This window comes from Diadema setosum, chromosome 11, assembly GCF_964275005.1.
Source record: "Diadema setosum chromosome 11, eeDiaSeto1, whole genome shotgun sequence".
Taxonomy (NCBI): domain Eukaryota; kingdom Metazoa; phylum Echinodermata; class Echinoidea; order Diadematoida; family Diadematidae; genus Diadema; species Diadema setosum.
In genome coordinates, this window is record NC_092695.1 from 16,302,457 (window position 1) to 16,446,635 (window position 144,179).

Consider the following 144,179-nt stretch of genomic DNA (forward strand, 5'->3'; position numbering starts at 1 on the left):
CTAACTTTATCACTAACCAGTATTTAGCCAGGGGGTAATTGCCCTGATACGCAATAGGCCTACACGCAAGTCCCTAGATTTCAAGGGGTGGATCTAGATATTTGCTAGCTGACAAGCAAGAAAGAAGAAAGAAAGAAAGAAAAAGTTCCTCATATTTTTTTTTTGCCAATTCTTTGCTAACACAGCCAAAAAAAAAGAAAAAAAAAGGAAGAGCTCAAGTGGGGGGGGGGGGGGGTTAAACTCCCTATATACAAAAAAAAAAAGAAACACAAAACAATGTGGAGCCCCAGAGGTCTTATCACAGATTTGATATAGGGAGCCTATATTTATGGCTGTGGACAGTCAAAATACGAGGTAGAGAGTAATGCTGTTAGTTCGTAGTATAATCTGAATTCTGGGATTATTCTATTTGGTTTTATTTGTTTGTGTTTTTCCTTCAGGTATAGATAGCACGACACAACACTACACAATAAAAATAAAGAGTGTGTAGTGGCGCAATCTTGATTGACCAATGATGATGCTCATGCCATGTTAATCAAACAAATAGCAGTTGGCAGTCCACTTATTAGGATCCAAGTAGGATACATAGATAGTAGAATGTTCAAAACATACAGAAGAGAAAGCTGTAGGATTGGTAACTGGTGAAGTTCAGTGGCGGATCCGGGCGCCCCCCCCTTTATTTTTTTTTTTTTAATAAAACAAAATAAATGGAAAGAAATATGGAGGGGACGTGTGCACCCTCTTTAAAGACGTTAGATGTTTATTTGTTTTTACGAGTGGTCAAGTTGTCATTGAGGGATGCCTCCCCCCCCCCCCCCCCCCCTTGATAGGAACTGTCTCGGGTCGGACCTCTCAGGAAACCCTTTAGGTTTTCTACTGTTCCCCTTTTGTTCGGGGTTTGTTTGTTTTTTTCGAAGAGCCAAAGGTCAGTGGAGAAGGGCTGCAGCCAGCAAGTCCCCTACCCCCATCCGGTTCCGCGGCCCCTGAAGTGGATAGCTAGTGCTATACAGATTAGCATGCAATGTCTTTATCAATTTGTCAATAGCTTGGGTGTTTATTTCTCATTATACCTGAAATAGGATATCTTTCGATGATTCGAATTAAAAGGGCCTACCTAACGAAGCATGCACACTGCTACTCGACAACTCAAGTTGAGGGGGTTTGGGGGTGGGGGAGATCAAGGCAAACATATTTGCCTTCCCCCCTCCCAATGATTCCGAGGATGCGCTAAAAAATGGCACAAGCCCTACTAAAACATAAATGACAATTAATTGTAAGCAAATTTTGTATTCTGCCATCAAATTAATAGTTTCCAGATATTCCATCGAATGAGTGCATGCACCATCACAGATCTTGTTCTGCTAAAGATGCAAAAGGTCCTTCATGAAGTTAAAGAGGGATATACCCCCATCTGCACCCCCATCCACCTCCATTTACTATATAGGTTTTGTAAGCAATGAAGGCGCACATAGTCAAAGAACATCCAAGAGGTTTTGGTGACAGATGTCATAATTTAGTCTTTCAATTCACACTTATACCGTGATGAGAATATCAGATTATCTTTTTCTTAGTTTTTGATTGAAAATGATTACGGCAAACGTATCGCAAAAAGTGTGCACCAGATCGTTAAATTCCAATTCTAAAATTGCCAAAGCTCCCTCGTGTGCACGAGGTGGATCCCCCTTCTCACCCCGCCCCGCCCACCTCCATTGACTTACATAGTACACTTTTTAACTTGAAGAAGAAGAAGAAAAAGAAGAAGAAGAAGAAGAAGAAAAAGAAAAAGAATGTCCTAATATTCCACTAAAAGTGTGCACCAAATCGTTGAATTTCAATTCTGAAAATGCAAAAGTTTCCTCGTCAGGGAGGAAATTTGTGTCCTTCTCCCCACTCCTCACTTCTCTCAGTAAATGTAAATGCATTATGACGCATGACGCACTGGTTTATTTGGAAAGTGGTCAGTCCCCACTGACCCATTCCACCCACATTATGTGCCCCTTTGTTTTAGATTTCTGCCTAAACACTTGACCAGCACATTCCACTGTGCTGACGACCACAAGTAGTGAGTTCATTCATAAAGTCTCATGACCATTATGGTATAAGAACTTTCCCCTTCCCAAATTTGGATTGCCATATTTAGCATATGTATTAGTAAATGATTAATGTCCCTTTCATCTTATGCAAAGTACCAAACATAATATATTCACAAGTTTAAGTATAAATGTCCCTGTAAAACCGTATTCTTAGTTCTTGTTCAGCCGAACAACTGGATCTGCAGGCCTCTTGCCACCCGGCAGAGGGTTCATCCGCGATACACTCTAGCCCCGATTGGGAGCATACCAGGGAGTGCCAAGTGTTTATTATATTGAAACATGTACTTTCACCAAGTTTCTGTATTACGCATAATAAAATATACATTCTGGCTGAACTGGACTTCAATTGCGTCTCTTCATCATCATTATCATTGTCATCGTCAGTTCTACTTGACTGTTATACGTTAGTAACACTCAGCGAAGTGTTACATCCTGGTGACATTAACGATACAGTAACACTCGACCACAAGTCCACGCTTACCACAACAACGATCTAAAATAAAGAGTGTTACAGTATGATACCTTCTCTGCACCCTCCCCGCTTGGACGCTTTCATCCCTCGCACATTATTATTATCTTCCAAATTTTGAATCCCCCCCCCCCCCCATCCTGAAAACAGATAGATACCCGCTAATCCTATGAGGGAACCAGGGGAGGGAACTTATCCAAAACAATTGTACCCTGTGATGTTTGTTATGCCTATAATACCATGTCCGTTAATCCTATAATGAATATGGTTCACTTATGAAACCGTTTATGGCATTATTCCGCAGGTTCGTTAGTCAGAAAAATTAAATAAAGTTCGTCATTCCGAATGTTTGTTCATGAGGAAACGAAGGCTTGTTATTCTGTAGGTTCGATAGTCCGAGAATGATATTCGTTAAATGAAAAAAAAAAATGCATACTAACAAACTAACAAAATAACGAACCTTTTTTTTTTTTTTTTTACGGATTAACTAACTTTTGGAAAAACGAACCTCTAATTTTTATTTTAAGATTAAAGAACCTTTAGAATAACGGAATGTTGTGTCTTCATGATAATAACTTGGGGAATGCATGGACATTAAAAGAACGTGTCATTCAAGTGATGTGAGGAATTTTGGACGACCAAATAAAATTTAATGAATTTTTTTCAAGGTTTGATTGAATCAATTTGCTGTCATCGAGGAATGGGAAGGCCACAGCGTTTTGTGCTGTAAAGAGAGTATACGATACAAAGAATGATTCCATTAAATTTCGTATTTAAACGAAAAATAAATAATTGCGTCACCTTGCTCTATCTAAGATAGAATATTTCCTGACATTTGCAGGATATAAGTCAAGTGCCCTTTCTTTATGCTAGAAAAGTGAAATATTTTGAATAATCTTTGCAATTTCTTTATATCGTTCCATTGCCTGTATTTGAATAATCTATTAACACCTTATTTCAAATATTTGTATTATATTTAGACACATGAAAAACAACAAAATTAGTTGAATTTATAGGATAAAGAAAAATTAATTGAACTACACCATCACTCAGACTCTTAAGAGAATCTCTGTGTGATATCGTATCATTTCAAACTTTAACTGGATCTTATTAAAATCATACTGCAATAAACATGTATGAGTATAATTGGCCAAAGTATTGGAATTCACTTCATAACAACAGCTCAATCTTTGAACTCCTTTAAGAATAAATTAAAATTGTTTTTATTGAAATCTTACAATATCCAACCGAGTTAGGTTCATTTTACCATCTCAGTGAAGTCATCATTTCTTTGAACATTATACAATTATGAACTTATTTTTGTTTTTTAAACACAAGTCCTCCTTACATGTTCCTGTTAGTGTTCCGTTATACCGATGTGTCTATTTTCTCCTTCTCCTGCATTCTTATCGGTATGGGTATAAAAAATAATTATTGTTGCATTACATTCAGTCCAGGTTGTATTTTATCACTAATTTCACTTCATGGAATCCAGCTTGCGTCCACGATGGCACGTGCTGTAATTCTTTTTTTTTTTTCCTTTCTTTTTCCTTTTTTTCTTTCTTTTCTCCCTTCCAAATTATCAAGTGATTTCATGTCAGTTGACGTCGGTTCGTTTTATTTATTTTTTATTGCTGTCTTGTGTATTTTCTGAGGGTCCCATAGCATACAAGCTTTGCTTCTTAGTAGGACCCTCCATTTCCATCCCCATTTTTAGTTGTATTATACTCTTCATAAACAAAATTATATTAACAAAGATATAATTGCGTGTTTCTTTTTTTTTTTCATCTGCTAATTTCTTTGTTTATTTGATGGAAGTAAAAATAAATTTGAATCTTGAATCTTCACTCTTATGTCTATCAAACTACTGCGTGTTATAGTAACAGAAGCAAAGCTCGAGATTGCCATGGGGCTATAGGAAAAAATAGTGTCCCTGTATCTCAATACAGGGACACTAGGAAAAAATAAAGTCGAGAGCCACTTACGGCAAGAATTATGCAGTCCACACAATGATTCCTTCTGCTTCACTGATCTCTCATGCATCTCCAGAAAGAAAGTCGAAATCAGTGGTTGGAACTGCTTTCCGGTCGGAGGATGATGATCCGTATCATAAGCGACATAATTATAGGCCCTATATATAGAATTAAATAGTCTATATACTATTTAGATGTTTATCTCGGTGACATAAACACAAGACACCCTAACTGTATGCGCAAATCGCACACACACACACAAAAAAATCTGTCGCCTATGAAATAAGCTGATGTCTTCAACTCGAAGAAGAAGGAGGAGGAAGAGGTAAAGAAGAAGCTGGGACTACCTGACATAAAGATGGGGAAAATACCCCTGTATAGTCCCTGAAAACATGCCTTATATCTGGGACGTCCCAATACATTTTATCTTTGGAGAGCCCTGTCCTTCTGGCGGTCACAGTTTGTAATTCCGATGGTTTGCTAATCCGAAAATGAGACAAGGTTTATTATCAAGAGGTTCGTTAATCCGAAAATGAACAAAAATGTTTGTGTTTCCGAAGGTTCATTAGTCTGAAATCGAAATAAGATTCGTTATTCCGAAGGTGCAATGGGTTAAACTAACATTGGAAAAGGGCTCATTTCTCCGAAGGCTCTTTAATCGGATAATGAATTAAAAAAAGAAAAGAAAAAAAGTTCTTAATTCCAATGGATGGCAAATCGAAAGATAGGGGGAAAGGGGGTTGTTTTCCGAAGGATTTTATTCGGAAAACGAAATAAGGTTCATATAATTTCTACGGTTTGTTATACTCGTACACCCGTTTTTGTTTGTTTTTGTTTTTTCGCATTAACGAACCTTATTTCATTTTCGGATAAACGAACGATCGGACAAGCCTTATTTCATGATTGGATTATTTCTTCGGAATACGAAGTCTATTTCATTTTCGGATTACCGAACGGTCAGAATAACGAACCAGAATAAGGCCACAAGAATGTTCAGATTAAAGGACCCAATTTCAATTTCGGATTAACGAACTTCTCTATAGGGAATTTGTGTGTTTGTGTGTGTACGCTATACGCCTGAATTGATGACCCTGTTTTCTCCCCCTCCCTCTCTAGAACTTTTGTCACAGTTCTTTATTCCAAAGGATCGTTAATCCAAAAATAGGGAAAAATAGTTGTTGTTTTTTTTTTTTTCCCGAAGGATCTTTATTCGGAAAACGTAAGGTTCATATTTCCGACGGTTCGTTAGAACCTAAGCACCTTCTTTTCGTTTTCGGATTAACCTTCAGAATAACGAACCTTATTTTATTTTCGGATAAACGAACAATCAAAACATGAGCCTTATTTCACGATTGGATAATTATAATTCCTTCGTAAAAACGAACTCTATTATTTTCATTTTTGGATTACCGAACCTTCCGAAAATGGCGAAGAAAAAAAATCAGATTAAAGGACCCGATTTCATTTTCGGATTAACGAACGTCTATGTATATAGGGAATTTGTGTGTGTTTGTGTGTATATACGCTATATCATTATGACTAAATCTTATGTCCCTGTTTTCTCCCCTCCCCCCTCCAACTTTGGACACACACAATGTACACTCACATTTACATTTCAGGGCAGTTCATGTATTTTCTTCAATGCCAAATTATTAGAATGAAAATATTTTGATATTTTGTATAAATAGGCATACAATGAAGGTGGCGTACCACCAAAAAGCATATAGCTCAGTTGCATTGGGCACGAATATCAAAATCTAACACATTTACGTAGACATCAACGACATAAGACAACCATGGCACCCTAACAAACAAGCAGACAAACAAACTATAACTAACGAAAAAGAAAAAGAAGGGTCGAAAAGAAGAAGAAGAAGAAGAAGAAGAAGAAGAAGAAGAAGAATTAAGAACAAAAAGAAGAATTAAGAACAAGAAGAAGAAGAAACACCGTGCAGGAAACTAATAGGGAAAATAAGCATATCATACTATATTAGCACGAGGAGCCATTGATTTTCATTAACAACCGAGTATGATACTTTATGAAATTATATTAATGTGCGCAGTTCGTATGTGACGATTATTTGACAATTTATTGGGGCCATAGGGCCGGTTAATACGGAATGGTTTGCAAAAACACATTAGGTCTGGGAATATCAGATTATGTGACCTTGTGCCTATATTCTGATTGAAATTACAATTTGCTTTAAACTGGATGTGGAGGTGCATTTTCCAGAATAGTGATTTATGCTTGTTTATACATTATGATGTTACATATTAATGCAGCACATTAGTTATAATTTTAATAACCCAATCTCAATGGGAAGTATCGGATCAGCATTCATGAAACAGAAGAGAAGAGTTTAGTTTAGTTTATTAACAACATACATGTGAATATGATAACATGAAATTCCATAGGGTAAGATACAATAACATGAAAAATTTTTATGAGAATACAGTGATTTTGCACAAGGTTCTTACAGCTATAAGCATGAGCACTGGCATTAGCATTTCACAGGTACTACGTACATACATGCATATTATCAGGGTCCGCGTAATATAAAGGGGGAGGGGTGGGGTGGAACGCTGGCCCCCCATTTTATTTAGCTCGTAAAAAGGGGGAGGAATCGATCGATCGATCGAGAGAAAAAATTACGAATCCATGCCTTTCGTGGTTTCACCCAGCGCCAGTGTGTTATACTGCCCTCTTACGGGCAGTGTTTGAGATGTATGTTATATTGTTGTTGTACAACCTTCGTCCCTTTCGGCCGGCAGTTTGTGTTGCGTGAGCATAATAAAGATTGCTTAAACCTTAACTATTGTGACTGGTTATCCATCCCCGAACGATGTTCTTTTAATGGCGTGGTGGCAGCTACATGGGATCAAGTACCCTGCTCTTCCCTCATTACCGATGGATTTTATGCATGATATGGCAGCCAGTCGGTCGGCAAAACGTGTCGTGATAGGTAGTTATGGTTTGCTCGCATCTGCTGTAGTCCCATACATAGCCCTTGAATGGCTGTTCCCCGTCCCCTCTTGAGGCAACGACCTCGCACCCAGGCCCGAGAGAGAGGCCGCCCCTACCAGTACCAGTATTCTAACCAGAAGTACAATGTACCATGTACCTTACAGTGTTTGCGATTCTGAGTCAATTCAAATCAAAAGAAATGAAAGCAATGAATGGATGACTGAGGATGATTATGTCGGTCTTGATTATGATGATTTCTGTGACGATTATGATGATGAAAGTTATGACAGTTGTGATGAGCCCTTCGGGGACCCTAACCAACCTCGTCCCCATGAGGATCTAGTATTGCATGCTACTCGGTGTGATGGCGTCAATCCAAGTTCATGTAGCATTACTCCTCGTCCTGTCCCTATGTGTATGAGTAGTCTTGGTGTTAGTGAGTCCAGTCGTTCTAATGTTAGACATACAGTTCACAGTTGCCCAATCTGTCTCGTGGCCAATCGCCCGAACCAGCATCACATCAGTGATTGCTCATTCCTACCAGAGCATGAAAGAGATATCATTACATGTGCTCGCCAAGCGGCGTCCGTCCTTGGCTACTCTGATTCCCTGTGTCCATATGACAATTATCTGGATGATTATGATGAGCTAGATTCAGAATGTGATTTCTCAGAAGTTGATGAATGTTTTGATGATCTTCATGACAGTTTTTTGTCTACAGATATCGTCTGCTTGTCTGCTAGGGTATGTGTTGCTGATTCAGACTGTACTAGTCTTGGAGATGCAAAGGATATGTCAGATTTAGACAGGTCAATAGGGTTTCAAGACAATTCTTACTGCTATAATCGTGGCTCATCGGAGTCGGATGAGTTCCACTTCCGGGTTGATCAGTCGCCACAGTCTCCAGTAGCTAGTCCCTCGGTGTTGCCTGAAAAGGCCTGTATGTCTCCCTACATTGATCTTGACCATGGCCAACAGAGTGTCCGCGTTACTCTTGTCAGCGGTTCTCCACAGAACTTGATTGGCTATTCAGTGTTTAAGAGTCTTGGAGGTGTTTTAATGGACTCTTCTGAGGCTTATTCAGTTGACCGTTCTTCACCGTATGCAATCATTGGAGGGACGTGCCTTACACTCACAAGAGATGGGAAGGCATTTCTCTTTGAAGGATTAGTTGTTGACTCTCCGGATGTTTTAGTTGAGGCAGGCATTCCGTTCATAGTGTTACACGACATTACCATCCGTCCCGCGAAGCGCCGCATCACAATTGGTGATGGACCTTCGTACACCTATGGTCCTGATCCTACACCAGAGGCAGATATTCGGCTGTCCCGTACGCCTTCAATGTCTCTCAGCCTTCCCCGGTACAACCCACCTTCATCCATCCCTGATGATGTGACCGAACCTTCACCAGCCAGCAACTGTCACCACCAAGGCATAGGCCTACGCCCCTGTTCCCAGGACGCTGAACCTGCACGTCAGTGTCTAGCCCAGTCTGAGCTAGCCATCATTCGCACCCCTGAGATGAATGGCACCATCCCTGATGTCACTGATGATGATTCCTGTGATGCCCTAGCCACACCTCGTCATCTCTGTGGCTGGCCAGCATGTCAGCCATCTTCAGATGTCAACCAGTGTTCCTTGGACACCTCACCCCCTGATGAGCTTCCTGTGGATGTTCTAAACATCAGTGTTGGTAGCACTACCACTCCTCATCGACACAGTGGGCCCCCCGACCATCCTCGCATTATCAAGATCAATGACCCTCCTGGGCGCCCCCCAGATGCATCCAGTGAACCCCGTGCCTTCACCAATGCCTCCACTCCTGGAGGTACATCTCGCTTTCCACGGGGCGAGAAGATTACTGCCCGTCGTCTTCATCTTACCACACCTGTGATGTCTCCAACCCCAGACATTGCTCCTCACCCTCAACCAGGTCACTACACGTGCTTGCATGTAGGACCCCCTCCTGGTCGTCCTCCAGACATTGACTGTATATTCAGAAGCTCCCTGATAATTGATAACCCCCATTTTTGACCTCAGCTACCAGATGTTCCTGGACTCTGACTTGTGAATTGAATTGTGTGCCACATGCCTGCTTTATTTTTATAAGTTTGTTAAGCCACTATATTTGTGTAAACAGGTAATAGGATAAATGGATTGTTGTTGATTAAATAATGCAGGATTTTTAAGGTTATCGGTTATTTTTTATCATTATGTATAATGTACATGTGAAATTAGTGTTTAGAAGTGAGACAAAAAAAGTGTGTTGTATAAGTTTGTGATCTGTTATGTTTTATTTGCAAGGTAATATTGTAAACTTTAGTTGATAATTATGTTAGTTGTATTGGAATTTTTGTTTATAATGGGTGAAGTTTGTGTGAATTGTGTATAGTTCTGTAACTTTTGATATTTTGGTACTCTGAGATTTAAAACTGGCACTCTGAGATTTAAAATTCAGGTTCATTTTTTGTTTGTTTGTTTTGTGATTGTATGAAATCTATGCACAGCATGCATTTTTCCTTTTTGAGCATCTTATATTACAAAGTTGCTAATATTTTTGTTCTGGTCTAAAGTGTTTTGTATTGATTCTGATTCATGTCATGTACGAAGACAGTGCATGTACAGCTGTATATTGTTATTGGATGCAAGTACATGTTGTAGTACATACATCATGTAAGCAGAAAGTTGACTTGCACATAGCAACTTGTGCAAATCTGAATAACGTACTGTATACCGTTTTATGTGTGCAGCATACACATGCTGGTTTTGACAGCAACTCAAGTATAAGTCAGCATTTTTATGTTTGTGTTTTTGCCTTTCAGTTTGCCCAGTGTGTATGATTCTTTGAGTCATTTCCTATGTCTTATGACAAATACATGTTGCACACATTTAGGAGAGGTGAGATTTTTACATACGTATGTATGATGTTCGTTTGATTTTTGTTGTTGTTGTTGCACATGCAAGGGAAGAATATCAGTAACAGGTTTATTGATAAAGAAAAGATAAATGTATGTATGATGATAATTTGTCATTATATGAAGTTTATATGATATGCATGGTAACACATTGTACATGGCATATACAATGTAGTTTTGATGGACCTTATGTAGCTCATTCTCCCCCTTTTGATATGTAAGAATCATGTGTCAGGTCATATTGTATGGAGTGACGTCAATGTTGGAGTCCGTTTTTGATACACTTGAAGGACAAAATATGTTTCGGAAGTTTGAGTATGTTTTTAAAAGTGTAATACACCGTACAGGTGAATTTGATCTCTGCGTTTTTCTGATACCAATGTATATTGTAATTAGTTTTTATATACATGTACAGTACATCTTTTACTGGATTTATCGTTGTCAGTTGTTTCGTTTGGTATATGCCAAAGGGTTGTAGTAATAACTCACATCATAAGTTAATGATGACATTAAGGTTTTGATATTGCTTCATCAGATGGGTGGCTATTTTCAGCGGCTTTCATTCACATGCGTGTCTTATTCATAACGATTTGAATACATGTATCAGGCATTATTATGAACACACCACATTGTTGTTTTCAATGCCATGTTGCTTTCATTTGATTTATCTAGGGATTTTCGTCTTTACGCTTTTACAGGCTATGTTGATGTTTATTTGGTTCTAATGTAACAACATTGTGTGTGGTGTGTATGTGCTTTAAGACTGTAGAGGAAAGACAGCTATAGTGTAGTGTTTATGTACACTCGTTCCAAACCCCAGCATATGTTAGAAGATAATTGATTACAGCTGTATGTGCTGTGTTTAACAGTGTTGTAACAAAAGAGTGAATGAGAGTGGGGAGACCATGGTACTTACATGGTACGTAGGCCTACAGTAGTAGTGTTTCATATTGTGAGAAAAGGTAGAAAGTGAGGTAGCTACATGTGTTTGTATGATATTTGATAGTTGACATTGTGAAATATTTTCTGTTTCATTTACACCGTAAAGTAGTTTGTTTTATTAAGTGTTGTTTTATGATTGGTAGAAGATGTTTGTACAGGGTATGTATGAGGTTGTGCATGTATAGCATAGGTTATTGGTATTTTTGTATGGGCATGATTCTGATTGTTGATCCAGTGAGTAAGTACTGTATGATAGCAGTGCTTATCATAGTGTAATGTTGGTGTTTCATATTAGTTGGGTGTCAGTCAGTCCATACAAGTTTCTAGAGACCGTGTCTATATGGGGATAATGTTCGTATTAATGTTATCCAATCATTGAGTGTTCGTAATGTGGTCTAGCTATCCACATCATTAGTCAGAAGTTTGATTGGTTTAATTCCACACACATTCTTGGCATATTGAATGTATATGATTATTCCATAGCCAAGGGTTTCCCATTGTGTTATGTAGAAGAAGACAGAAAGAAGAAAGTGATCACGCCAGTGTGTTATACTGCCCTCTTACGGGCAGTGTTTGAGATGTATGTTATATTGTTGTTGTACAACCTTCGTCCCTTTCGGCCGGCAGTTTGTGTTGCGTGAGCATAATAAAGATTGCTTAAACCTTAACTATTGTGACTGGTTATCCATCCCCGAACGATGTTCTTTTAATGGCGCAGAGATGATTCCCATCAAGAGGTGTGTGTGTGTGTGTGTGTGGGGGGGGGGGGGGGCAGCGGGGATTAGGCCCTTGACTGAACAAACTACGACCCCCCCCCCCACACACACACATTAGAAATAATTATGGTATGTATGCATTTATAACCGAAAACAGCAATTAATGTAATGAGGTTTCTATCAATTTGATATGCTACTTTCAATTGGGATAAGAAAAAACAAACAAACAAACAAACAACCAAACAGAAATCACATGAATGAATGTTCAGGGCCGTAGTTTCTTGTGAGCATATCACAATAATCCACACCTAGACGTACGGGGCTGTCCCAAATGATTTTTTTATTTTTTTTAATTTTTTTATTATATTTTTTTTCCTGCAGTGTCTGAACACACAAACTCCTGATTGTTCGGCTTGAGGAGAGCTGAACTGGGCTGGCAAGGGTTTTTATTTTCCTGTCTTTTTTTTTTTCCTTCTTCTTCTTCTTCTTCTTCTTCTTCTTTCTTTCTTTCTTTCTTTCTTTTGTGTGTGCTTTTACTCTTTGTTGTTGTTTTTGTCTCTCTCGAGATCACACCCCGTTTAGTACTCGGTACCCGTGCTCGTTTCACGATCGCAATTTGACGCGCGTACCCACAATGCTCATACTCATTCAAAATGGCGACTTACATGGTAGCTGGCTGAATGACCTTTTAAACAAAACACTGGCAGTAATTCTGTTTCGCAGTGTGATTAGGTCCGAAACTTGCTACTTTAAGACGTCGGAAGACTTGCGCACCCTATTTGGGTGCCAACAAAACATTTTTGGGTGCCGAATTTCGCGTCCCAGGCGTGATTTTGGCTAAACGGCGAATCATGGCAAGTTCATCTGGCATAGGCGTGGGAAAACACGAGACCACCATTGACACGGTGCAAGTGGGCAGGAAAGAAAAGGGATTCCGATCGCAGGGTTTCCTTACCGGGCGAGACTCAGCGAAGGCAGTTTTTCATGATCTGTATGCAGCGACAGCCGATGAACATGCAGGGTATGTTGAGTGTTAGTCGTCGGATTAAAGCATTTTATCTGTTTATAAATTGAAATATATTGAAGTTAATGAAAGATTCGGTGTAAGATTTTATCTGTGGAAAATGTGTCTGTGACTTAGCTCTGCCATTCATTTATTACCTCTGCCGGTCTGCAAGGGCGGAGGTTTTCATTACCATTGGTTTGTTTGTTTTTTGTCTTTGTGTAAAATAACTCAAAAAGTTGTGAATGGATTGGGATGAAACTTGCAGGAAAGGTTGAGAATGATACAAGGAACAGATTATTAAATTTTGGTAGTGATCTGGAAATTTTTGTGGATTTTATGAAGGATTTTCGATATTTTGGCAGGCGGGGTCAATGAACTTGGGAGTTCAAGCTGCGCATTTTTGAGGTTTTCATACGCCACTAAAGTGCGCGCTCAAGTTTCTGCTAGGGCGAGGCGTGCCGTGCAGCTGAGGCCAGAGGGTTTATGACGTAACAAAGGCTTCTATTTTGGGAAATCAGGTGATTTTTCAGTGGATGGAAATTGCTGATCTCTATGGAAGAGCAAGATCATCGGTGGAAAGTAGCTGCTTGGCAGAGATCTGTGCTCTCAGAGTGCCAAATTCTAGTTAAAGAATATTGCAGTCATGCACGCGTAGACCTGGCAAAACGGGATTAGATCTACCTGTTAGATCTATTACTTTCAAACCCTTTTGAATTGCCATTAAGTCGCCACTTTGTAATTGTATGAAGATGATTATAACATATTATAACAGGGTAAAGCTGATCATTCATTCTCTGATCTTGTGTGAAAATTGCAATTCTGACCTTTCTCTTTCATGCAGTTTGTGATGGAAGCAACTCATAAATCTATGGGGAAAACCATATCTTCATCTGGCGACCTGATGAGAGTAGTTTTACTACAGTTGTTGAGTCAGACCTGCACGCACAGCTGTGTGTGCATGCCTTCAGATTCTCAATCCAGCTCCCAATAGTCCCATGCAATTGTATGCAAACACAACACATACAATTCACCATTCACCAGTAGATGATGTCTACTCTCATCAGGTTGCCACCTTACAGTCATGTTGCCACTGTCAAGCTGCCACCCTATTTTCTCTCATTTTTTCAAAACACACCCATCGTGAATTGGTTTGACCCAGTGCTGTGCATGTCAAAGTTCAAAATGATATGATCTAATTAGAATAACTTACCTAAAAAAAAAAAAAAATATCGCCTTCCCCTTTGAAAAAGTGGACGGTGCCCAATCCGTCATGTAAGCACACTCTACACATTTAAGAATAGTGTATGTCTGTCTATGAAATACCAAATTCGATGACATTTCTGCGTAAAGCTCTGCCTGCCCACACAGAGATTTTCACTGCACATGGCAGAAGGACATGTTTTTAACTTTTCACTTGATGTAAACAAGAGTCATACACATGAAATAAGGAAGCATGAGAAGGACAAACAGTGACAGGTGCATAAACAAGTGGGGACTTCATGGTAATGGCGACTTAATGGTAGGTGATGTTAGGAAAAGGAGTGTCTACAGTAGATTCTAGTCTCTTTTGTGCAGCCAGAATAATTTTTGTCTTTTCTTGTAAACTTTATATGGTTCTAGCTCTACAAGACTACAGTGTAGATGTCTATTTGTCTAGCTTAGAGCTCTGTTCGTGAAATGTTGATATATTCTCAAACAATCATTAGACTCACTACTCAACATTTAAGTAAACCTATTTATGCAATTGTGCTAGTAAGCTTAAATGGTTAAATCTTGTGGGAAAATTTAAAGTTGAGCTATAGATGTACAGTGTAGATCTATGAGAAAATCAATTGATGTTATCCATTGCCTTTGAGAAATCATCAATAACCTTTGTCTGTTGTAATAAATGTTGACAATGTTCAGTTGTAAAGATGAAAAGGAAGAGGCATGTGGTACTGCATATTAGTATTAAACAACGTCAACTTTCTCTTCTGGATAATTGCTGAACAAAATGATACACTTCAAACCAATATCCAATGTTTTCTAGCAATGGCTACTTGAATGCTGTAATTATGGAATACATGTACTTCTACATATTGATCACCTCATAGAGATTACAAACTCCTGATTTTGTATGCCTCTGCCCCAAAGGTTGCTGGAGCATTAATTCTTGGTATGGTATTGCCAATGTGCAAAAAACTTCTGCTCACGCTAAAAAGCCCTGTCACAGATGCATTGTCAGATTCCTCGGTGCCATTGTTGCTTCCGGTTGTCTTGCATGTGTCTTAGTTCCCATGCAATACAATGCAATTTTTGTCTGTGTTTCTTTTGGTGCTGCTTTTTCCTTCGCTTAGAATTCACTGATTTGCTGTCACTTGAGTCATTGTTAAGTAATGTTCACTAAGCGGTACTGCAGGGCTTCAATGTACTGGTCACATGATGGAAAGCAAAGAAATCTTCAACAAAAAATACCTTTGAATAAAGACAGAGCGTGACATATGCAGCCAAAACTGGGGCAAGGTTGTCCCCTGTCGGGCTGAGTTATCCCATAATGCATCTAAAACCCTGCTCTGCACACGTCACCTAGGAATTGGCGATACCAAGAATTCATACACATGTATAACACAGGCATTCAAGTCATATAAAGTCTGTGAGGAGGGTTTTCCTAAACATGTGGACTCTCAGGGAGTCGTGTACAACACAAATTTAGTGCCACACTACAATGGAAGTTTGAAGGAAATCTTGACAATTTGATCAATACTGTTAAGATGACACATGTACTTTGGTAGAAGTCATAGAAAATAATTTTAGTCACAACATTTCTTAGCAATAGGCAGGTACATGTACTCATACACATATTCATGGATATATATTCTTGTGAAAATTGAAACTTAAATTTGGCAAAGTTCTTTTTATATTTTGTTTTCATTGTGCTAACTTGTGATATCATCAATTTCTGTAAAGCCCCTATAGAGAGGGTGACACATGGATTTAACCAAAACTTTGCAAATTCACAATGTTGAAATAAAATTGTCTGATTTCCTGAGCCTTTTACTGTAGTTGTCTTTATTCACTGCATCACATACATGTATATATATGTTTGACAATATTCTCTGACCACGTTTACAGTGCAAGGCCGGGCCGAGCTGTGGCCGAGCCGCGGCCAAGCCCGGCCTCAATTGCAATACTCGGCCCCGCAATTTGTCCGTTTACAGTGCCGGGCTCGGCCCGGGCTTTTAATTCAACCTTTCAATATTTTGTCGTAGTGGCGCTCTGCTTTTAAACAAACACTATTATTGGGAGGTCGCCGGTTGCAATGTGGTATAGTCTGGTTTCCAGACCCTTTGCCAATTGGATTCCGTGTCGTCGCCACCCCGCGACGAGGTCGCCGCCTTTGCGGAAACGCCTCTGCGGGACAAAATCACCTTAAACTATACTAGTTTTCAACGTCGAGGGCATTAAAATCCTGAATAGCGAAAAAGTATGGGTAGAGGGTCTGGAAGCCAAACTAAATTTGTTACCGCATTTGGCCCAGTTTGCTTTTACAGTGAGAAAAGGCCGGGCTCTGCCACGGCTCGGCCGCGGCCGGAACTACCTCCAGAGCTTGGCCAAATGCGTGGCCGATTTTGGTACCGCATTTGGCCTTTTGCGCGTTTACAGTGAAATGAAGGCCGGGCTCGGCCGCGGCGGAGCCCGGCCTTTTCACTCACTGTAAACAGGGTCCAAGATAGCCATTGTCCAGAACCCAATTCACATTTGTATACAGAGTGTGGACATACACTATGTACTTCTGAACTTTAGCAAACTTTATTGATATATTTGACTTGAATGTTGCTTTGCAGGAAGAAGTTGCCCGCCAACCAGAAGAAGAAAAAGAAAACCGATGGCAAAGGGAATGATCAAAAGGTGAGAAAATGGCTTGATATGTTTATTGTTTGTTTCCACCCCATACTATTAGTTTATCACAGACTTATGAATTGGAGCATTAACTTGCTAGGGTGTGGAAATCTTGTAAGTCTCACACCTGTTTCTACATTGAACCAAAACAAATTCAAATAAAATGCATGAAAGACTTGTTTTGCAAGTTAAGTCTAAGTGAACAATAGTGTGTAGATGCAGTGCCAAATTTGGAAAGGGTATGCATCTCCTCTAAGTCTGCTCAGAGGTCCTTAAAGGGGATGGCTAGTAACTGATCAGTGGGAGTCAATGGGAATGCTGGGGGATGATTCTTCCAATCCTTGTGGGATTCATTTAAGAGAACATTATATATCTATTGTTGTGTGAAAATGATTTGCTTCAGAATGGTCTCATATTCAAGTAAAGTGCAGTTTAATCGCCCCGTCACTGTACAGGCATGCTAACCTGGAAAACATAAACTGCACATTACTTGAATATGAGACCATTCTGAAGCAAATCATTTTCACACAACAATAGGTACATAATGTACTCTTAAATGAATCCCACAAGGATTGAAACAATCATCCCCCAACATTCCCACTGATTCCCACTGATCAGTTACTAGCCATCCCCTTTAAAGGAAAATCATAGTTCCAAGCACCATGTGTATTTCAGATAAATATGTTGAAACAATGATATAATCCCTCATAATTTTAAAAGAGTTTGTCCAGCCTCCAAATGAAATATATGGAGATAATATCTCCTAACAAATTACATTGTATCTTTCAAAGGTATTGCAGTTGTCTCCACTGTTACAAAAATGAACAGTCTTTTTGATTGATTCAGAACTAGTCTGCATGTTGTCAAAGAAGTGATCAGTTTGCCTTTATGAGGCATGGCTGCACAATTACTTCTATGACTGAATAGCAAACAAGTATTAAAATTCATTGATTGAAATACACTTTTTTGTATTTTTTCCTGTGTTTAAGTGTCTTAGTTTTATTTATAGGAAAAAAAAACTTACCTACAGTGTTGTGAATAGAGTTGTAAAATATTGTCCCTAAACTACTAATTGGGGGAGGGCAAATAGGTGATAGTAAAGTTTTGTTTTACTGCATTTTTGGGGTCATTGTGAATGATCCTACATACTGTACTTAATAATGTTGGGATTATGTTTTCAACTTGAGAAAATTAGGACAATGTTGCAATTTTGCCTGGATTAACCAGTGATATATATGACTAGAATAATAAACTTTGATTAAGCCTCTTTCAATAACTCAAAGCCGAAGATACTGGTTTACTCTTTGTGACCCAACGCTGCAAAAGACATACATTGTACACACATTGTATGACTGGAAGTCGAGTGAAGCAGTTCCACAAAACTGTGCATATTATCTTGATGTACATAATGTCTATGTGCCTGTGACATGATACTCAGTGATGAATCCACCAAATCTGTACTCTGATAAAATTCTGGCATGTGATTTCTCATTATAAGGAACTGTTAGTGAACAGACATTATATGTGACCCGCTACAACAAAAGGCTCCTAAAGTCGCTGATGGCTGAGCCAAGAAAATCAAATTTAAAGTCACATCATCAAATTTGGTCAATAAAATTGGATTTCTGTTTTTGGCATAATTTTGTAGTCTAATGTATTGTCTATCATCTGCCGAAATTTCGAAGCTAAATGATCAAAGGAAAGGCAAGAAATCAGCATTTTTTTGGCCATGATTTTCCGACTTTCAACGTAACAGAAATGTGTCCGAAGATTCAGATTTAGCGCCGCAGGTAGACTCCGCCCCTGGCAACGAGGGAGTGATCTTATTGGTCAGTGCGTGGCGTCCTGATTACTGATTGGTCGTGCGTAGACCGCTGGCGCTAAGCTTGAATGAACATCACGGAGGTCGCTAGGAGCATGCCTTCTATTGTCAAGCGGTGAAAACTGTCTCGCCTCCCCTTGATCATGTTAGCATCGAAAGGAAAACTTTGAAGGCGTTTTCCTCGAAACTCTGATTTCCTCAACCACTTGACATGCGCTACACCATCTATATCTCCGCAACCGAGTACTTTTATGAGTTCTGCTATATATGAAATTAAAGTAGAAGAGTAAGGAAATAATGTCATGCCATTTTCAGAAAATTGCCCTCCCCCGACTTTCGGATCCTTTTGTTGTAGTGGGTCACATATTATGTTAAAGTTCAGTGTGTGTGTGTGTGTGTGTGTGTGCAGGCAGGTTTTGCTTACTGCATAAGCTGTTATTTTCGGGAGGGTTTAGTACCTAATTTTCGTGAATTTTGCGAATCACGGTTTGATCGCGAATTTAACATGCGAAAATGTTGCCATGTGCTAGGATAGTATGTATTAATGAAAGCGCCGATGTCATTTCGCGAAAACAACATCTCGCGAAAATGACTGTGACCTCCCCATTCGCGAATATAACAGCTTATACAGTATTGTGTACATTCTGTATTCAGAATGTATGTTCAGGATCTGCTTGCTGGCGTGGGGGTGGGGGTGGGGGGTGGGGGGTGGGGGAAGTAACTGCAATTTCAACCCCATGGCATTTAATGGATGCAATTGTAGGTTTTAGTTGAGTTTAGTACTACTTGTAGACTGGAGATACATGTAGTTCTTATATTGAAGATAATTATAATAATGATGATGGTAATAATAAAGATAAAACAAAAATAGTGCTAGTTACAATTATATTGATTATAATGATTATGAGCATTAGTAATGAGCCGTATCTATGTTACCTAGGATAGCACCCTCATGCAGTATTAATGACTTCATTTACCAATGCAGGTTGATTGATTTTGTGGTAGCATGCATTCTCCATAGCCTATTGCAGGAGACTACTATGTGCCCAGTCTTAGGTTGGTTGAAGCACATTTTCTCAGTAATCATGATGACATCCTGTGGAAGCATTAAAAAAAAACCACCAGAACTTTGTAATCAATGCATTCAGTTCCAAGACCCCCAAATTTGAATGGAAGTTGATGCTAATGCCCATCTCCCTTGATGATTCATGTAAACTGATGAGGAAGTGCTTATCAGGCAGAAGAGGTCATCGCAGAAATATCATATTCAGCATAAATCACATTATGTGACCTTGTTTGTCATAATGTATCGCTGAGAATGCCTACTGCAGGAAATGCTAGGATAATCGTGTTGTCATGTTGTGTTAAGCCACCACTACAGTGTACCTACCTACCTTCTGTACTTAGAGGCAGGGTCTTTACTGGCTCTCGCCAAGATCAGATCATCTTTGAAAAGTGGAAATATCACCATTAGAATAGGAAAATGTTCATATTGCAAATTTGATTTTGACTTGCTATGGATATTGTCACCACTTATTTCATTTGTATGAAATCACATCTTACTGCAGGGTCCAGGATCCCTGATTTTATCATGAAAGTGTTGCTTTCATGTACTGCCATCCCTGTGCACAGAATTTCCAGACACTGACAGTTAGACAATGAATACAAATAGCCTTTCAGGGTCTTATTGTGGGTAGATCTTCAGTATAACATTCCTGTATAGTAGTGGTAATAGAGACAGAAGAAAAAGAAAAAGAAAGAAAACCATGATCTGTGGTAAACAGTTTGTGGCATTGGCCTTCAATATCGATACCTCTAATGGACAGTCTACTGTACCAGTATGTTTCATTGCTTGGATGCATGTAGTCCAGCAATGGCACACCACACACTGTATAGATTTAAAGGTACATGGTCCCGGTAGTTTAGTCAAATGCGTACGCGGGCGCACGGCGCAAGTTTCCTATAGAGACCTACGCTATCGACTCCTCTTTAGCGTTTACGCTGTGGCCCACTTCCCTGAGTCCGAAAAAGTCTGATCCACTGTAGCCAGTGGTCCGATCACAGTTCGGCTCATGATGCGGCTGAGGGGATGACAGCTTTAGCAAACTTCTTTTGTGATGTCATAATAACAAGCACATATGCACGTACCCTGGCATTACTACAGACTGCGTGATGCGCCAAGAAGACAACAAAGGCAACATTACTTAGCAACACCTACGCACTTTACTCTTGATGACAGCTCAACTTCGGAAATCTTCGTATCAATGCTAACGGTGATCGGCAGTATCATCAACAGTGCCCTCTACACTACTGGGACTATGCACCTTCAAGGACATCTAATAAGATGCCTTAAAATCAGCAACATAAGATATTAGAAAACAACAACAACAAAAACAACAATGCAAAATACCACCTTGAAGACACAAATACTTATTGTACATTTGTTGCAAAATCAGAACATTGAATGAGGTTATTTTTACCCGTAAGATTTTTTTTCTTTTTAAACAGTTGCATTCCATCAGCAGAAGGGAATCATTTAAGCCTTTAAAAAAACAAAAAAAAACAACAAAAAAACTAGTACTAGTAGTAGTGAAATGCTTAGGTACTGACTGTGAATGTTGATTTGAAAGAGAAAAGTTGTTGAAACAAAGCAGTAGGTCGTTGGACAAAGCAGTACTGTAGGTCCATGGACAAAGTAACACTAGCATGATGAAGCATCATGCTTCTGTTTAGAAGACCTTTGTCCAGAATCAAAGGTAAATTAATGATTTGACTGATGTCAATCGTAACTACATATATATATATAGTGGCCATGTAGTGAGTGTCAAATTCTGTCTGTGGACTCCCGAAGTGGTCACTTAATTTACATGTAGATCATAGGCTGGTCTACCACAACCATGAGAGCTTCCTGTGGTGATGGTACATGCCACCACAGGTCCTTGTGTGTAGGCGACACCCTATCCTACAGAAAATATACATTTTATAGACATGTTTTGGTTGCTTACATATGTGTACATTATGATTGCTTTTGATTCATCTAGTTTGCAATTCTGAAGTTCCTGTCACAAGCCAATTTGAATAGCATTAATCTTGAAAGCAGTTTCTTGCTTGTGCATTATAATGTGTTGCGGAGTTTCACATTCATGTTGAGCCATTATCAGTATCCTCGCATTTGTGATGGCCTGTAAAACATTTGGCTTGTCGAATTCTTGTTCCAACCCGTTCATGCTACTCTCACAAGTACAAACAAGATATTAAGCTTTGGGTGAATAATCTCCTCAGATTTGCAAAGATTAAAATAATCTGTTTTATTTTTGGTATTTTATTTTAAGAATGTGTGTAGTGTGGATGAGCAGCAATGCTCTACCTGTGTATCACAGCATACATTGTATATTGCCAATTACGATATTTTATGAGAAAGGAAATTTAATACAGTTACAACAGAAGCGTCTCCTACAGTGAAAGGATTAGAGAGCACTATGCAGGGTAATATAAGTTATCAGCCTATTTGTATGTATATGATATGTATGTACAGGTGTTATGTGTGCATTGTATGTCTGTATGTGTGTGTGTGGGTCTGAATTAAAGGACAAGTTCACCTTCGAAATACATGATTGAGATTATGCAGCAATATAGAACACATCAGTGAAAGTTTGAGGAAAATCGGACAATCCATTAAAACCTTATGAATTTTTAAAATTTCTGTGTAGTCACTGCCAGATGAAAAGACTACTACAATTGATGATGTCACATGCATAGAACAATATAAGGAAGATAAAGAGAATTACACTGTACACCAAAATTTATCTCATGAAAAAAGTATACATTCCCTTAGCTTGTAACTGACATATTATATGTTAAGGGTAATATTATTCCCCCCGCCTTCTGAAAGAGGGAAGTCAAGCATTCTTTTTATATGCAAGAAAAGTGACAATATGTTGAATTTTCTTTATATATTCTGTATATCGTTATTACAAATGTGACATCACAAGCTGTATTAGTCTTCACATCCATTGATCCTGAAACTAAAATTTTAACCACTTAACCACTGTGTTCTATTGTACAAATATTGCTGCAGTCTCTCAGTCTGCATGTTAGTAGATGGACTTGTCCTTTGTAGTGATCTGATCATGTGTCTGTGACTACACTTTGTATGTGTGCTTGTGTGTGTACCACATGCAGTTTCTCAAGAAATAACACACACCAGGGGTCAAGTGCGCATGAAGGTCCTTACCATGTGCACTCATATTGTGTGTGTGTGTGTATGTGTGTGTGTGTGTGTATTTGTGAGTACTCAGAGACCTTTCGTTTTAGGCTGGAATCATTAGAAATGCACATGTCACGAAAGGAAGCCATGTAGCTTGTGATGACATCCATGTGTTCTCATTTCTATATCCCAAAATGTTTAAATGGGAAAAGTTGATAGTGGTTTTGTTGTTCTTCCTGTCCCGTTTTCTTCATTTTGTGTTTCTTAGTAAGGAAGCTTGAGTGAAGGCAGTTGCCTTGTAGATGGGACCCTTGAAAGTTTGTAGTAAATGATTCATGAATCTGTGTTTGTGATAAGACCATGATAAAGATGTATTATAGGCTTTCACAGTTTTCATTATTTGTCATCCATTCCACACGCCAGAATGGAGAAAGAACTCCCAAAAATGTGTCAAACCAAATTTCAAATTTGTTAGATATATACATGTATTCAGATTTGACATGCCAAATATATCAGAGGGGATACAAACTGTTCCCCCTTGTCTAGTCAGGCAGTGATTTACAGTCAGCAGTAAAACTGGAAACATTCACTGACAGCCTGAAACTTTTGTGAATCGCCATTGACATTCAATGCATTGTGTAGCCAAGCACTTCTGCATGCATTTTACTGATTGCAAATCTTGGCTCCTCACGAAATTTGTAAGATTTTTGTGAATGCATGTGAAAATTTGTGGTTCTACAGTACCTATTGTAAGCAAACCCTTGCCTGTATGTTTGGCAGGTACAGTATACTGGTATTTGCCCCATGCAGTGAGTTTTAGTTCTCTTGAGCAAGTGGGTGTGCTGTTGTAAAGCATTTTAGATGAATTGTAAGTTATATGGGCAGCATCAGAGAAAACATGAAAATTTTGTAATCGTGGTATCCTATCAGAATAATTAATTGATTTACATTGTAATATCTTTAAATGGTGCTCATTTAGTGTCTGAAATTGGTAAGAAAAACTCGTCACATCTGCTGGAATCTTGTTTTTAAATGGCATGTTATTATTTTACATAGTGCTGTATATGCTGTTATTTTCGAGTTACTGTATTTTCGCAAATGAGGAGGTCATAGACATTTTCGCAAGATGTTGTTTTTCGCGAATTGATGCTGACGCCAACATATAGTATGCACTATTACCCAAGTGCATGGAGACATATTCGCATGTTGTTAAATTCGCGAAAATTAAAACCTGGCAAAAATAACAACTTATACAGTATACCGGTACTTCCTTCACATCTCCCCTTCCCCCTTGTGGGTTACTACCTGAAATCTGTTTCCTGTCATTTTACTAGAGACATTGACTGAGCGTAGGGTCACTGGCACTGATTACGATGCAAAAAATAGAAACTTTACTGGTTGGTCATAGACTTGCAGGTTAGGATCAGCTACTGTAGCCTGAAACCTGTGGCTCAGCTCAGCTCAGAATGCCGTAATACGTGTATATCTGATATTGATATTGCCCGGTCTGTATTCTGTACCCCCTCATGATACCTTTTGCACTTTTCAATAAGTACATGTACCTGTAGCACAACAAATCTCAACTTGCCATCCCAGGTTCCATACTTGATGACCTCACACCTGCCAGATGGAGCTGTAATCTTTAGTGTACAGTTACTGTAGTGTTAGATCCGAATAATAAGATTAACCTTTACCATGCCTTCGCTGATTGGCACTGTTGGCAATGTATGCTGCGAGAGTACTGTTATGGTTGGATGAGGAAAAACGTCTAGAAGCCATAAACTGCCAATGAGTAGAGATTACTGTATTCCCCTAGTATGTCCTGTTATAAAGAACACAGTAATAACAAAATTCCAGTTACAACGAAGTAAAAATTCAGGTTGCAACATTATTCCCTCTATTTTTTTTTTTTTTGTTTATTTGTTCCATTATAACAAAATTTTGATATAACGAAAGAAGAGTGCCAGTCTCGAGGATTTCATTTTAACGGGAGTCTACTGTAATCCTATTGTGTTGCAATAGCCTTCCTGTTGGACTGAGACATTGTTACAACTGAGTGGCAGGTCAACTTTACTCAATTTTAGGTCAAGTTTGGAGGGATTAAGGGATGAAACCTAATCATTTATGTGGATTGAGGGAACACGACACATCAGCAAAGTTAAAGAAAGTCAGATGATCCATTCAAAAGTTATGAATTTTTTGAAGTTTTGGTGCCTCTAGTGCTGATTGAGAAGATAACAACATCTTGTGATATAACATACGGACAACAGTATTTTATAAAGAAATTGGTTTCACTTTTCCAGTATGATGAATGAGCATTTAGCTTTCCCCATGGGGGGAATGATATTACCCTTAAAATACATCAGTAACAAATCAAATTCTGTCTGTTTATGAATCACAAGGTCATTATCAATATGTTTGAAAAATCTAAGTCACGTCTGGCAAAGCAACGAAGCAACATGCAAACTGGAATCCAGCTCAGTGTTGAGATGATGCATTGATTAGGAAATGGAGAATGGAATTGTTTGCAATTAATGTCAGTAATTTCACGGGGAAAATATGCATGGATACAACTGTATGAACATATCAGTGCACCAGCACGTAGTAGTTATGCCTAATTAAAGTACTATAACTCTGTGAAACAAGGGAAGAGTGTGAAGGTAGTGCTCAGCGTTCAGTTAATTTGATCACAGTTCATTCACAGTCTGTCCCCGCGTTCACATTGGTCCCCGCGACGCGGGGACAGCCACAAGAGATCTTATCTATTTTATGACTGACCGTTCACACTGGTATCTCGTCTGTCCCCGAGCTGCGGGGGCATTTTGGGGCTTGGAGCGAGCTCTGCCACTTGAAACCAGGCATAGCGCATGCGCACATTTGATGACCACAGCTGGACGCTATCAATTTCGCCTCAAGGTCACTCTCCCCTCCAAACCTTGTCCCCGTACCCGACTTGCTTCGTGGGGACGAGGGGACAAGTCCCCGCGAGCGTTCACATTATGGTTTTCGAGGAGAAAGTCCCACAGCTCGGGACTTTCCCCGCGACGCGGGGACCAATGTGAACGCGGGGACAGTGAGTGGTCTCAATTTTTAGGTGAAGTGTGGTAAAGCGCTTTGTTGTAAGCAAACAATTCTTACATGTAAATTTTTGGCAATGTGGAGCCGATGGCCTTTTTCGCAGCATGAAATTATCATGAGTTGCCATTGGCATTCAATTCATATACATTTTGTACTGTACATCATGTACATGAGAACTTTTGCATGTATACTGTATTTTGAATTCACGAATCTTGGCTCGTGAAATTTGCTATTAAGTAAAATACACTTGTGAAAATTTCTGGTAGTCAGTATTGTCGAAGGAGTGGTTACATGTATGTAATACACATTATGTCTTTGTAGGCATTAGCCAATGGAAGGGTAGTGAGGCAGTGCTTTGCCATGTCAGTGTCTGTGTATGTGATGCATTATTGTGACTGATGTCATATCAAACTTTTTGTACATTTTCCACTTCTTATCTGATTTGAATAGCTTTATGTTTCTTACATAAGTCAACACTAAAACATTTAGAGGATTGCCATCCAACTGTTAGATTATCACATTAAAAAGACTATGAAAAAATTGTGATTTTTAAAAATTTTTTGAATGACCAATTATTACTGTTACATTTTCATTTTATCAATATCCACTAACACACATTTTATTGACCATGGACCATGCTACAGTATGTGATTGTGAGATACAGGGTGATTCTCGATGTGTTGGCTGTCCCAGTGCTCTGCATCAGTGACCGGTTGAGGGGGGGGGGGGGGAGGGGGAAAGAGGGATGGGTGAAAAAAAAAAAACATGGTTTGATGTGAGGGAGGAAGGGGTGAAAAAAGTTGCAACATCATCTTGGCCATCATTGGCTATTTCCTCCAGCATTCGGCTCGTTGAGACCATGTGGAGCCAGTTTGTGTATGAAGCAGTTTCAGACTTACAGAAGAACTTGTGTGTACATGTACATGTATGTAGATGGGTTTAGCAGCGCATAAATATTATCAGAAAGTCTGAAAGCAAACTTCACATGTCTCTCAAACGCATTTCTCAAATCATGTAATAGGCTACTTAAATGGTATTGAAAGTGTTGTCCAATTTAATTTTACCCTACTGAGTGCTGAGTGTAGGGTCCGAGCAGTTTAACATGGTTTACGAGGCTGAGCCACCTGTATTATAGCTGAATTGGCCTTGTCTTTGCATTTGCCATGGAGTGTGTGATGGTCGTATCTGTTATGTACTCTCCAAGAAAGCTTGTTGGTAGTATTGCGTTTGATTTACAAGCCATGAAGTTTGTGACACAGCTGTGGTATCCCATGGAAAATTGTCAGACAGTTACAACATGTAGGCCTACATGTAGCTGTCAGTGAGGAGACTGAACATTCCTTCGCTTTAAGCTCCGATAGAGACATGTTGCAAACATGTGATAACAAACCAGAAATGTTTGTAGTGTGAAACCTGTTGGCTTGTGTGTTCGTACAATATACATGTATGTACTGTAGGTGTGTGTGTGTCTGTGTTTATGTGCTTGCATACGGCGGGAGGAGAGCACCACCCACACTGTCACATGTCCCTCGCCTGGCACCACGGACTGAGTGATAGGTTTATCAGCTTCTTGGGTAAAGGAGTCCCCTCACTGATTTGATAATAGTGTCCCGAGTGGGGCTTTCTTGACCCCCCCCCCCCCCCTCCCGTAATCTACCATATTGTATGTGAGTCTTTTGTGTGCCTATATGTGATTTCTGTGATTTCTGTGATTTTCAACTTGGCACAGTGATTGAGCAATGCTCAATTGTCAAGACTGTATAGCTGCAGGGTAAAGTGGGATAAAAGGCAATTGTGCAAACTGTTGCATGATGAATGCTTCATTTGATCACATCATTTGAATGTTCTAGTAGGTGACATGAATTACAGTGGTACATAGTATGTGTAGAAAACCACATAACGCAGAGCACAGTGACTGGGGAAGTCCACATTTCCAGATCACTCAACATAATGATTCATCCGTGTGAAATTTTATCAATCCCTCTTTCTAATTAGTAAGGATAGAATGCTCACATACATTGTAGTGCAAAGGTGGGTACCACAACTGTAATGGTCGCATGGCGCTGTTGAACAGCTTCTGTTGAATTTGAAGTTCCAAGTAAAAAAAAGCATCTTTACCCTTTCTGTACACTCTTAAAAATCCCGGGTCAGAATTGACCCTTTCCGGGTCAATTCTGACCCGGAAACTGGGTCTGTTGGGGTCATACACCGTCCGGGTCAGCCTGACCCGGAGAAAAGAGTCGGCACTACATTAACCCCTTTCCGGGTCACCTTTCTATTCAGTGACCCGGAAATCTGTTGACCCGGAATTGACCCGGAATTGACCCGGAATTGACCCGGAAATCTGTTGACCCGGAATTGTGTTGACCCGGAATTGACCCGGAAACTGGGTCTGTTGGGGTCATACACCATCCGGGTCAGTGTGACCCGGAGAAAAGAGTTGGTAATATATTAACCCCTTTCTGGGCTACGTTTCTATACAGCGACCCGGAAATCTGTGTCACTGGTTTGTACCCTTTCCGGGTCAGTTTGATCCAGAATTCAAATCCGTTGGGGTCAAAATCGCCCCCGCGACATAATGCTGCATGACTCTCGATACATCTTCACATGACACTGCAAAGTATTTGAAATTATTTCATCATAAAATTGTATTTAATACAATTCACTACTTTAATTTAAGTTATACACATATCTGGCGGTCTATTTTGTATAAAAAAACAATATTCATAAACAGCGAGGATTTACTAACTTTCCCATTACACGTGATGAATAGGCAACTGACATGCCCTTGGTTGATATACTATTATTTGCAGTATTTTGTCAATGTTTGTGAAGTTATTTAGTAAAGTACATTTCTAACTAGAAATGTCGCTTTGGCGACTGGTATGCCTCCGCCATAATGCATGATTTTCCCAATAGGTCTAGATAGTACATGTGGACACTGTGTGATTACATTTTCACAAAATTGGCAAAATATTGGAATGACAAGTTTGTCACAAATGTGTTGAATGTTCACCTTCCTTGACGTAGGCTTAATTGGATGAATAGGAGAGCATGTATCTAGGGATTTAAGGACTTTAACTTGACTTTGACCCACTCATACATTAAGGCATTGAATAATTTTCAAGGTACAGGTGTGGAGAAAAAGTGCAATTTCTGAATTGAATAGTAAATTGTTACCATTTTCATCTGGCCCTTGACCCTAAAATTCATAAGATAATTACTTTCAGGTAGAACATGCATAATATGTACTAAGTTTCAAGGTAACTTGCGCCACTTCCGAGATATGGAGGAAAAAGTTAGTTCAGCACTTTCACTTGATCTTTGACCTTTTGACCTTTGAGGCAAAAAGAGAAAAAAAAAACTTTCCAGAGAATTTCTATTAGGTTACACACGCATACACCAAGTGTAAAAAAATAACCCTGCTGGCATTGCATAAATATGAGGGTAATAGTAAAATATTGAAGTCTTGCACTTGACCTTTGACCCCTGACCTTTGACCCCATGAACCCTACATTCTCTAGATAATCACTTCCAGTCAGTACATGTATATACTATGTTCCATGAAGATACCTTGAACAATTTTCCAAGGTATGGAGAAAAAAAAAGAAGTTTTGATATTTTTACTTGACCTTTTGACCTTTGACCTTTGACCTCATGACCCAAACTTTCACCAGAGAATCTTGATTGGGTAATACATGTATAAACTAAGTTTCAAGAAAATATCTTCAGGCATTCAATAGATATGGTGGAAATGGTGCAATTTTATGTATTTGACCCTGACCTTTTGACCTTTGACCTTTGACCTCATGACCAAAACTTTCACCAGAGATTCTTAATTGGGTAATACATGTATACACTAAGTTTCAAGAAAATATCTTCAGGCATTCAATAGATATGGTGGAAATAGTGAAATTTTATGTATTTGACCTTGACCTTTTGACCTTTGACCTTGAGCATGTGCACTCAAAAGTTGATAGGCACAACTTCACCCCCTAATACACATACATGCCAAGTTTCATTAGGATACCTCAACAGGTTTCGATAGTTACCTTGTCCACAAAATTCATTACGGACGGACGGAAGGACGGACGGACGGACGGACGGACGGACAACCCGAAAACATAATGCCTCCGGCACCACTTCGTGGCGGAGGCATAAAAAGCTCAAAGTTTATACCAACACTGCTGTGATCATATTTCGAGTAACTATATGAATTTTTTCCGGTAGTTGTCGCGATGACTTGTATACATGTACATCGAAAAAAATGAAAAACACACATTAATATTCACAACAAAGAAAATACTTATCGTAAAGCCTAAAATAGGGATATTTATATGATTATGAAGTCAAATCATTGATGAATCTTCCTTTGAGTTCTGTGCAGTGGAGTGTGAGGATCCGCTCAGTGAACGTGCTGGTGCTAAGTCTGATGTCACACCTGGTGTAAAATGGACTGGTATGTCTTTAAGACCGCAATACCTGTACAGAGAGAGAGAGAAGGGGGGGGGGGGGGGGAAGAAGACAAACTGGCATTACATGTAACATGTAATTCCCAATCCAATGCCCTGCCTTATACTGCCCCACCCTACCCTGCCCAAAGCCGTTCCTAACAAAGTTTACTGCAATTCGTGATCTCTGAGCAAATTGCCCAAAATCATGCAAAATCTTTACAATAACATTCATGCTTAGCAGAGATCAAAAAGAATGCAGTAATAAGAAAATGAATTTTGTCATTAATTGTGTGTTTTTTTTTTTTTTTTTTTTTGTTGTTGTTGCATATTCCTATTAAATATTGCATTGCTTGGTCCCACATAAATATAGTCCCATAGTTGGTCCGACATAATGCATGTCATGTTTCCATAAAATTATGTTCAAACTCACATTGCCAAAGGTTTAACAGGTGCTACTTTGACTTCGCTGGGTCACACCTGACTCAAAGATATAATGCTAATAATTCAATAATCAAATATTCCTGCATGTCATTCACAAATTTCCTCACCAGAGAACGTGAGAGACATTTTCTTCAAATGCTAAAATTATAGGAATACTGCAAACATACACTATACAAGTACAGCGCTTTCTCATCCAGTAGTACGAGAAACTTTCTTCCCCTCTTTTCTTTGTTCTTTAAAAACACATTTTCAGTTGACGGTTCAGAGAAATTGAAACATGTTTGAACACTGTTTCAATAGGCCTACACCGCATCACGACCATGAATGGAGAACCTCACAATAGGCTTGACAGAAATTATGATGCAAATATCAGATATAGAACTACAGTGAAATAACGTAATAACAATTATAATAGTGTAGGGCCTAGTCTTTGTTTTAGTGACCATTTTTTTTTTTTTTTTTTGTCTTGGTAAGGGAATGATTCTAAGTGCCCTACAATAAAAGAACAAATACAAACTATGAGTAAATGGACAACAGTACGCAGCCTGCCAATATAATCTCGTACAAAGTAGAAGATCTATACCTTTGATGACCATTCCCTTTAGTGAGTGGACAACAGTAAGATGGCTAAGTGCTATTGATCAAGGATGGCCCGAGGAATCGTCAGCAGCTCCCAAGAGGCTTCAGGCTGTTCTTGCTCAGCAAACTGCAGGAGTTCAGCTGGTGGGTCAGCAGGGCGGGGCATCTTCACCGGTCACTTCTCGTTACTCTATTTCTTTTGTTTTTTTAATACAAACAAACAGAAAATGATTATAGCCAATTTTTCATCTCACGCTGCAAATCCGCCGTGCATCTCATGTTCTCTCCCTGTCCATATGATGAGTTTGATCATGAGAATTAGTCGTGATTCTCTCCTCAAACAAGATACGACCATCCACATGTCTGTCTAAAAGTGCGCTATTGTAACTGATTTGAGCGTAGCCAGTCACAATAGCATCAAAACAGACAGGCAGTTATATATGGATTGTAGATCTGAGATAAAATAATTTAATGGCATAAAAGCACTGACAAAAGCGGCATATGTGAGGAATCATTTCATTTCAGTACAATGTATATTACTATTGTAACTGTTGTCATCGACATTGTCATCATAATGATCATTTCCAATATTATACAAGAAGTGAATGGACACGAGTGCGATGGTACAAAATTTCGCACGCAGAAAGATAAAGTGAATCGTGAGCTTTTCATATCTTTCAAGTGGAAATTACACTCGGAATAAATCATTGATGCAGGGTGATCGTGCTTTATCCGATCCGTTATATGGAACCAAAATTGTGGAACCAGTTACCTATTCAGTAAGAGCAACTGTCATCTACAGAGACATTCAAATCTTACAATGTACTGTTCCTATCACACTGAGGACCGAAATTGCTCTCATTAATGTTCGGAAAAATATTCTTTATTTGGTATATGCTGTATTCTTTTATTATTATGTTTGTTTGTTGTACTGGGTATGTCATTGTCTTCTTTGTTGTCTTGTTTGAACATAGATCTATCAAGACAAATGTAAAGATTTAGTTCTATATCTTTTAATTCTTGAAGCGCCATGAGCACTGAAACTAAGCTGGACCTGTGCGCTATAATCATCATCATTATCATTATCAATATTGCTATTATTATTCTTATTATCATTACTACTACTACTTCTACTACTTTTACTACTACTATAGTACTATATTAGACCACAGACTTGTAAAAGGTGAACTATAGGCCTACTGGCAGCCAGTCATGGATAGATAGGCCTACCGTACGCTTGACAGACAGCAACCACGTTAGATAGGCTCTACTGTTGAGTGGACTAAGCTGGGGGAATTAATTTGCACCTTACTGACAAAACAAATTTGATCGAGCAAACTATAGCCAATAAGTCTCTGCACGAGAGTTTCTACTGACATTAGGGGTGCCTGCATCCTCATCCTTAGCTATCCCTCCTACCAATACCTCTAAATTTACGGCTTTAGCTTAAAAAAAGAGACTTATATCTAAAACTGCAGGGCCTACTTTGTTCTTATAGTCTGAAACCAACCAGATAGATCTAATTTTAAAGTTAGAGCTCTAACTTATATAGCTAGAGACTAGGTCTTTATAGCTACCCGACCGGTAGGACCTAGCTATTAAATAGATTCTATGTTAGAATTATATTGTCTATAACTTAGGCCTATAGGCTACTTGGTACTAACTAAGATCCTACTGTATTCCTAGGCCAAGCCCAAGCCAAGGCGATATTAAATTAACAGAAATAGATCTAGCCTTATCCTCTAACCGTTAACACTTTAGGCCCTCTTGGCCTACTATTTACGGTAAGAAAATACAACTTTTGAATAGGCCTAGGCCTACGAAGGACGCTAGGTCCTACCTAGAATCTACCATGCTTTCGATACTTATCCAGGCTGAAGATCTCCTGCCGTACACACGCATAGTTTAGTCGGCGCTCGTGAAATGAGACGTAACTAGTATATACAGTAGAATAGTGGCTGCTGCATTACAGTGCGTACACTGCTGTTTACACAGTGGATTGGGCAACAACACAACAGCCAGGCGCAGGGTAGGTTCTATACGATAGTGTCTTTCTTGACAGATTAGAATCGAAGTCGAGCCATCAGGCATATTTGGGGGCATATCTCTGTTATTTTCATCTACTTATGAGCGTGAGAATTTTGTGAAATATGTGAGAGTGGCAGCCCAATCCCAAAAAGATAATAACCATAAGACCCATGACTTTTCGTTTCGTCCCGATTTGATCCAGTGCACTGCCGCTGGTGATCCACCCCGGGTGTACAGACTGCATTGTACACATAGTCTACACTGTTTGCCCCAATCGCATTGATCTTCGCATGATGAATAACATGTTAAGTTTACCGCAGAAAACCAAAGCTCAATCTAGTTCCATGATTAGTCAAATCAGAACATGAATATAGAGTATCAAATTGTCTGATCATAGCTACGTACCTTTGAAATTTGAGGCAAATCTCTCCAAACCCCAGGTTTCAAGCAGCCTCCTGACACACGGCATTATCGTGCAGCGTTGCCATGATGAATGTTGATGGGATTTAGGCCAATGAACGAAAGGACCAATCAGGCTCGCGCTTTACTAAGATTCCTCCAATCAAATTGCATCTCCTGAACGTCTGCAAAGCGTTGACCACGAACGGGGTCACAAGCATTTATTCAAGTGCTGGAGCTCCAGAGCTTGTGTCCAGTCGACTCCTTTCCGGGTCACATTGACCCGGAAAGGGTGAGATATTTTTGACTGGGAAAAATGGTTAGAATTCTGACCCGGGGTTTTTAAGAGTGTATACTGTATCCAAGGCTCGATACTAACTTTTGTTGTGTGTGTGTGTCACACCAAAATCATCAAATTCACTCTTTGTAGGTGAAATTTGGTCCCCCCCCCCCCCAAAAAAAAGAGGAAAAACATAAAAAAATAAATCTTTTTATAAGACATTAAAGTAATACAATATACTACAACAATATTGTATGTCATATTGGATTTGGGCAATTCCACGCCAAAGTGGACATGACATCTAAAATTTCAAATTCATATTTCCCACGCAATTTTGGTATCAAATGAAAGCTTAAAGTTTGAATTTTATGGATTTGAGTAAAAATGTTTAGTTTTAAAACATATTCGGGGTCAATTTTTCAATTGTTTAACTAACCTTATTAATTTTCAAAAATGCATAAATTATAATACAAATGTAGCATGGCCTGTATTCAATATTTGAGAAATAAATGTTATGAATTGTTATATTTAGAACTTAGTAAATATGAAAGAAACAGTTCATTTAATATTTTTACGGTTTCCATGATTTGTTATGCTTCAGTGACTTCCTAAAGGTGACCTTGTATTTTGTCCTTCCGTTACCACAAAAAGAGGTCTTTTTAATATTTTATCAAAAATAGTAATATAAAAACCATAAAATTTTCAGTGCAAAGCAAGTTTAGGTAGGCCTATAACTTGGCACCCATCCATCCACGAAACCCCTCCTCTTTGAATAATTATAAATAAATTAAAAATGTCCTTCCGTTACGGAAGCTGGTAACGGAAGGACAAAGTTGTGGTAATGGAAGGACTTAGAGTCTGTTTTTAGCTATTTAATGTCCCTAAGATGAGGACACAATGTGTCAGAACCTACTCTAAGTACCCTTGACTAAATTCAAATAACAAATGAAGCCACACCTCTTTCCTGAATGCAGGTCGACCCAACATTGGCTCAATTTTGTAATTTTGTGCACAAACCCTATGGGAAATAGTGCTCTTTCATAATACTCATAAACATCTGATAATTTTTTTCTTTCGATCACTTTGATTACTTGACTTTTGCCTACATGTACAGGTAACTATGGTTAAAAAGTGGTCTGTGACAATTTTCTTTGCAAAACAACAACAAAAGGAAAAAACAAAGAAATACAAAAGAAATTCAAGAAACAATAACAAATAAAAGAATTGAGATTGAATTGCATTTTTTTATCACTACATTTGTTAAATACCTCAAAATGAAGATCCACACCAAAAAATGTCCATAAATTGCTTGACATTAGTATTCTATGGGCTAAAATGTAATTTATTGAATAAATTTGCATACTGTACGGGCTGAAATTTTCGCGTACAGATATTTTCGCGAATTGCTACTTGGAGGACATTTTCACGTGTTGTTAATTTCGCAGTTGCGAGGGTCTAACTGAACTTATTTGCGCGTTGTTATTTTCGCGTGTTGTTATTTTCGCGGTTCAAAGGCGATTCGCGAAATTCGCGAAAATAAAACCACCGCGAAAATTTCAGCTCGTACAGTAATCAATTCATATGATTAGGAATTAGCAGTATTTTGAACAATCTAACTATGGTCTCGTGTAGATTACTCTCCAGGGTGATGTGTGCAGATTTTAATCATGATTATGCAAACCGTGTAAGAGATCGGGGGGGGGGGGGGGGAGGGGGCCTGGGGATAAGCCCCCAAGACACCCCCCCCCCCCCCCCCACCCACTGTGAAATGGGTCCATAAGATTTGGCTATTTGGGGGATTAAAAAAATATCACATTGGACTACAAGGAATAACATTGAAGTTGGAAATAACATCCTTCACTCTATGCACACAAAGCTCTTTGTCCTTCCGTTACCATACATTAATGAAAACAATGTGTTGTAATTAAAAAACCAGTTGACATGTTTCAAAGTTGAATACATTAAGGTAAATCTAAAACTATTTGGATCAAACTGTATACCTGGCACATATGAAAAAATTATTAACCTTAGAGAGGTTTAATAAAAACTAACCATAACCCATCTTCCCCATGCACTTTACACAGACAATCTGCATGTCCTTCCGTTTCCGTCCTTCCGCTACCAAACACACATGGACATTATGTGGTCTAATTAAAAAATAAGTAAACATATTTGAAAGTCAAATATATTCCATTATAGCTAAAACTATGGCAATTAAACTGTATACCAATAAATTAATATAGCTCCATAAACTTCACAGAGTTTTGATAAAAACTAGTTTGCCTGAAAACCCATGTCCATTTTGATGTCCTTCCGTTACCGACCTCATTAATATGCATATTTCATTACTCTTTTGCAGGTATGACAAAAATTTTGGTGGAAATTATAGTCTTTGGCTCTGGTAATACATCTCTAAAGTTTAAAATGCTGTATCCATCAAACTTTTCTTAAAGTACTTTTTTAAACTGTGAAAATTCTGTCTGAATGTCCTTCCGTTACCGTGGAATTGCCCATTTATCAAATAGTAACAATGAAGAATAGCCTGGTTTATTGGTGTATACATACAAATTCTGGATATTTTTCACTTTAGGAGCTTGAAACATGCACCTCCATCCACATTTTATACATTTTACACTTTTCAGTGCATACAGTTTGGATGCAGCAAGGTATTGCTATGTTGGGCAAGCTTTGGGCAAGCTGGGGTTGTGAGTAACAACCATTATGATAAAAGCATACATAGATTTAGATATAGTCTAAATTACAGTACATATTTTTCAGGAAGAAGACCATTGGCATTGTTATCATGTAGTCAGAATAATTATGATGCTATCGAACCAACCTAGTGCAGTAGTGTAGCATGTACACATACTTGGTCTCTTTGAACTTTGCATAGCACACCATTGATGAACAATGCAATGGTCACTGAATTCTCAGAAGGCAAATGTTCATGCACTTTGCAACAGATGTTTTAATTATGTGTGATCTAGTGTTTTGGTTGATCAAAACATGAGAGATCCTTGTACTCACCTCCCTAATTGGAATGCCAGTTTTGCATACAGCTTGTACAACTATAGCGATTGTGCAAAGTGTTCACTTGCCATTCTGCCAATGCACGCAAGGTGAATTTGTGTGAGAAAATTTTCAGCGTCATGTGGCGTCTGTTGATTTGGATTGTCACTTGTAGACCTGTTCAGTTTGAGCACTGTTTTATATGTTAATGTATATTTCAGTCATAAATGGGGGGGGGGGGGGGGGAGGGCCTTCAGCATGTCTAACAAGAGATAATTTATGCACTGATAGAGCAATGCACAGGTCTGACTCATTGCATAATCCATTGAATCTTCTTTTGGAAGCCCCCTACTTTTGGAAGCCCCCCACTTTTGGCCAACATAAGTTACAGTGTTTTAAAATCGAATAGATCAGTAGTTTTTCTTATGTGACATAGACAATGATAAAGAGGAAATCCATCCCAAAAATAAACTCTCAGAGAAAGAGAGAAAAATTCCCTACAGAATGTTAAAAAAATGACAAAATTCGGATAAGAAATAAGGAAGACATATGACATTTGTAAATTTCACATTTCTTCAGAAAACAGTTCTTGACCAGTCCTTATGAATATTCAAATAAGCAAGTTGATGATGTCATGCCCTCGTAATTTTTCATGTATATTATATATGAAATTCAGAAAACAAAAATTAAATTTAGCTAATACAGGTTAAAGCATATGCTCTTACCAAAATATATCAGAGTTAACATTTGTTCTTTTTTATACAGCTGAAATATGAGATTTTATGTTATTTCCGTGTATGAAATGAATAAGAAATTGTTCGAGCATGACATCATCAACTTGCTGATTTGGTATTCGTAACGACTGATCAAGAAGTGTTTTCCAAAATACTTTGAAATTTCAAAATGTGATAACTTCCTTATTTCTTATCTGATTTTGATCATTTTTGCACTGTTCTGCAGGGATTTTTTTCTTTCTTATGAAATTGATCAAATGTGGGATTGAATTTCTTCTTTAAAGGTTGGTATTAGTAATAATTATGGATGAAGTGAGAACCGCAGTAGCATCCATTGATGTTGGCTGTCCAAGTTGACGTGAATGTAAGGCTCAGTATGCCCACTACAAAAACTGCAACAGTGTTTGACATGGTCCAGTGAGAAAATCGTAAATGAATTATTTCAAGTTCAGTCTCCTAGTATGTAATGACTGTCTTCCCTCATTATGACCTGTGTTTATCTCCTCCCACTCTCTCTCCATCCCTCCCTCTCTCCCCCTCTCTCACCCTCTTTTACCGACTCTCCTTCAAGATGCTATGCATCCGCGTGGCAGGCAAGTGCTGTAATGGGGTTAGGAGCGAGTAATGCATATTTTATGACTAATTGAAATGAAGGTAGCTCATGAGTGCACAACTTGCCGTGGAAGCCGGTGGCACATCTATCTGCCGGTGATTTAGCTGCCTTAGTCATCCCAAGGCATGGGATGATGCGATGCTGCTGACAACATACAAAATGCAGCCAGGCTAAGTCAGCACTGAGGTTGCCCTCCTTATCCCCCCTCCATCCCTCTCCACCCCTTCCCATCCCCCCCCCCCACTCCAAGGTGTTAGGATTGAGGCTCTCAGAGAGAAGATGGAAAACAGTTGGACTTGAGGCATAAATGGAATGAATATGTACATTTCTGTTGTCACTTTAAACACTGTAGTGTGGCCTGTCGATGTTAATAGACTGTGATGCAGCCATATTAGATTTGTCACTGCTATGAAGGAGCAGGGAGAATGCTTTGTAGAAAGCTACAATCATGCACTGGACGTGCATATATATGCATTAGTGGACAGTCATCTCATCTGTGGCAGACCCAGCCCTGCCTTGTCCTTTCATCTTCTGAAACTAAAAGAAAAAACTGTTTCTTGTGCGTTCATGTCCTGAGAATGGAGCTCTTGAAAATTGATGGTGGTGGCAAGTGCTCCACATCCGATGAACATCATGTCAAGTTGACAATACAAAATGTCTGTACTAGCGGCATGCTTATGCCCCACCCTCTTCTGGCTTCTATTCAGACTGAAGTACATATTTGAGTAAGAGAAATAGAGTTTATTTTCCTGAACATGTAGCTTCAACCTACAGTATTTCCCCGACTTAGGCCGCGTTCATGCGAATTTCGTAGCCAGAATCACAAACATGAATCATGATTCAAAACGGTGTTTCAAATCACGGTCTCAGCGGAAAAGCGTTCACGCGGGCTTTCGCAACGCTGATTCTGGCTCAGCTCATCCTTTGCCATTGCGCAGCGCACTGCGCAGTTTGACCTTGTCTACGTCTCTGCAACTCGAGCCAGACCTCCTTATTCCAACTGTACAGGCCTTTACGTTTTTATTTCGGTGAGTACTTTCCGATAAGCTGTGGCATTCAGGCTCCGCCCACAGCTCGAGGAACAAATCGAGGAATAATCCTAATTCTTCGTCTCTCCAATTGTTTCCCATGGCAGACACAGCGCTGCAGCCATTACTTTTATCAACTCAATCGGAGAGTAATTACATGTATTGTTATATTAAACAGTTAACGTTAGATACTAGCATAGAATCGGTGTATGGCGTTGATGTAAACAAACAAGTGCAAGTATGGTACCAAAACACACGATTCATAAGACGTACACAAGCGCGCGAACAGAACTAGAAGCTGTGGGATACCCCATGAGACACGCATACGCACAGCGCACAATGACGTCATAGAATCATGATTGAAATCATGGTTGCTTTCATGCGCTTTCTGCGATCTTGATTCTGGCAGAATCATGATTCAAAACGCCCTTTTTTCTGTGTTTCAGATCGGCGTTTTGAAACGCGTTTAAATAGAAAAATCGCATGAACACAACCCAACTTAACACGTTTAGCGACTAAACGTGTTTAGAAATGCAATTCTAGTTTCGCATGAACGCAGCCTTTATAAAATGCTCTGCCCCCCTCCCCCCCTTTGTGAGGACACCAGTTGCTCTAGAAGTCTGCTCACAGCAGTGTGCATCGTCTTCATTTCCTGGACTATGGTGCAATTCCCATTCTCAAGATCATTCTAGATAGTAGAATGTGGAAGCTACAAGTGACTGTAACTGACATGCTATCCCTCTGGTTTTTCCACCCTTTTGTTAAAATTGTGATTTATGCGATGGGATGTACAGACCTACTGTACTTGGCATTCCCTCGAGTGTCTGGGGTGTTGCCCAGAGGCTCTGTTAATTTATTTCCTCTTATCATCAGCATAAGGAAGGGGGTCTGCATGTACTTCAAGCATTTCCCCATATGTCACAAGAATATTATGTGTGCATGGTACTGTCATCTGCAGGATGCTTCAGCATTATTTTCTCTAAATGTGGTGAAGTGGAAATGATAACCGTAACAATACTTCTCCCTTTCCTTCCTTCTTCCTCTCAGTATCTCTAAGCTCCCGTCTAGTGTTATTGAAAGTGATGTCAGAAAAGGAGTTCATGCTCAGTTTTTTTTTTCTCTGCAGACCAGCAATATTTGTCTTATACCCCTTTCCCGCTGCCCGTCTCGGTGAACCATCGAGAGGTTCCCCAGTGAATTCACCGGGGAACCTCTCGGTGAAAGTTTCAGTCCCGTCGTTTCACACTGCTCTCAGTGAAACTTTCCCCTAGACGGGTTTTCTGCTCGCAACGTGGGTGATCTTATGTACTTGAGTTTGTTGTGCATCTGCGATTTGGTTTTTTCGATCCCATGTTCAGCAAGTTTTCGGAGGAGGGACTCGTACGCGGTGCCAGCGTCAGCCGACGTCCCGCTCAGTTCTTCGTTCACTGCTGCCTCGCTACGTAATTGAAGTAACAATCTCTCTTCGTCTTTGGTCCTCGCTCCAGCCATTTGCAAAATTCCCTCAAATTTCAACAGTACAAAACGTCAAAGGATTTCTCCTGCACACTGTAAACCCAGCACTTGACGCTAAAGCACAAAATACGAAAAAATCAAGCAAGAGGCGGACTGTATCACCATCAGACTTTACTGGAAGAGTTAAGAGCTACATAGACACTAGAGGAAGACGAAGAAGGAGGAAGCATCAAAGCGATCAAGTACATTGTAAACATATATCAGCTTTGTATACACGGCGTGCTAATTAAACAATACAATGCACAGCACGATGGAAAACAATGCTGTCGCACTGTGAACGCCACATTGCACACGAAACGACATACACGTGTACTATGTAGTGTCGTGTGTATGTTTACAAACACGAATTACTAGTAACCTTTACGTGTGGATTTGGGAGGTCGAGTGCGCGCTAGCTAGCTGAAAACGTGTGCATGACCAGAAACAAGACATGACCTTTGACATAATCTGCATATTTTCCCCGGTGTTTCACCGAGACAACCTTTCACACTGGGCGCTCTCGGTGAACCACCGGGTGATTTCCCGTTGAACTATCGGTGTTTACCCAGGACGCTTCTCGGGTAAAAATTGCCCAAAATTTCATCGGTGTTTCACCTAGGCTTCCCCTAGGTTTCAACCGAGTGACCTTTCACACTGCGGGGTTCCCCGGGTGCCCCCAGGTGCCCCCGGGGAAGATTTTCTTCAGCGGGAAAGGGGTATTATTTGCAGCACTTGTTACTCTCATTTCGTGTTAAGCCCACCAACTTTCCACTTAAAAAAAAGGGGAAAAAAGTAGTTTGTAGGATGTTTAAATGAAAGATCTAATAATCCCAAAGTTACGTTGTAAGATATGAATGTATACACTTTGTAAGTGATGATCTTTATCTAAGTGTATCCAAAGGCATATTCTTGGGACCATATAATTGAGATTTTAAATCAGTAATGATAACAGATATGTATGACTAGGAATGCAATGTTGCTGATTGTTAACAACAATAACACAGGAAATCATTTTGAGATACTGTGATCCCTTACATGTTTATACTCCTCATGATAGCAAATAAGCTGTGATTTTTAGTGTGTAGCTGTACAGTGGTTCTGATGGATAGGACTGAATTCAATTTAGTGAGATTTTGTTTTGCAGCTGTTACAGTCAATCTCAAAACAGGCATACTTCAAGTGTAACTGGGGAAGCAATCAAGTAGCTAGTACACACTTACAGATCCATGGTTACAAGTGCCATCTATCTAGCTACAGAACGATGGTTAAAGTAGTAGTAGTAGTAGTAGTAGTAGTAGTAGTAGTAGTAGTAGTAGTAGTAGTAGTACTAGTACTACTACTACTACTACTAGTAGTTGCCATTAATATGATGATACATAATGTATTTTTGAAGTGTTGTCACTTAATTGGTGAGCCATGTGTGAGAAGGGGCCTGTGGTTGAGTCTGCAGCAACCAAATCCCAAATGCTCCTACATGTACAGCTGCCATGAAACTGTAATGGATACCAGGAAATAATACCAAAGGATCTTATTGAATTAATATTATCTTTGCTTTATTGAAAGAGCTCTCAGCTCTCATTAGTTGCATGAATGTTGTCAATCGAAACATGGTTCAACTTTAGATAACATACAGGTCTGTAGACAATAAAGATATCACAGACATTGTTGGAAAAGTCTGCCCTTGTATAGAAATCATAATTTTCCCTAGAGTGGATTTTAAGGTTTTGATTGGAGGCAAACGACACTTGAATGTGCCCAGGGGCACAGGTTCATTCTCAAAAGTATATCAATTTGAACCCAACAGAATTTTCATGATTCCTCCTCACAAACTCCCAATCTTGATGAATGCTTTTTTGATTGAATTTGATTTTGGTCTTTTTTTTTCTTTTTTTTGCCAGCATTTCAATGGCTTACACTTTGTAACTTCTAAACTATATTTGAGGTGTTGCTTACTACAAATGTACATAGTTGGACCTTATATTCACATCTGCTATATTGTGTGCATGATTGTACACTATGTATATCACCCTGTATATATGCTATTCGTTTTGCAAGCGGTTGAATTTGCAATTTAGAACCACATAGAAAAGAGACAAGTTTGAAATAGAGATTTTCCACCCTGGAGATGGTACACAATGCACTTGTGTCAAATGTACCAATACTAAATTGCACAAAAATTGGTTGACTTGCAACTGCAAAAAAATCAATACACCGTGAAACATGAACCTGTTGCATAAATACAAAAGTCTGTGCAAAGTATACAGTGTATGTATTCTTCCACGTAAATGGTATTGGGGGTTGCATGTTTGTTTGACAGACTATGGATTTTGCAGTTAGTGGCCTATGAGGTGATTCATTAGTTTGGGAACGCAGTTATATATTGTAATCCATACACATTTAAAGTGATATTCACAAGCATTGAGCATACATGATTTCAGACGTGTTTTGAGTTGAAACAGTGTGCAGACATTTGAATGACTCTATTCTTTTGCACCACCACACACAAGATGGAGATTCTCTTGTAAGATGCTTACAGGCTTATATTTATGTGCACATCTACTTAATCTTGGCCCTTTACGTAAAACTTGAGATCAATTATAAGTCAGAATACTAAATGTAAGTCTCCGATTACCTGACTTGCATTTGATTTTCTGACTTATATTTAATTGCATTTTTGTCTCTCTCTCTCTCTCTCTTTTCTTTTTTTCTTTTTTTTTAATCTAGCAGGGCCCTGGCTTCCTACTATGACGATCAATAGTCATGTTGTACACTGTGTCATCCTGTATCAGAAAGCATATTCATAAAATATATCATACATCTGAATATTAAACTACATGTGCTCTGTTATAAAGAGATAAGAAACTAAAGTCAACCTGCAGTGTACTAAGAGGGCAAATTCTGTGTTGCAAAATATATGCCACTGACTACTTTATGAAATTACTGTCTCTGCATTGTTGTTGTTGTTGTGTGGAAATCCAAGGGCAATATGTGACATTTGCAATGCAAACACTGAAAGTATTTTCCATGTGACTATCATGGTTGCGATAACATCAAAGCTGGGGAGGGTGTAATGAACCGCTTTTGATGCCCCATTAAATGTGAGTTTCATCAAAATTGCACCTAATGAAGTCATCACATCGAAGCCGACCAATTGGTGTCTCGATCTAGGCAATTTCCACGTTGCTGTCGTACAAGGTCTCTTGTTGCTATTGGTGAACATACATGTAGAATCAACGAAAACATAATCATGATCTAGTGAAACTGTTCTATTCAATTATTTTGGGTTAGCTCATGATCAAATGCTTTATAGGTCCACCAGTCCTTGTGGAAGTAATTGCAATGCATTACAAGGCAAATACTTGTGTGCAAGGCACATTGTCTACACATGTATACTGTTCTGATCAAAAGATGCTGCATATCATATGTGGCATAATAAGTTAGTAAGTCAGAACCCAGCTGTATGGGGGAGGGGAGATCATATGGATCAGAGCTCAAAAGATAAGTCAATTTTTAAGCCATCAAAAATGGAAAGAAAAGAAAATAATCTGATGTCATATTCCTAAAGTTACCACATTACCAAAGTACATCACTGCAGTACACCTAGTACATCACACATAGAGCTTCTAAGTCTTCCTGATATTGCAGGAGGCTCCCTTAAGGATTAGATGTATCTTCATTTCCTGATCTAGACAAATTTGACAGCCTCCCTGATCAAGGAATTGCTTTTGCCTGAGGTGCATGTGACACACAGTATCTGCCTTATTACCATGGTACTCTTTTGGAATTTTTCCCTGTTTTTGGTGTGGAATTTTTACTGTTCTGATTCAACTTTCTCAAGTCTTTCAGGCTGTACCATTATTTTTTTTCTCGATTTTTTAAAATCTTTTTAGAATTTGACAATTGCAACTGACAGTATCTCAAAGTTTGGGAAACGATGTGCATTCATAACATTTCCACTAAGGGTAATTCTGTTGTGAATTTCATTGTTTGCCTATGGTGTGGCTGGATGTATACATTGCAGGAGTGCCTATGTTTAATGTCAAAATGAGTGTTTGTTTGGTCTGTTAGTTTGTCCTACCTTTAATATGCTTCAGATTTCACTGGAATAAATTTATCAGATGGCTCTGCATGGTTTCTGAGGCATCACAGTGTATTTCAACTTCATCGATCGCATAACTTACAGTGTAGAAAACAATATCTGTGATAGAATTTGTAATCTCCAATCATCATTGGCATCATGGCTAAATGTGTGTATGTCGTATTCAATAATGCTGAATTGAATAGAATTAGATTAAAGTTGTAATGTATTGAAAGTCATCGCATGAAGTCATAAAGGCCTCATGGTCTAAACAGTTTCTGTAGCCCATGAATCAGTGCTGATGATTTAACATCTACCCATGGTATGTAGATATTTTATGTTTAATATTGTTGTTGTTGTTGTTGCTAGTACCTACAATGTATGTTGCCAAATGAGATTCAAAATGACATCCAGAATTTACTTTGAACGTTCATGATTTTTGTGTCCCTGCCCATCCCATCTCCAGCAATCCAAAGAGGTATCGCTGGAGAACATCAGCTTTCAGCCACCAAACATCGAGCTTCCGGACAATGCCTCGGCCTTCAGCATCTATGCAGCGGTGCGGCAGTGCATCTTGGAGAGGGAGACCCGCGAGAGGGCTATCATCCTCACGCGGGCCAGCGACGGGAGGACGGAGGACGGGAATGGGGACGGCGATGCAGAGAAGGAGGACAAGGTCATTCCACTGTCAAAGGTACAAATAATGAGTGGGTGTGGTCATCACTGGGTGTACTGTAAAAGCTGTAATTTTTGTGAAAGAGGTGACAGACATTTTCCCCAAAATGTTTTACATGTATTTGTGATTCACGAAATTTGTAAAAATAACAGCTTTTACAGTCTATTAGGATGCTTAATTATCTGTGTACACCATGTTGGTTCAATACCATAAAATATGTGCCTGCCCACATGTGAAATGTTTTGACCTAATAGCTTCAATTGCTATACAAAACTTTTTTATATTACTACCCACAGTCATAGGCACTGTTCAATTGTTTGGCTGACCAAGAACAATGGACTCAAAGTGTGATGGAAAAATAGATCTTGTTTCCATTTGTATTTATGTAAGAGTGTCCAGTTCTCCTTGGCATTATGTGATCGAGATCATTATTCGACAATGATACCATTACAATATCAGTGGAAAAAAAAAAGAAACCAGTTTGTTATTAGTTGATCTCAGCTTTGTTTTGTTTGTAAAGTTTTGCGTCAGTACCTCTCTACTTTATGAGAATGTAACGTTCAAACCAAAACAACCTTCAACAAATTGTCAAGTACTGCATGACATATGCAATATGCTAAGGTAAGTGAAGTAGTTCAGAGAATGTCTGTAAGCATTGAAAAAAGAAAAATGAAAAAAAAAAACAAAACTGCAGATATATGATTCAGGAAAGGGAAAAAGACTGGAAACAAAATCATTCAGTGAGAGAAAATGATCACAAATGCAATTTGACAGGTGTATAATGTGTGGGTTTCAAAACTAAAGAAGTCTAGTCAATATAAGAGAACTGACAGAAACCACAGTGGAGCTTTAATCATCTGCCATGTTGTTGCCATGCAACAGATGGTCGGGCTGGGCCTGCGCAGTGTGTTTGAGCTGATCCGACAGACGAGGGCGTCCCATCCCGCATTCTGTGTCAAGGCTCTCGGGGCTCTCCTTGACATCTTGCAGGGGCAGACTCCAGAAGGACTGAGCCGGGAGCCAGATGACATCCTTGGTAGGCCAGCCCCGCCCCTCTTTCTCTCACCCACCTATGTCCACCAACCTTTTTGCTTTCTTTTTCTCTTTCTTTCTTCCTGTCCATCCCCACTTTATAACCACCAGCAGTCATATCACAGGACATTGACCTGTCCAGAGTTCTGATTGGTTGGTGGATGAGTTTTAATTACTACATCAGTTATCTATAAAATGAATCCTAATTTTGTTGTTGATGTTATATATATGTATGTACATAATGCTGTATTTTGATTTGATGTTTTTTCTGTGTCAGTGTACTTAAAAATGTCAATATTATGCGCTGTGTGAATGTTTATTATTATTATTATTATTATTATTGTTATTATTATTAATCAGTTATCATGCATCACAGTTATCCATGTAGAAGGTCAATATTGCTCCTTTGTGACACATTAACTAAAACTTAGTGATCTGCTGACAAGATGAATGTAACTTGAATACTATACAGAGAAATGGTAAACACCCATCCCTCTTTGAGTGTACAGTAATGGCCAACCTTTGAACACGGTCTGCTATTGTATAACAGGACCTCAGCATTTGTACATCTTTCCACATGTATACACATATAAATATTTTATCTGTTTTTTGTTGTTAGTGCGTGTGTGTGTGTGTGTGTGTGTGTGTGTATGTGTGTGTGTGAGCATACGTGGGATGCAGTGTGAAGCAGTTTGTGTCTTTTTCAACTTGGTCGTACCATGGCTAATACTTGGCAGTGTGAAACAGTTTGTGTCTTTTTCAACTGGGTCATACTATGGCTAATACTTGGCAATCATTCCTAGGTCAGCATACTCGGCCATGTAATCCCATAAATGGAAACAGTAGTTGTGTGAACCCTTGCGAAATTCAGTGAAATTTCCTGCAGTCTTTACTGGTTTGAGATTGACATGGCAAGAAACCGCGAGGTGCTAAAGGGTAAAGTGTGTAATGAGCATGTGACTTCATCACATGCCTTGCCGCTCAAAATTATTGTGCAGGACCAAAAAAGAGAAAAGATAATGATTATATTGAAAGAGATTGTATATTGCATTTCAGGTGGCGTGAACAAACTGAAAAGAAAACAAAAGCAAAAACATAAGCCTCTGTCTATTGAAGCATGATATGTAGAATAGCATCAAAGTCCCATGACAATGATGTTAGAAGAAGTGATCCTGTAGGGCAGTTCTGGTACTTCTCATTACCAAGTCATGCATAGCTTGTCACATCGTAAATTTAGTTGTGGAAGGAAAGGAAATGAATGAAAAGGGAGCAACAGAAACCTTTCCCAAAACTCCTTGATGATGGTGCCTTACTTGTACATACAGTCATCACATCCCCCCCCCCCATTTTTGCTTTGTTGTTTTGCTTTTTCTCACAACAACTCAGTTGACTTGTTGATTTTTTTTACTGTGGTTCAGGGAACTAATTTGCCAGGAACATGTGGGCTTGTGTGTGTTTACGTACTTGTGTTTGTATCTATATTTGTTGTGTGTGTGTGTGTGGGTGGGTCCATGTCCATATTTCTGCTTTGTATATAATCCATATACATGGATCCCTATACATGTATGTGTTTTGTTTGTATGTGCATGCTTTTGTGCATGTGTTATCTCATGCATTTTTTTCTTCTTATTATTGATATGGTAAAGGAAAACCAAGGAATGCAAATTAGAATACAAAGAAAAAAAAAAAAGTGAAAAAATAAAAGAGGAAAAAGAGATGGATATGACTGATTATCAAAGAGAAAAGATACAGTGTAGGAAAACAGTGGACAGGAAATTATGAATAGGAAATAATATGCCATTCTGAGCTGTCATGTAGTTTCTTTTGTCTTCCTGAATTCTTGTGCAAACACACACACACACACACACACACACACACACACACACACACACACACACACACACACACACACACACACAAGTGTGGTCTTTCATTTGTAAGATGCATCACACAGTGGACTAGGGAAGCGTGCCCGGACATTGTCATCCTTGCAAACCTTGAACATTTCAACCAACACTCAGTAACAGTCACATTGTCCAGTTGGTCAGAGATCACATCTGCCATCTGTTGAGTGTTCCCCGGGGTGTAGAAGGGAAATGTGCATTTAAAGAGCAATTTGGCTCCTCGTACAAGATGGCCCTTTTCAGATCAAGAAATGGCGTTACGTCAAACAGAAAGAATTGGCAAGGTTTCATAGAAAAAAAATAAAATCAGTATTTGAAATGAGATTTGTGCAATTTTAAAGTTTCACATGTTTTTGTGAAACAGTGATGCTACAATTTTTGCAGCAGTCATTCATGTACGTATATCAAAGTGGAAAGAGGTAGTGATTTCATGACCACACAAGTTCCCCATTGACTCACATACTATCTTCACTAAAATCCTTTTGTTGTTGTTGTTGACATGGAATCTGAAAGAAAAAAACTTGTGTCATTTGTGTCAGATTTGTCTTGTGTTGCAATAACCTGGCAGTGATGACCTCATGGGGAAAAATGTTGTAGTTGATATCTCAATAACCATGTGACTTTTTATCACATTTTTGTGCACAAATTAAGGAGATGTGTGAGTTCATAACATCATCTCAGTAAATTCCCCAATATCACAATTTGGTAATGGTACAGTATGTGAAAATTTAAGATTCCATTTTGTTTGTAATTTTATACCAGATTTTGATGAAACTTACCACTATCAAAGCAAATTTTATGTGGTATGAAATGACATATTTATCGTTGTTCCACTTGTACAGGGCATATCAAAAAAAAAAAAAGGAATCAAACTTTGGAGGGCTACTGTTTAGTAATTATCGGCTATGGAGAGCACAATGTTGGTTGTGAGGAAAGAAAAACTCTTCCTCTTTCCATTGGTTCCTAATTATGTTGACAAATGTCATGCATGGCTGAGCACATGAACTTTGATACGCACCATAGTAGTACACAAAAATGTAGACTAGGAGCTATAACAGAACAGATTTGACATGACTACAGCACTATTTAATACAACATTTTAAATATGAATGATTGATCTGAAAGAAAGAAAGAGAATGGACTTTTCCATTGTGAATTTGGGAGGCACCATGCATTCATCTCTTTGCATGTACTCATTACAGTAACTAGATTAATTAATTGAAATAAATAGATAAAGTAATTAAAATAATTACTCGTATACAATGTAGCATGCTTTCCATGAAAAGCTTGAATATTTCTATTTCTATGGAGGAGGGGTAGAAAAGAGATGGCAAATCAATCTCTTGAGTATATGGCTGCAATATTTTTCTTCTGGCTGACAGGAGCCCTCTTTGAGCTGCTCATGGACCTGGCCACCACATCCGCAGAAGAGGACGAGCACTCCCTGGCAACACTGAGCAGTGCGTGCCTGCTCAGCCTGATGGTTGCCATGGGCAACACAGGCAAACTCCTGACTGGTATCTCGGCCCTGCTCATGATTGCAGGTCAACGACCTCTGAAGTCCCTGGAGGTATGCTTTCTTCTTTGCATTCTGTACACAGGAAAACAGCAATAACCGAAATAGATCATACAAATATTTATACAAGAATGGAGTCAAAAGGGGCCTGAGCTTGTTATCCTAGCAGAATCTTCATCAGAGGCAAAATATAGTAAGAAATGAAGAAGGGACGTAACAAAAAGGCTGCAAGCCTAGATTTGTAGAGCATTATGGAGTTTCCTTAGAAAGGAGAAAGAGACAAACAAAATAATAAGCTTTCACAAATGAATCATTTAATACTCACATGTGATATGCATAGTTCTAATCTCACATGTGCATGAGAAATTACATGTTTCCCTTGCAAGAAGCTAAAAAAAAAAATGCCTCAGGCATTCAATAAAACCAGATAAAAAATTGAAAAAAATCAAAACACAAAACCCTACCATGAAAAAGATTATAGAATATTTTCTGGCTGAGATTTAGTTTCATCTGCTCAGTAAAACAGGAAGTAATTAATGAGCTGTTGCTGACTAGGGTTATCACCATTACCTACATGCTGTAAAAACAGAAATTTTTGTGTGCACAAATCTTTCGTGAATTTCGTGAGGAGCCAGCATTTGCAAAAGTGAAATGCACACAAAAATCTTTGCCTACACAAAGCATTGCATGCCAGCAGCAATTAGCGAAAGGTTCATGCTGCAAAAAAATGACTTCTGCTCCAATCTGGGAAAGTTCCATGCTGCAAATGTTTCTGGTTTTACAATGATGCTAAATCATCTGCATCAAAGTGCAATGAAGACTGTAGGAAAGGGCCAGTTATGGTATCGGTGATACCCACCCCTGTCATTACATCATCATGCTGATCTACTTTTCCTTTCTTCTTGACATTGGTTTTGATTGTTTCAGGTGCCAGCCATCATCGTTGCCCTCCAGCGCAGCGTCCATGCTCTGCTCGTCGGCAAGACGGTGTTCCCCAATTGGCTGACTCTTGGCGTGCCCAGCCAATCACTGATCGACACCTGGACCATTCATGGGCTGAGTGTCGGTGAGTAGAAACTACATGTAAGCCCATTCACACGGCCGCCAATATTAGTAATTATTTGCATCCCAATTTGAATCGTGACACACACAAAGAAACAACAACATTCTTTTGTCAATGTGATCATAGTAATCATGACTATTAGTGAGATTCAAATTGTGATCCGCACACCACTAAAGATGTGCCGTTTCCGAAATAGTCATGTTCCTTTTTCAGAAGAGTCACAATTTTTTGCATTGTGAGGTGTGTATGAATGGTGTTCTGTAATTGAAATGGCACCATTTTTGTTATATCCCTTGATGCAAGGCACAATCTGGACAGTCAGGTCAAAGTCAAGCCAAACTCAGAAACTCTGTGCAGTTGGTCTTGCTCGATCCCATTCTTTTTTCTTTTTTTATAAACTGCTGCACTTTGCATCACAATTTATTATTTTTTTTTTTGCCTGTGTACAGTGTGAACCAGACCACAAAAAAGCGTGATATGAATCGCAATTTGAATCGTGCTTTTTCAGTGTTTGTGTGAATGGGCCTACTGTTGTCATCTTTGATTTGGAAGTTCATTTTTATGAGCGGAGCCAGACCACGGTGGAATGCATTCTGACTTAACTTTTGACTGTAACCTACAATTGTATAATCCTTGATGTATGTACAATGGGAAGCATACATGATGGAATACAGAGACTTCTTATTTTGCTGGAATGATATAGTATATAGAACACTGTATTTGGATTACAGATGTCACGGGGAATCGCTGACATTATGCAAGAGTCATCACTGAGTGGGAGTGGCCCCATGATTATCTGATATGATCTACTTTTAAGAAGTGAGGCTTGGATGTCCACATGCTGTGAATAAAAGAAAACCAAAACACACCAACATGTCCTTTATAAAGATAATGGCCATTTATCCGGAGTTGATGTTAGTCCCTTGTGATTGTTATGAAACAAAGACATTTTGCGAGATTTTGCCACTGTCACATTTTATTTTTCACTTTCAAAGTTTGAGAATGAAATAGGGGAAATTTGTCATGGTTAAGTGTCTCCATTAAGGTCATACATGTATCTACCTTTTAAGGATGCGTCTTTTTGAAAAAAGGAAAATACAGAAGGAAGCATTTTACCAGGACTATCTTCTCTTTCGCTTCACTTGCTGCTACAGAAGCATCAAACCCCACTGGTTTCAGTGCAATAGCCAGTGATGGCCGCTACCTGTACATCCATGGTGACAAAGGTCTTATGAAGATAGGATCAGGCTACTCTGGCACCATCAAGGTTTGTTGAGGGAAAAACCCTTTTTGTCTGTCTCTCTCTCTTATTCTTTGTTTGTACAAGAGATTAGATTGTTGATTTTGTTTTAAAGATACTGTTTACCATTGGGACCAGTGATTTAAAAATGTTCGTTTTATCACATTTGATACAAATGTGTAGGTCAGTTGTATCACAAAAAATCCTACCATATAAAATATTTTGCAATAAAGCCTAAAATATAAGGAGATATCACTATTTTATTCAATAAACCATAACTGCAATGATTTATTTCTAGAAACAATTTTATTGTAACTATTGTTCACATTCTGTATATTAAAAAATACTTAACATTGATTATATTGATTAACATTTTCACATTGGTTGTTTCTATCCCTAACTCACATTTTAGAACTATTTTGAAGCACTAAAGCTGGGTTTTTGTTTCATCTGCAAATGATGACTAATGCCATTAATGATATAGGCGAACGTCAGATCATGTGTAGCTCAAAATGAGATATTATGGATGAAGGGGCACCCAACATTGTCATAACTTTGATAGTTTAAACTATTACCAGCTGTTTCTGTTACTTGTAGATATGTTTGACAGAATTTTTGTCCCTTTTCTGTGATGTGTTTCATCACTGTTGCAGTGATTGGGTATAAATATACTGTGTTCCTGTAGGTGGGGAAGTGCATATTAACCTCATGACCTTGTGTCTGTGAAACACAATGCACTGTGTTATTTAGTTGCTCTATTTAGAACTGGTATGCAATCATGTATTCATGGAATGGAATTTTGTGTGGCAATGTATGGATAGAAGTCTTTTTTTTGTGTGTGTGTTAAATCAGTATGTGGAAAAAATCAGTTCATGAAATATATTGTAGTGTGATAGAAGCATTGAAGAAATGCAATGACTTTAACCTGCTCAAGTTTAGAGAGGGGGTTATTTTTGTTATTTTTGACAAAAGCAAACAGTTAAGGGATGTAGCTAACAAATATTCTCAGCTCATGCAATGTACTGCTCCATTCCTGGCTGTTGGTTGCCACGGTTGCAGGGTCACATCTATGCCTCCAACCCCACTGTGTACTCTGGGGAGAAGGGCTGGTTAGGGTTCAGCAGGAACCAGCTCCTCTTCAAGTGCCAGGAAGGCACCCAGGCGGCCAGGAACCTCTTGGTCAAGATCAGTTCCACAGACCTTAAGGAGGAGGGACAGCTTGCCTTGCCACCACTTGGTAAATAGTCTTTCTTTCTTCTTTGTCTTCTTTCCCTGTCAGTCTTTTCATTTACCGTTCTTTCTCTGTACAGCTCTATGTCTAACTCTCTTTTTTTCCCCCCATTTATTTGTCTGTCTTTGTGTCTGTTTGTCATCTCTGTCTTGTAAGTAACTCTCTCTTTGTCTCTTATGCCACTCCGCTATCTTTTTCTCATTCTGTTTGTGTTTGTTTGTGGGCATGTGTGTTTGTGTTTATGTTCAGTTGTACCATTTTTCAGCTGTCTCATGCCTTTGTTGCATATGTTTCAGCGTGTGTTTCCTTTTGCATATCATCAAAGGCCATTTTACTGAGGTTAAATGAAGTAATTGAAGATTTCACTGCAAAGGTGAGATTACCTATTTGTTATAAATGTCAGTAAACCAAACACTTTTACATTGTAGCCTGAGTATCATATGTCTTGTTAATGAGTGCCAGTTATACAATGGATAAATAGAAGCATGAAACATAAAGCTGGAATCAATAGGGAGGCATATGTCGGTTTCTTTTTATTTTGTATTTGGCAAGTTACCTTTTCAGTGCAAGGTTAAGGAAAGTTATAATAAACTTTGATTGATGAATGCATAAACTGTATTCAATATATCCGCCATGTACCCATATCATATATTGACTAAATAATTAGTAAATAAGTATTAATTCTATTTTCAAAGTTTTGGTTTACATCTTTTGTATTATTTTGTTTGATTGTTTTATGTTTGCAGCCGGCTCTGATTCTGGACTATTCTTCAGTGATGGAGTCAGTCTAGGAGTCTTGTCTTCAGTGACTGATGTGAGTCTACTGATCTTACTCTCAGTGGCTTGTGATCCCAGTGGCAGGTGTTGAAACAGTGTATTGTTCTGACGAGGAAAAAAAATGACTGTGTTTCTGAAGATACACAGTGAACCTTTCCACCGGGGAAACTGTTGACATTTTTGTGGGACAAAATGTTTTGGGATTATGGATGCGGTAATGGAAGAAGAACATGTTTTCCCCCTCTCAAACTTTGATGATTTTGCATGTTCAGCAGGTTTCAACCACTTCAGACCCTAGTGCATTGGTTTTCAACCGTATCAGGGCAATTACCCCCTGAGGGCAATTACTCCCCAGCTAAATACTGGTCAGATATAAGGTTAGAGTAAAGATTAGGGTTAGGGATAGATTTATGCTTAGAGTTTGGGTAAGGGTTAGGATTAGGTTCTGGATTAGGATTAGGGTTAGGGTTAGAGTCAGGGTAATTGCCCTAGACTCATTTTCAACAGTCCTGTCAGTAGGATGAGATGGAAATGATGATGTACATGTACATTTTGCTAAAAAATCTCATTTAAATCTGTACACAGGAGTCAACTTAATAGTTGAAGGGTGTCATCTCAGGTTTGATCATAAACCACTTAAGTTCAAGTTTGTCAATGCCAACAGTATAATATGTGCACTGTTAACATGGTGCCAAAAGGGTTAAAAAGGCACAAACGAGAAGGTTTTCTTCTCATACACTCTGTGTCTGTGATCCAGCCACATGGGCTCATGGGAGATATGCTCTTCTGTTGCACATTGCAGGATACCTTTGTTGTACAGACCCTTGGCTCCCTGAGTGCTTTCTCAGTGGGCGTCGGTGGGGAGCTACAGGCCAAGCTAGCCCGGAAGTGCCTGCTAGCCTACGGTGACCCAATGCCTGGAGGGGACAAGGACTCCAAGGACCCAGAGGAGATAGGTAAGTTGGGCAAATGTGTTCTCTTCCTCATCAAATATAATGCTACGTGGATATAACAAAAAGTAAAGAATTCAAAAAAATTATCCTGCCAATATGGATGCATTAGAAGCCCTCAAGCCACTCTAACATATTCTTTGTAACCCCTTAACTATATGGAATGTGTATCGAGTGATGTCATTGTTACCTAACTGCTTTTTTCCTGCTTGATTGGTGACTCAGTCATAGGTTCACCTTTGTAAATCATATTCTAAGCAAGCTCATGTTTGTCAAGGCTTTGGACTTGTGCTTGGAATGTACTAAGGTTAATTCAGGCTGTATACCTGATATTGCATACTGATTTTTCACATGTGAATTGGACTTGTGTCACTTCTCTCAGATCCAGGTGTGAATGAGGAGGTGACGATGGTTGGAGCAGGCAAAGAGTTTTCAATTCTCAGGAGCAACTCAGGAAAGGTGATCATCCCTCCGATTTCCTTCACCCAGATTATTGTATAAGCTGTTATTTTTGCGAGGGTTTAATTATTGCGAATTTCGCGAATCACAGTTTGATCGTGAATTTAGCAACACGCAAAAATGTTTCCATGCGCTAGGTTAATAATGCATTAATAATGATTTAGCGTCGGTGTCATTTCGCGAAAACAACATCTCGCGAAAATGGCTGTGACCTCTGCTTTAGCGAAAATATCTGTACGCGAATATAACAGCTTATACAGTACATGGCACTGGTGTGCATTTCAGAGGGTCCTATGATGGTGTCAATGAGAATGAATGCATTTCTGTAGTAATATCAGTAATGGACTCTTGAAGTGCATGAAGGTTTTTTGTATTGTTCCCCCATCAGGGTGATAAGCACTCCAACATGAAATAAAAAAAAAAAAAAATAGTAGTCCACCTCTCATATCAGTTTTTTTTTCCCCAGACTTGATCCTTCAGATACAAAATGAAATGTACACATGTATCTCCCTCTTGATTTTCTTCACTATTATAATTTTGTTAATAAGTATGCTCTTTGGTGTAAATTCCCATAAGTTATGTTGCATTATTCAATCAGCAATGTTTTGTACCTTGTGAAAACAAAGGAGCCAGCCTTAAATCTGAACTTTGTTGTTTTCAAAATTTTATTGAATAGAAATGAATAGTGCAGAATGACACTATAACCAGGAATGTATCTTGTTCTCCCTCCCTTCAATCATGTTGATGACAGATATACTTCATGGGGAAGTCCCAGAGTCTGGGTATCAAGCAGCTGGTCACCCAGGGCGTGAGCCGATGGTCAGAGCTGCCCATTTCGCGCTCCCCCAGCATCGTCCAGTGCAGCATCGGGCACGACGGCCACCATGTGGTCATGCTAACAGATGAAGGGTGCACATACTTTGCTGGTACTGCCCGCAAGGGGGAGGATGGTGATCAAGGTGAGGAAATTCTATATATTTCTTTTTTTTTTTCTCCCAATGAAATTTTTCTCCCAATGAAATGATGATGATGATGATGATGATGATGATGATGATGATGATGATGATGATGATGATGATGTGGTCTTCTTTAGCCAGGGTAGCCTCTTCAGTGTTGCCACTGTTCTACCAGAGGGCCCTGCCATTAATATTACCCTAGCCTTGCCAGGTACCATTTATACATGTAGGTGGAGAGGGCCATGGTGGGTAGAACAATATTGTCCAAGAACATAGGCACTTGACAGGATTCAAACTTGAGGCTCTGTAATTTAACGTCAAGAGTTTTATACACTATGCCACAATGCACCCACATACAGCTGTAATATTCATTCTACTGTGTCACATGTATGTCACTCTATAAATAAATATCCCAGTTGTTAAGCTGAGTTGAATTTATTAACAACAAACATATTAACATGAATACAAGAATACACAGTGTACGCATTTGCATGAGCATGCGAGTATGACAATATGAATACAATAAACAAAGATATGTACAGATATAGATACATACATATGTAATGATCATACATACATGTTTTGAGACTGTCTTTTGTAGCAGATTGACCTGCACTGAAATGAATCATATATATAGGAGTGGCAGTGACATATCTATGATGCATATGGCAAACATGGTATCATTCTGTCACTTCATGTGTTTGCTGCCCCCAGTGAAGGGACGGAGGCAGATGAAACCCAGCAAGCCGGTCAAGATGCTCCGGCTGGACGGCAAATACGCTGTCCACTCTGCCTGCAACAACGGCAGCACCGCTGTGGTCACTCGGGAAGGGGAGCTCTACCTCTTTGGCAAGGATGTCCAGAACACAGAAGCCTCAACGGGTATGTTTATGGACATGACATTTCAGGGTCTCTATTTAGGTGAAGTCACTGTCCTCTAGCTGTTGGGAACACTTCAGTAAAGTTACTCAGATTTTGTAATGGCTATATCAGTGGGATTATAAATACATGCAGATTTAGAAGCTGGAAAAAGTTTTATATTGAAAGGGAATGTTGTGGGAAAAGTTGAGTTGGTATGTTCATTACCATTGTACCTAGGTACAAAATTAGCAAAAAGCATCACCATCTTTTGACATGATGAGTATTGTAAAAAAGGACTGTCTTGACTTCCATCATTTACGTGGATGGATTTAGAACTTCCAATTGTGATGAGTCGTGTACGTATGATTTCAAAGCTGAAAATCTCCTCTTCCAGAATTTGAACATAACTGAAAAAGAGATCTTATCTGAAAGGTCATTGAAGATCGTAGTGTTCTCTCTAAACCAGTGATATGGATGTTAAAGTGTATGACAATATGTTATAGTGAATTAGATAATTTCTTCTTTTTTTTTCAGCACATTCATCATTTAGTTAAATTTTTGAGATGTTTGTCTTTAAGCATATTTTCTCAAATCCAAAGAATGTCGTCAGATCATAGAATGACATGTTGTATTTCTCACTGACATTCAAGGGGCCATAATTGTCTTAATTTTGGTCTGGTTTCTTTTAAGTTTTCATTGATTTGTTGTCTCTGTTTCACATGCTGAACTGAATTTAGCTCCCCACAGTGTTCTCTCCAGCATGAAATGATATTCCTTAGGGTCTGCAAACCAGAGGTTTCTGAGGGTAACCAGTCTGTTTTATATTTGTCGGTGTAACAGGTCTGGTCACAGATTTGAAGGGTGTGCCCATCAAGGAGGTGGCCCTGGGCAAGGCACACGTGTGTGCCCTGACCACCAGTGGCCAGCTCTACACGTTTGGTATCAGCAACAAGGGCCAGTGTGGCAGGGGGGCTCTGCCTGGACAACCGGTCAAGGACGGTACGTTAACAGAGTGAATCCATATCAAGTTTGTGTCATATTAACGTATCCATATATCAGTATCATTTAGAAACTTTTCCTGTTGCTATTTATCAATTTATTGCCCAAATTTTGATCACATATTCTGGCTGCACATATTATGTATCAATTAGCAAACAAATCTTTTTTGGCATGAACATTTATCAAATTGTTAACAAGTCTTCATTTTTTTTCCCCCCAAGATGCTGGCTGCTTTGTGTAAACAAAGTTGGTTACATTACTTTTCCTTGTTTCACCAAAGAGACTTGATCTGTGATATTCATATTATTTTTCATTGTAATAAAACATATAGGGGCCATGGCTGAAGGAGCTGCCATAGCAACAGAGGAAGATGTTGAGGAGGAGGAGGTGGAGAAAGAAGAGGAGCCGTGCCAGCATGAATGGGTGACGGACCAGTGCATGATGTGCACCTCTTGTGGAGAGTGTACTGGGTATGGGGCCAGTTGTATCAGGAGTCAGCGCCCAGGAAGGAGACCTGGCATGTGAGTTAGAGGGTTCTTGATGGTATGGAGATGTGCTCATGTGACCTCCTGTAGCAGAATTGTCCCCCATGTTAAACGTTTGGTGTATATGGAGTGTCCTGTGAGTCATAGGCATGTAGCACTGTTTTTATTGAAGACATAAAAGCCACTTATAGAATGATTTGTGATTAACCAACAAGAGTAACTTTGTATGTGCAGAGTACTCATGGACATTGGGATATACATAATACTAGACTGACCCCCTTTTTAATAACCACCTTGATTTGAATGAGTGCATAAAAAACTGAGAAGCACTCTGAGAGCACAGACCTCCGCCAAGCTTGCAGCCCATTTCCACCACTGATCTTGTTCTTCCATAGAGATATCAGTGATTTCCACCCATACGTACTTATAGCCTTGTGTGCTGAAAGTCGCCCAATTTCCCAATATAGAAGCCTTTGTTACGTCATAAACCCTCAGCTGCATGGCGCGCCTCGCCCTAGTAGAAACTACATGTAAACCTCAAATATGCGCAGCCTGAACTCCCAAGTTCATTGACCCTACCTGCCAAAATATCAAAAATCCTTCATAAATTCCCCCAAAATTCTCGGATCACTACCAAAAGTTAATCGTTTGTTACTTGTGTCATTCTTAACCTTTCCTGCAAGTTTCATCCCAATCCGTTAACTACTTTTTGAGTTATTCTGCACACGGACAAACTAACTAACTAACCAACTAAGGAACGAACGAACAAACAAACGGTAATGAAAACATAACTTCCTCCCTTGGCGGAGGTAAAAATATATATATAGTCTATGTTTCGTTGGTTGAGAATAATAAGGGCGTTAAGTTGCCACTAGAGCCATAGCATCATGGCACCTTAACACCCTTATCATTCTCAACTGACAATTTCGGGTGTTTTGTGTGTCTCCCAGTGCCAGAAGTGCTCGTCATTGCTGATGGATGTTTAAACAAATTTTGTCATGTTAATTCCTGTTCTCATATCTATATATTCCTTGGTTTGAAGGTGTTGGCTAGTGTATCATTATTAAATCATCTTTTCTGTTATCTGTTGCCTGTTCCTTCAGGATATGTGGGTGTGGATCTGGAGATGCTGGCTGTCGCAAGTGTGGTATATGCGCTGCCTGCAGTGGCGAGGGTGGAGGGGCGGGCGCAAACAATGTACAGGGTAACAATGGCCGCCGAGGGGGCAACATCGTCATGATGGGCAACGGCGCCCCCAATGACTGGCTGGGTCACCTGCGGGACGCCTTCATCCGACGGAAGGTGCACCACCGCCAGCTGGACTGGGTGCTCGGGAAGGAGAAGGCAAAAGGTATGAGAGGGTATGAAAGTGGGATGGAAAGTTTGTCTTGCAATGATCAGTGACTTCCTCGCTCTAAGACAGAAAGTTTGAAGAAATACTAGTGACACCCCAGTTGGTTGAGAAATATTTTGAGTGAGAGTTTTGTGTGTGTTCTAGTCCAGAGTTTGGTCCTTGTGGTTTGAAAGGACATGTTGAAATGTAATCCTTACCTGGTACTTAAACAACAGATTGGAAGTTGAGTCAGCTGAGTGACAACGCTACATTTTGTGGCACATTCCCGTGTCACCTCAGCTTGACTCCAAATATGGGTATAACAGTATGAGCTGATCTAGGGGGAATTCCCCTGTATTCTGCAGGGGATTCCCCCCAAAGCTGTATTGTATCCCATTTTGGCATGCTTCCACAGAGCAAGAATGGGTCTCTCTGATTTGGCAGCAAAGTTCTTGCTGACTGAATTCGTTCAACCTGTACATTCTAACTTTTTATCATGGAGAAAGATCAGAAGTTTGGGCTTCTGATTTGGTTGCCAGAATATCCAGAGCTAGTTTATCTAATCTCTATTTTTATCTCCTTTTTTTTTTTTTGTTGTATTTTTGAGGGGGGCATTTTTTTCCTCTTACCGAAATTAGCCCTCTTACGGCATTCCATTTCTAATGTCAAAAATTCTTGATGTACTATTATATGTATATGCCTAACGTTGTCATCAATGGAGGAGTAAAATTACTAGATTATATTAGTTTTGGTCAGTCTCTCGCACACACACACACACACACACAAAAGGTCCTTGTCTTCAGTTTATGTCTTATGTTGTTTAAAACAAACACAAAATATATGCTGTCAATCATTTTGACTTGTCAGAGTGCTCATGTTGTTTCATTCAATAAGGACTTTAGTCAAAGGACAGCTTTTTGTACTTGAGAGCATGTAAATTGCAGAATATATATTACTTTCAATATCAGGAAGTTTGGGTAAGAAAAAAAAAAGGTTGTGGCGTATGTTTTGACATGAAAAAGATTTTGTCCTTTGTGAATGAAAAAGGCACTGAAACTTCCACAAGACAAGCTGAGGTGAGGGTCTTATACTTCTCAGATGATTTGTCTATTTTCTGTCTTTGTGCTTTGTTTTGTTTCTGCAAGATGAAGGGAGCAACAGTGGGGATGACAAGGAGCCAGAGAGGGACTTTGGAAAGCATGTCATCCACCCCCCTGGACAGGTCACAATTGGAACGGGCCAGTCACCAGTCAAGCAAGTAACATGCGGACTCCACCATTCAGGTGAGTAAGGGGGGAGGGTTCACTTTGAGCTCATGGAATATTAAAATGTTTTGACAGTCATTATGGCAAGAATGTAAATGCAATAATGGAACCAGGACAACCATTTACATTTGTGTGTTAGATAAGGAAAAACTGTGCAAAATCCTACTCCTGGCAACATAACAATCAGCATTTTGAAATGCACTATGGTTGGTTGGTTGGTGAGTTATTATTTGTGTCATCAATGTGCATTCATATTGACAGGGTCTGTTCGTAGTGATGAGGTGATCTCACATTTTCATGTCCCTATTATTTGCTTCCCCAAATGTGTATGAGAAAAATATTGTTAGGGGAAAAAATTATTTTAAATTGCATTACACTGGTAGTAATATTTACTTCATGACCATCAGTAGTGATTAAAACTTTGCTGTATGTGATGAAAAGTGACATGAATTACTTGGAAAATACTCTTTTCATTGTTTGAAGCCCTTCTTTGAAATTAAAGAAATAATATATCAGCTGTGATTTTTACATTATCTTTGAGAATGACATACTAAGGTTTTTTGAAACAATAGAAAATAGCTGTTCAACTTTCATGACTTACCTGGAAAATGCCAATAATATGATGTTAAAAGGATGATACTGAAGTGAGTGAAAAGTAGTAGAATCATCATATTAATTTACTACTGTTTGTTTTTTTATTTCATTTGACATTTGACAGTGGTTTTACTGGAGAATGGAGAGGTGTATACCTTTGGTCTGGGGAACCATGGCCAGCTTGGACAGAGAGACTCGGCAAACAGGTTAGCTGAAGATCTTTTTTTCCATGTTGCCATGACACTACTTTTTTTTTGGGGGGGGGGGGTGGAGGGGGTGGTGGAGATGTTGATTTGCTTTAAGTAAAAGACACAGAAACTGCGGGCTCAAGGGCAAAAGTATATCTTTATGTGTTTTGTTGTGGGGATGGGTAGAAAGGTAATAACATTGGTTTTAAGGTAAAGTTGGCAAAGTGCTCATATATGGGAAAAATTTGTCCCAGAGTGTTTCTACTTGTTTTTATTTTCATTTTTGTTGTGTTTGTGTTGTTGTTTTTTTTTTCTGCATAGCAGCGCACTGAATTAATCTGTTTGTGGAAAGTAAGTCACCTCTATTGTGTTTAAAAGTTTTCCCCTCTGGAAACCTTGTTATGTTTGTAGTATTCATGATGTTTATTCCTGTGAGCAGTCTTCCAACCCCAAGCATGCTGGTATAGAGTAATAAAGTCCTTTTGGGATTGGCTACACAATGATAGGCATGACAGAGGGTTTCTTATAGGTATATATCAAAATATGAATTTCGGCTGTAAAGTCTCTTCGTAATTTTATCCTAAACTCTCTTGGTCATCCAGGGCCACTCCGGTCAAGGTTGGAGTGGACGAGAAGATCACCCAAGTGGCGGCTGGCAGCAATCACACCGTCCTCCTATCGGAGGGTGGTACTGTCTTCACCTGTGGCAGCTTTCAGGTAGACATGACATGACTACATTGATGATGGGAAAAGGTGATGGGGATGCTGGTGATGGTGGTGGTGGTGGTGGTGATGGTAATGCTGATAGTAGTAGTAGTGGTTTTCATGAAATGATGTTGATGGTGGCACTGGTGAAGTAAATTTGGGAGGATGATTGGTATGTTTGTTGTGATGATACTTTGTGTTTTGTGTAGCATAGCAGTGATGGTTGTTAACTAATGCTGTTAGTGTGGTGATTGTAATGTTCTTTGTAATGTTTAGTCTTGATGATGGTTGTTGCCATGGTTACAGCAGTGATAATGGGAGGCCTGTTTACTATAATCATGATAGTAATATCCACTACATGTAGTGTATGTGAAATATGTGTCGTAGCATTGATGCCTTAATTATTTTGAATTATCACAGTTTATCATCAAATCATTTTCATTTCATGTCTCTTTGCATATGCAAGGTTGGTTTGGCTAGGTTTTGTACTTATGAAGACTGATTTCTGCTTCACCCATCCTCCATTCTCTTTCAGAAAGGACAGCTGTGTCGGCCGGTGCAAGAAGAGAATAATGCTGCTGGTGCCATGTCCCACACAGTGCCCGCCCCCATCCCTTCCCTGGGGGCGCGGCACAGCAAGCGGGCCACCTGGGTAGGGGCATCGGGTGACCACACCTTCATCAAGGTGGACGAGGCCCTGATCAGCCCCAAGATGCTGGCAGACTCTCTCGTCTTTGCTAGTCAAGAAGAAATAGGTACCAAGAGTTTCCATAACTTCTGAATTATGGTCATTACCGTTCAAAGCATACATTGCCCACATCACTGTCATCTAAAGATCACATGAGATTTATGTAATGCATAAGTCATTGTAGCTGTTGCTAGAAATGTAATTGGTACTGAGTTTTCAAAGATGATTGAATCTCATCCATGCTAGTGATCATGCACAGGTCCTTGTAAACCCACATTATTTTGTGTGTTGCCCAGAATTTGAGATATTAAATGTATTATGCTTGTGGGGTAGCAATTCAAAAAACAGACCAACAAACTTCATTGTGTTCTTGCCATGAACTGGCATCAGCTTGGTTGGCAGTGCCACTGCCAGGTGAACAGTAGGTAACAAGTTCAAATCTGGTTCTGGCTTGTATCTTTTCCAGTAGATCTACTATAACACAGATCAAACATGCAGTCAATAGCAAATAAACCCAACACGTAATTGCAGATTTTCTGCACACACACACACACAGATGGTGTGGTCATGTGTTTGATCCACCCTTTAAAACTTCTGAGCCATGCTCCTCTCTGTATTCACACATAGCGGTCATTGTGAAATGGAGACTGCAGTTTGCTGCATAAGGAGTTCCTTTTGCACAGCTGTCACAATATTTATGATAATGAAGAGTTTTTTGAAGATTATGTAAACATTGCTGCAAATATAATTCTTGTCAATTATGAGTGTATTCTACTTTTTTAATTTCCTCTTCTTTGCCTTTGTTTCCATTGGGATAATCAGAAGAATAAATGTTGAGTGTTTTATAACTATGGGTTTCATGTATCTCCAGGTATCATCATGAGATATTTTACAGTTGTGATCCTGTGTTTTTGTTGTTGTCAGGTATTCTTCCCAATGACGAGACAATTACATCGGTGAAGTGTCTGATGCTGAATCGCAAAGATGGCGCCTGCACCAGCTTCACTGGCGTGGACCAGGCCCAGCTCAGGGGCTGTAGCATCTGTTTAGATCCACTCTACAACGTGCTCTGGAGGTAATCCATAATTCTATTCCTCATCTCAAATGAGCATCCTGTGGATGCCAATTTCTAAAGAGGTTTTCATCATTGTATGTTGCAGTATTTGCAGCCTTGATTTGTGTGGCTGTTAGAACGCAACCTATCACTTGGGAGCATTTATGTATTTATATATTGTTGTTGCTGTTTTTGCTGTAAGTATGATTAGCACAAGTTGCAGTGATTGCAAACTTTTTTTTTTTTTTTTTTTTTTTTTAAATGGGCTCAAGCAGACTCTGTACAGTACCATCTTATGACATTTGAATGTGGTTTGCAGTAGACTGGGTTACTTGGATATTCAAATTTATGTACACCTTTTTATTGTCAGTTGTTTGTTACAATTGGAAAAAATTGCTCAAATTTGGTTCAACAAAGGAACAATTAATCCATGCAAACTGGATTTAAAGTATTGAGGGAGTAACTGATTGTTAGTGTAGCTGTCCATGTTTCTCAAGGGTCATAAAACTTTATATTTCAGTTTAAAATGAATCTCATTATAATATCTGAATATTGAATCTGAATACTACATAATTTTGTTTCTTTCATGCATCTTATTCTCTGTATCTGAACTAACTCTCCGCCCCCTCCCCATCTCCCACTCAGTTACAACCCACTGCTGCACCAGATCCAGTGCTATAACATCCTGAAGACCGGTATCACCTGCCCCGCCATCCTCCCCAACACACCACCCGCTGCATCCATCCTCTCACCCCAGCTGGCCCTGCCCTCCACCCCGCACGTCCCCATGGAGGGGGCCCACATCGCCCTCCACGTGCTGGCCTGCCTGGACTCACTGACCGCCAGCCGCGAGGCCGGACTGACCATCGTTGAGTCCGAGGCGCAGGTCCAGAGTGTGGCCAAAGTATACACCAAAGATGACTTCAGTATTGTCAATCGCTTTGAAGGTGAAGAGTCTGTGCTAACCCTGTCTCTCTGTTTTAGATTTGATAAAGTTTCATATAGTTACTACATGGTAACCTAGTACCCATATTGGCAATTAGTGGTATTCTTCTCACCAAATACTCAGTGAGACACCACAAGGGCACTCCTAAGTGGCAGCTTCCATTACATAACTCAGTGGGGTTGGGGCAGTCTTATTTAAGGGAGAAGTCATTCTGAATTGAAATGACCAATTTGATAGACATGACACTGCATCTGATTGGTGCCCACAATTTTACATTTCCCATTGAAATGTAACATTTTTTCTCACGGTGATTTGAAAGCCAGAGGAAATCAAAGGAGTGTACACATTCTGTCAGCAGTGCAGAACTATACGTTACAAGTGCCCAATTGCAGATGACCAGTTTCTATGAGCTGTGAATTATATTTTGGATTTGTGTACCTTTTACATTAACGTAATACAGGCTTCAGGATAAAGCAATAAAGCAATATAAATATGTTGAGCAACACTAGATGATTATGAAGAAGAATTTAACACACAAAAAAGATAAGAAAATATGAATGACAAGGTTACCAGAGAGCAGGAATTTTTCTTCCAAGGTCCGCATCTTGCACTAGTGTCTGTTTTACTCATAATTTTCATATGGTCATCCATTTATTTAGGCTACGGAGGAGGTTGGGGCTACTCGGGTCACTCAGTGGAAGCGGTACGGTTCTGCCCCGACACGGATGTCCTGCTGGGTGGCTTCGGCCTCTTTGGTGGGAGAGGAGAGTACAGTGCCAAAATCAAGGTGCGTGACTCAGAACTATTAAAAGGCACTGTATTGATATCATGGTGGCTCAATTAAAAAAGAATTGTAAAACCTCCCTGACTGAGCTGTATAGTGATATTCAAATGGATGAAGAAACACTCAAGCATGCACAAGTTTTTGAAAATTATGCTCTCTTAAGATACCTGTGAAGAAATATCACCTACTTGCAATCTGTTTCTAGAATTGTTTACTTTAACATCTGTCTGGGGAGAATTTATAGCTTGTTTGATTTACTCACTCACAAAGTGTCACTTTTTGAAGCCTGTGACTTCTCTTTCCTGCTGAGATTTTTTCATAGTTTCATTTTTCACACAATAACAGAGACGAGTTGTATGAAGAACAATACAGCTAAGATTTGTCAAACTAGAAACATTGCTAAGTGCTGTTGTTAATCCTCTCAAGAGACATTCTCCTTGTCTATTTGGCAACTAAATAGTATGTGCATATTAAAAAAAAATGATAGTAAGTGCAATTATAACATCAATTGTAGTGGATGCTACTGTGTTGAATTGTCCAGATCATCCTTGTATGGGAAATAAAGATCTTCATTATGTAGTAGTACTAGAAGTGGGCACAGATGAAATTGATGATGTTTGGTGTCTTTCTACTTATTTCTACTTTCATGAGTTTGTCTTGAGGAAGGTGACGTACACATCTTCATACATTGAGGGGATTGAAAGCCTTTGGTCCTGTGGTAGATTCAAGACATAACACGAACATATATATGCACCTTGAGCATGTTAGTTATGTGGAATTGGCACATAATAAGTACCCTGTATTATTATTATATGATTTGAAACTACATTGTGTGTATAAGAGAATGACCAGCTGTTTGTTGAGAAACTGAAGATCTATAAGTTACTTATTTGAGGACTTTTGTTTTCCCTATAAATGAAGGTGTACGATCTGGGGCCCAAAGGAGGTGAATATGAGTTGGACGGTGAGCTGTTGGGGGAGAGCGATGACATCACGTTTGACTGTGGAGCAAGGTGAGTTCCTGGGAAGTCCTTTGACCCTTGTGGAAAGGCATCAATTGTTTTTAAATTGTTTCCCAAAGACACAAGTGACAGGTGGTGCCAATGTCCTCGAATACTATTGTTTTAGATGTCACTAAACATGATGGCCTTGACCATGTGAAATGAGCAACCTTGGGAAGTGTCTTGACTGACACAGAAATTCAAGGTTATTCCCTCTAAAAATATTAAAATATATATAAGAAATCATCAAGTATAAGCTTTTTTTTTTAGGACACTCCAGAGGTATGGTACTACTAGTGACCAGCACATTGCCTGAAAGTGTATGTTTAAGCTCAAAGACAAATCAACAGATGGTGTTCAGATACCCGTAGTGGTGAGAGTTGTGGACACTAATGTGTCATTTGTTGAATTTGATTGATTGTTCCAGCAAGTTTCATTATCTTAGCCCTGTCTACCTATTTCTCTTTGACACTGTAGAGAAAAGTTCCCCATCCTGTTTGAGGATCCAGTCCCACTAGTTGCAGGAAACTGGTATGTGGCTTGGGCCAGGGTCAATGGTCCCAGCAGTGATTGCGGCTCCAATGGTCAAGGAACGGTCACCTCAGAAGACCAGTAAGTTTAACCCTAAAGGGGCCGGGCTTTTTTGGCTATGCTCAGACCGGGGGGGGGGGGCGGATTCCGCCCCCCCTGAGATCTCGGCCATCGGTGGTGCGATCGCGATGAAATTTTGCATGCGTGAGACCCGCGTCATAATCTACAAGATTGTGTCATAAGATTTTTTGAAACAATCAATTTCTAATTTTAATTAATTAATTATGCAAATTAAGCTCAAGGTGATATTTTAGCTTAATTAAAAGCATTGAGTCTAATTTTTGATCTGTAAATCTGTTTTAGCATATTCAACAATTGTACATCACAAAAACTTCCAAAACTCATTTCAATTCTTATGTATTTTATTGTTTTCAGAATTTCTTATGTATTTCTTTGTTTTTCAACTTTTGTTTTTTCTCTGTTTTTTCATTGGAAATTGTCACTGACCACTTTTCTACCATAATTAGCACAAAATTAATCAATGAAAGTGATTAATTGTAAAAATAATCAGGTTTTTATGCCTTTCATGACAGAGCACTGTTTTCCATAGGAAATGTACACAAAATCACAAAATTGTGCCCGTTTTGGAGCGACATTCCGTCACAAAAATGGGCGTGGCTTCGCAAAAGTATGCGCGGACGTTGCAAATTTGGTCTCAAAAGTTGCGCGAGACTTGAACGAAGAAAGTCAAGAAGCCTCGCGATGAGGCCTTCTCGCGTTACAGAATTATAGCGCGAAACGTCGAGGGGGGGGTGGATTCCGCCCCCCCCCCCGGCCCTTTTAGGGTTAAAACCTCTTTAGCTGTTTTATCTCATCTTAAAACCATACAAAAGCATTGTAGATGTTGCTCATTTACTGCTTTGAATATTTTAGCATTGATGCCTGAGTTTGTTGATGATACACCTGTATTACAAATTCATATGAATTTGACAAGAGTGAATTCAATTATTTCATGTGGTTGATTGTGTAAAAAAGCTGTACTCCTTAGTAACTTTGATTAGCCACTTTGTAAAAACTTTCTGTAACAATTTTTTAACTGTATGAGGTACATGAAACATATCAGTTATACTTTGCTGGAAATTATAAGTTTGGCTGGCAAGTATTTCTCTTCTCATGCATTTGTTTTGTGTTGTATTATTGTGTGTCCTCAGAGTATCCTTCCAGTTCATGAGCTCCAAGAAGTCAAACAACGGTACTGACATCAACGCAGGACAAATACCTCAGATTTTATATAGGTGCGCTCAGACAGACACTGTCAACACTTCAATTTTGTAGTGATAAATGAACCTTTCCCTCTGAACTTCCTGTGCTTCATATTCCCATTGTTCTATCCCATTAAAAAAAAAAAAATAGTTGGTGGCATTGTTGATTGATTGATGCATTTCTTGTTCTGTCCTGAGATATCTAGTTAGAATGTGTATGCATGTGTGTGTTTATTTGTGTGGTACATAGTGTCCAGGTAGGGCACAGATGTTTGTGGGTTTGTTGTGTGTGCGTGTATTTGTGCGTGTCTGTATCCACATCCAATATTTTACCTTGCAAATGAAGGCTCTCAAAGATGAAGCTTCAAATAAAAATGATGTCATTGTTGGAATGATGTCATCATTTAAAGCCTTGGTGTAGTGTTGTGATGACAAAGATGTTTTTATATTCGTTCATTCTTCTCATTTTGTGACACTATCTGTCATGATTTCCACCAAGTAACTGATTATGCAGTTAAGATAAATTCCTATGAATTATGTGTTGTAACTTGTAACCCCCAATAGCAAAATATAAGAATCCAAGACTTTCATAATGAGAACCGCTCCTTATATGTATTTCTATATGTCCTCCTCATCTCTTTTCGTAGACTTCCTCAGCCAGATTCAAACAACTTCCGAGGGAAGAAGATCCAGGGTGACCCAGTCCACATCCTGTCTTCAGCTTTTAGTAGCTCCGTCTCACCGGTGAGATGCTTCCCTCTTGTGATTTAAGAAACGACTGACTAGAGATGGTGCAAGAAGATATGGAGTGATTTTGTTCATCTTATATTGGACACAAGATGTGATTTTGATCAAGCTTTTATTCTCTCATCATTGAAATTTGGTTGTAGCCGTACAAAAACAACAATTAACAATGAATGGCCATTTAGATGCTTTCATCAAATTGATATGCATGTACAACATACAAATGTTTTGTACAGAATTACTCTAATCCTCCAAATCATAAACAAGCAAAGTTTACTGAAATTGGCCTAGTATGAAAATCTAGTAAACGTTTCCTCTTTTAAAGTGGTAAGAAATCATCAAGCCTTTTATTTGTACACACACTCAAGTGTTTTAACTTTCATCAAAGCAAAAAAACTTTCATCAAAGGCATTACAAGTTGAATCCCATGGGAACTGCACTGTACTCCACAGTTTAGCAACAAAGTCTTCTCCCTGATGGTAATCCATCCACAGGAGGTGTTTGAGTCACTGCTGAAGCTCCTGAAGTGGAGCTGGCGCATGTTCCGGCAGAGTGTGGGTGAAGCCTTGGGGCTGAGGGATGGCCAGCAGACCGCTGCCCGGGGCGAGCTGGACCGGCTTGTCTACATTGCCACTGCTTGCCTGAGGCTACTCCGGAGCCATGTCTGTGAAATATATCCCAATCCAGGTAACGATGGGGTTGGAAAAGGGGAGGGGGGGAACTCCTGCAGATTGTAGAATAAGGTGGTATTCAAGGAGCATTGGTGCTGTCAGTTTCATATCAGTGGTTATATTTGAGGTAAAGGCACATATATATATTAAAGCCATGTTTTGGGATGAGGCAGTTTACAGAAGATATCCATGTAGCTTAATTGAAATATGTTGGATGTTTGTTTGTATCCTTAGTCATTCTATTTTTCTCTGTTGGCATACAGTGATATGTCATTTTGCAAACTGGTGGTCAATAACCCTTCTTTAAAACAACTGAACATTCTGTTAACATCAGGTAGGAGAGGATTTTTATGAAGCAAGAAGCTCTTTGAGGGCTATTTACTTGAAATAAAGCTCTTATACTTTTTCCAAGATGGTGACTGAAAAGTGAATTTCAGTTAGATCCATGAAATGCATGGCTCAGTTATTCCTGTGTGATCGTTATGGAGTCAAACCATCATATGTCGTAACTATAGTTCATTGTAGATTTTGAAATGCATGAATTTCTGCTCAGAGGGAAATCATGCCAATTTTATGAAATCGAAATCAGAGCAGTTGGAAATTGTTGATATAATCATTTCATTGGTTTTATTTGAGCAAGATTCCAGTGATATTCAGCTTGCCTTGCCAAGATCTTTCAGTTACATGTTATCTCATTTTTAATTGCACATCATGTCACACTCTTTGTGGTAGCTACTGGCAAGAAACCGGCCAGTGGATCATCACAACTCCCAGAATGCATCTCAATGACCTGCGACCTCTTGAAGAAGATCCTTGGTGAGCTGTCTGACGAGCGACTCCGCACCGTTGCCGGCGAGGAGGGTGGAGCCCTGGCAGCCCCGCCTCCAACAGACGCACCCCTCTCCTGCCACCCCCTCGGCAGGGTCGTTTCAAGTCTCATGGACGAGTGTCACCACACCTTTGTGCAGTGCTTCCACGCCTTCTACCCCACCCCTCAACTCAAGTGGGTCTTCCTCTGCGATCTCCTCAACTCAACGGATGGTGTAAGTGCTTATCTTGACTTCCAAGAATTTAATGAATTCACACCTTCTCATTATACATTGGCAGCTTAGTAAGAATGGAGAGGAATTTTTTTTCTTGTCTGAAGGTGACATCATGGCATGGTTTGCTGTGAAAACCCCATAGTACAAATGTGCAATGAAGCTCTCTCACTCTCTCAGATGGGCTGTGATGTCGGCAAAAAAAAAAGAGAGATTACTTGGCCTCAGAAAAAAGTTTGCGGGAGCTAAAGAGGGCCTTGGGTTGAAAAAAGTTTGAGAAGCATGGGTGTAGAAGATCAGATGAATTATTTTGAAATTTTGCAAAGGTAAGCTAACTCATAAATTTTGCTAGGATATAATTTCTTTCATTAATTCAAATTATGGAGCAGTTTTATTCATGTGGAGATTGTATATTTGTCAGTGTTTATGAAACTTGTTTGACAGGCTTCTTGGGTGTTGTATGCAAAGTTGTGTTCTCAATGGTTATCTATGATCTCACAATAGTTAATGTTATGTGTCCTCCCTTGCTTGTTCAGTCACTCCCTCCGGACACCAACAGCCACCTGCTGGCAGCCGTGCTGGAGGCATTGTGTGACCCGACAGTCAAGCTAACCAAAGTGCTGCCCATCCTGCGGGACAGCCCAGACCAGGAGCAGGGCAGCAACCCTGCCCCCTTTGCCAAGCAGCTGTCCATGGAGGACTCCCCCAGTGCGGCCCAGGCCGAGGCCCGGGCCCAATTCCCAGAGTTGGTGGTCCACATGGAGGACAGAGTCCAGGTAGGGATCAGATGGTTATATACTTCTGTGTGTGTTCTATGTGTGGGTTTGTCTGTTTTGGGTTGATTTTAAAGTCACAATATTTTCTTGTTGTCAAGGACATCAAGGAGAGTCAACTAGGCTGTAAGACCCCAGACAGTATTTTCCTCAATAATGCACTAACTGCCCTCTTTCTTCTGTCTTTTCCCTTTGTGCATATATGTATCATCCTGATAAGCTCTTGGATATGCCTTTTATAAGAATGGTTCATGATTATGATGATGATGATGATGATGATGATGATGATGATGATCGTGATTACAAGCATGATTGCAATCATGATTATGATCATGATTATGATAATGACTGTGATTATGATTGTTGTTATCATCATCATTATCATCATCATTTCCAGAGTGGAGAGGGTGGATGCTATAATGTCATATTCACATCAATGCCATGAAGATAAAACTGCAACCTCGTTTTTTGCGAGAAATGTTTTCATATGAGAACCAAGAATGCAGTAAAAATTCTTTACAATTTGCATGAAAATTAAAATCACTTTACCAAAGCCTGCAAGTTAAAGACAAATGAAATTTAATACCCATGGCATAAAAATTCTTGTAATTTGCATAAAAAATACAACCATTTTACTATTGAATGTTGGATAAACTGAATGAAACTGTGAGCAATGCCCAAATCTGATGAATTATCACTTGCTCATCATCATTAGAGAGTATGATGTAGGAATTACATAACTTCAGGATGATTCAAAGGAGGATTTTTATTTTTCTTTCAAAAATGGATAAGACTGCATTGTCATTGTCTATGCATAACTTCAAGGAGAAGTCCCCTTCTTCTGTTATTGGTGTTGTCATTGCTATCACTATTATTATCATTGTCTTGTATTTTCTTCTCAGGGGGAGGGTGTGGTCGCCCTCAACACCAGCTTCCAGGAAATCCTAGACAAGCTGCTAGTGATCCTGACTGACCCTGTACGAGAGGCCCTTGACAAGGTAATCAATCTAATGACCTCTCTTGCCACTCTGCACTGCCTTTCTTAGGTGGTGTGTTAAATAGTGTGTAGAGTGAGTGAAGTCACCAGTATCAGGAATAGATGGAATATAGCATCGATGTAAAGAGACGGTGTCTATCCTGCATAGTGGTATAGTTGTGCAGCATGGTATATATGTATATGCCTAGCTTATGCATGTCCCTTGATAACTATTTTGGTTTTTTATATGTACGTAGCTATGGTACTTAGTAGATATTGAATTACTGAATGGTAAGGAAAATTTTACAGTGTCCTTGTGATGTTTGGATGTAAGATGCAATAGACTTGCAATCTTGATATCTTCTGCTGATCTGCAGTAGGCAAAGTGTTAGGTATAGAGCTATCAATTTCTAGTATATTTGCCAGTAACAAGACAGTTCTGTCAGCCAATAAATTGATTTGTAATGTGATTGTATCACCGACATCTTTGTAAAATTGTACATGTGTTCACATTAAAAACATGTCATCACACTCAAGAGAAGAGAGAGGTGAGACTGTATTCACTGCTTAGATTTGATCTTTGTGTTCTAAGCATATTTCTCGTCTGTAGGAGTTTTATGTAATGAGGAGAAACATTTGACAAGCAATCTCGTAATGCTGAAATATGACTGATCTTGTGTTATCCCATTCAGAGGCAGCAGTGCAGTCCTAGTTCTTTAGTGAAGAACACCAGCAGACTCCTGAGTTGTATCGTGAGTGAGCTCTCAGCCATGGCCTGCACTAATGAGGTTGGTAATTTATCATGATTTAAAAGAAGATAATGATATTGTTGAGGCATAATATAAACAAGAAGTATAGAAAGAAATGTGATTGACAAAACTACATCACTGTTGGCTTAAGGGATTGCAATGTCACTCTGAAACACTTGTCTGATTCTGAATGAATTTCATCATTATTTCTGTTGAAATGTAATTGAGGCAAATCCTGCAATGCATAAACTAAAATTGACTCTATCCTTGTAACTGGTTTGCAGTAGTGATCATGGAGCATTTCATCAAGTGTTTTGTCAGTGATTTTTACTGACAAATATGCTGTCAACCAATCAGATGCAAGGATTTCAGTAGCTTAAAACAGTTGCCAGTGACTTCCAAGTTTCATGAAATGGGGATTTGGTGATTCCCCAAGGCTTGCTTGTATGTAGAGATTATCAAGCAAAATATGTTGTTTATTTGTTTGTAATTTTGGCAATGTATATGTGGGTGAAAATGGCATTTAGAGAATGAAAACTTAGTATTTATGATACTATCTAGAGAGGAAATGGAAGCAATATGCTCTTTGAACATGCACAGCCATGGAAACAAAGAAAAAAACAACCTTTGAAACAGCTAGTTCTGTCATCATTCTCTTCACTAGAATGAAAACCAAACATCAGGTCGCCCTCTCTTGACGACCTCGTCACGCTTCACCCGTGTCAGTCAGAACAGAGGCTGGAGTACTGGGAATGGAACGCCAGATGCTGTCTGCTTCAGTGTTGACAAGCCAGGCATCCTGATCGCAGGATTCTGTGTCTATGGAGGCGTAGGGTATTATAACTACGAGCTGGAGCTTCTAGATGGCGTGAGTATATGAGTGAGGTTGACACACAGTGTGAGACAAGATATGTGAGACTGAAAAAAAAAGTCATAGTACTTGTTGAAGACTTAACTCTAAAGAGAAAGTGAGTTTTAAAGAAAATGTGGAAATGAACAGAAATTGTGAAATTGAAGCAGAAAATTCAGGCAGTTGCAAAACTGTTTGTTCCAATGCATTGAGCGTAATATGCTGTGCACTGTCTCAGTCATGCAAATGTAATATTGTTTGAAAATATTTCTCATTCAGGCCTGAGATATCAGTGATTTTATGTTATGCTGTAAGAAATACTTACATCATATGTAATGGATACTTCATTCCAATTTTATTCATTTTATAAGGTATTGTGAGAATCGGCACATTTTGATTTTCCAAAACTAAAAACTGTCTTTAAAGATTCAATATGTTCATGATTTGAATCAGTATTTAGCTCTAAAGCATACACATCCCTTTTCTGAGCCTGCTTCAGACTTATGGAGAAATGAGGTTCGTTTGCTCTTCTCATGTTCACAGAGTGATGTTGGTCCAGATGGTAACAGCCACAGATGGAACTCGCTAGAGCTGGTCAAGGGGTCCTATGGTCAGGCGGATCTGGCCAAGGACATCGCTGAGATCAAGTTTGACCGCCCTGTCCCCATCAAGGAGGGCATCAAGTATGCCGTGCGACTGCGTAACCAGGGCAACCGTACCGTCAATGGAGACGGAGGCATCACTCAAGTGAAATGCCCTGACGGGGTCACCTTCACGTTCAGCCTATGTCGACTGAGCAGCAACGGGACCAGCCAGACAAGGGGACAGATACCCCAGATACTCTACTTCAAGTAAGACTTTTCTCTCTGCTCCCCCACCAACCTATACCTTAAGGTAGACCAGATCTTGAAAGCCAAGGTTGTTCATTTTTTTCCCATCAGATCCTACTATTTATCCTCCTTCACAACCACAGAGGAAATATTTGACTTGAATCCATCAAATTTGCAAGTGAAAGTCATGGCATTGTAATAATGATAATAATAATAATAATAGTGAGACTCGTATAAAGCGCACATTTCTACCTAAAAAAGATACTCAAGGCGCTAAAAAAGGGAAGCGTCGCTCCTGGGTGGGCTATAGAGCAATCAGATTTTGGAATCCATTGACAATATGCAGTACCCACTGTTATAAAGGGATAAGAACCATCACTGGCTATCGGGCGGAAATTCCATAGTCCAGTGGACATGTCGCGTACCTATTAATCAGGATGTGGGTTTTAAGTCCCACATGAATACTGTATGCCCATGATCTTTTATCATGGCTGCGACTAAAATACAGAATAATTGTTGCTTCTTTATGTAGATGAAGGGCAATTTTGTCAATCAGTCACAATTTATAAACAAGTCGACACAAGAACTATTAATTTCAATCAGATTCTTAAAGACTGTATCCATAAACAAATCATGTTTGTTGAAGGCTGGGTAAAAGTGAAAGTCAGTGATCTACTTTTCCAGTGAAACAGCCCAATACAGTCCAAACTTTCTCCTGGTCATCAGTGCTATATATCGTGAAATTGATGTTTTACATCACACAGTACTGCAGCTGAGAGTGAGAGCCATCGGGTGGAGCCCAAGTCCCAGATCCTGGAGCAGCAGGCCAGGTTCAACGTCCTCTCCATCGTCACCACCGTCATCAAGGCAGCCGGCGATCTGCTCCGGAGGGCCGAGGGTTTGCCAGGTAGAAAATAAAATGCAGTACAGTGACTGGTAGATTGCACTCTATGTTCAATTTGACCTGAAAAGAGAAGAGTAAAGTCAAACAAAACTTCAGTGCTCTCTGTGAAATCAAGACAAAAATTATTAAAGTTTGATCTGTTGTTTTCATACATAACGATGATATTGGTTTCCATCACATAGCAGTATGAAAGTACACTAAACAGTAATATCATTGCCTCTTGTCAAAAATGCAGTTACTATAGCATCCTTCCTTTTACACAATCATCAATGTTAACTTTTGTAAACACACCAGATTGATGATGCTAATGATATAAAGATGGGGTTTTCTTACCTATAGAAGAAAGGTTTGCTCTTTCTTAAAGTATTTCAGTGATATCTTTTCTGGGCTATGTTTTTTTTATGGCAGGTTACACTACATTTTATGTATGTTGTTTATTGTTTTGACAGACATGGAGGTTCCTGCTGTGTTCAGTTCAGCTCATCTGTTCTCCCAACTTCTACCTCTTATTCTGGCCTACATTGGTCCCATCTCCTCCTCCGATCCCAAGGTATGGCGTGCTGGTCACTGAACAATGTTACTTTTTCCCCCTCCACCTTGCAGTGCTCCTTGGCTTGTGGTGGCCCTGTCATGATACAACCAAAACAAAATATGCTCTTTTGAGGATGAGTACTTGTAATTGCAAAAATTTGTTTTACTGCAAATTTAAAAGAGGGACAGTCATAAGAGTAAGTGAACAGGTCGAAACTTACGTAGAAGTTTCTGGACCAAGAAGCAAACACAAAACAAACAAAAAATAATACTAATAAAAAAATAAATAAAATGAAATAAAACTAAGAGTTATGCATTTATTTTCCTCTTGAAGGCATGTGATTAACTCTTTTCTGATGAGAATTGTTCCAGACAAAATGCATGTCATCACTCCTCATCCCACTTAAATTGAAGATGTTTGCTCTTGGCATATTTTTACAACAGTCCTTTAGGTTTGGAACACTTGTTATATTTTAGACTGTTCTTTCTCATCTGTTACCTCTCCAGAGTGCTGTTCAAGTCCTGGACCTCCTGAAAGACATCCTACCACCGGTAGCTGCCATCAACCAGCAGTTTGCCCCACCCACTCCGCCCGTCAATCAGAGCACGGACAGCTGCAGTGGCCCATCGGCAGACATCCACGCTATCACCACCTCCATGCACTACGCCTTGGTGGAGAGCGATCACCCGTACAAGCCAGCGACAGTTGCAAACTACAGGGTGTGTGTTTTATGGCAACTTTTACGTTACTGTTGCTTTTTCGATATGTGTTGGTGTGTATGTGGTAGCTCTATCACTTTCAACTTATATCTCTTTCAGTTTCCTCACATTGTATACATTTTCTCTAACAGAAGCAGATTCTTCATCACATGGTTTTGACTCTGCCACAATACCTTAGTCTTGATCTGCAAAGATTTTTCTTGCAGATGCCATGTTATGTCAGAGCAAGTATCATACACAGTGAGACCAGCTGCTATGCCAAGATCTTTCCAGTGCTGTGTATCGGATGTTGGCAGCTCCATTTCAGCGTATCATTAAAATGACTTCTATTTCCTAATCGACACTTCCAGGTGAGCTTTCCAGACTCAGTCCAGTGGATGCTGCTGCAGTTTGACCTCCAATGTGGAACAGCCCAGCCAGAAGACAGCTTACAACTCTACATTCCAGCCACCAGGCACACCCACCCCACCCCCCAGCAGGGTGGAGCATCGACGTCGCCGTCTCCCACCTCGTCGGTAGCTTCGTCGGCGCCAAACACTGTCACATCCAGTTCGACACCTGCGGGGGAAGGGGTAACTCTGGCGAGCACATACTGGCCGGTCTTGAAGAAGTTTCATGGGAAGGAGAACTGGCCCACCTCAGCTGTTGTTTTGCCAGGTAAAAGTTTTGCGCCCAGTAACCAATTTCAAGATTCACACGTGTGTCCCAGAACATTTAAAGATTTTTCAAACAGAGATGAATCAAAATCTATTTATTTAGAATAATTGAATGATTTATATTGCCCGTGACTTCATAATGTCAATCTTAGAAAATGAAGCTCATGTTTGTTTCAGTGGACTTCAGTGTTCAAGGCATCTGGCATCATTTTACTTCTAAAGCTAGTTCAGAAAATGACAAATTTGTGAAATCATTTTACAGAAAGATGTAGTATTCTGCCCTCGTGGAATTGGCAAGGAATTTGTTACGTGAAAAATTCTAATCATCATGAAAACTCACTCTGATTAACTTTTTGCTGTTTCACCGATTTACAGGAAATGAGGTGGCCTTCATACTAGGCACTGCTTCAGACTACGTGAAAGATGAGAAAGCCAACATGTTTGGTTTCAAGTGTACTGTCGTTGGCTACGAGTGGCTTCCATCTTGTGATGAGGTGAGAAAACCGGAATCTGATTGTGGACATTTGAATCATGCCATTTATGATTTTTCATGTTATAACTGTTGAATAGTAAATACTAAGTGATGTAAATTTGAAAGTTGAATTTTGGAATAAAAACAATTAAAATTTAGTGTTGGTGGTAAGGATAATTATGACAATGAATATGATGGGAGGAAGAAGAGGGGGAGTAATGACACTAAAGTTGGACAGTAATAATGATAAAAGTGGGAGATGTTGCCACTGGTGACAGTTATGTTGATAGAGGTGGTGGTGATAAGAATGCCCCTGAAGATTAGATCAGTTTTGATGTCTAACTAGAGATTGTAATTTGTCATCACTGACAAATTAAGGTGATCCGATTTTTTTTTAAAATCAATTATTCAAGTCCTGATCGCAATAGGCATGACCATGACAGGTTTCATCTGTGTTCAGAGACATTGGCCGTGTGATGTTTGGATTCTCATTTAGAAAAGGTAGTCATATCTGCCATCTTTGGTACCAAATCTGTATACACTATACCGAAGATACAGCAACAAGTACATATGACCTTTGACCCCACTTTGCACAACCTAGATGGCATCTGAGCAAAAAAATGGTTGTTTTGTGAAATGATTCTTGTAACATGATCTTTGCGTGTGCAAAATATATGGGAAAGATAAGACATGTATTCACCAAGATACAGGATGAAACATTTGTGACCTTTGACCCTAATTTACATACCCAAGATGTTGTCCGATCAAGTAGTTGTTATTTTATAAAATAATGTACGTGACATGAGCTAAACATGTGCAAAATATGGGGGTGATTGGGGCTGTTTTTCTTGAGTTATTGCAAAGAAAGTTGCAGAAACATAGAAATATCTCAATACATCGAAGATAAGCTTAATTTCAACCAAGTATTTTAACATGATCCCGACATCATATGAAAAAACAAAGGGCACGTAACGATAGCGCAAAGACTAAGTTACAACATATTAAAATCTGAGAAAAATTCACCGAAGGGTAATTGAGCTAGTGCTCGATAAAGACAATCATGTCAATTTTCACATCTAGAAAAATTCCCTCCCATAGTAATAACACGTCATAACGAAGAAACAGAAAGAAGTACATATGACCTTTTGATCCCACTTTGCACAGACAAGATGACATCTGAGCAAAGAGTGGTTATTTTGTGAAATGATTCTTGTAACATGATCTTTGCGTGTGCAAAATATGGGAGAGATAGGACATGTATTCACTTAGATACAGGATGAACCATTTATGACCTTTGACCCTAATTTACATACCGAAGATTGTATCCGATCAAGTAATTGTTATTTTATGAAATGATGTACGTAACATGAACTAAACATGTGCGAAATATTGGGTAGATAGGGTTTGTTTTTCTTGAGTTATTGCAAAGAAAGTTGCAAAAGGAAATTAATATGAAAATACATCGAAGATAAGCTTTAATTTCAACCAAGTTTTTGGACGTGATCCCGACACCGTATGAAAAAATAAAGGGCACATTCACGAAAGCCCAAAGTCTCAGCTACAACATATCGAAATCTGGGAGAAATTCACCGAAGCATAAGTGAGCTAGTGCTCGAAAAAGATAGTCATGTCAATTTTCACTTCCAGAAAAACTGCTCTCCCATAGAGATAACACGTAAACTGGTCAAATTTTACAAGGATGCTTTCAATCCATTTTTACGAGGTGATGACGTCATCCAATCAAATTTTTGTTATTATAAATATGAAAGTACATTTAATAAGCTACAACATACCGAAAACTGTGTGAAAATTGGCAAAGGATAAGTGAGATACGCTCGAGTGAACTTGAAATTTGATGACGTCATTTTGAAAATTTACTTTTTTTACTTTATTAAGAAATTTGATATCTTTTAATCATTTTTTCAGTATCGCCAACCCATGAAATGATATTTACAACTCATCAGCTTTCAAAATATGTAAAGAAAATGGGGGGTTACCGTCCATCCTGACGTGTAAAATCGGATTTAAAATTGGCGGTTTTTTGGCATTGTTGCACTGTATATCGCCATTGACGCGCGCGCGGAATTTCAAATTTGACGGGCCCGTATGACGTCATATTGAGTCGGATTGACTTGAAACTTGGAAGAAATATTCCTTGACATTTTAGGCATCTGATAAATGTGAAAAAACGGGAAATTTCTATTCCATATGACCTGTGCGTGCGTATATGTGCGCGCGCGTACGCGTCCGTCCGATTTTTTCAATTTTTCAAAAAATGCTCTAAATGGTCTGAAACGTGTGCAAAAAGATTTTGAGCTCGATTGGAGCATACAAATATTTCAACGCGCGCGTACGCGCACGTTTTAATAATAAATATGAATTTTGATAATATGAGTAGAATGCGCTTGACTAGAAATATATGTGACGTAAATTTCATTGAAAATGTCCTTTCAATTAATGAGATATGAATGAAAATGTGTTTTCATATAATGACGTCATAGTGACGTCACGGTCGACTGATCACTATGATTTTACTTGCGCTGTCGTCTTTGCGACATGATACATATATGGTATAAGTTTGACATTGAGAGGCAATGCACTTTCTGAGCTAACCTCTGCACAACTTTTGAGGAGAAATAAAGAAAGAAACAAAGAAAGAAGAAAGATTCAGTACAGATACAGAAGGTGATCCGAGAGGATACTCGGATCACCTAATGATATGGCAACGATAATGATGTCTCAAATGATAGCAATGACAGTGAAGATGATGATGATATTGGCAATGATGGCATTGAAGCTGATGATGGTCACAATGATGATATCTATTGTGACTTTTATATCATGTACGTATATGCATGGTGTCATCTCATGTAGTTGGTGATTTATCACTCTCTTTGGTTTTGATTCCAGGGACTTGTGAACCTGGAGAAGGAGCTGGCCTACCTCGGAGGAATGTGTGCTGCATCACTGATGAAAAAAGACATCTCTCTGCCTCCGGTTGCCACGGAAACAGGCAACGAGGAAGTAGAGCTCATCACAGAAGCAGCAGAGGAGGTATGGAGATGTGAATTTTAATTCCAATATCTTATTTCAAATTTGTTGGAAGAAAACAAGTTGGAGCTGGGAGACAGCCTCTAGTGATTTCTGTGTAGCAAAGACTATGTTCCATTTCTCATTTTGTTATCTATGTTAGGTATCATTATTGTAATATATTGATATATACTTATTATCTTCCATGTGCTGGTTTAGAAATAAATTGTGGTAAAAAGCAGAGACTATAAAAAAAGAAAATACAAGAAATCAGAAAACATGTTTATCTCAATTTCCTATATTTGGGGCTTCTATGGAGAAGAAATCATATGTGTTATGGATTCAAGCATTGTTGTATTGCTATCCTCGTGGTCACCATAATGTGGCAGAATTAATTGATCTTAATTTTGGTATTGTGGTGGGGATGCTTTCATACATTCATAGGTGAGACAAGTACTTTTATTTCCTATTGCAGAGATGCAAACTATTAATCTTTCTATAGCATTTTCTTTTTGTACTGCTCTTTGCCAGAAATACTGCACGGAGGTTTCATGGAAAATACTGTTTTTTACATGTTATATTACTATGTACGTCTGTTGCAGGAAAGGTACAAATACTGTTTTTCCATCAAAACACAGTTTTTCAGCCATCAAAATACTGCAGTGCTGTTAACAAGGTTGGCATTCATACTATCAGGTTTTTGATGAAATGCCAAACCATTTGATGTCAGGATCTGAGTTTCTGTTAAGAATGGTTTCTCATCAGTATCCTCAAATTTAAATCTGATGTGCTGATAATTAAAATGGTGCTTCTCCCTTCCCCTGCCTTCTACCTCATGCCAATGCCCCCCACAGATCTTCAGCAGCCATGCCAGCTTGCTTGGGCGGGGCTTTGCCCTGGCCTACCCTCCCACCATCCACCAGGCCCTGGAGGGCAACCTCCCCCTCAGCACCCAGTCCAACGAGCGGGCCTTCCTCAGGGACTTTGTCATGTGCTCCCCAGGGACCAGCGGGGGCAGGCTAGCAAGGTGAGGTGGTTACAGGTTGTTTAAAGTTTAGATGATGCTCTAGCCATTCTGCTTACACTAAGAAGTATTATCACTTGGACAACCAGAAGGACATTATGTCCACAGATATTGTACAGCATAAATGATTTTCTTGTATTCAACTGATTAACATGCATTTTAGAAGTGCCGGTTACTCTACTTGTGTAATTTCGTTTGTTTATTCAAAGGCAGGACAGCAATGTAAAGGGAATTACATGTGACCTGATCATTGGAATTTGTAAGTGATGTAAAATATACATCCTCCAAAAAATAGTTAGACTTCTGTTTTGAATCAGAGTGTATGGCATTAGTTTACTTTTCTATTTACCTCCACCAAGGAGGTTATGTTTTAGTTGGCAATGGTTGTTTGTCTATCTGTTTGCAAAATATCCCCAAAATTTGTGAACGAATTAGAATGAAACATTCAGGAACAGTTGATGATGACACAAGCAACAGATAATTGAATTTTAGTAGTGATCCAGGTATTTTCAAGAATTTTTCAAGGATTTTCTATCTTTTGGCAAATAGGGTCAATGAACTTGGGCGTTCAAGCTGCGCGTATTTGAGGTTTGCATGCGCACACTAAAGCGCGTGCTAGTATGCTCTGCTCGAGGCACTGCGCAGCAGGAAGCTGATGAGGTAAACACAAGGCTTGGGAAAGTGGGAAATTTTCAGCGTGCATGTATGGCTGGAAATGAGCTGCTTGGCAGAGGTAGGTCTGTGCTCTCCGAGTGCTTGTCTAGTTTCTATATGTATTTTGTATAAGGGCTTTAAGCAAATCAAGCTATGCTTAAGCTGTAGCCCTTCTGCATTAATTATTGTATTGCGTATACACTTTTGTTACACATTGTGAAGCCAGTGGAAGTAGAAATACTTTCTAAGTCACGTATCTTATATTTACTACCAAGAATGTGTGTACATCATCGTACATGTACAATGATAATGCAGGAACCAATAAATCAAATCAAATCAAGTTTCACACTCCTCATCTTTTCTCCTCTGGACAGGTGGCTGCAGCCTGAATCCTACGTGGAGCCCCGACAGTGCGACGTCATATTCACACGGGATGAGATCCGCTGCAGTGTGCCCACTGTTGTGACTGTGCTCAGCAGAGACCAGTACGGGGGTCTGGTGTTTGTACCCAGTCTGAAGGTGAGGCTCTGTAAATAGGAGGAAAACCTTAATGGAAGAAAAAGGGGGGTAAACATGAGAATAAAGTGATGAAATGAAGAAGAATAAAGGTTTATTGAAATTAGCTGTGAGATGATAGATGATGCAGAATGAGATGGGAGCAGAAAGAGATGGGGAGAAGTTGGCACTGTTTCATTAAAGTTGTCAGCTCCGACAATTGTTGTCAGTCTCTGACAATCACAATAGTAACAGTCCGTGACCAGAGCTTCTTTGCCAATTAAAACCAAGGATTTTACTGAAACTGTCAGAGACTGACAACTTGTCAGGGCTGACAACTTTCATGAAATGATGCCCATATGGATACAAGTTTGGACTAGCGGACAGAAAGAAAGCCCAGAGTAGGGAGCAGCAGTGTGCTTCTTGGTCTTTTCATTTGATGCTGATCATCAGAGATAAGGAGAATAGTGTGAAGTTTTCATTGTTTTATGTGTCTACCCCCAGATTGATGTGGAGGCGGTTCCAGTTGGTAAGCGGGACCACCCCTACCAGGTGTCCAAGTTCCAGAAGACTTCCGGTCCCAACGACAAGGACATGACCTTCGGCGGTCACAAACCTCCGACCTTTGACACGCCCTTTGAGCCGGTGATGCGGCGAGAGGTGTCTGTCTACAACTCCATCACCATGATGAAAGAGTATGAGAACTTCTCTTTTGAGGAGCTCCGCTTTGCCTCATTGCCTGTCACAAGGTTGGTGGTTTTCTTATTCTGTTCTGCTTGTGTGTTATTATGTAATAGTGGGTTTTATTAACGTAGGGGGTACTGGATACAGGGATAAAGAGGTTTCACCAAGACACTCCACGTAATTTAACAGTAAACTGTTCCAGATAAATCTCTATTCATTTTATCTATCCTATTTGCCTTGATATTTATACTTTTGTGACAATAGATTTTTAGTGGAACACAGGAACTTCTTAGGCATTCACACATTGAAATTGTTAGAATATGTTCTGCATATGGCGTTTATTTTGCAAATTGCGACTTATTTGACAATTTTTGGAATGTTTAAATTTGCAATCAAGAACCACAACAATGGAATGAGCAGTAAGAGTATTATCACTTTTCAAGAGAAAAAGTTGGATTTTCCATTTTGGATGCAATATACTCTCCATACATATTACAGCAGGCAATACTTTTGTGAGTTGTTACTTTGCGAATAACAGTTGACTTTCTTTCTGTTCATTGCTTGGCTCTACAAGAGAACGTGCAAGTAACTTGAAGCTTTAAATCCTAATATCATACACCTCAGGCCAAATGAGAGCATGCTGGTGCGAGATAATGCTGATGGCAGCTACACGGCAAACTGGACCCCGAGTTCCACCGGCACCTACTCAATACATGTTACCATAGATGGACATGCTCTCGGTTAGTGCTCTATTTGGTTTACTTCATAAAATTATCACGTAGAATTTCAAATCGCCCAAGTTAAAGAGTATCTCATCATTTGAGTATATGTACTTTTCATTCAAAAAAAAAAAAAAAAATCATTTTGTATTTGTTCTACCACAGATTATGTACTCCTGCTCTGGTCAGTGTCAAAAACTTTTGAGGAGAGCATTATGTTTCTGTAAATTTGAAGAAAATTGTCAAGGGTGGTCCACACTGTGCAGGTGTGATATCAAAATGAGAAAACACAATAGAAAAAGCCATTTCCCCAAATTTCTCTGGAGGAGGCAAGTTAAGATTCCCCTGGACAGAAGTTAGCTTGTTGCCATTGACTAATGTGTATGTGACAGTTAGGAGAATCAGAGTCACTCAAATGATGCATTCAATATTCAGCTGATGTGAAGTCATAATATAGATATTAACCAGAATTGATAGTTTGAAGCATTTACTTAGGATGCTGCCGTTTCTATGTTCTGGGTTTGAGTTACTGATTTTTTGTACGTAACAATTGCTGTATTCATGAGATGTTGAAGTCCACAAATGTTTCAAATTGCAACCGTCGTATCTGGTTATTTGTTCTCATGTTAGCACTGAAAGTGTTTGTCCCATGCACTATGTTTAATGATTGATTCCAAGAAGAGGCAAGTCCATGGTAAGCTTCTGGAGTGTGTTGAGTAAAAATTTTGAATGGAATGGCGCAAATTTGTTGCATTGTGAGAACTGTCTTTAAGCCTTCAGAGGGAGCAAGCTGCACTGATGAAATAATGTGACACGAATAATATGTTCTGCTAGCTAGTTGTGTGTGTCAATTGTCACCTGCAGAAGATGTTCCTCAAGTTGAGGTCAACGACCCGCCACATGGTGTCATACCAGCCAACGTCACGCCCAAGAAGTCGTCCCCACCAGTCAACAAGATGCGTAAACTCGTGGCCAAGTACTGCCGTGGGCTTAGGGTCAGGAGTACGCCCTCACTCCAGAGCGAACAGATAGGAATTGTGGACGTCGGAGGGGTCATCATCTTCACAGAAGAGGTACAGCTGTGCTTACTGCTCATTGTGTATGAACAGGGCAGTTTGAATATGTTTGAATTGATTTTAAAGTGTTTTTGATGACATGGTGCTGTATTTTAGCATAGACACGCATTTCTTTGAGATAGTGAGATAACTATCATTTTACTCTAATTTGACATTCAGCTCAATGTCATTGCATTCTGGTGCAATCCACATCATTTCAGCATTTTCATGTGTGTGTTGGAGAAAAGCATGCAAATTACTCCAGATGAATGCTATGTCTTCAGAGTACCTTTGAATTTATCCCTACAGGCTTGATAGAAATTTCTCGGTTTCTTGCCCTGCACATCAATTCAGCATTGGCCCCCAATAACACTGACAAGAAGACTAAACCTATGGCATGAAATGAAATGTCTGAAATTATGCTGATCGTGATCATTGTGACATAGAAATCTTGAAAGACTGTTGCAGACCCCAGTATTTACTATGACCATCTTTCCCTGTCTTGGTGTGTGTCCAGCTTCAGAATGAGGATGGTATTTGGGTGAGGTTGGCTCAGGACAGCATCAGGAAGTATTGTCCAGACAATGGTCAGAGGGAAGGATGGTGTCTGCTTTACAACCAGCACATTGGCAAGACCTTCCTCTTCCCTGTCGAGGTAAGCTGAGGAAGCACTCTAGCCATGCCATGTATTGTCAAATTGATTTCTCTTTGCCCAATAACATCAACTTTTCAGTTCCAGTGTGATCATTATCTACATATCATACACTGATTGTTCACCCTCTGTACGTATTTTGGCATGGCATCTGATATTTTCAGATGATATAAATTAGTATCCAGAGCATGCTCTATGAATTTTCCAACCTGTGAGATAAGTCTTTGGGAGTAGTTAATTTTGTGATCACACCAATTTACAGTGGCAGAATGAGAAACAAGTTTCATCCCTTGTCAAGCAACAAAGTTTTGCAATTTCCCAACTGGAAAAAGATACACAGAAGACAGTATATATGGCTTGGTATTTATTTTTGTTTATATCAAGTGACTCATGAAATTTATGCCAATGCTGACACCATAAAAATGGTGTATACAGTACATCATAATGTTGAGGACGTTGTTTATATCCTCATTTCCCTCAGTAGCAGAAAAGAAAGAAAGAAAAAATTATGGGGCCAGTTTAGATTTATCAATGTCAAAGCACTTACTGCACTTTTCTTTCTCTTTCTTTCTTTCATTACCAGGAGTCTAAGTCCATCTATGATGACCGAGCCGAGAGACTCCGAGAGTCGCCAGCTGCCAGCAGCCTCAAGGCTCTGGAGGCAGAGAGCCCCACACGGGTGAAGCACAGAACAGGTGACTGTTGCCTAGCAACTGGAGTAGGTCCTTCAAGGGCCTGTTTGACATGTCTGCATGCCTGCCAACTATTCTAATTTTTCAAGATAAAAAGAAGCTTCAGTCAACCTTGTATTTCTTTTTTTAACACTTGCTAATAGTGATGTGTGGAAGATGGGTAAAAACTTTTTTTTTTTCAATATTTTCTCCCATTTATGCTCGTTCATTGAATTTCAGGGTTGGTAAGGATTTGTCTGAAGATCCTGTCCAATGCAACAGCAAATGTTGTAGACTTAAGGGTGTGGTCTTTATTCACATATTATTGTCATGGCTCAAATTAAAGTATGCATGTACTTATAGCAGTTAAACTTGATGCCGTGTATGATAGGTAAATTGGTTTATTCAATTCATGGTTGTTTCAGAAACTTAATTCCATTTACAATAACTTGATTGATAAAATTATCAAATCAGCACCCTTCTGTATGTCAGATGAAAGTGTGCAGTGTTCAAAAGTCGTGTAAAAATTGATATCAGTGGAAGCTGTGTGTACCATTAAGAAGCATTAATGTTATCCCCTTTTTGTTTTGTTTGTATCATTGTATGAGGGATACTTTTGTCTCCCTCTTTATTGACCTAGAGCATTGAGAATTGTGTAGATATTTGTTGTTGAATGTCGTTATCACCACAGCTTGGAAGTGCATCTGAGAAATTTGAAAGTAAAACCTACTTTGGTGGTATCTAATGGGAGTGTCACTTTATTGAGTGCTGTGTATTATTGTTGGTTTCAGGAGGAGCTGGCCTATACCAGGTGGTGAATTGTGGACCTTCTGGACACAACATCCGTTGCCGAGCCAGCCTGAAGGCCACACCCGTTGGTATGATGGTGATGGGCAACCAGGCCAACGTTGTTCAAGAGGTAAAATGTGCAGATATATAGTGAGATTTAACAAACTGATGAATTAGAATTTTTGCATATGCACGGAAACAATACAGAAATGATAAAACAAACAAACAAACAAACAAGATGCAGTCAAATTCTACATGCAGTGTAGCCAGCAGATCAGTGGAGAACATTTGAGTGGCAATTAATATCAGTGAACCTGTGATATCCTGGTAGTCACAGTTATGCAAGTGAATGGCAGGGTGTGCATTTATTGCGGCTTCTTTCGAAATTGACAAAAGTTGTATGTATGTGAGAATTTCTGGTGTTACAGTAAAAGGCAAGGGAGGAGTTGTACAGTACTGCTGTAATTTTTTTGGCTCACTTCTTTTCATGAGTCTTTGGCAAATATTTCATCCTCAGGCCTGCCATGGTGACGGCTCCATCTGGGTGAAGCTGGATAAAACCAGTATGAACCGGTACTGTGAGAACACCAAGGGGGAGGCATGGGCCCTGTCCTACAGCAAGGGCATCACTTACCTCATGCACGAACGGGACCTGTCCCTCTCGGACAAGGAGCGGACCAAGAGCTCCTCCGAGACGTTCTCCTTCTACTCCGCCTCCCAGCAGACTGCCAAGGGGGCCGCCACGGGCTTTGACTTCAAGAATGCCCAGGGTCCTCCTTCGCTGGGTTTCGCCCACACGACGGGTAAGCCAAAAACAAGCCTTGGCAGAGCACCATGGAATCCTTGCATATCTGTGTGTGTTGATGTGTAGAACGCTTTGACTGTTGGAAAGGAACAAGGGAGAGGATGGGAGGGCACCATATTTTTGTACAAGACAACCTCATTGCTTTGTCTTGAAGACAAGTTATTTGTACTAAACAATGCTATTCTAAATGTTTGATGATGGTATTTTAGCTTCCTGGCTTCCTTGTAATCCTGGTACTACTTTGTACCTCACTTACATTGTGAAGTACTGAGACTTATATTATGTGATAATTTTGTCCTGTACATGTATCCTAGTAAATGTCTGAACATGTTTTCATAGACATCCACTTTTCCTCCTTACTACATTGTGTGTGCTATCTGTATTCAAATGATGGAAATGCAAGTCAACATCAAAACTTAATGTGATCATTTATGCAGTATTCATGAAGCCTAGTGAGATTGTGAAGAAGTTTTTATATTGCATTGGCCACTTTGGCTTAGTAACCCATCAGAATATGTCCTGCAATCGGGGAATCTAAAAATCTGTAAAGTATTATAATTATTTGACATGTCAAACCGGTATGTTTCAATTATGTTTACAAGTTAAACATTCTTGCAGTTAGCCATCCAGGGACGATCAGTTTTATTGAACACAAATAGAAATAATACCACAAACATGTTTTCAAATTTCAGTAGAGTGATGGTTCTTTATCCAGTAATAAGATATTATAGTTCATTTACTGCATACACTTGTAGTAGCTACTGCTATCACCCTGTGATCTTTTTACAGACCCAATGCCCTTCATGTTTGGTGGTTCCTGTGCTGCTGACAAGGATGGTTCAACTGTCAAAGAAAATGGAAAGCTGGAGGACCTGTTGCACAATTCTTTGGAGCCCTTCAGTGCATCCCCCACACCAATGTCCAATCACATCAATGAGGGCAGCGAGAGCTTAAACTGTCGAGAGAAAGAAAACCTTGATCCTGCAAAGGAAGCACGCCAGATCGCAAGGGAGTCGAGAGCAGAAACGCTGAAGGAGCTGAAGAAAGACTCACAACAGGCTCTTGGCGGATGTCCAGATCTGATCAATGCCCACCCCAAGAGTGTGGACGGTGCAGCAAGTGCAGAATCTGATCTTGCCCTCATGACTGCAGCCAGCAACCATGCTCAGCCGTCCAGCCCCCTGCCCTCAGGGAGCCCTCACAGGTCGCGCTTCTCCATCGGCACTGGCTCAAGTCCGCAGTCGCCCAAGAGCAGCATGTCCCCAAAGCCCGGGCGGAAGTCGAGGTCACCCTACGGGCGCCGCGAAAGGACGCTATCACCGTCTGGCAAGGATCGGTCGCCTGCCCGATTCCGGGCGACCATTCTGAAGCAGGAGGTGGCGAAAGAGGTGCCGCAGACTGCCGTGGCAACATCGGTGGCAGAGTGTGTGAGGTGTGTCTTTGCTGCGTTTTTGTGGCATGAAGGCCTTGTGCATGACGCCATGGCCTGTGCCTCCTTTTTGAAGTTCAACCCAGGGCTGACAAAACAGTCCACTGTCAGCCCTCAAGAGCAAATGAGTACTCAGAACAAGCGAGACTTGAAACTGAAGAACAGACACTCAATGGATCTGAGTCAAAGCATGAAGGAAGGCGCATTTTTCAATACCTCAGAATTTTCCATTCAGGAGCATCCACTCAACCAGAATGAAATGTCCAGCAGTAGGATACGGGAGAAGCTGAATGAGGAATCAAAGAAAAGCATGGGACCTGCTGTGGCTGGAGCACCGGTCCAGCTAGTGTCCCCACTTGTCAAGTCTGTAAATCCAAACAATTTTCCAGCACAAGGTGCAGATACAAAGACTGCCATAAAAACTACCACTTTCCTGCCGCCATCCTCACCTGTGCATTCTCCCAAACACTTGCCTAAAGAAAACCATGAACAAACCTCGCAACCTTCTCACTCCGTAGCGGGTAAAACTCAGCCTTTCCCAAAGAAACCTCCAAGCGTCAAGGAGAAGGAGGGAGACTTCACCGAGATGAGGGAACGATCAGCGACTGTTGGGGCAGAGTACGCCAACAAGGTGCCAAACAAGGATGCCAGCAAGGTTCCAAAGGATGCTGAATCAAAAATGACGCTGCCTGTCACACTCAAGCACCTGCTGACCTTCTGGGATGAACTGACCTCAGCAACCGTGAACATTGTGTCACAGCAAGTGGTACTCCCTAGTCCCGCCCCCATCACCAAGACCAAAGCCAAGGTGGAGAAGAAAGAGGAGAGACCCCTGAGGGAGAACAAGGGCAAGAAGCGCAGGGAGAAGTACTTTCGTGGCGGTCACGGCAATCTCTTCGGCGAGGCGGCAGGAGTGCAGGCCAGGATGGGTGAATTTGACACTGTGTGTGACTTGTGCTTGGGGGTGTTCCCACACCCCGTAACCTACCACATGAGACAGATGCATCCAGGATGCGGGAAGACAGCTTGGGGGCATGGGTACAACAGTAGCGGTGTCTACCGGAGCGGCTTTGTCGGGAGCTGTGGGGAAGGGGGAGCGGGGGGAAGAGACTGGTACCTCATGTGTGAACGCTGCAGGGAAAAGTACATGCACGAAGCAGAGGACAAGCACAAGGACAAAGCAAAGAAACTCAGGAAAAAGCTGCCGGCGCTGAAGACCCCCCGGGTTCTTCCGCCGCTAGAGGCACATCAGGTGATGAAGGCAAACGCCATGTTCCTGCTGGACCTTGCCAGCGCCACGGGCCCCATGTTCCCGGGCTCTAGTCCCATGAGGAAAATTTCGCGCTTCGATCTCCCGACAGTTTCCGAGTCGGACTCACTGGTCACACAGTTCCCAGACACCTCGTTCCGATTCCTGAGCCTGATGGCCGACCAGAGCCCTGGAGGGGAGATGTTCCGTGAGGTGGATGAGGTCATCGGGAGCTCATCTGGTCCCTGCATTGGATTCCCGTCACCTACAGCTTTCTCAGGACAAGATTGCCATGCAAGTGAGTTGCAATTGTTGTTGTTTTACCCATAGTTCTTGACATTTAAATGCTGTTTTACCCATAGTTCTTGACATTTAAATGCTGTTGTTGCTCCTATCATACATGTATTGAAAAAAGTCCACAAATCCTGTGTCGTCTGATGTCAAGAATTATAAGGTAATAATGGTTTGAAAATCAGGAATTATTTGTAAGTTGTAGCGATAATATTACCCTCCACCGTTCTGTCAATAGAATATGAATATGATCGTATATTGTATATGCTATTGCTCTTGTGCTGTTACTCTAACTGATGATACACTAATGGTGAGATGAAACAGAATAACAGCATATTTTACATTCGGGTGAAAACCTTTCATATATTCGGCAAGGGTAATGTCCATCAGAAAGGGGAAAGGGAATGGGGGTTATCAGCGCCTATCATCATAAGGCTTTCAGTATTTCCGCGACCAGTTTATGTGTTGGGCAAGTACATGCCATCACTTTTACAAGGTTTCTGTTAACCTGTTGAGGATGAGTCCCGAGTATACTCGGGCAAGTGTCTATGGGAAACGTGTGTTGTAGCAAAGGCAGCCTGTCCTCAATGACTTAAGAGTGAAACATGATGAAATAAATAAATTGACCGGCGTTACCTCGTTTGCTTTTGGCTGCCAAGGTGCCTTCATGCAATCCTCCTCTCGACCCAAGCTGGTCAGTGGCCAGTCTGTGGACCACTCGCGCCGGGTGACCTACTTCCGCTCCGCGTCCATGAACGCCCCCGGCTATGTCGTGGCGCAGAGCGAGAGCAGGGTCAAAGTTCGGCGGCGGAACAACAGCGGCAGTTCGGGTAAGTGGAATATCCCTGTGCAGTACCGTTTGTTCGTGCAAAATGAGTTCTAGACAATCAGGAAGGCACATTGTCATTGATGATAGTACTGTATATTTGTCATCTGTTTGATGCTAATGGTTGGTTGTGCCTTGCCCTATTAATCAGCATTCTGTCCACAGAGGAATGCCCAGAGATTTTTATCAAGCAAGCTCTCAAGTAAAGTATCCTTGCTTGGGTTGTAGTGTACTTTGAATGGTGTTTTGCATCCACTTTACACATTTATCATTCTGAAACTAATGTGAATCTCATTACGTATGTGTATCTTTACTGAAGTATGTATAGGCATGCAGCATGTGTATGGATATGAATGTGTAAATACAGATGTAGATGTACATGTAGATTATATACAGTATATTTCTATATTTACATTTGTGTGTTTAAATGCTTAATGTACACTTCTGTATGTAATGTATATGACATGTATGTTAGTAACTATGTACATGTATGTGTGTATGTATGTATGTATGTATGTATGTATATACATGTGCAGTTATAGTAATTAAACTGGCACCCATTTCCTTTGATGCATTTTCTAGACGGTTCTTCCCTTCTTCGGCGTCCCTCAGCCCTCCTGGCTAGGCTGATAGAGGGCAGGACCTTGGGTGTGTTGGCCCTCCACCGTCCAGTCATGCTCTTCATCGCCCAGCGCCATGACCTGGACGGCCTGAGACTGGCCATGAAGCAGGCCCTTAGGAAGGGTGCCTGCAGGGTCTACTCCATGCAGGTCAGTAAGAAACTACCTTATCTACCTTTGTGGCCAGGCACTTAGCAGTAATGTGCCATGCTCTTTCACTAGCATTCAGATAAAACGTCCAAACTTGACTTCACTGTAAAGTTAGCCAGCACACTCTGGCAGAAGAATGTGCGTCAGACCAACAGGCTGGTGGTCATGACACAGTAGGGATTAAGAGGATCAAGTAATCTCCACAGATTGGCATTTGATTACCAGATATCTGTGCCAATCAGTGAAGAAAGTGCAGTGTAGGATAAAGCTCACCTGAGCCTGAGACTCAAATGAGTGTTAGCTCCTAGGTGGTAACAAGTTGTTGGTAAGGGGTCCAGTTGTTGGAATTCACAAACTTTGACAGGAATCATTCTCACAGGCAGGAGATATAATGTTACTCAAGTGGTACAGGTGACCCACATCGGGGCCCAGGGGCAGGCCCTCTGCATCCCCTCCCTATTGCCCCATTGTCATTCAAATTTCAGCAGGATTCTCCCCTAATGCTTTTATTTTGTTTCTTTTTATCTTGTTTTTATCTACATGCTTTGTAACACTAAGGAGTCATGGTCAGTTGGGGAAGAATTCTTTTGTTTTTTAGTCAACTTGTAATGATAAAGAGCTGTGATTCTAGTCTTTTGGAAAGCCTTACATTATTCTGAATGGTATGCAATAGTCAGATAAAAGGATTTCAGTTGTGGAACATGGGTGGGGAAGTACAATTCTTGTGTCTGCTTTGTGCTGATCATTGGTGAAGGTAAAGACCTTTTTCTTTGGTATTGTAATGATGAGTAGCAATGATTAATTTTTACATAAGAAACATTATGGTCTTTTGTATTGTATGATAAAGATTAATAATACAGATGTTCAAAGTTCAACAAGAGCTGATCTCAGCCAGGAATGTCTTTGCATATTCTCCTTTTTCCCCCTTCATATTGTTGTGGTCATCAGGCCCTGAACTGGCTGCTACGAAGTGTGACCCAGCTGACCTGCCTCCATGACCTCCTGTGGCACTTTGTGGCTGCCCTCACCCCGCCCCAGGGGGAGAAGGAGGGAGAGGAAGATGGGGAGAACAGCAAGGAGAAAGAGGAGAAGAAGGAGAAGAAAGAACCTGATCAGGTCAGTGATGAGAGGGATGATGATGATGACGAACATGATGATGATGATGATGACGATGAGGATGTTGATGATGATGATGATGAAAATGATGATGATGATGATGATGATGGTGATGATGATGAAGATGATGGTGAAGATGAAGATTGTGATGATGAAGATGATGATGAAGATGAAGATTGTGATGATGAGGATTGTGATGATGATGATGATGATGATGATGATTATGAGGATGTTGATGCATTGCAGTTGATTTGTGGTAAGGGTGGTAGTGATAGGAATGATAAATGATGGAACCATTGATGATGAAGGTGTTGATGATGATGGTGAGTGGTATGAGGAGGATGGTGACTGTGATTAGGAATATTGTAATGATAATTCGTACAGTAATGATGATATTTGTAATAATTAATGATCTTGAAGATACTCTAAAAGTTTCCAAGAGCAATACAGATAAGAGTCCATGGCAATCATTGTATGCAGCATGATGTTCGACACATTTTACTTTTTCATAAAAAGCTTGCAACATTTCCTGCCATGCTCACAGATTTGAAAAGACACTGTTTTGTTCCTCTCTACAGAGTTACATTGTTGGTTGCATATGAAAATTCGAAATCAGTTGACATAGTCAGCTGAATTCAGTAGTGCAGTGTTTGTTTGTTTGTTATTATTTGTTTTGATGTAAAATGCATTACTGCCCCATATTCCTTTTTTGTCTCTTTCCTTATGTTCCCAGTAATGCATCCTTGTTCTTACCATTTTGTAAAATTTATCATAACTTTGGTGAAAAGTCAAGAAGTTAGTGAAACATTTGTTGAAGGAATGTTGAAAGACACCCACCATTGTCATGATCACGCTTTTAGGAGCTTGATGGCCTGATGTGTGAGCATCCTCTGTCGGACATCACCATTGCTGGTGAGGCTGTCCAGCCACTCCCAGCGACCTTCCACAGCCTCCTGCAGACCGTCGCCACGGTGATGATGCACCTGCCAACGGGTGGGGCCCTGCAGCAGATGGCCATGCGCTGCTGGTGTCTACGCTTCCGGCAAGCTGATCACGTCTTCCTTCACCGCTCACAGGTGTGGACTGGTTGTAACACAAACCACTGGTCAGATAGCATCTCTCGATTTGCAAGTGCAGATGTACAATAGATATAGTGGTTGCATTTAACAGGCCTTCCCAAAATCCAACAGAAGTCTTCAGATGTAGGTCAAAAGCAGTTAAGTGTCAGTATGTTTTCATGGTGTGTTCATGTTACAATCTGTGGACCTCATATCAGAGCACAGAATGTCTAGTGTAAATAAGTGGTACAATTGTTATTGAGGTACAATTGTTATTGAGGTACAATTGTTCTTGATCTTCTTATTTGTGATAAGCATTGTGGCTTTGACCAAGAGTGTGATTAAAAATAATGCAGTATCAGTATGATAATAAGTTTGTTTTTGCAAGCATAATTTATTCTAAACTGTAAATGGAATTATTGTTTGCATTCGTGATGTGGTTGGGACAGACCAAATGACAAATTCATCAGATAAAGAATGTAGGCACCATTATGGATAAATCAGACTCATTCAAAAGCTGATGTAAATTGTGCCAATTGTCATGTGCATTTATCCTTTTCCATAACTTCAAGCCCATCTATCCTGACAAGTAACAGAGCTTCATTTGTGATTACAGTTTAGAGATGTTTTACCTGTGTATTTCTACGAATGTATCCACACACAGGTCTTCAGCAATATCAACCAGATCTTGTCCAAGTCCGATGAAAGTGAAGGAGATGGTGAGGGCAGTCTCAGTGGGAGTGTGGTGTCTGCAGCTGAGTCCAGTCTTGCTTCTCAGGTAGGTTCCAGGAACAGTGGCTTGGAGGCAAAGTCGTGCAATCAGATTGTTTGAAGGGAGTATGTACATGGTACTGTGAGCTTGAGCTTCACTCTTAGACTCTGTAAGTTTGACATGGTTGGTATTCCAGGTTTCACAAGGGAATGTGCTGTAGAGAAAGTATCTGCATACTCTTTTATTTGTTTAGTAAAGTTGGGGCATAATATGGAAGGCATGTGATTGGTTTTGGTGGATAATGTTGAATATTGAAAAGGACCGTTGCGCCACGAATTAGATTTGTGTAGCTCACAAAGCAGAGGACATCTTGAAAACATTTAATGAATATGTTTACTGGCACACATGTTTATTTTCCTGCACCTTGAATATGCATCTTATCTCTAGACACAGCCATCCTCAAGAATTTTTGGTAAAGTCCTCTTCCCAGGTATATCCTTACTGTGCTCAGATTTTTCGAGTTGTGTTTGCTTGATGTATCAGACAAAGACATGAAGATTGCGTATTATGTTGTGTGTTATTTCATGACTTTACTTTAAATGCCATTTTATATTTACCTTGGACCTCTTGACCTGGCAGGGTCCAGTGAGGGTAGAGCTGCTGAAGGACATCACCACCTCTGTGGAGCTACAGGTGTCCAGCCGGGCGGCCATGCTGCCCAGCCTGGTGGACGGCTCCACGGAGACCTTCTGGGAGTCCGGCGATGAGGACCGGAACCGGAACAAGTTTGTCACCGTCTCCTGCGGCAAGGGCATGACACTTGGCATGGTGGCCATCCACGCTGACAACTCACGTGATCTTGGGGTAAGCAAAAATAGTCCTCCCCCGCCCTTCTTTCCCCTATTATTATGACATGTGCTAACTTCAAGATCCAAAGTTCCTTCTGTTACACATGTAGCAGTCAGATGAACTATTGTAATAGACTGGGATTGAGATGAACGAGTGAACGAATGAACGAGCGAACGAACGAACGAACGAATGAATGTGTGTGATGACAGTGCATTAGATTGGATGCATGTATGAAGTGAGAAGTTGTAATAAGCTTCAGTGGCACCAGTCTGTGTATGATTTGCCAGAGATATGTTCTCCACTTGAAAAAACGTCAAAGAACCAGTGATGCCAATGCCTTTCTCAATGATTGCAGCTTTCCTGTCGAGTTTCAGTCTAATTGAAAGACCTCAGCTCAGGGAGCTAGTCCAGTCAGGTCTGGTTCCAGATTCCAGTGAGAAGATCTGGTTGTCATGAGTAATGTGCTGATGGAGGCCAATTTCTTTTTTCAGATTTTTCTGCTTTTTCTGTTTTACAGGGAGGAAAATAATGGGTGAATCCTTCATAATGTTGACGGCGTAATACGCACAGACTGGAAACAGTGCTGAAATATGCATCCTTAACATTTGGGATAGTTAGAAAATCATGTAATCACACAAATTGCTTTCCTCAAAATGAGGGAAATAACATTAATATTCCTTGAATGTTTCTCTGACGGTAGAATGATTAATGTTGGATAGTTTCATGATACACCATGTATTCTTTCGTCAAATATACTATGTGAGTATGGTCCTGAAAAGGACTATACTCGGTCTTGACATTTTGCTAAGCATTTTTTAAAACATTCTCAGGAGAATAAAATTTGTAATTTGATACAAGAGTTTGCAGAGTTGTTTTGTGAGTTTTATCTCCTGTCACAAAAGGCAAAGACAAATCACAATGGAATTGAATTCAGCTTAATTCAAGATTGCCATCTCCATGCTCTCCTCATTGTTTGTGTCATACTTGTAGAACAAAGTTACAACCATGAGATTTCTTGCTGGCTCCAGCGTGGACAGCCTCGTCAAGATACAGGTCTCCAACCTGGACGTCCGGCATACCGGGTGGGTGACCTGCGACCTCTCGGGCTGCCCCGAGGGGTCAAGGGTCATACGGGTGGAGCTGAAGGGTCCGGACAGTCACCTGAGGATCAGGCAGGTCAAGGTGCTGGGAGGAAACAAAGGGGAAACATTGTCAGTAGGTGAGCAATGTTTAGACATCTTCCTTCCAGTCGAGACACATTTTATTTTTGAGTGTTGCATGCATGTGTACCTGCATTAACAGTATTTGGTTGATAATGCTGTTCATTAAGACAATCTCAATCTTGGATGTATCAAATGAGGATGCCAGGATTGGGGGAAAAAAAAACACAGTTTAACTTAATAACAACATAAATGGTTTGAGTGTCAAGTGACCATGGATTCAGTTGTTTTAATACAGCATTTTCAAAAGAATTGTATACTTTGTGCTACAGTGAGATATTGTGTGAGTGGATTTATTCTACGAGGCCATGTAGGAAGCTCTTAAATGCTAATGAGCATTTCAGTGCTGCTGGGCAGATGGCCTCAAGTGTCCTCCAAAGGACTGTGCCATGAGGACACAGGGCCTTGCTTAGGGGCACCTGCTTACTTTAACTAGGGACTACAAGATTGAGAATCCTTTGCAGGGCTCAACACTAACTTTTTTTCTCTGGTGATCTGTTAGGGCCGCTAAGATCTGTAAATAGTGAAATGTTAGTTGCCAGAGAAAAGAAATGTCTTGGCTCAAAATTATAGGAAATGATAACAATCCGTTTTGGATCTTAGTTGTCCAATTTGGCCACCAAGATATAACCTTTTTGGAAATTTGGTAGCCTGCCATAAATTTTCAGTGGCCCCGGGCTACTGGGCCACAGCCAATGTCGAGCCCTGTTCTTGCTCTTAGCTACTGTGCCACAGTGGTTCTTGAATTATTACAATTACTGCATGTGTAGAGCACAGAGGAAATAGTTCTTATGATATTCATATGGATAGATTACCATTCAGTGTTCCTTTGCTTCTTGCGTCCTCAGGCTCACAGCCATCGGCGATGAACCTCCAGCAGCAGAACTGTGTCGGTGAGACGCTGCGAGTCTTCCGCCTGCTGACCTCCCAGGTGTTTGGCCGGCTGCTGTCGGACGAAGAGCCAGTCAACAAGGACGCACAGGCCATGAAACCTGGAGACATGCAGACGCCGGATGATGAGGTATGGTCAATGCACACAAATATCCACTCTACCTTTTGACCTCTGACCTTGTCTCAACCATGCTCTATTTTTCTTTCAGTGATATATGTTTGTACATATATCTCTTCCTCTCTTCTCATCTTCTGATTTTCAATTTATTCGTGGTTGAGTTGATGACATGCATAACTGACACAACTAATGAGACTCATTGTCACTGCCAGTAGGTCGTATTAAGATTTACAAATGATAGCATTCTATCTTTTTTTTTTTCTGTGTAGGTTTTTGAAAAGTATGTAAGTTTGTCAGTACCAATGTGTCTAGGACATGTAACATTCTTTGGTTTGGTTTGCAGAGTAGAAAGAGAAAATAATGTAGATTTCCTTTATTAAGATTCAGTTCTGTGGAGCTACACAAACTAAGCATCATGCTTGGCTGAAATAAATGCATTTCAGCTTTTACATAAGTACTAATGTAGCATACCGAATGAAGGCTCTCTATGAACTTTATGTCGTACATGTAATTCAGAGAATTGGTACAATGTGACATTGCAAGCAGGACAATAGTGTGACTTCAGCTAACTTTCTCTTTTAACTTAAACTTCCCCAACAATGTATTTGAATATCTTTAGTGTCGATGAGTTGTCATGGAGATGTCAAATGTCTTGCTTATGCCCTTTGTAGGAGACCAATGACTGTGACCTGAAGGAACACATGGTGGGCATCCTGTTCAGTAGACAGAAACTGAGCAACCTCCAGAAACAGGTGGGTTGCCATGGTGAGGGTGATGATGTATCCCTTCACAGACATCACCAGATGAAATGGTGCAGCATGGCATGGAGGAAGTTAGAGGGCCAACTGAGACATTAGACCGAGCAAAGTATTATTTTGCAAGTTTTCATGTGAAATTATGTGTCATATTCACAATTATCATGATCACAGTGTCACAATTATATAATGACTGAATCATGTGAAACTGAATCGCTGTCAAAACATCCCTTTTGCACAATCACTTTGGAATGCAAATTATGTATACCCTGCAGAGTGTAGTGCTGTGTTTTGATACTTTTATATACTCCATTATGCATTCATTCAATGCTTCATTTATCAAACAGTTATATTTTTGTATGTATGTGTGTGTGTGTATGTATTATTTATCATATGTGTTTATTGAATCATTGGTCAGTGCACTTTAATGTGTGTAAATATGTTTGATATAAATATGTTTGATTTGTGCATATATGTTTACAGTCATGAGAGGCGATATGATACTAATAGAGGAAGATGAAGGGGAAGTTGGTGTGAGGTTTGAATTGAAATTTATCAACCTAGCATTCTTCCAGCAAAGTGGGGACTGCACCATACGTTTCTTATCTAACCAGCCAATGCCTGCTAAAGAATTAATTTCCCTCACCGAGTGTCAGAATTAATTAAGCTTCCGCAAAGGGAAACATGTGGCGTAGAGGTATTATTGCCCTGGAAGTTAAGTGTATGTTTTGTATAATGCACATATTGTTAGTGGTGTTGAAAAATATTTGTCATAATGCAGCTTTTTCAGTCAGAAGATATATACAGAGATGATGAGACATACTGATTGATGTCTTTCTTGCCCCTGTCCCCATCAGGTGTGCTCTCACATAGTGCAGGCAATCCGTAAAGAGACCATCAAGATGCAGGATGACTGGGAGGCCAGTCTCCTGGCCTCCAGCAAGCTGACCCCCACCAGCACCCCGTCTTCCTCCGCCCCATCCTCCTCGGCCCTTGACCAGTCCACCTCGGTGCCGGACGCCTACTGCTTCGAGTTGCTGTCCATGGTCCTGGCCCTGAGTGGTTCCCACGTGGGCCGGTCCTACGTGGCCCAGCAGGACGGGCTCCTGCTGGACCTGGTCTCGCTGCTGCACACGGGCACGCCCCGCATCCAGAGACAGGTTGGTTGCTGGGGTTCTTGAAAGTGTGGAAGATCTCCTCTGGCTTTCTCTGGTAGTTCTCGATGGGTACACTGTGGTGCAGGGCATATGGCATGAGGACTGGTAGAGCAGGGCCCTGTTTCACGAACATGGGAACTAATTATATCAAGCCAAACAATGAACCAAATTTGGGACGGATTCAGATCAGATCTAACTGGGAATGATACATAGGCATTCAACATGTATTTAAGAACGTGGGAAGGTGGATGCATGATAGTGTTCCCAAATGGCTGAGTGAAACATTTCCTAACCTCTGAGGACTAATTGGTCCCATATTGTTCTTAGGATCAGTTGAATTGAACTTAGGATTAGTATTACTTGTGAAGGGATGAGAAATACCCCACTATGTGAGGACAGAAGTCGGTAGATTTACTTCCTGTGTTTTGCACCCTGCAGGTGACGGCTGTTCTCCGTCGCTTCCTACTGGAGATCCCTCCCAAGCTCTTCAAGCAGATCATGGGGGTGACATCCCTGCCCCCAGACGACCTCAGCCTCCTCACCCAGGGCAAGGGGGACAACGGCCCGGACACCCCCGCCGAGGACTATCTAGGAGTCCTTGACGTCTTCCTGGCATGCATTGCCAAGGCCCTGACGGTCCAGACCAAAGTCAAAGGAGGGTGGCAGGCCGTGCAGAGCAGAGGGGCATCAGAGTTTGGACTGGGCAGTGGAAGGGGAACACACTCCTACACACTGGCTAAGCTTCAACAGCAGACAAGGTGGATTAACATGTATTTCAACAGCATTCTTAGAGTACAAATTATATACATTCAAAATTAAGTCAACCTCTATGTTCCTGCTGATTTTTTGTTTACTCTTATACACACAAATTCAACTAACACATATAAAAAAACACAGCCAAAATCATGGGTTTCTTGAATAGGTTAATTTGTCAGTTAATGTACTGATTAATTTGTGAATGATATGACCTAACTGTATGCATGAGCATGCTTTTTATGTAATCGACAGACTTTTCAAGCAGAATGTCATTTTCTACCTTCAGGTGCTGGTTATATGTGCTCTCAAAGATGGAATATTGTGTAGATATTAGTCTTGGTGCTTCCTATAATACTTCCTATTCTGAAAATATATATCTATCACCCTAGTTAATATGTTGTAAACTTTTGCAGAACTGATCTACAATCTGCCAGACTATGACATTCTAGGCTAAACCGTATAATCATCCACCAAGAACCAGCTGGGTGTAGTAGCTCTATCATCTGTGGATACACTGTAACTATAATGGTTTCTAATCTGTTTTTCTCTGTGTTTGATTTACCTTCAATCCTTTCTCAGTACGGAGGAGTCTCCAGTGAGGCGATCAGACAGCAAACACTGGTGGCTGCGTGGCTCCATGTCAAATAATATAGCAGAGCAGATCATTGCACTCATCAAAGACCTTTCAGCAGTAAGTCACTCATTGTTATTTACTGTCGCAGTGAGAAACTTGAGAATAAAACTTGTGTGAAAAAGAGCGTGCACGTTTGTATTTTCATTCGCACATGCAGTATAGCTTGCTTTGTAATACCATGTGTATTATGTGAGATAGCACTCTTATGTGATGTATTGCAGCTATGGCTATGCAAACTTGTTGGATCTCATCTTCTTGAAGAAGAAATGAGGAACAAGTTGTCCCTTGATTCCAGAACTTAGCATGGCCTGTGAGATTAATGATTTGAGTGGGTGTTTGAGTTGCTCATTGGCACGTTACTTAGTTCTATACAGGATTTTGTGAGTTGGCGCAGCAGGTGACTTGCTTGGTTGGAGAGATCATGATTTGGTTTTGGTAGCAAAAAGGCTGCACCCTGAATTCACTGCTTTATTTCTGTTAAAATAGTGCAGCCTTAAAAATAAGATATGTCCATTTTGAAACCTTTCCCTTTCCAGAAAGTGATATAGTTGAAACTTCAGAATAGATTTTTATTGGCTGGTCTTTTTATTTTCCTGAAATGGAATGTAATAGTTTGGCAGTATCAAGAACAAAAAAGCAGAAGGGGTTTTAATTACCAAGATTTTTACATGTATAATGGATTTCCTGTTCTCAACTGCATGGACTGTGTACACCATGAATGCCCTTCATGTAGCTCTGAACTCCGTAGACTCTGTGCAGATTTGACACATTATCAAACTATCAATCCATTTGTTGTTCATCTGCCTTCATGTTCTTTTGGTTTGTGCATATCTTTCTTTATTCATAGATTTATTGCCAAAGACTAGCTTTGCATTCCTAGAAGAAGAATCCCAAGAGTCATGAATGCAAGAAGACTCATACTGTATATGCCACACTTTCTTTGTAATATGAATCAGCATATTCCCAAAGTTGAGGCTGCATCCCATGTCATGTTTGTTTTATAATCCTTGTGCTGCTTGCTCTTCTAGGGCAAGATTTCCACAGACTGGGCCAAGGTCACCAAGGGAGCCATCGCAGAGCGTGTCCTGTCCCTCACTAAACTGGACGAGGCCAAGAGGGCGCCAGCACTCTGTATCAAGAGCAACACGGTGAGCACTGAACTAAATGCGTCTCTGCATTGGCAGGTTAAAGAGTATTCCAATGGAGCCTTTTAGAGCTTTCTATTCATAAAGCCTCTCTTGTAGTTAGGTGAGTCAATGTTGTGCTTCAATATCTGACATCAGCTGGACCAGATTGCCTCTAGAATATTTTACATTTTGGAGATACCCCAGATCTGCTCATAGGATACTGTCAGTGTCTAATCTTAATTCAGCAGAATCATACAATGATATCTTTAACAGAGCACAAACTGATGTTTCCTGTATTATTCATTTGATCAAGCACTTCTCTCTAGAATGCCATCAGCTGTCAAACTGGAAAGAAAACAGTTCATTGTAGCATCCTATCCCCATTACATATTTTGATTTTGCATCTATTGTCATTGCACCATGTTTATACGTCAGCTGTAAAAGTCTCAATCATTCAAAGGAAGAATACTTACATTTATGAAAATCTTCTGTTTTTCAGTGCCAGTTAGACCGACTACAAAAGTTTTGTATTATACCTTTTTTCTCTTTTTTATTTTTGAAAAGCACAATGCTGACTTGTGAAATTTAACAGAAATTGGTGGACTTGTGAAAGATGATGTCATCATTGCACTCTGAAATTCTTAACCTGTTTAAGACTAGTCCTGAGTATACTCAGGCAGGTGTCTATGGGAAAATCTGCTCGTCCTCAACGGGTTAATCTCCAACTAAGCATAATATAAGTCATGACATCTGTGCACCAGGCAGGAACTAAACATTTATCGTCATTTTTGCTTTCTCTCTCCATGGTACAGCTGTGGTTGTCCCTGGCCTCGCTGTGTGTCCTAGAGAATGAACACGTAGAGAGACTCTCCTCCAGCCAATGGGCCCAGGGCAAGGATTCACCCGCTGCCAAACAAAAGGTACTTGGGAGAAGAGGGTGGTGACCCCGAAAGAGGAGGGAGGGAGGCAGGAGTGCTCTTACTTTCTCAACATTATGCTTAACTACTGTCATGTAGGATGATGTTTTGTGGTGTTATGTGCTAGATATTGTAAAACCTGAAACACTCATGGCATGAAACTTTTGCGAATTGCTGCTCTTCAAAAAGTGTAGACAAAAACTTTGCTTTGCATCTTGCTTTCATGAATCATGGCTCCTTGAGAAATTTGCGAAAGTAAGATGCACATGAAAATTTCTGGTTTTACAGTAGCTTGTACGATGTACTGTACAAGAGAGCATAATGAAACTGTTATCACTGACTTTGTAAACTGTTGATACCCTTCTAGCTATGATGAAGTCTTGGTGCTGTTAGGTGATAATTTGGATGGTGTAGTGTGTGCATTGTGCCATATCAAATGATGATTTCACTTTAGGGTTAACAAAGTTGATATATAGCATCTTATACAGTGGTTAATATATCAACAATTCAGTCATTTCATTGCATCCCATACATTGGGTATCGTGTTACCAAACCACAGTTGGTATACTGTGTTCCTAACAGTAGCATTCCATCTTGTCTCTTTCCAGCAGCCGACGTGTGATAACCACGACGACGGAGAGACGCTAGCCATCAGCCAGTGTGAACACTGCGGGAATCTCTGTGCTGACTGTGACCGAGTCCTGCATCTACCCAAACGGAGCCGCAGTCACCAGAGGAAGGTAAGGCCGCACTGGAAACTCTGGATGACAATCCTGTGGTTTTACTTGATATGTAGTTGTAGTTCCGTGTGCATCAATGCTTTTGGGAAAAAGCACTTAGATTGAAAAGCCAATCACAGGCCTATGAGCAAGCTTCAAATTCAAATTTCACTGATGTGTGGGAATGAGTGTGCTTCATCTGTGACAAGTTCATTGGGTGTAGTAGCACTGTGCACTCCATTAAAAAAAAAAAAAAATGCTGTGGGGTTGTAAGACTGCTGTTATCAATGAACCAAATTTGTTTACTTCAGTGTTGCACGGTCAAAGACACTGTCAAAGTGTGGTCATGTCTTATGTGTAACATCAATTGAAAGCTAAATCTGTTTTTATATGGCACACAGTAAACAAATGTTCATTTGTCAAGATTAAACACACAATAATTACTCATGGACCACAGCAGCTCCTCATTTCAATTTGAAAGGCAGTCCCATGTAAATCTTGACTGTGATATTTAGTTCTTCGTAGCAGCTAATGCCAACCTGAGCATTCATGCACGTCGTCCTGATTTCGGAATTCTCCACCAGGTTTTCAAGGAGGAGGAGGAATCCATCAGGGTAGATCTGCACGAAGGATGCGGTCGAAGCAAGCTCTTCTGGGTCATGACCCTTGCCGACTCCAAGACCCTCAAGGCTATGGTGGAGTTCAAGGAAACAACTCCGGGTAAGTGCTAGACAACTGTTGATCACTCCGTAAACTAGGGCATGTCAACATAGACCTAGTCCCATTACCAGTAATATCAAGTCATATTTTTCATGGTTCTTACACCAGCATTTTGTGACTTTAAAAACCTCCAAGAAAAACCTGCATGATATTTGTTGGTATGTTCTTTGAACAAAAACAACAAACAAGCTACAAACTTCTTATCAACTTACTTATCAGTGATCGCTTTATGAATTTGCAGGTGAGAAGAAGAAGAAAAAAAAGATGATTAGCTTTACTTCTCTTTTTTGAAAGATTGTACGTGGCACAACATAATTATATTCCTTTGGTTGCATATACTTTCAAACTTAAGGTGGATCAGCCTCAGGCATGGGCGGATCCATTGCTACAGGAACCTGCCGTTTCTGTGGCAACAAGACTCCTTCAGGTCTCCTTGGACCAGCGGGAAGTGTCTGCAATGATCCAGATTGTCAGGTGAGTGTTGCATTTTTCCTACCATCTGGCTCACTTGTCCTCTCTGTTTGCCATCTCTTGCCATCTTTCCTCCCTGTTCATCCCTGGCGTATCACTGTTCATATCCTTTGGTCTTTAAACCCTGCATCATTATTCTCCAGTATGTGTCTAGTTTTTACATTGGGTGCAATGAATGCAATGAAAATGATTTTTGAGATTTTCACTTTGCTACTAGTGCTGAAGTGTTAGCCATGAAACTGGAGGTGTGACTTACCTAACATGACACAGCGAGTCACAGTGGGAGAGATGAGCCTGTATTGCAATGAAAATTTAAGCAAGTCTCTATCAGTTTTAGTTCAAAAGCTGAAGAGCATTTCATCCCTGGGCTCTGTCCAGTGTTCACACCCATGTGATTTTCAGCTGACACTTACGGCTTTCATGCAGAGTACTAGCTCTGTGATATGATGTTGTGTGAAATAGTCTTCTCAGGTGACTAGATATAACAATCCCACTGTCTAGATGTCATTGTCAATCTGTAGATAATGGAATGAAATCATATGGAAGCAGACCCTGATAGTAATATGGCAGTTTTTGTGCATTAGGCCAAGTTGTCAACTTCAATCCCAATCAAATACATTTATCTGTTGTGGGTTTTTCTGATGGGGAGAGTATATAAGTATCCTTGTGAGGGTATAAAGGACAAGAGGAGAATAATCTTGACTAGCATGGAGCCTAAGGAGGCAGGTGAGAAGTATTCTCCATTGTGTGGGGAGAGTGCACATGAGGATGGGGGTGGGGGAGGAGAGCTCCACTTTGGTTTCTAAGTAATGAGGTATTGAAGTGGGATCATGAGACATGATGTGATACTCTGGAACATTTGAGAGAGTAAATCCGGATGCCCTTGTCCCCTTTACCCAGCGCTACGCCGAGAATGCCTGCACCAAGGTCCTGCCTTGCGGTCACGTGTGTGGGGGCATCCTGGAGGAGGCAGAGTGTCTGCCCTGTCTCCATGGCTGCGTACCCACCTCCAACCTGAAGCAGGATGCAGATGACATGTGTATGATCTGCTTCACCGAGGCTCTGGCCTGTGCCCCTGCCATTCAGGTACAGTTTTTCTACCAGGCTGTATGTCATCTTCTGTTCTGTGAAAAAAAATACTTGTGATGTTACTCTACTGTTTGCTTGATGTGATGTTGCTCTACTGTTTACTGTTTACTCTATTGATTTAGCATAACATATTTTATGTCTATCTTTTCTATATCTGTGTGTCTGCACATTTTGACCTTGTTCAAAAATACATTCACAGTTTTCACATTTACAGATTTGCAAATTCAGCTCATACTGAATATACCCTAGGCATATATACACTCTTTAATTGTTAGATATGTTTGTGTGAGATTATTACTTTGGTAATCGGCTTCCCAATTTCTAGGTTTAGTGACCTTTTCTCAAGGTGCAGTAATAGTTTCCCAGTCACCAGATTTGCATGTCAATGTAATGTTTAGATAACTGAAGTGAGTGATAATGTCTTCTGTCTTGTCACCATGGCAACAGCTAATCTGTGGTCACGTCTTCCACCATCACTGCTGTCGAGCCGTGCTGGAGAGGAAGTGGGTTGGTCCCCGCATCACCTTCGGCTTCTCCCTCTGTCCCATCTGTAAGGTAAGAGCAGAATCCAGCAGGAACAAGCATCAAGGCTTGCTTCTTTGTCTGATTTTATCAGTCCTTGAATCTCACAAAGACACTGACAACCTGCGCAGCCCTAAAGACACTCTCCTTCTAAAAATTCCAACATGTAAAACAAAAACATTAGGAGACCCAAGTATCCCTGTGCAGCCCCCAAACTGTGGAATAATTTACCACTAGAAATTAGGAAATCCCAAACAGTAGATGTGCACATGGGTACAAACGACCTTTCATTTTTCTCAGTTGGATAAGGCACTTCACTCAATTCAAAGCGACATAAGTATTATTTGAATTATGAGTTAAAACTCTTCTTTTTTTTTCATTTAACTGCTCACCATTGTAAAGCACATCAGGAGCTCTTTGCAGCTCCTTATGAATTGATATCATATTATTGTTATCATTATTACTATCAATAGTAATAGTAGTAGAAGTATGAGTATTGATATTGATATTAGTATTTATAATATGAGAAGTATATTATTTTCCCCGTTTTCTTGTAATTTTTCTCCCATATGGAATTGGCAAGAAAAGGGAATGAAATATCACACGTTTTGTTTTCTGTACCAATGATTCTCACAATCCTGAGTTGTATATTGGAGTTGTTAATTATGACCTTCCCCTGTACCTCCAGGTGAGCATGAAGCACAGGTCACTGCAAGACGTCCTGAAACCCATCGAGGTGCTAGAGGGTGACGTGAGGCGGAAGGCCTTGATGCGTCTGGAGTACGAGGGGTTGCTGCGGAGCGAGGCTGTCACCACCCAGGGGGCGCGCTTCCACAATGACGCAGCGGGATTTGCCATGAATCGATACGCGTACTATGTGTGCTACAAGTGCAAGAAGGTGTGTAGATATATGAGCCCAGATGCAACCTCAATATTTTGTGCAATTAATTGTTTTTTGGTGCTAGCATGGAATTCTTAAAGGGGAAGCTTTCAAAAAACTTGAGGTCTTCTTGACATGGAATAAGGGCAATAGACCTGTGAAAATGTTGGTAATGTCTTTAAATGAAGGAAAAATTGTGGCTGTGTGAAAATATCTTCTCATCGTTTAATGTTGTGACCAACTGGAATAGAATTAGCCTGATGTTGCAGTCTTTTGTTTGTGTGCATCTAGAATGATATTTCTTCATACTGTGTACCAAGAACACTTCTTGATTTCTTAAAGGTTTATGAAAAAAGATATCAATAGATGCAAGTATATCAAGAGACTTATAAGGGTTTGTAGTACAATTTTGCAGAAATGTCAAGACTTTGAGGTGCACCACCACTGAAAGTAAAGGTCGAGCTGGTATGTCCTAATTTCTTTTGACCAGGCCTATTACGGGGGCGAGGCACGATGTGACCAAGAGGCTGGAATCCAAGAGGACTATGACCCCACTGAGCTGGTGTGTGGGGCCTGCTCAGATGTATCAAGGGCACAGGTGAGTCCCTCTATGAGATGGCTTTTAATGAAGAACTTCTTACCCACCATTTCCTGAAATTGTAATACCCTTTATGAAGGCCTGGCTTGTATATCTCTTGATTCAAAAACAAATCTGTGCAATGATATGAAAAAGCTGTCATGAAACAGTTTATCAAGTTGAATGTACAGTCTGAAGCACTGCAGCGGTTTCAAAAAAAAAAAGAAGACAAAAGATCATACTCCAGGCTATGTTGTCTTGCCAGACAGACAACATAGGATTCTGTCAACATATTGCTGGATTTTATGGAGGTGACGTGTCATCAGAATTAATGTTCTATTTGTGTCTCCTGTTTCTTTGCATTTAGTATACAATAGTAAACTTTGTGTTTGTGTATGCGTGTGCTGTTAAGATGCTAAAAAATGGAATACATACATAATTATTATTTATAGGATATTTTTGATGAAATCTGTGTAGACATAAAGGTTGCTGTTTGTATTGTTATTTGCTGTTGAGTGATGAGAGAAATGGGTGACAGACAAAATTTCTTCATCATGCACATTTGTGTCCATGGTGGCAGGATCCAGGGAATGGTCTTGGACAAATGTTTTGCACCAAAAAGAAAAAAAAATGGATTTTGTCAGATTTTTTGATGATGTCTGGGTCCCTGACCATGAGGTAATGTTACTTTTTATGATTATTCATGAGTGAAGTTGAGAAAATTTGCAGTTGAAAATGAGGGAATTTATGCAGAAGTCTTGTTCAAAAAATGTTGTCCAGATGTGTGCCAAGCATGGGACGGACTTCCTGGAGTACAAGTGCCGCTACTGCTGCTCAGTGGCCGTCTTCTTCTGCTTCGGCTCCACCCACTTCTGCCAAGCTTGCCATGACGACTTCCAGAGCATCACCACCATCCCCAAGGCAGAGCTCCCCCATTGCCCTGCAGGTCAGTCCAGAAACCCTAGCTCACCTACCTTTAGTGAGCTGACCTACCTTGTGTGAGCTCACCTACCTTTTGCGAGCTCACCTACCTTTTTGTAATCTCACCTGCCTTTTGTGAGCTCACCTGCCTTTTGTGAGCTCACCTACCTTTTGTGAGCTTACCTGAGCTAAACGGTCAAGGAGGTTGTCGTGATTGATCTTACTTAATGTGGATTGCCTTCTCCTTCTGTAAACCAGTGGTCACTGTGCGACCAAACTTGGCAGGTGTCATTCGAAAGGGAAGTGAATGTAGTGTCATTCAAAAGGTCCATGTGCTTCCCATGGGCTTCAAGGGGGTAGGGCTTCAGAGGTCCCTACGATGCATTGTAATTGCATTGTGTGTTGGGACTTGCATGGGTAAAGAATAAATGTTTGTAGGGCCAGTGAAGAGGTACTGGTAGTTACAAGGACATTAATGATAAACCGTGGAGGGGTGCCACAGGGAAGTTGGTCAAGATTGTTAATAAAGATCTGGTGAGCTTAAAACCTTTAGAGTCTCTTGCTTGTTTTTCAGGTTGGGACTTCTATGGTAGGGATATGGATGAATGAAGAGGAGAGTAAGAGTTCTTAGTGAAAATGAGAGCAAATGTTTGCATATATCAAAACTGTCATTGTTGACTTATCGTGACATAATACTTAAAAAGAGCGTGGTCTTGTCAATGCAAAACTTAAATAATCAGTTTATCTAAAATATTTCTTGTATGCATACATGTACATAGGTCCAGGAGCCAAGCAACTGGACGTCGAAGAGTGTCCACTGCATGTCCAGCACCCACCCACTGGGGAGGAATTTGCTCTCGGCTGCGGGGTGTGCCGGAACGCTCACACGTTCTGACGCAGGCTGGAGGCAGGAGAACACGAGGACGGAGCTGCACCATCCATACGACATGGTTCATCTCGCTACTCGCATCACAGTGCTTGCTTACACATGTGTGATGTATTCTGAATGATGTCATGTAATGTCTTGTTTGAAAACCGAAGGAGAGGTAGAGGGAAAAAGCTTGTAGTTGCAATTCTTCAGTGATTCAGTCTCGAGCAACAGAGAAAGTGCAGTGGAAGATGTGGTCATGTCTTAACTTTTGAATATAGAGAAGTGTATCCAGTATTAGTAGGTATAAAAAGATGCTTCTCATTCCACTAGAAGGTACTGCCAACAATGAGATCAACAGTCACCAGAAAACTGCCACAACACCTGTGGCCAGTTGACGAACTATGTGACTGTTCATTTGGTTATTCGCACAGTCTACCAGCTGTTTCTGTACCATGTGGATTTCACCCTGTAGAACTCTGATTTAGTGCTGTTTCGTTATTTTGTCTTCTCTTTTTTGTTTTTTTTCAGAAATGCACACACGTTTGGTCACAAATACTTGAAACTCATTTTCGTGGTGCGTGAGAGAGTCATAATAAGTTTAGGATGTTAAGTTGTTGACTTTGTGTTCATGAGCACATGAGTGTAAAAATCCAAATGATGTTCTAGTATGGTCAAAGAGTCGTTTAAATGACATCATTTGTACCTCATGTCATTCTGCATTTGTTTTTGTTTTTGTTTTTTTTTCTGCCAAGTGTATGCAAAGGAAACAAGTCAATGCTGCCTGTTCTTTACAGTAAATAGTTGGATGTGAAGTTGAATGTAAGTGATGCAGTCACATTGTACCAATGAATAATGAAAGTCTGCAATATTCAAGTCTCATTAGTCTGCTCTATTTTCTCATGAAAGTTTCAAATGGTCACACAGCAGCAGAATATTAACCTGGTTGTGGTAGTTCTATGATGCAGCTCCTGAAAGTCAGAAAGATACCCAGTGTGCTGCGTCCAGAGGCTTTTTTTCTAGTCACTAGCCAACTTTTGCTTGCAGAATATAAAATCTCCCCTTCCCCATAGAACCACGCTTGAAACGTTTCCTAGTTGAAATCATGCTATGCCAAATCAATGCTGTTGAGTGGGTTGGAAGAAATGAATACATTTTTCTTCTAACCCTACATTTTCCAGCAAAGAAAAAAAGGTGTGCCACGCTGCAACTTCTGCGTAGTATTAGGAGACGAGTGGCATGTTGCTGGAGACAGGTTTCTACACTGAGTGGAACTTGCCCAGGGGATGGTTATTGCATTGTATTATTTTGCAAGGAGAGCTATGCTGAGAGCATTTGTAGTACAGCGTACCTTCCCAATTTTTGTTTGTGCGTTGTTTTGTGATATCCGCGTAATTTGACTGTATGTGACATGAAGAATCTGCACATGAGTCTCTCAAAAAGAAATTATTAATCTTGTCATTTGTACTGAACACAAATTCAGTGCGGATCATATGCAACCAGTGTGTAGTGTTCATCTAGAGAATGTTACAAGCAAAAATTCATGCAATACGAAATGCTTTCATATGATTTCCATTTATGTAATTGGTGTACACGATTTTTCTTTTGTATGATTTTTTTTTTTTTTTTTTTTGATGCAATCAGATGTGATTTCTTTTTAAAGAAAAGTACAGAGTAGTAGGTCTTGTCACACAAGTATCTCATTTATTGTAGATTGATGAATGTGTAGATTTTGGTAAAATCTGTTATTCAGACTCATAGTCTCGTGCAAACTGTAATATGATGATAGACTTTTTTTGTTGGTAAATCTGAAATACAGGACACAAGTGTTGTAGTGTGTTAGTCTACTTTCGTAATGCATTCAGACCTCATGCATACCCCTGCAGCAGAGGTTGCCCCTGACGAGCCTAAAGCTTGCAGGTGGCTTGCCCGACCTCGCAACAACTAATGTATGCAAAGTGCATTCCATTGGATTTAGGCAAGAGAACTTCCATTGCGTGTTGTAGATGAGAGAAAAGTTGCTGGTGAGGTTGAAACATGCATTTATTATTTGAATACATTATGAAACATATGTATCAGCGGCATATTGAGTAGTCGATACGTGTGTGAGTAGTTCATGTCTGCGCACAGCATTGGCTACAGAAAGAAATTTATCCAGCCTGATATATAAATTTTATGCATTGAGGAATGGAGTAGATAGCTATATGTGAGTTGGACCCGTGATATACAATGTGAACGTCAACAATGCAAGAATGTACATGTGGTGCAGTTAGAATTTCGGTGTGAAACTACGTTCACACCATAAACCAGTGACAGATGTCTGAGAAATGACAGGTTGCAACGTAGAGATTCTGAGCAGATTTCACTCACAGCTGAAAAGCATGACAAAATGACAGTATAGTGCACCTTTATTTGAATTTCATTGCATCCTACCCAGAGGATAGTTTGTTCTGAATGGTTTGTGTGTATGTACCATGAGATTTCACTGTTATACTCAGAGAGTGTCTCATTCTATTTGGTGTAGAGATGAGCCAAATGAGACTTTAAGCAATGTCTGACTGAACTGAACTGATGAATGAGGAAGTAAATGAATGAATGAATGAGTAACTGAATGAATGAATGAATGAATGGTGGAATGGTGAGTGAGTGTTCCACATATATTGCCGTTCTTCAATACTTGTCAGTGTGTCATACCGCATGTTGTCAATGGACAATTGCAATGAGAGAAAAAAAAAATGTTGGATTAGCACATGTAAAACCTTTTACAGAGAATTGTTTATCATCTTGAAATCTGTTTTTCGATGATGTGCTGTCGCCAGTTAGCTAATTGTAGAAATAGATGAATAGATATAGAATATGAGAAATGTGGACTATAATATACCCCAGTGACTCATAGGTATTATTGCTATCAGTCAGTCCACGGAGTGGGTGCATCAAGTCAAGTTTACATAAGAAAAACTAAATGGAATTGACTTTGTTTTTATTGTAACATGTAATGAACAATTGCTTGGTAGATTGATGAAATACTTGTGATACATTCTGTGGCAGTGATATAGTGGACAAAGATTCACACAGTGCAATCCATGTTTTATATAGGTCCCTCCACCCCTAGCCCCCCCCCCCCCCTTCCAAATGAGGAGTGTGACTTTGGTGGTGAATTTGTCAGTGTACACGTTTTGCTTATTCTAGTTGGTTGGTGTAGTTGTAACATGAAATGTGTGTTTGGTAGTAGTCTGGAGTCCAGCAACATTTTGTGTGGTTAGTAAGTAGACAAACCTCATGACAAAAGACAATTAGAAGCCAAAGACTTTGTTTATATGTGTCTGCATTTATCTATTGTAGAAGTGAGAGTGTGAGGCAAGATATATCTGTGCTTGTGTGTTTAGTGTCGTTAGTGGTCAACAAAATCAGCAAAGAGGTCTTTCTTTGTTGAGTCAATATACATGCAGCCATTCAAAAATAATAGAAATTCCATTCTGTTCATAAGTGAGCTCATATTATGGAAAATGCATCTTTAGCTTAGGTTTTGTAGTAACTCTGATCTTAGAAATGCTGAGGGTTGTAAAAAGGGGAGAGCCCGAAATGTGCAAACTACTGTAAGCCTGCATTGTATTTGTAAAAGAGAAGCTGTTGCAGAAAAGTTCAAAGGTGAATGTAATGGGCCACATTTTTAAAGGATTGTCTCCAAGCTCAATATGGGTTGTTCACTAGACCCAAAGGTTATAGGTCACTTGACGATTTGTCTGTTTTCCAGCAGACAACTTTTAATGTCTATGTGACCCTTTTTGTTATGTCTGTGAGAGTTTCCTTGTAGCATTCCTAAGACAATGTCCCAAGAATGTATGAGAAACAGCCAAACATGCATACCATACTTTGAATCAACTGCTTTTATTATGATGGCAGAGCAGACTTGAATTGTAGTTTGTTAGGCATGTTAGGGCAAGGCTCATTTGACAGCTCAGTTAAAAAGAAAATTATGAATATATATCAGCGTCCTTTGTACCCAGAGATACAAGTAGTGAGAATTTCATATATTGCAATACATAATTTGTGTACTTTACTTTTCATATCATGAAGCTTGGGACTTAAAAAACAAGGCGTGTTTTTGCAAGTAGTTTGCTGACTTTTACCAGGTCTTATATTTGTGTTAGTTTTCATTTAGAATGTCATGCTATAACCTCACCTACGATGGTCAGAGTTCATTCAGTACATTGAAAGCGACATTCAGGATCACCATTTTCTATGGGACTTTTGATGTTTTCAACATTTCTTTGTCACTGCAATGGTGTTTAAAGGGACTTGTCACAGACGTGTGGGGAATTTAAAGGAAGACTGCTAATGGTTTTTGATGTTGCTGCAATATGCCACCTGTTTAGGAGAGGCCACCTGTTTAGGAGAGGCAACCATCTCGTGTGCAAGTTGCCCTCCATTCAGTGAAACGTTTGCCATGTATCTGTTGTGTTTGCATTTTGTTTATTCTTGGATGGTTTCTCCACTTCATTTCAGCAGTCACTGGCTGTTCAACAGAAAGAAAGAAGTATGAATGAAGTTTTTGTATTGTAAGCTGAATTCGCCATGGACATTATGTCGTGTTTGCTGCATGGTATTGCGTTTGTTGTGACAAACGTCTGAAAAGATCGCCACCAGTCAGCTGTTTTGTCGCCTTTAGTGTTGAAGGCACAAGTGTTGCCGATGACCGGTTTTGTTTGTACGCCTTGTTTTCGAATGTCAGGTGTATTTCATGTTTCGTCTCGTGCCCATGTTCTCCATTGTGCTGTTGCACATGTATCGAACGATTACTCAAAAGTATGCATACGTACATTATATAGATATATTATATATATATCTGTGCTGTAGCCCATGTACAAACTGAAACATGATTATGGGAATGGAGGACTTACAACGTGAGACAGAGAGAGTGAGCAGTGAGTGAGAGATTCTTTATATCTGTATCTTGGAGAAAAAAAGATACAAGAAAATAAATCATTAAAGTCTATCATAAATGCACTTCTGTGATCATATGTCATATGTTTGTGTATGAAGAAGTTGAATGATTGTCATATGTAAACCTTCCGAGTATTCCAAACTGAGGATCATCCCCCCCCCCCCCCCCCATATTTACAAGGTCATGATGCAAAAGACTACACAGCATTTTTACCGCAGTCACACCATTCAAGTCTCTGGGGCACTTACTCCACACACTTCCTGGCGAGTATTCCAGTCATATTGTCACTTTACATGCTACATAATTCCAACCACATTCATTGTTTGATTCTCTACTGGATACCCAGTCACATACCCAGAGTGGTTAGGATCCCCCTATTTCAAAGTTTTAATAATTGCTCAATGTATTTTGGTGCAATGACAAAGCTCACACTGGGGACCTCCTCCATGTCTAACTCAGAATACAAGCCACTCACCCAGAAACATCTCTACCCCAATAAAATCCTGGGCCTCATTTCATAAGATCATCTACTCACTGCCTGCAGTACACCCTAAACATGCTGGGAACTTACCAGGAGTTTGCCGACTAAATGTGCTAGATTGGGTGGAAATTGGTTATCACTGGAAAACTGGCAGCCAAACATAAATCAAAAAGCACTTCTGCATATTAATCATTTGCTATTTTGTTTAAACCTGTGGTAGTTAAATAATCTTCAATGTCCAAAGTTTCAGTTTTGTAACCTGAAAAAAAAAAAGTTTATTGCCACATGAATATAAATATAACTTAATAGGCAATGGAACTACTTTTTCGAACTGAGTGCTCCTATGTAAATAGGATAATACACAAGCAAACATAGCCTTTAGCATTCTTGGATCAATGAATGGACAGATGAATGCATACACACACATATCGCACACACTTTGTATGCTTACATAAAATTAGTATTTTACGTGTATACTGCCTGCCTTACTTTTCTCTAAGCTTTCTTCACAAGAAAAAAAAAAAGCAGACAAAAAGCCACACAAGGGACAACTCTCTTTCACATGTATATGCATAATTTATTATGTTTTACACTTCACAATAAATGTGCAACACTTTTCTGACATTGGCACAACATCTTCAATACAGATGGCTACACTCAGCAAATTCCATGTAGTAGCCTTCATAACAGGAAACATCTGGCAAGTGTCTTTCCCACTCTTCTTTTGTAGAATATGTAACCTTGAGTATCATGTTAAAGGTACACTCTTCCCTTCTCGCAACTATTTTAACTCCCACTGCATAAGGTATTTAGCACCTTGCCACTGATTCATGAGAAAAAACAAATCAAAAAACCAGTCTTTGACATGATTGAATTAATCCCCGTAAATAACATGCTATCCAGCCTGGACTTTTAGGAGAAGGCATAGCCCCGCATACTTCAACTTACATACTGTTGGGGTTAGACTTGATAATGGTGTTTGGAGGAGAATCAAATCTCAAGTGGGTATCAAACTGTAATTATGTTAATCTTGGGATGCAGCCGTAAAATGCAGACAGTTAAGCAGCAAGAGTCTTCTAATTCTCAGTCACTGATCTCCTGTCTTTCCAACAAGTGTTTGGTTTTGTTGAGACAGCCATCATGAAACTCGACTATCAACCACCAGTGCAGCCAGGTTATAGACATACGTATGCCATCATATTCCAGACAAAGCTGTTTTTATTGGTTTGAAAACTGAGAGCATGGTGGTTGTCACAACACATTCATTGGACCAACAAGCACTGTCTGACACAATCTCGGTAAATGCCATTTCCTAACAATGACCAGCATCTACTTTATGATCGCTGGTCTCTCACTTTTGGCAATGTGCTGGTGTTGTCACTTTCCTAAATGACGATGCTGGTGTTATTACCCTTCTTTATGATGGCAGCAATTTGAAAATTTTCAGACAAGAATTAAAAATCCCCTCATGTTTCAAGGTGGGGGGAGGACAGATACAATGTTGGCATGGAACAATGTTAGCACTCCCGGTTTTGATCAGGCTTGCTACACATGGCTATATCATGCTTGTATTTGTTTGTCCTTATAAAGGAAAAAAGATTAATCTGGAGAGATGAGAAATTATACCACCTAATGTATTCCACCTAATGTATTCCAACAATTCCACATATCTCTTTGACACCATATTTTCTCAAATGCATTGTTTCTTACAAGTGCTGTTTTTTGATCCCTGGAAATAGCAAGAATGCCCCTGTGTGTGCACAGAAAAAGCATGACAGCAAAAACAACATTGACCTTTAACTACAAAAATGGTGGCTGTCATCATTCCTGGCTATGACGACATTATATATTTTTTTTCAATCCATCAATACTTTGAATGGCTGTGGATTACTCCTCACAGCATGCTGTTTGCCCACTTTAATTTAGTTGTCCATGCTCAAAGTGCTACTGTCTTAAGGAAAGATCATCCTCTTTTCTCTCAAAAGTTGGTGCGTGTTCTGCCATCACTTTCACATGTGCATATGTATTGCCAAGCTGCTTACATTGTACCGGCAATGCAATGCATTTTAACAAAATACCAATTGTTATTTGAGTTACAAAAAGGAAATAATCGCCTTCAACTCTCACAAAGCAAATTGCACTCTGTCATCAGCAGTGAGAGTACATCAATATGAATATCTATTACAGTGAAACCCCGTTATAACGAGTTCGGTTATAACGAGGAACCGCTTATAAAGAGGTGATCGCGTCGGTCCCGTTTTCCTTTGCGTGTAAACCTATGGCAGAACGAATCGGTTATAACGAGTTCGGTTATAACGAGATTCCGGTTATAACGAGGACAATTTCGGTGCATCATGATAAAGAAAAACATAAGCAATTTGATCGGATATAACGAGGTTCCATTTCTTGACTAAATTGCCGCTTTCAAACACGCGACAAACGAAACACTGAAAACCAAATTCACGCTATCCACGTCTTTTTCCGTTTTGCAGAGAACCATTCCTTCCATGTTTTCTTCTAAATCACGCGATAAGACACAGGAATGCCTTCTGATGTTCCTACTAAATCATTAAACATAATCATTCGATTTTCTTTTCCGCGAGATAGGCGTGCGTGATATTAGGGCAGACCACACAGCAACGAGAAAAAAAAAAAGATAACGCATTCAAAAACTTTTCATGTAGCGACACTTGTGGCCAAAAATGGACAATTGGAATGCGTGTGCAACTCATTATTATATCCTTTCCATTTTTAGTTCCGACTTCCAGTTCTTTTGCTGCTTAGCAAATATGAGTGTGGATGATTAAAGCCGAAACAATTAATGAAATCATCGCGATCCCGTTGGGTGACAGTAGCGTAAAAATAGTTGAATAACGCATGTTAACCTCCTTAATCGGTGTTCAGAAAAAGAAACAAACGCATTTATTAATTTAAATAGATCTGGATTTGTTCATTATCATTAACTTAACAAATGATAATTTAAATATGAGTGTGTATGATTAAAGCCGAAATAATTAATGAAATCATCGCGATCTCGTCGGGTGACAGTAGCGTAAAAATAGTTGAATAACGCATGTTAACCTACTTAATCGGTGTTCAGAAAAAGAAACAAGCGCATTTATTAATTTTAATAGATCCGGATTTGTTCATTATCATTTAACAAATGATAATTTAAATATGAGTGTGTAAGATTAAAGCCGAAATAATTAATGAAATCCTCGCGATCTCGCCGGGTGACAGTAGCGTAAAAATAGTTGAATAACGCATGTTAACCTACTTAATCGGTGTTCGGAAAAAGAAACAAACGCATTTAACGGTTCAAGGATGTACAAAACGCAAAGAGATTTTCGAAAGAAAATAAAGAACGCATTTTTAATCCCGTCGGACGCAACGATCATACAATGTATAAAATTACAACCGAAATGATTCATAAAATTACCGAATTCCCGCTGGGCTCAAACAGCGTAAAATACCTCTCAACGCATGTATGTTACTCTGAAATTATCGCGATCTCGCCAGGTGACAGTAGCGTAAAAAATAGTTGAATAACGCATGTTAACCTAAATCAGAAAAAGAAACAAACGTATTTATTAGTTTGAATAGATCTGGGTTTGTTCATTATCACAATTTTAACACTGCATTTCACAATGAAGGTTTTTCTTTCTTTCAGAATGGTCTATGAGGTACAGATTTGCGTAAAAAGGATCACAACGTAACCTTCCACATTCAATCCTGTCGCATATTTTTCAAGAACGGATGTACAAAACGCGAAGAGATTTTCGGAAGAAAAATAAAGAACGCATTTTTAATCCCTTCAAGCGCAACGATCATATATTGTAAAAGATTACAGCCGAAATGATTCATGAAATCATCGCATTCCCGCTGGGAACCGACAGCGTAAAAATACCTCGCAAGTTATGGTAAACAACGCCTGTATTTTACTCTATTTACGCTGGTGTTAGGAAAAATTAACAAACAAGATTACAATAAAGAATTATCTCATTTCATCCCCTTCTTTTTCGTCTAATTCACAAAAATTTCCCTTTAATATCTCAATAATAATGATCCATAATTGTGTAATAACAACGCAAAGGATGTTCTTAAGTTTTTTTCATTAATGGGTATATTCCGATGTCGTGCTTATGTTTTTCTTTGTTTTTGAAGCGTACGGTTATAACGAGGTACCGGTTATAACGAGGTAATATCGCCGGTCCCACGGACCTCGTTATAACGGGGTTTCACTGTACACTTAAATCTGGTCAGAGAGATATTTGTGGTTAAATATTCTGGACAAACAACAAAGATTTGGATAAGTTGCAGACTTGGCCTACTTCAACAAAAAACAAGGTGTGTACTCTGCAGATAATCCAGGGTAAGAATGGCACTTTTTAGAGGTCCCTTACATATTAGATAACATTTCCCCTTAAATTCAAGACCTATACACAAGCCAGCCGCAGGATCTGTTCATTGCACATGTGCATGAATTTTTGCTAGTGATGTGCACTAATTCAAAACAAAAGCAGCTTATTAAATAACTAGAAATGTCGCTAAGGCGACTGGTATGCCTCCGCCATAATGCACGATTCTCCTAATAGGTCTATATAGCACATGTAGACAATGTGTGATTACATTTTCACAAAATTGGCAAAATATCAAAATGACAAGTTAGTCACAAATGTGTTGAATGTTCACCTTCCTTGACCTAGATTTAATTGGATGAATAGGAGAGCATGTACTTGGGGATTTTAAGGACTTTAACTTGACTTTGACCCATTCATAAGTTTATGCATTGAGTAATTTTCAAGGTATGGAGAAAAAGTGCAATTTCTATAATAAAAAGTTCATTATTACCATTTTCATCTGGCCTTTGACCCTGAAATTCATAGGATAATCACTGTCAGGCACAACATGCATAAATATGTAGTAAGTTTCAAGATAACTTGAGCCACTTCTGAGATATGGAGGAAAAAGTTAGTTCAGCACTTTCCCTTGATCTTTGACCTTTTGACCTTTGAGGCAAACCAAAAAAAAAAAAAGAAGAAAAAAGAAAGCTTCCAGAGAATCTCTATTAGGTTATACATGCATACACCAAGTGTAAAAAAAAAAGATAATCCTGATGGCATGAACCCTAAATTCTCTAGATATTCACTGCCAGTCAGTACATGTATATATACTATGTTCCATGAAGACACCTTGAATAATTTCCAAGATACAGAGAAAAAAGTTAAGTTTAAATATTTTTACTTGACCTTTTGACCTTTGACCTCATGACCCCAAACTTTCACGAAAGAATCTTAATTGGGTAATACATGTATACACTAAGTTTCAAGAAAATGTCTTCAAGCATTGCATAGATATGGTGGAAATAGTGAAATTTTACGTATTTGACCTTGACCTTTTGACCTTTGACCTTGAGCATGTGCACCCAAAAGTTGATAGGCACAACTTCACCCCCTAATATACATACATGCCAAGTTTCATTAGGATACCTCAAAAGGTTTTTTAGTTACGCTGTCCACAAAATTCATTGCGGACGGAAGGACGGACGGACGGACGGACGGACAACCCGAAAACATAATGCCTCCGGCACCACTTCGTGGCGGAGGCATTAAAAAATACAATGGATCTCTAGATTTGATCTCTTCCATTATAAATATACTTTTTTTTTTCTCAATAACTTTCCCCCTCTCAACACGAGGTAATGATATGGTCATAAATGATCAATTTAGAAAGTAGAGACAAATTTTCATTTTGAAAGAAATTGCTTTACGATTTTGAGGTTTTAGACAGCTCTTGATCGAACTGTCGGAAGTGAGCTGTATGCAAAGGCAATAAAAGATAAAATTACTGGACAACGTTTTGGTAATTTTCCCAACTGTCCAGCTTTATTGAGGGTTATAACAGTCACTTTAGTTGCTCAACATGAAAGTGACTAACTTAAGTTTTGTTACACAAAACAGAGCCAACAAATTTTGATGTAGCTGAAGTCACAACCATCTAAGACCTGAAGAACATGAAAGTCCTTGTATGCTCACATCCCGGATCACTGAACACGGAATTATCACAATGATTTTTGATTGTTGGTGTATCAAAAAATCTTGCTGTGAACAAAAGTCCAGACCACTGAAGTCACAAGGATAAGATATATCAACCTGAATATTATTTTGCGTCCACAATGACTTCAATAACGTTATGCTCCCCTGTAACGTTCCAGTACACGGCCGATTCTTCAAACTCACGACAAGATCCCACGCCTGCAGTTGCTCTTGCACGGGTGCCGGGGAATGAGAGTCTGGTATGAACCGGTGACACGAACGAAACACAAGACACTTAAGTGTGGAAGAGAACTAAAAAAAATACAAACAAACAAACACGATAGATGTTGGAAGAGTTAGCGTAAAGCCATATGCCTCGCAGTGGTCCAGTCTGGTATGAGTCCTCCGATTTATACAGTAGATATGCCACAGTCAACAGAGTTAAAAAAAAATTATTCGCAGGCCCACCATCCTCAGATGTTACCAGTTTCCTGCAGCACATTTCTCCTTGATGACACGTATAAGATCTGCTCTTGGTATCTGCTCCTGTGGACGAGAGAGGAGCACAAGAGATTGAGGTGAAAGAGGTGAGATTGATTCATTGGCTTGGCAGTTTGGCAACAGTGCTGGGTGTGATAAAAAATTTAACGAGCTTGGCAATAATACTGGGCATAATGAAAACTGGTTCCATTGGGATCATGAGTAGTTTTGCGCTTGATTTACTGTTCCTACCTTGATTACAATCACCCAATCTTTCTGGGGATGAGACAAGAGAGCAAAGAATGAGGCAGAAGAACTGTGAGTTATCAGCCAGGCATCTACATAGCTACTCTACTGAATGTGATGATGACCGATTTCAACAGGATCAAGACGCATTTGCAGTCAAAATCTACCGATAAAGTGTTATCTTGGTGCTTTGAGTTGTTATTGCAGTCCTGACCAATATTCAGTTACAATATCAATATTGTCCATTTGGTGATTCATTTTGTTTCAAGTCTTGAACTTAAACACATAAAACGTTAAACAAAAATATAATCACAAATCACAAGACATGCATCATAAGTACAATTTCGACATACAACGCATCACATATATGTTTTTAAAAATCCAACATCCAACCAAAAATCAGACATTACATTTATCTCTGAATTGAATATTGTACTTCTCAGAACACAATGTAACATTCCACAAAACAAAATTGTGAAATAATTTGTAAAATAATTACCTTGTGCATAAAAACAGAACACGCAAGGGCGCCACGACCAAAAATTACAAAATGGCTAAATCTACAACTAATACACTTCCATATCAAATTTGAATTAACATAAATCTTTAAGATTTCTCTTGCAATGGCACTATGTGCAATAAGGCTTGCATCTTCACAATGCACTGGTGCATAGCACACTCCTTCTGGAGTGTTATGTGTTGACCAACTGGGGATGGATGATCCTTTTTTTTTTCTTCCTTTCTTTTAAAAATTCAAAATATCACATTTGAGGTGTGTGTCCATTAGAAGACTTTGAGATGACCTTACCTCCACCCTGGTGGCTGTGTCCCTCAGAGTGACCACGCCGTCCTTAAGTTCCTGCTCACCAATGACCGCCAAGAGGGGGATGCCATACCTCTCTGCCTGCTGGTACTGGTCTAGCATCTTGGGGTTCTTCTTGTATGACATTTCAGCCTGCAGAGAGAGAGAGGAGCAATGTGCAATCACAAGACTAAGTAATTATTTTGCAAGCACCATAAAATATTGCTACAAGATTCTATCTTGAATGAGGCTTCCTTACGGTACTTAGCATCAAACTGCCTCCCCCCTTTTTTTTATGAGTGAAGAGCCTATAAACTATTCCCTATTCAAAATGCCTCTGTAATCACTTTTTAAGCACTTGTGCCACTGAAGGTTGTGAATGGGTGACCATCATGAATCTTTTAGACACATATTGTGTGATGATGACTTGTCAAACATTCAATTTTGCAAACAACATGACTCATCATTTTGTGCAAAACAAATGTTTTATTCTCCCCAAAACCCTAACCCTAGCAATTCCATACTTCCAAATACTTGTCTAATACTTATCAGTTCTAGATCTACAGTCTTGAGAGAGATACATACTCTGACAGTAATCTTTCTCCCCTGATCATTTGATCCAAGTCCTAGCCCTCTCCCCACCCCCAATGGACAACATTTACCATTCTAACTCCATTTCTCTGACTCAAGATTCTCTTCATTCATGGACAATTTCTACTAAGATCAACTGAATTTAATAAGCACATGAATTTACTATGAAGGAAATGGAAACTCGACATAAAATGTTCACAACTGTTTACGTGCACTCTTGACCTGATCAGCAAACAAAACAAAACAAAAGAAAAATAGAGAGAGAGAAGAAAGAAAACAAAGTAGAGCAAAAACATTCCAAACCAAGCAAGGAAATGGTGAAACGAGGACACTGCCGTAAGACCACACCAACACCACGTCTCTTCTTGGCCATTGATCTGAATATAGGACATATCTGAATATCTCATTGGCCCATTCACGCTGTACAAACAAGTGAAGCAACTGCACCACCACCTTACCATGCACACTATATGGGGACTTGCACACATTTTCCAGCAGAGACTGCAGAGCTAGGTACACAAGTGTATGGGCAATGAGCACAGCAAGATGGCAGCATAGTGGCTTCAAGGCAAATGGCCAATGAGATATCCAGATACTTCCTATAGAGATCAGTGGTCTCTGCTCACCTTGATATCTGCCACCCAGAGGTCATTGCACAGCTTCATCCTCTCTACCAGCATGTTGGGCTGGGCAGAGGCCACCAGCACCTGGGTCTCGATGGTGCGCACCACTGCCTCCGACTGCTGTGCCTTGGCCTCCATGATGGAGAACACCCTCTCGATACCGATACTGACTCCAACACAGGGGACCTTTGAGAGAGAGACAAACCCCCAAGTCGTAACTTATGTCAAACTTGACTCCAAGCAATGTAGCATCATTTGTGAATGATTACACATCCAGCACATCATTTAGATCAGTTTGTGCACGCTTTGCACTTAGGGTCATATTTCCTTTTTTAAGTGCTATCCAACACCCACATTTACATAACTTTAATAAAGTCAGATGAGGAAAATAGTTAGAATTTTTTAAAGTTTTACATTTACATGAAATAGTGATAATAACAGCAAACACAAATGAAGGAGGTGACGATGTTATCATTTCACCTTTTCCACTGATTGTACATAAATCTTCACTATATGACCACCTTTCTTTATCTTCTTCTCTCTCTTTGTTTGTTTGGTTTTTTTTTTTTTGGGGGGGGGGGTACATATGAAATCCACTGCTGTAAGTTGTATTCTCCTCTTCAAACTATAATAGTTTCATAGTGGCATTGCAATGACTTTAAGGGAAACAGGGGATGTAGATGCTAAATTATTGACAAGAACATCAAAATGTATTTTATGTACAACCTATTGGAAGAGTTGTGAGGTGATGACATCATCACCACTTGAAATTTGCATTAAAAAAAAAAACACCAAGCAAATATGTTAAGAAACTTTAACAAGAGCCACTGTATTCCATTCAAAGGAATTCAAAATAATCATGACATTCATATCATACCTTCTTGTTCTTTGCATCAAACATGCCAACAAGGTTGTCATAGCGACCGCCTCCAGCCACCGAGCCCACGCCCACCTGTTCCCCAGTTTTGGTAGGGAGAGTTTCAGCACCTTTGAGAATAATGAATAAAATAATGAAATATACTCCTTGCAGCATTTGCCCAAATGTCATTCTAAAATAACTGAAAAATACATAAAACACACAAAATTTGAAAGCTGGCTAAATTCTAATTTGCACAGTTGAATGCTACCCAATAAATGCTTCAATACTACCCACATACGTGCTACAAACTACACGCAAACGATATTCCATAAGCACTACAAGACAATGCATGCATTGGAATGCAAATATACTGTGAACCTAAAATGAGGAACTTGACCTAGTCATTCATTCTCCGTGAAATATTCTGTAGCAGAAAAAGTATATTGCTACAGTTTCGGTCTCATTTATCTCAATTCATCAAGACATGCACAATATCACGAGGTCCCTAGTTAGAGTCTCCTAACTTCAGCAGTTGTGCAAGACACTAAATCCACATTGCCTAGTCCCCTAGAGGGGACTTCAAACTGTTGGTCCTGTGGTTGCTTGCAAACAAGCATTTATTGCTTTCTTGGCGGCCGCATGAAATATACCAAATAAAATGATATGTGATACAACATGCTGACTACAAACATAACACCACCTGTCAATTACTACTACAAGTTTGAGGTAATATCTTAGCGTGTGGTGTATTGGAACTACAGTTCTTTATTATCAACCCCTCCCTCCTGATTATTCGGTGATTGTGGCTGGAACTAAATATCACCTTTCAACACTGCCTCATAGATGACACCAGTGTAGTAGTCCAAGCCTCTTGCTAGACTCATGTCAAATGACACCTGTTAATGAACATCAAGAACTGACATGAGAAAATCTTCTACATATTGGATCTCTTTCATTACATTGGATGGGATATAAATTTTCAATGATAACGACAGGAATGCTACAATTGACCACTGATGAAATGCTTTACATAATCATGCATTCTAAGACAAGTCATGAAGGGATGCTTCAATGGCAAATGGATTGTAGAGAAAATTTTACAATGAGTAAAACATGTTTTATTTTGTTTTATAATTGTGGTATTATTTTACACTGTTTTATAATCATTTTATAATTGCACAAAAATACTGTACAACCACTTCTAATCTTAATTTTCCTGATCTTGAAAGAGCTGCATATTTCATCCTTTGTATTTCACCTTGGGTAAAAAGATACATGGCACCTTCATGGCACTGCAGCATCTGTTGATTCATTCAGTTTATTTTATCTAATTTGTTTGTTTTTGTTTTTGGGTATGTGTTAGTTTGTTAATGTGCACCTCAGGGCTTATCACAATGTTTTACTCTGAGAAGATAAATGCACACTGCCAGACTATGATTTCATGGTGGCAAAAATAATAATCATCAGGATTGTCATTACTTTCCTTTTCCTTTATTTGTTTCGTCTATTCATTCACATGTCGATAAAAAAACAACAAAACAAAACAAAACAAAACAAAACATTTGCATGTGGAGACAATCAGCTCAGATATAACACATACAGTATAGTGCGCAACCAGGGAAGCCAAAAGATCAGCAGGCACATGACTTGTAAGGAACCATCAAAATATACCACTAATGACTAAAGAAGATCCAAGTCCTGTCTGAAACCCACCTTATCACTAACACCAAAGATTTCACAGTACTGGAGCAGGAGTTTCATCGCCTCTAGACCCTGCATCGCCGTTTTGCTTTCTTTCAGGGTTGTTTCACTGCTCAGTCTGTCAATCAGCTCAACACCACCTGCGAGAAGAAAAAAAAAATCAAAAGTACTCTGAATAGCTCAGATTTAGTTAACTACATTTCTATCTTCATTTATGATATGCTAGTTCTACTAACACATGAACTGAAATATTACTGACAAAATACAATTAGTCATATTTTCTGTGAATCAGGTGCTATTGTGGTAGCATCGAAGTTTTGCCTCATTAAACTTGCTTACCATAGCAAGTAAAAAATAGCATGACTAACAGTATGCCTTTTCCCAGCTTAAAAGCTTTCATTTCAGTATCTATGAGCAAGCTGTAAATGAGAACCTAACTTTTAAATGCATCCTCCTGTCACAGCTGATAATTCTTTGTTTATTACGGGAGAAGAATGGTTGGGAATAAATCATTGGAAACTTAGAATGAGGCTTTGGCACAAATTGTTATGGCATGAAAATTAACACTCCCTGGTGCTGCTTTGCTTTTCAGCAGTGATTTGTTTTGGCAGTCACTCCATTTCACTATTACAAGGTACCCAGTACCTTTATTCCACATATATCATGTATGTCAAACACTGTATCAAATTAGATTCAAAGAGACAAGCACAGGATTGAATGTTGCAACTAAAATACATTCATATTTCTCTCTCTCTCTTCCCCCTCCCCCCCCCCCCCCAGGTTTTTCTCAGAAGGCCATGGAAAATTTGGCTCATGAGTGTGTTCCCCATCAACTGCCTTCACATCCCTATCATTCATACTGTCAACCCAGCTTTGGTTAAGGGTAGAGGAGAGCAACTTGATTCAGATCCAGAATAGTTGCACTTCAAGATGCCTTTAACATGAATAACTTTTCAAGGCTTATACTGTAAAAGCTGTAATTTTAATGAGGGGTTTAATTTTTGTGAATTTTGCCAATCGCTGTTGGGCTGCTCGCAAAATAATAGCATGCAAAAATATCGCCACCTAATCTTGATCACATAAAATTTGCAGAGTGAACAGACAGGTGTTTGTGCACTATGAAAACCTTGGTGTCAAATCACAAAAACAATATCTTGCAAGAATGTCTGTGACCTCCTCCTTAATGAAAATATCTCTGCATGAAAATAACGGTTTATACAATAGTATGCATGAAATGATCTTTTAAACACTCTACATGATGAACTCACCACTCTGCTGTACAAAGACTCCAATCTTGTCAGCAGCCATGGGGTCAATGCCCTTCTCATCCACCATCTCTGCTCGCACATCTTCCCAGAAAGTCTGTACATTTCAATTGAAGAAAAAATATACACAAGAGCAGTCATTAAAACTGACATACCTTTTCCAGAAATAGAGGGAGAATGAAATGGCTTCGACACAGGGGGGTCCCACCTCGAACACAAGCTTGCAATCACTGAAAAGTGCAGCAAACTGCAGTTATAACATCACTGACTGACGAGTGTTATGAAACAAAACCATGACAGTTTTGGTTTGTTCCCGAGTAACTGCCAAGAAGTTATGTATCATATATAGCAGTGCCATTAAACCTGATCATTTTTTCCATGTATAACAATGTAGATGATGAGTTGCATTCATATGGCTAGCATATTGTGGGATCTGATCAACATAAGGGATGGTGTAAAGGTTATGTTGCATTTCCTTCACACTGGTTGTAGTCATCGCTTATCCCGACCAAACAGTGCCAACAAAGATATCCTAACTTCAAGGCAAGTTCCTTCACATAATGCAGTCAGATGAACTATGCTGTGAACTCAGACCAACTTACCTTGTCTAACTTGTCGACAGATGAGCATGCTGTTCTAAATTTGTCCTCCGGAACCCCACAGACCTCGAACATTCCGTCAAGGATCTGCCGGTGGTTAACCTGATTGAAAACAATGCAGCAGAGGTGACAAAAGAAAATCTATAATAATGAGGTACATGAAAAAAAAAAAAAAAATCTTAACAAACAAACAAGACTATGGGTTGCTCAAGGAATTGAACACAGATCATGGATTTGGTTTTGCAATTACTATGAGCAACTTCACAAAATTCTCTGTATGCAACATCCTTATGCATACAGGTCCAATCCTCATTGCTCTAGAAGAACAAAATATCCACATGACGTCTTCTGGTAAATTATGATGTAACAAACTTTGACAAGCTTTTTCCTAACTAGACAAAATTTTGAAAGAAAAAAACAAGATTACAAAGTATGTTGGAATTTAGTCAGGAAAATGTACAAGGACTCCTGACTTTTTGATCACAGAACTATATCTTGAGAGGACACTAACATCTCAATCAATATTGTACTTACCTTAATGACAAAATCACCAAGTTCAAGGTTTGTAAGAATTTCATGGACAATCTTGATACATTCGGCATCAGGGATCATTGGGTCATATTGACCTGCAATGTCAAAATCCTGCAGGGGTTGAAATAGAAGAGAAAATAAACAAAAGGCTGCCGTCAGAGCAACATACACAAAAGGTCCCTCACTGTCATTTGCTTGAACTTGAAATTTCCATTCCATGAAATCCAACACAGAGACTTTATCTCTTCTGCAGCACATCAAGTCATGAAAAAACAAGGAAAAGTAGAAATTACGCGGTGCGTAATATATGTCCCCGCCGGAAGTAGCATTTAGTAGCACAATGTACAATATAGGTAAAAAGATCAAGGTCAAAGGTCAAAGAAGTCAAAGGTCAAAATTTTGAAGCCCTCACCTAGTGCCATCACATAAGGCAAACGGAATCGAAATCGGGTTAGAAATGGGGAAGGAGTAGCATTTTGTAGCCAATGTACAATGTAGGTAAAAACTCAAGGTCAAAGGTCAAAGAAGTCAAAGGTCATAATTCTGTGTAGAAGTTTTGAAGCCCTCACCTAGTGCCATCACATAAAGCAAACGGAATCGAAATCGGGTTAGAAATGGCGAAGGAGTAGCATTTGGTAGTAATATGTACAATACAGGTCAAAAATCAAGGTCAGAGGTCAAAGAAGTCAAAGGTCAAAATTCTGTGTAGAAGTTTTGAAGCCCTCACCTAGTGCCATCACTTAAAGCAAACGGAATTGAAATCGGGTTACAAATGGCGAAGGAGTAGCATTTTGTAGCAAAATGTACAATATAGGTCAAAAATCAAGGTCAAAGGTCAAAGAAGTCAAAGGTCAAAATTCTGTGTAGAAGTTTTGAAGCCCTCACCTAGTGCCATCACATAAAGCAAACGGAAACGAAATCGGGTTAGAAATGGTGAAGGAGTAGCATTTTGTAGGCAATGTACAATATAGGTCAAAAATCAAGGTCAAAGGTCAAAGAAGTCAAAGGTCAAAATTCTGTGTAGAAGTTTTGAAGCCCTCACCTAGTGCCATCATATAAAGCAAACGGAATCAAAATCGGGTTAGAAATGGCGAAGGAGTAGCATTTTGAAGCAAAATGTACAATATAGGTCAAAGGTCAAGGTCAAAGGTCACAACTGAAATTCTGTATAGAAGTTTCAAAGCTCTCATGTAGTGCTATCATATAAAGCAAACAGAATCAAAATCGGGTTAGAAATGGCGAAGGAGTAGCATTTTGAACATTTTGATCACACACGGACGCACGGACGGACGCACGGACGGACGCACGGACGGACACACGGACACACAGACACACACACGTACGGAGCCCGTTTCATAGTCCCCTGCTCGAACTCGTTCGGCGGGGACAATTATTACCTTTGTGTCTGTAAGTTAAATACGTCAGATAAACATCACAGTGGATTAACATTGAAATGTTTCATCCTGTATTTCACAACTTTTTCTTTGGAATTAGCTAGATCCACCCCTGAACAACACTGACAACAACATTGATAAGGATGATGACAATCAGGATGATTATAACAATCAGATGTGCTTCATACTATGCTTCTAAGGCCTGGATGGCAGTGCAGTACTAGGAAAGCCACTGTAGATAGCAGGCCAAACATAACACAATAACAAGGCACTTGCAAACAATAAAGCAGAAACGAAAGATACACACTTAATATGAGTGATACTTCATACATAAACTACCACACATGTACATGTATCAAGGTAGTGGTGATACATCTACTATTTGTTACTACATTACCTACATTGTGACTGAGGTATCAACCTTTGTTAAAGAAAACATTTGCAATTTGAATCATTTGTCATCGCAAAATCAATTTGCCAAGTATGCAATCTCGTCATGTGCAGAAAATGGCAATCTTTTGACTCAGAAATCTGACACGTTTAGATGGCAAGATCAAGTCACTCTGCCTTGCAACAAGCAGGGCTTTAAATCCTTGAAATACTGAGAATCAGTACATGCTCTCTGCCAGGTATCAAGTTTTATCCAATGCCAAAAGTGCAGGAAATGATTAAAGACATTACTTATGTACACATTGGTAGAACTCCCTATACCGTCCCCTGGTCATTGCTGGGTTGTCTCTTCTGTAGACTTTGGCTATGTGGTAGCGCTTGATCTTTGCTATCTTGTTCATGGCTACATAGCGTGCAAAGGGGACCTGAGTTTCCACAAGAAGTAAACAAAAAGGCTAGTAGTTAAAAATACAGATATTTCCAACGAAAAATCTTTCAAGTTGCATACAAAAACATGACTGAACACCAATGACATACGCTGGTATCAAATTAATTCCATTACAGCATCAAATAACTTCAAACTTCCATCGATTTTCATAGTGTCTCATCGACAAGCATTTTTCTTCACAATTAGGCTAATTATCAGAGGAGATAAAATGATGTGTAATGATGGCATGATACAAAATTTGCATGAGAAATTATTGTTCAACTTTGTGACAGTATGGCCAAAAACCACCTGCACCTCATACACACAAGGAAATATCTTAGGAAACCCATTGCAGAGTTGATGACATCACAAGATTAATCATACTTTGATAATGATTACTCATAATTAGATTAATTTTTCCATCACATATGCAGTTTCCTCCTGATAAATTAACATGCTCAATTCATAGAGAGGCAGGAAAACTAATCTTTCTCTCATTTTCCAGAATGAGATTAATGCTTAAATATTTGCTTGTGGGTCCACAAACTTGGTCATGCTCTCCCCCATCCCAAATACACAGAAAAACTAGAAATGTCGCTATGGCAACTGGTATGCCTCCGCCATAATGCATGATTCTCCTAATAGGTCTAGATAGTACATGTGGACAATGTGTGATTACATTTTCACAATATTGGCAAAATATTAAAATGACAAGTTTGTCACAAATGTGTTGAATGTTCACCTTCCTTGACCTAGGTTTAATTGGATGAATAGGAGAGCATGCATTTGGGGATTTAAGGACTTTAACTTGACTTTGACCCATTCATACGTTTATGCATTGAGTAATTTTCAAGGTATGGAGAAAAAGTGCAATTTCTGTATTGAATAGTAAATTGTTACCATTTTCATCTGGCCTGTGACCCTAAAATTCATAAGATAATCACTGTCAGGCAGAACATGCATAAATATGTAGTAAGTTTCAAGATAACTTGAGCCACTTCTGAGATATGGAGGAAAAAGTTAGTTCAGCACTTTCACTTGATCTTTGACCTTTTGACCTTTGAGGCAAAAAAGAAAAAAAGAAAAAAAAAAACTTTCCAGAGAATCTCTATTAGGTTATACATACATACACCAAGTGTAAAAAAAAAATAATCCTGCTGGCACTGCATAAACATGAGGGAAATAGTAACATTTTGAAGTGTTGCCCTTGACCTTTGACCCCTGACCTTTGACCCCATGAACCCTAAATTGTCTAGATAATCACTGCCAGTCAGTACATGTATATATCAGGGCTCGACACTAACGGTGGCCCGGTGGCCTGGTGGCCCAGGGCCACCAAAAACGCACGTCGGGCCACCAAAATTTCAGAAATGAAGAATTTGGTGGCCTGATCGAGCCACCAAAAAAGGTCGGATGTTTGCCTTTGGGCCACCAAAAATAAAAGTTAGTGTGGAGCCCTGTATATATACTATGTTCCATGAAGATACCCTGAACAATTTCCAATGTACGGAGAAACAAGTAAAGTTTTAATATTTTAACTTGACCTGTTGACCTTTGACCTCATGACCCCAAACTTTCACCAGAGAATCTTAATTGGGTAATAAATGTATACACTAAGTTTCAAGAAAATATCTTCCGGCATTGCATAGATATGGTGGAAATAGTTAAATTTTACGTATTTGACCTTGACCTTTTGACCTTTGACCTTGAGCATGTGCACCCAAAAGTTGGTAGGCACAACTTCACCCCCTAATACACATACATGCCAAGTTTCATTACAATACCTCAAAAGGTTTTTTAGGTACGCTGTCCACAAAATTCATTACGGACGGACAGAAGGATGGACGGAAGGACGGACGGACAGACAACCCGAAAACATAATGCCTCCGGCACCACCTCGTGGCGGAGGCATAAAAACGAAAAGAATATTCAACTGAATAATTGTATCACTGTACACAGGGACACTATGATGGAGACATCAGTAACATGAAGCAAGGACATTTTTTTTTTTTTTTGCTCTTATATCCTCTATGTGAAGTTTTCTTTCTTCAAGATGTTTGCTGTGCCATGTATGATTTTAATTTAATAATTTCAAATTTATGAAGTGAATCAAAATTAGAGAGAGAGTCACTCACTGTAAGATCATATCTGAGTGAAAGCAACTCTCCACCCTGGTCCTTGAGGTCGTAGATGAGCTTGGAGTCCTCTCCGTACTTTCCCGTCAACGTCTCTTTCAGCTCAAAGACGGGTGTGTCGATCGTCTCGGCCCCGTGGCGCTTGAAGCAGTCGATGATGACCTTGAAGACGCCTTCCCTAATGGCCATCTGCTTCGGGGTGTAGTCTCTAGTACCCTGAACATTGGAAATTATAAATCATTGACATCCACACCTCTCTCCAAAGAAATGATCATGACTATTCCTACCACAATAGAAAGATGAATACATTTTACCATCAAGTTTGACTTACTCTATTGAATGATTCAAAACGATTGGCTGCTGTTTGCTTCACTAACATAAATTTATGCACCTTGAAACAGCTCTTTCCACTAGAAAAATTCACCTTGACATATTCCATTTTAAAGCAATACTTACTATACTCTTAAAAACCTGTACTCCTTTGAGTGGCACACATCTGTTACATTGTCTTTATAGAACTTTCCTTGACTATAGGTTGTATATTGAATCGTTGAATCAGACAACTGTACGTAACACAAAAAGCAGAAATGTTCATATGCATGAAACTTTCACAAATGTCATGAGGAGCCAAATTGGCAAAAATAAAATGCATGCAAAAGTTTTTGTCTACACAGTATATTGAATGCCAATGGCAATAGGCAAAAGTTTGATGCTGCGAATGTCTCTGGTTTTAAAGTGTAATGTTTCCACTGAAAACTAATAGGAATGATAAAGTCTTTCAAAGCAAGATGCAATCCAGTACACTTTTCAAATTTAATGAGGACATTATTTGGCTCAAGTCATTCACTGTGGATGTAGTGACATAGATCAGATCTTACAGAACTTGTCTAGGACACCAGTGCCCTGCCATTTGTGTGATTCCTCTGTACCCACCACAATGTCAATAAGACAGAACCCCTCAAGTGTAACAAAGCCACTGTTCCACATGAACCCATCTGATCAATCTGATCTGATCTGATCTAATCAAGGATTAGATGATTATGTAATCTACATCAATCCTGACTTGATTTTTTAACACCTGGGCCCAACAGCAACCAGGGCATGTCAGCAGATGACCACAACAGTGAGTACTGTAAATACATAAAGCAGGCCTCGACACTAACTTTTTTTTTTCTCTGGCAGCCCATTTGGGCCACTAAAATCTTTGAATTTGAAGTTTTGGTGGTCCGAAAATGAAAAGTAGTGGTCTGAAATAAGAGGAAATATCTTAACAAAAAAAAAACCCAAACAAACAAAACAAACAAAACACACATTTTGAGTGTTAATAGCCAGACAAGGCCACCAAAAGATAACCTTTTTGGAAGTTTGGTGACACGACACAAACTGTTAGTATCCCTGGGCCACCGCTAACGTTGAGCACTGCAAAATGAGCTAACTACAGGTGATGCAAGGAAAAAAAAAAACAGAACAGAAAAGGAATAGACAAAAATTCAATTGTATCATACAAATTGTAATAGGGCAACATCATGATTACCTTTGCAGTCTTGAGGACATATTTTTGGGTGGGGCCATCTCCAAGCTGGGCCTTCAGGGCAAGGAGCTTACCCACCTCCTCTTTGATCTGAACAAAAACAAATGAAACAAACATGTATCACTGCCATTCTGTCCTTGCTTTACAGCTTTACAAGTCAAAAGTACAGGGAATTATATTTTTATCTTCACAGCCAAACTGTGCCTGGCTTTAACAACACTTTTCAGTTTCCAAATGAATCACTGTTGTCATGGACAAATGTCGTGCATTAAGGTTCCTGATTCAACATGAACCTAAATCTCACGCCATCCTGGTGTCATACACCATGTATATGTATATTCAAATGATTTTTATTACTGAATAAATGCCTGAATTGCATTGAATCTCGACTGAATAGAGAAAATCCAAGGCAATGACATCATCATCTTAAGTCTTATTTGCACATATAATTGTGACTAATACTCGTTTTGTAAAAACATGTGCCAATCTCTGTGTAAATTCCATACAGTATATTTCCCACTGTCTGATTTTCATCAAGCCTTCTCATACCTTTTGTTGTGTAAATTGGACTAATCCCTTTCTTCTCTGTAAGTAAACTTGATCACGGAATGGGGTTTCCCTTTAACTGCTTTATCGGTCCATACTTGCACTTTGCTCCCTCTTTTGAATACTTTACAGCTTATAGCACAATACATACCACTTGTTTTATCCCCTACATTAAACTGTTATATCATTGCTGCCAAAACAGATATACAACCCCTCCCCCCCAAAAAAAAAATAAAAAAATAAAAAAATGCTCACAAGGCCAATCACCTCTACCGTTAAACAGAAGGAAATCACCTAAACAGATAAAGTATATCCATGAAGGTAATATTGTTGACAGATGACAGATCTGCACTGTATCAAGGTGATCTTGCTGCAGTGCATTTAGAGGATGACATGAACATTGTGTATACATGCACATACACAGTGTAACATACACGACCATACATGAATACATTTATACACTCATTCCAACACAAACGCAACTCAAATGTTAATGATACACTTATTGTCATACATATCTTTTACACACAAACACAGACACCCATTACACACGCACACACATGCACTCCTGAAGGTCAATGGTACCAGTATAGTCCTGATCATAACGCCTGCATGCACCCTCACTAGACATTGTACCCATCCCATGTAATATGATACTGGGCCAGCCTATCTCCTTCAAACTGACGTCAAAAAGAAAATCTATCCCACAAGAGAGGTGCACTGTTATCTGCATCCAATGAAATATTACACTACTCTCCTCTTCCTACTGGATATTCATATTCTATGTGACAGCTCACTTTTTCATAATGCGCACCTTTCACAAAATTTTCATCTGTTCTTCTGATGTCATACCCGGTAATAGCAACACACCTAAGACTTAAGATTTGATACACATGTACTGTAAAGTGACTATGCTTTCCACGCTCTGTTTTCTTTCGTCTTAATCTTTTCTTTCTTTCATAGGAAAAAGTTGGAAGAGTTACATCAGAGATACAAGTAGCACAGTGTACCTGGTCATTTGATGAATCAGACCACAATCCCATTGCGGTTGACAAGCCACGCCATGTCAGCGGAAGCGTGCGACGATAAAAACAGCACAATTTCGTCCACGTCAGGGCCATTATTCAACAATTATCATAATATTGTTTGTTGTTGTTTCAAAGAGTTTGCGGGGGTTTTTAACAGCACAAAATGGCCCCATATGAATCAACAACACAGTTTCCAAAACCAGGTATCAGCATTCAAGTATCCAGGCGTCACGTTGGGGTCACATTTAGACAAGCAGAGAATCCACATCCGTTTGAGTGGAGGGTGGTGAGACAGTTCCCGATTTTTTTTACCAGGTCAGGCCAGGAAAGATAACAGGGTAGTTTTCAGTTGCAGCAGCAGATCCGTGGTTACCAGGTCGCAGAGTATCCGTTTACCAAGGCCAGTTCCACAGAAGGCAGGTTGAACCGAGGCAGCGGAAGAGTGCCAGAGGAAAGAGGGAGAACAATTGGAGAGTAATTCCTTGAGAGCTCAGAGTTAACACGGCATGAAATGCACAATATTCAGAGAGACAGATTTCTTTGATAGAATATTCCTACTTGATTTTAAGAAAATGCTAGTGATAAATGTGAGCAATGCAATTATCTCCACTAAGTCAATTTCTCTCCAATTTACACACAAAATTTCACAACTACACTGCAAGTCAACAATATCTTTCAATCCTGAATACATTGTATGTCCTTAAATGCCAGATTTTTTTCTTTCAAATATAATCTTGACGTTGTTACGTCGAAGTGACTAATGGCTTTCAACCACTGGAAATGGCTACTTATTAAAGAAATAATCATTGCACTCTGCAAGTTAAAGTACACATGTACCAAATATGCATTCCCTTTGCAGAACTGTGCTACTGGTTTAAGGCATCATTTGCCTTGGCCTACAATTGTACTTCACTCAATAAGCTTTTCAGATGACCTACAGAATACAGTGATTGTAAGACTTGCTGCAAGCAGAAGCAAAGTAAAACACAGAAAAGGGAAAAATTGTTCCAGAAAACAATTAAACAATGTAATGACTTTGACTATTTTCTTCAAACAAAATAATTGATAAATAATAAAGAACTTTTCACTTTACATTTCAAGTCAGTTTTATACCAGCCCGAACTGCAATCATCATGATCAAGAATGAACATGAGTCTCTTGTATAACTTACAGAAATAAAAATATGACAGAAATGGTAACAGCAGAATCTTTATAAATGTGCCGAATATATATTTCTTGTAGATAGAAGAGTGCTAGGAAACAATTTCAAGAACAAAAAACCTTGGAGGGAAGAAGATGTAACTCATGGATACCCCCCACCCCACCCCCCGCCCCTTGAATGTAGTTGTAGCATTGAAATAAAAGTGACAGATCAGTGAAAGTGCGTTTAAAATGTATCAAAAAAAGACGTTACAACTGGAATGTTAGTAAATTATTATCTATTGCTATTTACCAGAATACCTCCTGAGCTCACTTGGTTATGATGCTAATTGGTGCCGGCATTGAAAATTCTTTCAATGCTGTCAATTCCAACCATTATAAATATCTACTTTTGTTATTTTGTTTTCTATAAATATCACTTGGTGTCAATGCCAGAGATACACCATGAAATTCTACACTGTATTCTTCCTCATTCTCGCTGACATACTGACATGACTCTACTCGCATAAGATTTAATGAAAAAATTTGATTTTAAAATCTTCCAGTACAACTACGCATAAAAATGATACTTCACAAAAGCAATATTTGGGTCATGTGACAAATGAAACTTGAATAAATACCCATACTGTAGAACATTATGTCACATGACTTTGTGACATTCAAATCGTTGTTTTTCTTTTTTTCTTTTTTTAACTCATTGATTCTTGACCTACATCCCTCACATTTTCACTGAACTCTAGCTCTGACAGCACTGATTCTATTTCAAGGGCAGTCCATGCAAGCACTCCTCCAAAGCCCTTACCCGCTGTCTGTAATCAAGTGGTTTGTTCAATTTGAGCTCCTTAATCTCACAGCCAATGATCACAATATTGCGGTACATATTGTACTGCCGCCTCAGAGCATCTTCTGAACTCATTGTGGCACAGTCCACAGAAATTCTATTCCCATGAGAGGAACATGTAAGTATTCATCAATATTTTGTGTTCTCCCTAGTAGTACACAAGTGTCACAATTCGTGGCATGCTCTTCATTTTCTTGGATCCTTGCGGATGATGTTCAGCCAGAGTGACATTTGGTCTGCCTAGATGAAGGATGGACTAAAAATAACATTCCACGAGTTGAAGCTCAACCAGTTCAACCAGTTAAATGTTATCACAGCAAAGTAGTGACAAACCAGCTGCTGAATAAGCTTGAATCATGTGAATCACAGAACATGTTCGGGTCATCTCACAAAAATGAGGCATAAGGAGACGTCCATGTTTCTCGGGCTCTGCGGTTCTTGCCGGTCAACTTGTCATAAGGGTATCGCTGACCACACGTGTTGTACACTCCAAAATCGTGCTGCAATCAGTGCACTGTGCCATTTCTAAAGAGAGCAGCCAATTACAGTGACCACAAACAAAAGATTGCCAACTTCAGTCAAGGACAAACTAACAAGATAATACACAGATATCGAAGTCCACGATGAGACATGAACATGTAAAAATCAGAACTTGGCTGAGAACTGCTCAAGACTTGCAAAACCTGGAGTGTTCACTCAACACCTTATATTCCCCAAAATGACAGAATCTGCTGCATTTTGAACAGTACTGCCTACCCCAGAATTAGGAATCAAAGTGCATCACCCCATATCAACAGAGAGGAAAGATAACCTTCATTGTTATCATAGACTGCCAGTTGCAGGAACAAAGGCCACTGCAAAACAGGTCCAGGGTCCATCAAGTGACTACACCTGGGATGACATGACATTAGGTAGTGCTCAGTACTTTTGGAATTATACCACATATGCTGCATGCATGACAAGATATTTTCAAGCATCACATTAAGTTACACTGAACCTACAAAAGGCATGTTATGTAACCTGAATACAGGCAATTCTATGATAAATTTTGATTTGGCTATAGTCAAACATTGCTATAGAATGAAGTTAGAATTGACAAACAGAAAGAAAACAAAATATTTCAGGAAATACATGACATATCAAAATATAGATCTGGACACCTGACAGAAAAATCTGGTAACTTCTGTATTTGGATTGACCGAAAGATCGGTCTGTATCTGGTTGTCAGGGATACGTCGTTATGTGGAGACTACGTCTGGATTCACAGAATCTCTTTGTATGTCTAGAGGGGAGAGCCATAAAAGTGAAAAAAAAAATTATTAAAACTCCTCTGGACAGATACAATTTTTCTGTGTAGTATTTGAATGCCTTGTAGACTTAACCTGAATTATTCAAATAAACAATATCAAACTGTGTACGAAACTGTGTTATGCTGTAACAGGTTTCCACAAGTTTTCTGAAAATAGTTCATTGACCTTGCTTGACAGACTGATTCTTTTGACAGAACTTTTAACCAAAATCAGAATATCTAAAAGTGTAAAGACCTTTGGCTGATTTCATTCTTAAATTCTTTGATTAGCTGCTTGCAATAATATGCTACACCGAGTGACACAAGTTTGCCTGCAATGCTCACAGCATTGCAATAACTAACACAAAGTGAACAACTCTTGTGTGGCAGTAAAAATATGCAAAAGTCTGCACATCTTGGGACTAAGATTGGCATGGTGCATTTATGAATGGTTGCTACGTAAATGGGCTTTGCAGAATATGACTGCGAGATGTGCAGTATCATGTGACTCAGTTCCTAAATCCTTGAGCATGTTGGCAGGTCTTCAATGATCAGGGCACCATTTCATTAAAGTTGTCAGCTCTAACAATTTGTCAGTCTCTGACAAGATCAGTAATATTGTTAGTTTTGATTGGCTGAGAAGCTCTGGTCACTGACAGTTACTATGGTGATTGTCAGAGACTGACAACTTTCATGAAATGGTGCCCAGGTTTGCCCTCTTTTGAAGTCAGTATGATTTCCTAAAACTCTTTGAAAATTTACCACTGTATGCTCCACTGTTTACTACTTACAAATGAAGAAAGCAAAATGTAACAATTATCAAAGTCACTGTGAATTTGTATCACCTGAGATGTAATTTCTTTGCTTCAAACTTTTACAGTGAATAATTACCAGAGAGCACATGTCGTTCTGTGCATCATTCTGATATTCCCATCTTCTGTGACATTACAATTGAGGAAAGGTATATCTTTTTTAAGCTTTAGGTACTTGGCAGAGTACTCAGAGTACTCAGAGTACTTTAGGTAATTGGCAGAGTACTCACACTGTCATTTATTACTTGGCGAATATTATTGATGTTGTCTGCCATCCTTGAGCAACATCATGCATAACATCATACACAGACAAGGTGAAAGGTAACAAGCTTCATGAAGTACATGTATCCTGTTAAATCCAGCTAGGTGATGTACAGTCCACAACTGTTCACAGTACTAGCTACACCATGATCAAGTTGATTTTCAACAAATGTAGCAAAATCAGACGAATAGATAAGCATCAGACATGAACTAAAAGAGAGTTACATCATTTGAATTTTGATATGTTTTCACAGAATACTGATTATGGCCTACCGGTATATTTTGAGAGTGTAATATTTCAGAGATTAGGATTTGCAAAGACAATGTTGCTAGTAGTTGAATTCCAGATCAAGGCCCATGGTGACAGAA

General features: G+C 39.6%; 2 protein-coding genes across 4 annotated transcripts in view; one reads left to right on the forward strand and one right to left on the reverse strand.

Annotated features, from left to right (window-relative positions):
• Positions 1-12,874: 12,874 nt before the first annotated feature.
• LOC140235094 (E3 ubiquitin-protein ligase MYCBP2-like) lies at positions 12,875-113,374 on the forward strand. Its single transcript, XM_072315131.1, has 73 exons — positions 12,875-13,094; positions 16,904-16,967; positions 45,669-45,896; positions 46,761-46,914; positions 50,197-50,384; positions 51,258-51,396; positions 52,548-52,660; positions 53,693-53,870; positions 54,611-54,678; positions 55,444-55,597; positions 55,974-56,050; positions 56,802-57,009; positions 57,721-57,888; positions 58,708-58,866; positions 59,198-59,387; positions 60,455-60,702; positions 61,830-61,967; positions 62,668-62,749; positions 63,334-63,448; positions 63,972-64,191; positions 65,049-65,199; positions 65,824-66,125; positions 66,784-66,911; positions 67,830-67,921; positions 68,387-68,521; positions 69,652-69,735; positions 70,350-70,446; positions 70,941-71,133; positions 71,850-72,160; positions 72,694-72,933; positions 73,833-73,928; positions 74,599-74,694; positions 75,320-75,523; positions 76,049-76,356; positions 77,100-77,242; positions 77,689-77,789; positions 78,278-78,490; positions 78,841-79,147; positions 79,522-79,640; positions 82,529-82,672; positions 83,503-83,675; positions 84,701-84,845; positions 85,326-85,570; positions 86,130-86,245; positions 87,089-87,297; positions 87,797-87,934; positions 88,515-88,626; positions 89,394-89,521; positions 89,909-90,194; positions 90,986-93,172; positions 93,825-93,995; positions 94,574-94,761; positions 95,710-95,877; positions 96,738-96,953; positions 97,600-97,713; positions 98,287-98,511; positions 99,487-99,715; positions 100,565-100,737; positions 101,397-101,477; positions 102,338-102,640; positions 103,076-103,395; positions 103,973-104,084; positions 105,056-105,175; positions 105,967-106,074; positions 106,680-106,811; positions 107,375-107,510; positions 107,863-107,984; positions 108,882-109,067; positions 109,518-109,625; positions 110,281-110,490; positions 110,963-111,070; positions 111,830-111,995; positions 112,750-113,374. Exons 1-73 carry the CDS (start codon positions 12,925-12,927, stop codon positions 112,863-112,865), a joined length of 14,076 nt encoding a protein of 4,691 aa, XP_072171232.1. The 5' UTR covers positions 12,875-12,924; the 3' UTR covers positions 112,866-113,374.
• Positions 113,375-123,814: 10,440 nt separating this feature from the next.
• Positions 123,815-144,179, reverse strand: part of LOC140235251 (histidine--tRNA ligase-like) — a 24,059-nt gene continuing 3,694 nt past the window's right edge. Inside the window, exons 1-13 of one of the 3 annotated variants that reach the window (XM_072315283.1) lie at positions 141,411-141,539; positions 137,877-137,963; positions 136,343-136,558; positions 134,080-134,205; positions 132,000-132,107; positions 131,469-131,567; positions 130,870-130,963; positions 129,614-129,741; positions 128,724-128,796; positions 127,919-128,028; positions 127,045-127,227; positions 125,834-125,980; positions 123,815-124,845 (exon numbers count right to left, since the gene is read on the reverse strand). In XM_072315283.1, coding sequence (XP_072171384.1) covers positions 124,780-124,845; positions 125,834-125,980; positions 127,045-127,227; positions 127,919-128,028; positions 128,724-128,796; positions 129,614-129,741; positions 130,870-130,963; positions 131,469-131,567; positions 132,000-132,107; positions 134,080-134,205; positions 136,343-136,558; positions 137,877-137,963; positions 141,411-141,524 — 1,551 coding nt within the window. In that variant the 5' untranslated portion in view covers positions 141,525-141,539 and the 3' untranslated portion in view covers positions 123,815-124,779. Of the gene's footprint in view, positions 124,846-125,833; positions 125,981-127,044; positions 127,228-127,918; positions 128,029-128,723; positions 128,797-129,613; positions 129,742-130,869; positions 130,964-131,468; positions 131,568-131,999; positions 132,108-134,079; positions 134,206-136,342; positions 136,559-137,876; positions 137,964-139,429; positions 139,535-141,410; positions 141,540-144,179 lie in introns of those variants that run through there. The other 2 variants (XM_072315285.1, XM_072315284.1) reach the window with 2 other exon arrangements.

Excerpts from the sequence above, each read along its gene's own strand:
- LOC140235094 (XM_072315131.1), top strand. The coding sequence starts at position 12,925 with ATGGCAAGTTCATCTGGCATAGGCGTGGGAAAACACGAGACCACCATT. Across the intron at positions 102,641-103,075 it reads CGCCCCGCATCCAGAGACAG|GTGACGGCTGTTCTCCGTCG; the intron begins GTTGGTTGCTGG and ends TGCACCCTGCAG. Across the intron at positions 110,491-110,962 it reads TGTGCTACAAGTGCAAGAAG|GCCTATTACGGGGGCGAGGC; the intron begins GTGTGTAGATAT and ends TCTTTTGACCAG.